General features: G+C 39.8%; 4 protein-coding genes across 10 annotated transcripts; 3 read left to right on the top strand and 1 right to left on the bottom strand.

The window, feature by feature from the left end:
• The first annotated feature begins 8,600 nt into the window (after window positions 1-8,600).
• Window positions 8,601-17,350, top strand: LOC134049407 (epidermal retinol dehydrogenase 2-like). Its single transcript, XM_062501844.1, has 6 exons — window positions 8,601-8,927; window positions 12,144-12,275; window positions 13,766-13,865; window positions 15,543-15,687; window positions 16,632-16,754; window positions 17,257-17,350. Exons 1-6 carry the CDS (start codon window positions 8,601-8,603, stop codon window positions 17,348-17,350), a joined length of 921 nt encoding a protein of 306 aa, XP_062357828.1.
• A 45,037-nt stretch (window positions 17,351-62,387) lies between these two features.
• On the top strand, window positions 62,388-68,828 carry SDR16C5 (short chain dehydrogenase/reductase family 16C member 5). Its single transcript, XM_062501834.1, has 6 exons — window positions 62,388-62,708; window positions 65,286-65,417; window positions 66,435-66,534; window positions 67,317-67,461; window positions 68,034-68,159; window positions 68,735-68,828. The coding sequence occupies exons 1-6, from the start codon at window positions 62,388-62,390 to the stop codon at window positions 68,826-68,828; spliced, it is 918 nt and encodes a 305-aa protein (XP_062357818.1).
• Window positions 68,829-81,565: 12,737 nt separating this feature from the next.
• CHCHD7 (coiled-coil-helix-coiled-coil-helix domain containing 7) lies at window positions 81,566-90,466 on the bottom strand. Of its 2 annotated transcripts, XM_062489175.1 has the most exons (5): window positions 90,277-90,466; window positions 89,131-89,248; window positions 87,534-87,610; window positions 86,866-86,964; window positions 81,566-86,113 (listed from the first exon to the last, which is right to left on the bottom strand). In XM_062489175.1, the coding sequence occupies exons 3-5, from the start codon at window positions 87,585-87,587 to the stop codon at window positions 86,012-86,014; spliced, it is 255 nt and encodes an 84-aa protein (XP_062345159.1). In that variant the 5' UTR covers window positions 87,588-87,610; window positions 89,131-89,248; window positions 90,277-90,466; the 3' UTR covers window positions 81,566-86,011. The 2 variants fall into 2 exon arrangements, with proteins under 2 accessions (XP_062345159.1, XP_062345150.1); XM_062489166.1 differs by lacking the exon at window positions 89,131-89,248.
• Window positions 90,467-90,677: 211 nt separating this feature from the next.
• Window positions 90,678-143,298, top strand: PLAG1 (PLAG1 zinc finger). Of its 6 annotated transcripts, none has more exons than XR_009933035.1 (5): window positions 90,678-90,826; window positions 131,750-131,849; window positions 135,623-135,981; window positions 136,570-138,926; window positions 139,848-143,298. XR_009933035.1 is itself a non-coding variant. In XM_062489146.1 (5 exons), the coding sequence occupies exons 3-5, from the start codon at window positions 135,740-135,742 to the stop codon at window positions 137,831-137,833; spliced, it is 1,401 nt and encodes a 466-aa protein (XP_062345130.1). In that variant the 5' UTR covers window positions 90,678-90,826; window positions 131,750-131,849; window positions 135,623-135,739; the 3' UTR covers window positions 137,834-143,298. The 6 variants fall into 6 exon arrangements, 5 of the variants coding, with proteins under 5 accessions (XP_062345130.1, XP_062345101.1, XP_062345138.1 ...); XM_062489146.1 differs by having other exon boundaries at window positions 135,623-135,806; window positions 135,912-135,981; window positions 136,570-143,298; XM_062489117.1 differs by having other exon boundaries at window positions 136,570-143,298.
• The last annotated feature ends 881 nt before the right edge of the window (window positions 143,299-144,179 follow it).

The following is a 144,179-nucleotide window of genomic DNA, read 5'->3' as shown; positions in this document are numbered from 1 at the left end:
CCCAGCAGGGATTTAGACTGAATTTGTTTAATTAGATTGTGACTTTACCTAAATTGATAATTCACTGTAATCCTTGCTGAAACCATGGCATGTAATCTCTCAAGGTTAAATAGTTGCCACAAAATCAGTCTGCTAAAAGATTAGTTAAAAGCTCTGTGCTGTGCTGCTTCCTCAGGGAGAAGGATGGCATTTCCTTATGCACAGTTCACAAGTGCTAAACCTTTTCATAGTTGTCCATGTCTGCCAGGGCATACATGACCTTTTCCTCTTGCCTCTCTGGCATTACTCTGTTTCTCAACACAGTCTTCCCCAGCCCACGGGCCTGCTTACAAGAGACCCTGTATTTTCCTACTTTTTAAATGTTTGCACTGTTTAAATGAATGCACTGACTTGCACTCCAATTGCAGTGAGATGTGTGTATGTTAGTCTGGTCTGAGCTCATCACAATTCTAATCCATATAAAATTACAGGATACCAGACTAGGAAAACCACTCCTACAGTCCTATGAGAATCTATATCTTAACTTTTAGACTTAATGCCCTGCAAAATATTCTAAAGCACTTATTCAGGCAATGCATTTTTTCTTGAGGAGGAGACAATGGCAGTAACAGCACAAATGACAGGCAATTTTCTCTCATAGAAGCAGAGAAGCAGACAAGCCACATAAGCCTCTCAGTACATACAAACCAGAGTTTTTCAAGCATGACCTGCAGTATAAATGGGTTTTTCAGTGGGATTTTCACATTTCTCTACATATTCATCTCTGCAAATAACTAGCTGACAAGGGCTGAAATTTCAAGTGCGCCACATCTCTCTATCTAGAAAAATATTACGTGGAAGTATACCTTTTTTATTTTCCTTTTTTTTGTTAATACAGCATAGCTGTCATGCTATGACAGCAATTGACACAGTTAATGTGACAAAGTCATTCTCAGAACATGATTAACTGATTCTTTGCCCATCAACCAGAGGAAAAGCTGACAGCTTCCATCTGAACAGATGCAGTGGAAATTAATCAAAGCAAAGAACATCTATGGGAGTCGTTGCATGCTTAAACTTTGCTAACCAAGCTGTTGATCAGCAGACTGAACACAGGGGATGTGTTTCGCTCCCAGGTATCCATCATACTTAATTTCTCTGTAGTAACTGAGTCAAAAAGTCTGAAACAAGGTTCTCAGGATAGATGAGGTTCTTCTCCCTGTGGATTCTTCAGAGATCCTTTTGACTCCAGGATTTTCACCATCACTACATAAAACTAATCTTTTCCCATCATCATGACCATTCAGAACATGTGGCGTCTGCAAATGCCTTTTAAATTCACCAACCTCACTGTTCCAGCACCAAACCTTCTGGGCCTTCAAAGGGCTAGATCAAGCATGACAACAAATCTGCTCTGCATTCTTTATGTAAATGTGAATACCACCATCATTCAGTTTCTCAGTATCTTAATTAGAAAAGCAATTAAATTACTAAATGACCTTAACCTGAGGCAAAATAAATAAGCATAGCAATGATAAAGATAAATTCTTAGAGGAAATCCTTTCCCGAATAATATCCTGCACTACTGAAGACATCTCCTCCAGTTCTTACACTGCTTCGAGGTGTTTTTGTGGTTTGCTGGCATGGTTAGGGTACTCCAACTCTTCTGGTCTCCTGGTTGCACTTCCTCCTGGGATAATTATTCTCTGGTTACTGATTTTCAGACTATTTGATTATTCAAGTTCAGCAGGTGCATTAAATCATACCTTGAGGAAGCTTGAGCTATTATAAAACAGCAATTTGTCAGCCTCAATGCCCAGACATCCATCAGCACATCCCCATCCCCTTTGTCTTCTTCTCTGTATTGTTGGACCTCAAAGTGCCTAATCCAAACCAGTCCCTGAACTCATAAAGTGGTCTCAGAAAAGGGATACTTCCTGAGCAGGAATACCATCTTTCCTTCCCCTTACTGCAGTCTCCCCATCACTACTACTACTGCTCCATCACTATTAGGCTCTACAGCTGCACAGTGACAATGAATACTGTTTAGTCAGGCTAAAAGAGATTAGGTAACCCTTTAGTCCTCAGTACTACCATCACTTAAATAAGAACCCATTTTTTTTTCAGTAAACAAGAAAAAATGTAAATTATTAATGAGTACATTCAAGTGTCATTATACCTACATGTAAATAAACAACTCATCCTATTAAAATAGTCTAAATTCTTGTCATTCAACTTGAAAAGAATTAAAGAGGGTAATTTCAGCCTTTCAATTAATTGGGAGGAAGAGAATACCATTTGACAGGATGAACTAGTCAGACTACAAACAGAATGACTCTATGCCTGACTAACTTAAAGAAGACATCATTCTCCTCCCTGGCTTCTTTTGAGGAATATGATATTTCACTCTGGGAAGCAAAGCCAGTTTTCTACATATGAAAGAAAACTTTATCCTTTTGTCCTCTCCTCATTTGCCTAAAATTGTCCCTAAGATACCTGTTTTTTTTTTTTCCCTTGTGAACATCACAGTCAACATCTGCTTTTCCCCAAATATTTCACAATTCCAGGGATGTGAGGCTCAGCAGCTTAAATTCTAAAGTGTCTTTGGACACAATAATGACAGGCTCTGTGTCCTCTCCCTGGGGATGTAGCATCAGCTGTGTGTTTTCACTGGAATGAAGCAGCATGAAGCACTGGTGCCCTGCAGCTGGTGCCCTTACACAGCATATGACTGTAATATCACAGACACCACACCTGGATACTGCCAGGTCACAAACCTGGAGCTGGTGAAGAACATATTCCAAGCACCTTCTCAGCCACAGGGTGGAGTTGCCCTTTGACTGGCATGGTAATTACCAACTGGCAGAACATTGAGCACCTGCAGGGTTAGATGTGAATGTAGATAAGCAACATCTTTGAAGCTGGATGTAGCATGCACAGGCCTGCAGAGGGATCTCTGAATATCTCCACAGCTCTAGGGCTGCAGTGTCTCTGTAGGATTTTCGTTACAGTACTGAAAGTTTTGCTTACATGCCTGTAAGCACAAACCCTCCCTTAGCTGCAGTAGCCTATAGTTATCCCCTGGATCAGGCTTCAGCAGTATTATAACAGCTATCTGATAAACCAGCTACTAATTTTTAGATCGGGGGAGATTAAATTAGTTTGACTGACTGTGTGATGAAGTATATTTAACCAAGTAAAAGGAAAAAAAGAAACAACCATAGGAAAGGAAGTCTTCTGTGCTCCCTACTATTCCTCAGAAAGCAAGCAACTCATGCTTTGATTGAGGACACTAGATCCAAGTTTTGTGAGCTGGAACTCCTTTTCTTCTTCATTTATAGGGTGTACAGCCACTTCCTGCATATCTCTGATCAACTTCATCCTGAGATAGGATAATGGGTTCTCTGCAGAGTGCATGCCTAGAGGGTGCTCCACTGTGGTTGTGAGTTTTGGGCAAAGCTTTTAGAAAGAATATGCATAGATCCAAGGGATACATTAAATTTGTGCTGAGGATTTTGCTTCTCTCTGATGAATTAATAGAACTATTACTTTGATTTTGTTTAACTATCTAGTGACATTGCAGGCTGATGCCTTTGGCCTCTATGGATCAGAAGCATGCTTTGACACAGGAAACAAATGGAGCTTTTCCTGCTATTCTGAAAGTTAAAATTATTAAAACTGGAGAGTTAATGTTGTCACATACACTGCGTAGTAAGAGATTCCCACTTGTCATCTTGTATTTAATACTGGATTACTCCTAAAAGTCAATCACATTTCTTACTTCACAATCACAGACAGGCACCATGTGCTTCTTTCTGGGTCCTTATAAACGTGGACATTTTGTTTTTGTGACATCAAGTCACTAACTTCAACAAATACTACTGACCTACAAAGAGGTTATTTTTCTCACCAGTCTTTACCAGTGCTAAACAGCTCATCTTTTGAGGAATTGTGTATATTTGGGGTTTTTTTTTTGTTTCTCCAAATACATGAGTGCGAATTGCCACATGATTTAAACAACCACATTAATTTTTAGCACTGATTTGATATCAAACCATTTTGAATGTCAACTAAAATTCTTCCACAAATTCAGCAGATATCTAAATGACTGTTAGACCCTGCAGAAATTAGTTTTGTCAGAAAATGTTAAAATATCACTTGTCTGTATTTATCAAAGAATTTGTTTGTCACATCTGTTTGCACATGTGAATGGCTTATATTAAGATTTAAAAAGACAAACCCAAGTCATTCAGCTGCCCAGTAAGATAATTATTTATCAAGCACTTTAATAAAATAATCCTATTCTACCAAATCCATTTTTTTTTTTTTTGGCAGTAGAGTTTTAAGTTTTACACACTGATAATACATGAATGACTTATTAATATATTGACAAATGCTTAACCATTTATTAAAAGCTGTGGGGTATAATAATTAACAGTAATTAATAAAATATATTTAAAACACCTATTGCAGCTCAGCAGTGAAGATACTTTCCAATGCCATTCATCTCAGCACCTTACAAGTAAGCATCTTCACATCTTTAGTAACAAAATGTATTGGTCAATGTATAAGCCACCAGAAATATTCAAAAGTTCCATCTGGTTTGAGGACAAGAGTAATTCTCCAACCCTAATTTTTACTGCCAATCAAAAGGCCAATAAAATGAATTATACTTACAATCACTAGGCACGGCTGTTAGCAGTTGTGAGAATTTTGTGCATCAAATAAGCAAATACTCACTGAAACACTGTTAACTTTATCACCTTGACAATTGCAAATATGCCAGAGGATTTACACCATGAGAAAACCTTAGCCAAATCCCTTACTACACAGCTAGATTTTAGCATGTGTGTTTGACTGATTCTTATGCATATAAAAAAAGGATAGTGAATTATTTCAATAGACTGGCTTGATAGATTTGATAGGCTTAATTTGACATGCCTCCGTGCTGATTTTGGCTGGGGTAATTTTCTTCACAGTGGCTGATTTGGGGCTCGGGTTTGGATTTTTATGCTGAACATGGGGTTGATAATGTAGAGATGCTTTTGCTGTTGCTGAGCAGGACTTACACAGAGCCAAGGCCTTTTCTGCTTCTGCTACCTCCATGAGTGTATGGGAATGCATGGGAGTGCGTGGGAGGAGACAGAGTCAGGACAGGTCACCCCAACTGACCAAGAAGATATTCCAGACCATGTGGCATCATGTCCAGACAACGTGGGGGGAAGCAGGAGGAGGAGGGCCTTTGAGTGATGGTGTTTGTTTTCCCAAATAACCATTACACATGATGGGGCCCTGCCCTCCTGGAAATGGCCAAACACCTGCCTGCCCGTGGGAAACACTGAATTAATTCCTTGTTTTGCTTTGCTTGTGTGCACACCTTTTTATTCTGTATTAAACTGCCTTTATCTCATGACTTTTCTAGTTTTTGCATTCCCAGTTCTCTCCCTGATCCCACTGGTGGGGAGTGAGCAAATGGCTGCATGGGGCTTGGTTGATGTCTGGGATAAAACCACAACAGCCTCTTATGACATCTCTTAACTTCTCGTAACATGGAGTATATACAAAGTGTACGGAGGTGAATAGACATGCTGGTAAACTGTCATTTTTAGGCATTCTTGGTTGTGTGTTTATCCCTACTCTTGACATTGTTAGTGATGTACTTTAACTTTTAGATAGAACTGTTTGTGCATTTGCCCTTGTTTCCTATGTTTAATAGATTTATTATGATTTAAACAAATGCCAGACATGTGAAGGTTTGTTACTGGAAGGTCAATTATAAAAATATCACTCTCAGAACTGTTCCTGTGGCTTCTCTAGTTGCAGCAGTTTTTTGTTGGGTTTTTTTGTTTATTTGTTTGTTTTCTTTTTTTCAGTGCAGTCAAATGTGGATGAGCTTCTGGTATAAACTCAAAGCTAATTGCAGAGAAAGATAAGTTTAGGGCTAGAGACCAATTACATTGCATATATCAGTCAGGAGAATAAGTTTCTGTTTGACAACAAAACTCAATGTTTTGAAACACTGGGACAAAACTGAGACAAAAAGGCACACAAATACTTAATTTAAAAATTATAATTCTCTAAAGGATCTGGCTGTCAGTGAGCAGAATGCAAGCTATCCTAAATCACTCTGCATTCCCCAACACCCTTGTCACTTACCATGTCCACTCTATACCTCAAGATAGCAATGAGCTGTAACATTCCACTACCACACCAAAGCATCTAAGTTAGGTATATAAATTATTAATCACCATTGACATTTTGATCACTTAGAGAATGATAGCTGACTACTCCTTAGGCTACTTCACGTAAGAGCGAGGAAGTCGTGTTTTCATACTTGCATAAGCACGTGTTTTGGAAACAGGCTCCTCCTGCTAACTTACAGCTTACAAAGTTCTGGTTGCAACACCATTCCTCACCGATGTTGTTCACCTTGAAACGTCATCATAATAAACAAGCATCTTCCCCGGTTTGTTTCATAACCAGGAATTCATTGCTGAATCATTTCAGCTTCTCCTCACTGTAATCTGCTGCTTTTGCCATGTCATTGCTAATTGCAGCATGGGACACTTGGAGTTAGGTTACCCACCTATTTTGCATTTCCTGGCACCTTGTTTGGAGCCACATCTCATTGAGGCTTTGAGATCTGCCTTCATCCTCTGTGAGTTTATTTCAGCTTCCCATTTTGCTGACACCTAAATAGAATATTCAACAGTTAACTCTGCATGGAAACACACGCCTTCCATACAACTGTTTACACTGACAGAGAACAATTTTCCATCATATTTCTTGATGTAAATTACATCAAATTTTGTGAGGTATCATTTTATCTCAGCTTAACAGAAAAATATCTTATGAATCCCCATAAACTGTAGTTTGAATGGTGTATACAACACAGATGTGTACGTCAGAGCACACTGTGAATTTATTCCCTTTTTTTTCCTTTTATCACTTGCCAATAAACAAGACCTCTAATGTAACTTATTTGAAATGCAAGGTACACCAAATAAGTAGCATTCTTTTCATTACCTTTTTACATAAACAGTGTGTGGAAAACGTCATGGGGATTGAGACAAGTTGATGTCACAGGAGAAGCACATTCTTACAGACCTAGATTCGTGTGTGGCTTTCTGTTCAAAAATATTGAAGATACAGTGATGCGGGACTGTAGTTTTAGAGTCGGATAATACATGTACGGGAAACTGAGGACCTTTTAAAACTTTTAAAAAACTTTTAAAGGCGTGAAATGATAATCAGGGGATTCACTGATTTAGGAGGCACACTTAGGATCATCGCCTGCCTTTTGCTCCCATCCCGGCAAGCTGGAGAACAGCAATTTACGATATAAAGAAGTGTTTAAGGAGTGTTTAAGGAGTGTTTAAGAAGTGTTTAGCGAAGCAGCAGCAGAGGGAGGAGAGAGCACTGCCCTCCGAGCCCTCGGCCAGGTGGGATGGAGCGGCCGGGCGGGACGGAGCCAGAGGTGCCGGCCGGGCACGGGAGCACCACGGACACGGCAGCAGCAGCAGGAGCGGGATGTCCCGACGTGGGAGAGGGCGCTGCCGCCCGACAGGTGCCCTCGGGAAGCCCCCCAGGCTTGGTGCCCAGTGCCGCAGAGCCGGGCGGTCCCGCACCCGCCCAGCTGGAAGCGCCGCCCGCCCTGTCCCGCACCGCCCCGAGCCGCCCCCGCCCCCGCATGGAGCCAGGCCCCCGGGGAGGGCTGGGCAGGGACAGGGACAGGGCCAGGGACAGGGACAGGGACAGGTCAGCTCCGGTCCGGGCCGGCAGGAGGGTGCGGGGCAGCCGGGAGCCGGCGGTGAGTGCGGGAGGATCGGGAGCAGGGAGAGGGCGAGGATGTGACTGATGGGCAGAGCCGGGAGGGACCAAGGGACCGCAGCCGATGGGGCACGGCACGGCACGGCACGGCACGGCACGGCACGGCACGGCACGGCACGGCACGGGTCCGGTCCGGTCAGGTCCGATCCGCCCCGCCGGGACTGTGCGGGATCTTCTTCTCCTGAACCTCTCCTGTCCCGTCCCGAACACTGTAAAGGGAGTGGTGCTGCCTAATGCAGGATGAAAACCAGGGCTCCTAAGTGCCAGGGCCAGGCTTTTCCCTGGGAATTTGCTGGCAAATAGGAATAATACAAGTACACACGGCGTGGGAACGTCCCAGTTGCCTGGCTTCCGAAACAGGTCTCGTTTCCTGCTAAGGAGGACACCTTCCTTCCTAAGGTTGATAATGCACCGCTGTGTTCAGTACTTTTTTGTTCAGCTAGCATCACCTTGCTGTGAAAACCAAGTGCTCTACAGCTATTGCCGCAACATACCTGCCTAAAATGTATGTTGCTGAACGTTTCTAAAAACAGAGTTGGAAGCTGAGGAGCCCGGGGTGAAACAGGTCCGTAGGATCTAGAGGAAGACATTTGCTTTAATCCTACTAGTAAGGCAGCTTTCATAAAACAGTTCTTTAATAATGTATTTTTTATCTTCACAGAAGAACACTGCCAAAGAACTTGCTGATTGAAGGTCAACCTCTCCTTTCTTTCAGTCAATATCCCACTGCTGTAACGCATCGTGTTTCTGGGTTTGCACAACAGAAGAGCGGTGCTTGTACCTGAAAAATCATGTTCAACTTCAGATGCATCCAGAAGTTACTACAGTACCTGAAATTTATTTTTTTTCTACTTATCGAGAATATCTTCTGTATATTTTCTCGACGCAAAAAAAGTTTTGCTGGTGAAATAGTACTTATTACTGGCTCTGCAAATGGGATTGGAAGGCAGGTTGCCTTAAAATTGGCTCCTTTGGGAGTAACCTTGGTTCTTTGGGACATTGATGACGAAGGTAACAAAGAAACAAGAAGATTAGCCCAACAAAATGGGGCCAACCGAGTGTTTGTCTACCACTGTGACTGCAGCCGTAGGGAGGATGTCTACGAACAGGCAGACAAGGTAAGATCTGCATTTTTGCTTCTTTTTAATAGAATCCTATTGAGTTTGTTGTTGTTTTAGAAACTGTACTATTCCCTAGAGGGAAGTAATCATGTAGGGTAATGTCTTCCTCCTTTTGAATAGTTTCTAGATGGAAAACTATGGTTGCTACAGAGTAACTGGGTTTAATCAGTTCTGTTGAGATTTATCTACTTTTTCATTGTGAGATAGGAATGTTTAGATTAAGAGTATGGTAAAACATGCAGCAGAGATTATCTCTATATATTAACCTATTTAGGCTTTCTAGTTTCTTTAAGATACCAATAAATTATTTAAAAAGGAAAGAACAATCAGTGGATATTGTAAAATGGATATCTTTTCCTTTGCCTATTTGTTCAGGAAACTGTAGTTATTTTAAGGGTGATTTGGGATGTAATGTTTTCAGACGTCGTTAGGATGTGGCTGGTCTCCAGTCAAATTGATGATTCAGCTTCAGTTCCTTTTTTGATCAATACAGGTGGAAAACAAGGTAAAGAAGAGCACAATTTTAAATGAAACTCTTCTGCTGTGCTGACCTATGCTTTGTAAACTGTTACCTTATTATTATTATTATTATTATTATTATTATTATTATTATTATTATTACGACTACTACTATTACTATTACTACTATTATTGTCAGAGTTCAGGAATTAGATATTGAATTAACATGATTATTTTTTACTTTTCCTTAAACTGCCTGAAAATACTGCTCAGTGCAACTTCACTAAAAATCCAGTTAGCCACTCTGCAACTTCATCCAACTATAAACTTCTGTTACATTCTCAATGTATGTGCTTACATACATGATTCTTATGTCACATCTTTGGCATTCTATGTCTGAAGGTATACATCAGAGAAATTAGCTAAATTATTTTATGATGTGACTGTTGATAGATTGGTTCAGAATAGACTTACAATGTAACATTATTTTTCTATGAGTTGTGGGTGGTAAGGTGATGACATGGGCGGGCTCAGCTCTTTGTTTTGTGGTAGTTGTTTCTAATTTTAACCAAATCAGATTAAGTCCTTCTAGCAGGGTTATTTTTTTCCTCAAGAAATGTTCTTGAGGAAAAGTACTTCTAAAAGGTAAGTTGGAATCAGGATCTGGAAGTATCTGGAACTGCAATTCTCATGCTTGTAAATCAGAAAGGGTTTCTTTTACCCATACTTATAAGTAGCATGTGGACCACAGCTCACTCACACTGTGAAGAAAAAAAAATAGCATTTTGAAATTATTTGTTTGCTCTTACTTTAGCAGAATCTCAAAAGGTTTGCTTTGTGTCCCCCAGTAATTTTTGATCTCCAAGCACATTAACCAAATCAGCCACAGGACTCCAGGCTGCGGAATTTGCTGTGCCCAAATCAGCAAACACTATTCTGAAGTGCACAGACTGACCTGCCAGCAGAAACTTAAAGAGCAGTTCAAAATTTAAAAATTGCTGCTGAGGTGTCAAATTGTTGTTAACAACGCCAACATATTCACAGATATTTGCATGTATTTTTCAGTCCTGGAGGAGACAGAAATTTCCTTAGATTAGGAGTTTTTCAACTATGGCTCTCCACTACCCTTGCAAATTTTTGATTGGTAATACAACAAGACTTGAGCTTGGACGCAGGAGAGAAAGCAATAGCAAGAAATTTAAATAAATTGGTTTTATTTTGTATACTCACCACCAAAAAGCATAAGTATTTTCCCATAATGTAAGTTTTGTTTCTAGGAAACAAAAGAGATCATTGAAGTCTCTAAAGAAGAGGTTTCAGAACAAACTGGTCAAGTGAACAACAACCAATTTTCAGGAACAAGAGGTGTCCACCTGGGAATTCTGAAGGAAATCAGACATGGATCTGGCGGGCTAGAAATGCAGAATGTGTCTTTTTCTGTAACAGATGATCAAGGAACAAAGCATAGTAAATATGCCAGTTTTAAAGGGCACTTGAGAGGACACAAACACACTATGAGCCTGTCTTTCAGATAACTAGTAGAAATCTTGTTAACAGCAGAATTAACAGACACCTAAAATACATAATATAGAATAATCAGCTTGACTATTTCTAAATGGAAGCCAAGCTTCACATATATTTTGTAGTAGTGAGTAAACAGGACAACCTATGCCATGGTAAATAAAATGCTGCTATTGGTGAAGATATGTTGTCTTGTTGAGAAAAAGAGGATCATCATATGGAGTGACTAAAAGCGTAGGGAGAAAGCACAGATGTGTTCCTCAAAGGAAGAACTGAGTATTCCTGGCATACTGAACAGTGTCTAGATTTGCATTCACTTATGCAGGTGGAAAGGTGCAAGCCCTGCTTGTGAGAAGGCCTAAACCTGACACAGCCGGAGAAATATCAAACAAAACTTCACTGAATGCTAAGGTTCCCCAAGAGAGCCAAAGGAAGATCAGATGTTGGGACACCAGATCCAATCACCTGTTTCCAAATTGCCAGACAGCAGCACATGTGGGATTTTAATGTTTTTGTAGCCATAATATAATTTTTGAGACCTCAGATAATCATCCACCTTTAGCAGAGAAATCTGTTAGACTGATTCTTCATACTGTACATAATTCTTGGGCATCTGCTTTGATACAATCCAAATCATGGAAGAAAATCTTTTGAAAACAAACCCAAATGGAGCTGATGATGATTTTATATATTTTATGGTAGATGCCATTGTGCTCAGAGGATTGCTATCCCAGGTATCTGAGCTGAATTCTTTACCAATTCAGTACCAAAAATAGGGGATTGCAGATGTTCAGATTGCAGTTAAAGCATGCTCACAGTGCACACTAAAGCTTCATAACGTTTTACCTTTGTTTTTTGTGGAAGCCAAAAGTGTTCTGGAGTTCAGCGAGCAATTAGACAAATATGGGGAGACGGGCAGGGTAGAGAATCACTGGGATATATTAAAGAAAATTATAAATCTATATTGTACCTCTCAAAATGTCCTGAGTTGCAGCATGTGAAAAGTTGAGACCTTAGAGCCTGGATCCTTCTTCATTGCTTTCCACCATGAGACAAGGGCTGGGGGGCTTGGATGGACCTTGGATCTGATGCAACACAACAGTTCTTGCATGCTTATGTTTTCATACATATCAATTATTGCAAATATTACTAAACATTTTCATAAATGAAGCACAAGAGGCCAGGGTACCTGCTAAAGCTTTCTGTTTATTTTTTTTTTGTATTTTAATTCAGGTTAGAAAAGAAGTTGGAGATGTTACAATTCTAATCAATAACGCTGGCATACTGATGGGGAAAAAGTTCTGTGAGCTTACAGACGAAGATTTTGAAAAGACCTTCAGAATCAACTTCTTTTCTCAAGTCTGGGTAAAGTTTTTCTGAGTTTTTTTACTCCTGGGAGACCAAAAGGTACAGACAAGTATTCTGGTGTTAAAACCACAATGTTAAAACCACCATCTACCTTAAAAACTCAGCTTGGAATAGGGATGTGAAGGACCTTGACTGGGGGAATATATGTTTCCATGATCATCCTGTAACTGGAGACAGTCTCCCCAGTATGTCTCAGTAATGTTAACACAAACCTGCCTGGGCACTCTGGTAAATCAAATTTTGTGCAGCTGTATCATGAAACACGCCCTACCTGTTAACAGCTGTGGTTGAAGGGAGTGCTGACATGATGGAATGTGACTTCCCTGCTCCTGATATTTCCTGGCATCTGATGGTGCTGCCTAAGAGACTTGCAGCATTCAGGGAGACACAACCATGGTTTACTGGCAGACTTAGCAGTGTTACATTTACAGTTGGATTCAATGATTTTAAAGGTCTCTTCCAGCCTAAATGATTCCATGATTTTATGCTGCACATGTTGGTCTTCAGGCTAATGCTTTCATTCCCAGTCACCATCTGATTGAAGTACATAGAAAATTAATCTGGCTAGTAAGAATTTAGTTTGTTTTTTTTTTTTTTTTTTACCTCTGAAGGAATTTGCAGCTATTTGGGGTCTCAGTAGTTTTAGGAGGGCTTTTTTTTTTTTTTGTGAGACAGTGTTACTATTGGCCCCTCTTGCACTTTTTGTTTATATGCCTGAGTGAACAGCCTGAATTGGGGAGCAATACAGCATTGCAAATCCTTGTTAAAAGGCAGTTATCTATGGAAAATAATTGCAGATAGAAGTTCTCTAAGTAGTCCCCAGCCACACTGCATTGTTCTTCCAAATACTTGAGGAAAGTGGACTGGGAGAGGTGTTCCTCCGACAGGTCTGAAGAAACCCAGGGCAGGAGGAGAGTGATGTACAAGGCACATCTGGAGTCTAATAGGATTCCTCAGCTATTGAAAAAAAAAAAAAAATTGGTACCGCTCCTGTCGCTTTTTCTTCTCTCCCCCTTTGTAAAACACTAGCATTCTTCCCAGTGAGTATCACCCACGACGTCCTGGAGAGCTGGAATTGCCAGGGAGTTCGGCTCCTAGTAGAAAGGGCCCACAGACAGCTGAACTCTCCTTAATGTGTTGTCTTCTAGCTCCCTCTTGTGTACCAAACCTTTGGTCATAGACAAATTGTGAGGAACCAGGAAAGCACAGAAAATACAATATACAATATTGCTGCTTTTTATAAGATTATTTTAATGCTGTTAGATCTTCAGACAGAGGGTAGTCATTCAAGGAAATGTTGTCTCTCATTTAAAAATTGTTACAGAGATAAAATGTCATTTGGGCTTCTTATGTACTGAAGACCCAGAAAGCGAGTTTGGATAAAAGACCCAGAAAGACCCTTGTATCATCAAATTTTCCAATGAAACTTTTTTGTTTTGCCTATTTATAAAGGGGATTTTAAAATAAGTATATCTTTATTCTTTTAGACTTGCAAGGCCTTTCTTCCAGCCATGGTGGCCTGTAACCGTGGGCACCTGGTTAGCACAGCCAGTGCAGCTGGATTAATAGGACTCTACAGGACATCAGGTAATTATTGTCAACTTCCATTACAAATTAGATCTACATACCAGTCACTTTTCTTGGACATCTCACAAGTGCTTGGCTTTAGCAGCCTGCACTGACAAGCACCTGTGGGTGCCAAAGGTGATGGTTTACTAGAGTGTGATGGTGTCGTGTGCCTGAGCAGCATGGGGAGCTCTCTGAAGATTTTACTGCCTGGTCACAGACTGTCTTTTCTCCACATAAGAAGGACAGCTCAGGTCATACACGTGCAGTGAGAGGGAGACCTGCCTACAGATTGTCTAACACTTTCTCATGACAGCTTTTCTGCAGGTGAACATTCACAGACCTGAGACGCACAAGGGTTATACCTGGAACTACACATTCAGTTGGAATATGGTTTTTCAAGTACAGGAGGCTTTTTGGCAGAATTTTCAATAAAATGAATTTTAATTAAGTGTGGTTTAAGCTATTAAAAGCTCAGTATTCTCAGCTGTTTCCCTCGGGAGAGCAGTCTGTTAGTCTAGACAATTTCATCAGTCTGAGTCTGCCGCCCAGTCCCTCCTCAAGCCTCTGTCATGTTGATTGTGTCCTTGAGGTCACCCTATGAGAGCTTGAACTTGAGTGTAATAAGGGTCTCTTGTTTCTTCTGCTGATTGATGATGTTACTTTAGTGTTTAATTGCTACCTGTTACCTAGGGGTTACCTTGATATAATATCAATATTTGGTATTGGTAATATAAGTCAGATTCAACTTTCAACTGTAAGGCTCCTGGGAGAGGGCCTTCCCATCCATGCATTATAACCTTTTATACCTTAGTTATGTATTTTCTAGGCTGTGTGGTTCCATCATTCACTCTAAGTGAACTCCTGAAGAATAGCAAACTACTTCTGATGCCAGTCTTTAGAGTCAGTTTTTTAGCAAAATTGGATTTCATTGTATCTAAAAACTATTTTCATACACACTTGAAAAAGTTTTAGGAAATGACATTTAAGGCATTATATTAAATTAGTTTCTAACAGCTGGAAAACTGTAGAATAATTTGTGTGGAAGCAACCTCTGAAGGTCACTTTTTTCCATATCCCCAGATAAAAACAGGCCTAATTTAGGTCAGATTGCACAGAGCTGTGTGAGGGCAAGTTTTAATTTTCTCCAAGGCTGGGGTTCCATACATTCATCAAACAGTAAAAATCAGATTAGTTTCTGTCTTCCTGGGCAAACAAAATGGTATTGCAGTTGCAGGGCAAATCAGAAGTAATAGGCTGAAGAAGCATTTATAAGTAGGGTGTTTTTATTTTACCCCTAGAAATCATTATTTCTGAAACGTAACCTGTGATATTAAAAGTTGAAGACATTCTGAACTGAAAGGCTGCCTGGTTTGTATATGGGTATCTGGAAACTTACAGAAAATGCTGAATAAAGTCATTTGCCCATATCTTTCTATAGTGCATTGAAAATAAAAAAACCTCATCTGAAAAAGACTCATTCTATCTTCAGGCAATTTGTGCATAATTCGTGGGAAGAGCCATTAATCTCCTCAGTTAGGATTACCAATATGCTTCAAATACTAATCACAAGACTGCCAATGATAGAACTAAATAATATTGTGGCTTAAATAGTATTACAAAGAATTCAGTTCTGTATATAGCCTTTACTGTGGTGCTTTTAAAATTTTGGATATTTCTCTTTTCTTCACTTTCTAGATTATTGTGCAAGTAAGTCTGCAATCATTGGAATGATGGAAGCCATAAATTCAGAACTGTATCATGAAGGAAAACGTGGCATTAAAACCACAATCATTTGCCCTTATTTTATTAGTACTAGGTTAAGCAAAGGCTTCAAAAGCGCGTAAGTAAAGCTTAGATTTGTACTGTTTTGTATATAAAAAATAATTACCACTCACTCAGTTTTTGGTTGGTTGATTAGATTTCCAATTCAGTAATTTTGCCCTATTGGTACAGACAACTATGTCTTTTGACATAAAGAAATGCAAGCCTTGCACAAAGTTAATAACAAGAATAACCTGTGCAATAACCTCACAGTCAAGGAACAGTTGGGGATACACAGAAGTATTTAAGGGTTAAAGGAACTTTATTTGTCAGGAGAGTGCTGATGTTCTCTGCCCCTAGTAATTTTGGCAGTGTAATTACAGTTATGGCTGTCGAGACACCCATGAGCTGTCCTTGTGAACTGTGCCCTGCTGCCTGTACTGGCAGGTACTGTAGTTCTGAGTGAGAACAGCTGTGGTGATGGCATCAGGTGGGTGGCTCTGTGGCTGCAGTGATGGGAGATGCTGCAAGCACTGGAAGAGCCATTGCAGGAGTGCAGTACCAGTGATCTTGGTTTTTCAGTGCTCTGCTCCTGCTTGCACCATTCATCATCGTGCAGCAGTGTATGTATGCAGAGCAGAGCCCTTCTCCTGGCTGGTGACAAACCTGGTCCTGGTCTATTTGGCTGTCACCTCAGCATTTACAGCAGAAAAGGACTGCTGGAGAGCAATGATGCACAGAAGAGCACAGAGTATGGCTAAGCTTGGAAGTTTCCAAAGCTGCAGTAGTGTGGGCATCAACTTCATTGTGGTCAGCTTACGAAAAAGTCATTAAATTCACAACATCATCAAAGTTTTTTCAATTTATTTTGATGATAGCATGAACAAAAAGTTTGGAGATTCCTTTTCAAGACCACTTGAGGGGAAGAGGGGAAATGCATAAATTATTTAATTATTTATGTATGTGTATTTGTCTTGAAAGTAAAGTTTTATAACTTCACAACCCTTTTTTCTTGTTTTACAGAAAACCCTGTTTGCTTCCTGTTTATGATCCAGAGTATGCAGCCAGCAGGATCGTGGATGCAATTAAAAAGGAAAAATTTTATCTGATCATGCCTCCAGCTGTATACTTACTTGGACTCAAAATGTAAGCATGTGACTTGTCTTCTAGCTTTACCTTCTTTCCTTTGCCATATGCCTGTAAAATCAACAGGAAAGTTTAGTCAAAACAAATTTTAGTTAATATTCCTGCAGTCAATCCAGTTATACATACCCAATTTTAAAGAAACACTGGGTTTGATTTTTTAATAATCTAGGTGAGTAACATTCCTCTGGCCTTTTCTGTCTCTAAGAAATATTTTAAGCAGCAGTTGGTTATAGAAACTTCAAAAATTTTCCTGAGATGGTACACTGAGAGCAATGCCTGGTCTAGCACTGTCTGCTTCCAGTCCCTGCCACCACGGCAGGCTGGGCTTTGGCAAAATGTCTTGGTCTGTCATTCGTTTTCCTGATTTATAACACTGAGGTGCCAAATGTGTTACTGCCAGATGTTAGAAGTATTGAGCACATATAATGCATTTGTCATTTTTTTATTTATGGAGTACCTTTTTTGAAACAAAAATAGTCTAATTCAATGTTTGTCTCATCAGTTTCCTTCCTAGAAAAGCAGCATTGTTTCTCGAGTCTTACGTTAAGTTCCCTGAGAGCATGGAAGAAGCTTTCGGTCGGAAGAAAAAGGATTGAAACAAAAAGTATTCTGAAGACCTCAAGTGCCATCTAATTGAACATTTGCAGTAAAAAATAATTTAAAATAATATTTATTCCTTTACAAAAAATTACTTATGCTATTATACATTGGTCAGCATGCCATTTAATTATTCACAACTGTCTTTTAAGTCATTATGTTTGGCAATTTTCTGAGAAACTTTTGAAAAGTCACTAAAATTTAAAATTAAATAGGTATTACATTGAGTGACCAAGCAACAACTTTGCATGGACTATACTGTTTTCAGACTGAAACTTCAATGAGGTATCCTGTTGGTGTGGAACACAATTCTGTTGTAAATCATGGGATAATGAAGACAGGAGGAATACCTCATGTGTTCTTGGAAAATTATGGGCAAAATCTCTCCTTGTATTTGGAGAGAACTCATATCCATGTTCTTCAACTCTCTTCAAAGGAAATTACAACCTAAAGGTCCTGAAGAACAAAACAAATCCCCCAATAGCAGAAGTTTGGAGATTAGTTATACAAAATATGTGCTGATACTTAATTGATAAAAATCAATCCTCATGTAAATGTTCAGAAAATGCTAACATAAAATGTTCATAATTGGCTTAATTTAAAAATACGTAAGTGAACTGCATAGCAGAATAGTGAATATACAAAGTCTAGTTTAAAACCCTAAGGAACTACAGATAACATTTAACAGTCATCTATTGACCACATTTGCCATCATAATTCAACTGTACTTAACTAATCTCATACTTATGAGCTCCTAGATACAAATAGTTATAAGAGTACACACTGTTGAAAGCCCTATGTTTCCCAAGTATGCATGCATTCAAAAAATTCTTTCATGTACCAGTAGATACTACAGGGAAACTTTTCTCTAAGAGAAGGAAAAAGCAATCTGAAATTTGGCTCTTCAGAGTCTTGCTTGCTTTGGAAAGCAAAGTTTATTGATTTATATTGCTTAAAATTCTCTGGGTGATGAGTAATTAAATATTATTTTCTTCTTACTAATGAGACAGCAAAGTCTAAATTGTTTCCTGCAAATACCAATCATTTTAACAATTGCAGGCAAATATGTTGAGTATTGGGATTCCCTTGTTCTGCATGAATGTTACAATATGGCTCTAGATCTTTGATCATTTTTAACTATTATTACAGGAGTCAATGCAAATTGACATGACATCATGTTTGTCACTGAACACATGTTTGGGCCTGAACATCTTAATGCATAATTTTGTTGCTGGTGCTGCAGAGCTTAAGAGCAGGGCTCATGAGGTGAGAAAAATGTATTTAAAAATTATTTGTGAAACAAGACTCCCACTTGAAGTAGTGTCACCTGCTAGTGATGTTAATACATGGTGGACTATCCATCATTTCAATGTTAAAGGTTTCAGGATTGAATATTTACAGGCAAGGAGCTCATTGTAAAGGCTCACTTTTCAGGATGCCTTTCCTGGTTTTGTTTTTTTTAACTAAAGTATATCAACCTTACCACCTACATCTGCAGTCATAAGTTCACCAACCATATAGGGAGGACATTAGTAGGTTAAGAACAATGTAAAGGAAATAGTACCCTATTTTCTAAGTTATATTTTGCCTATTCTGCACAGCCACCCTGCAAAACCTTATTCTGTATTGCAGCAACCTCACTCAAGGGCACTTTTGGCTCCATATTCTATTCAGGCTAATCTGCTTGTGTCAAGAAGGAATTTGTAAAGCTTATACTTTCTAAGTCTCACAGTGATCTGTTAGATCTTCTTATCAGTCCTAGAAATCAGTAGCTAACTCTTTTCCCTCAAAATACCAGGAAAAGAGTTTCAGGGTTTGGTGGTGGTTGGTGGTGGTGGTGTTTAGGGGTAGTAGTTTCTCTTTTTCATACAGAAAAGGAGTGTAATAGATCTAGTAATACAATTCATAAACTGTAAGCTAAAACCTTCCTATTAAAGCTCAGAAGATGCATTTGAATGGTGTTCCTGTTTTTTTTTTAATAGAAAATTATCTTAATATTTTGAAATATAGTGTGCCACTTAAGAAGAATCTCAATGTTATCATCAACTCCTGAGTATCATGTCCTGACTTTCTTTGAGGCTTTCATCTTATTTATAATTCCTCCATGATAAAACCATTTTTACAGGAGAAATTCTGTTACTACAGGAGCTGCAAATGACACTGGAATACAGTTTATCTTAATTTTTCTCACTTTTTCTCACTCCTTTTTCTCTGCAAAACTGATGAAGAAAGGCCTGGTGTTGCTGCACCAGTAGTGAGATAATCTGTGATGTCAGTTTATTGCTCTTGTTTTATGCCCATTGGTACAGCATAGCTCTTCAGAGCACATTTTTAATACAAAGGAAATTGTAGTATTGAGTATCTCAGGAAGAATCTTAGTCAATTCAAATTATAAGCATTTTGAGAAAGAAACATTTGAATTATTCTGGGTCACTTTGTAATCTAAAATCTTTGAATAAACTTTAGAGGCAATGATATGCAACTTTGATTTCTCATTAATTTCATTCTTCTACATCACTTAGTTCTTCTTTTACTTCAGAGTTTAATGTTTCCACCCAAATTCATTATGTGTTCCCTATAAGTCATTATTACTGTTTTTCACAGATGCTCAAGTTCTTCATTTCAAGTTCTTCATGTATAGCTAAGTATGTAATAAAAGCCCAGAGACACTGAGATGCAACTTGCAGCAAATCATAGACTGGACTTTCTGGACTTCCCCAGAAATTCTGATATCCTGATCTGCTTTATCACCCAAACTGGCATTGACCCATTAAATTTGAAAATATTCCCATAAAAACCTCTGTCTTTCTAAAGGTCTGATCACCCTCTATTATTTTAGAATGATGGCTTTTGTAGAAGACACTCTAAGAATACTCAAAGCTAATTTGAGGCTAGTTTCATATACTAAAATGAAAAACGTATTTCCAGATCCTGCGATATCTGAAGTGTTTTTCATTAGTAACTTGTATTTTCTCAGCCTCTCTCTGGAAAGATGTTTAGTTCACAGCTCCCACAGGTTATGGGACAAGTGTGGAGGGATAGATTTGACACTGGAAGCCAGGAAATTCCCTGTTTCTCTGTCACTACCTTTGTCTTTGACCAAACTTGTACCCCGAGAAACACAACAAATAGTGAAAGCTGTATAAACCATGTAGAAGTGTACTGTCCTGGAAAAAGGAATCTTCATGCTTATACATTTTTTCATGGAAACTAGGAAAAGAATTTTCATCTCTTTACGTTTAAACCTAGAGAAATGTTATTACTTTCTATATTGTCTGATGATTTTCAATATTTCATATAATTTCATGAGGAAATATCTGAAACAATCCAAAGAGCCCAGTTATTAACAGATCAAAATTCTACATTGATTACTATTATGGATTTTTCTAGTTTCTTTCTGCAGTCAATACAATGCCTCTGTTCAATATTTTAGATTCTTCAGGATGCTACGGACTGCTAATAAAGAATGACTGTTTAATTTTTAAAATAATTAATGCAGCTCTAATTGCCTTCTACCATTGCACAGAACAGTTGCTCAAGCCAAATAAATAGTCAGGTGGCCTTCCACTTCATTAACTAATCTCAGCTGGCAGGAGTGCCTGAGGTAGCAGTGATTTATAGAGTCACAAGGCATTGCTCAATGCTTTCATAAACTCCATGCTTCCACAGTGCTCATTGATCAAGTGCACTCTGTTTGTGGAAGGGGCATTCTAGCAGTTGCTCTGTTGCTTCCTCCATATCTTCTTTCTCAGAAATGTAGTTAACAAATGAAACATTAATAGTTCCAATATCCACTTTGAGTGCATTTGCACACTTACAGATACTTTCTCTTCTGCAACTAGATGGGCTGAGTAGAGTTGGCCTCAAGAGTCTGTTGTGTTGCCTGTCTGCCTGGCATGATATGCTAGGAGGTAACAGGAAATAAGGAATTAGATGCTCCTACAGAACAGGAAAAGAAGACAGAGAGTGTGATAGTCCTGAAAAGATTTTTGAAAGTTACTTAGAGTGTGACAGCAAAAATATTAAAATTAGGAAAGCAGGCCAGACCTATGTCTACTTTCTTGTCTAAAGCCCTTCATTATCTACAGCTTGGATTTCCCTGGAAGCTGAAGGAATATCAGTGCCCTGACTGCTAAACTGGCAAATCTGAGAGTCCCCACACAAATTAAGGGAAGACCCATGTTTCTAAACATGTCTTCAAAAGCAGGAGATAAGAGACCACTGTGGGACCATGCAGGAATGGAAATTAGAAGAAAATTGTTCCTCTTCAATATTTAAGCCACGTTACATAGGACTCTGCTTGCCTTGCACACATCTGTTTACCACCTGGTAAACTGGTGGTGTTTATTTAATATACATAATTCTTTAATATATAATTTCATGGAAGCTGATTTCCTGTTTTGAAAAGGTTTTACAATTTTTTCTAATCAATTATTACCCTCCATTTGCATTTTTACAAGGAAGGAACATACTTTTACACAAAAGTCAGAAGCCACTGGAGTAACTAAAGCAAGAATCATAAAAATAAATGCCACTTATTTTACATAAGGAACTAGGTTTTTTATACATCAGCAGAAGCAGCACACAGAATTCCTACATAAGGAACAACCTCCATAATTTGAGAATCATGGTACACATGTCACAATGGAAAACCTATTTCAACCACACATAATAGCAACTGATGCATTGTTGGGATAAATTCTTGACATGCATTGCTCTGTAAATGAAAGGTGCTTCCATCTTGAAGATGGCATCATATCTAGTAATGATGATAACAATTAGTTTTAGTGGTTTGTACTCCACCACATGCAAAATACCTTTAAAATAACTCCTTCAATACTGTTGCAACAGAGATGCATTCAGATACTTCTTAACATAACCTGATAAAATGTTTAAAAAGGAAGTGCAGAAGGCTGCCATTAGAAGAATTTGATAATACTACACTTGCAGTATTGTGTTGCTCTTGGTACTATTTATAGGAAATGTCATCTTTCTGGGGAAATATGAAAAATAAGCATTTAACATTAGGTGGTACTGCATGCAACAAAGAGGTTGTACATGTTTAATTCTAGAGTGCATGAGTCTTCTTTTTGTCCTAGTATTTTTGTTTCCAGCTTTTTGCTTCTGGTTTCTTCGCTTTCTTGGTAGAAAATTATCCTTAGTATTTTTATGTGCAGCTTTAAAATTGTCTCAGAGACATTTGAGTTCCTGGTAATTTTCTTTGAAACTTTTGTATCATTCTTATCACAGAATCACAGAATCACTGGGTTGGAAAGAGACTTTCAAGATCATCCAGTCCAACCCATGCCCTAACACCTCAACTAAACCATGGAACTGAGTGCCACATCCAGTCTTTTTATAAACACATCCAGGGATGGTCACTCCACCACCTCCCTGGCCAGACCATTCCTGTACTTTATCACTCTTTCCATAAAAAAAGTTTTCCTAATATCCAACCTATATTTTCCTTGGTGCAGCTTAAGACTGTGTTCTCTCATTCTGTCAGTTGCTGCCTGGAGAAAGAGACCAAACCCCACCTGACTACAAACACCTTTCAGGGAATTGTAGAGAGTGATAAGGTCACCCCTGGGTCTCCTTTTGTCCAGACTGAACAACCCCAGCTCCCTCAGCTGTTCCTCACAGGGTTTGTGTTCCAAGCCCCTCACCATCCTTGTTCCCCTACTCTGGACATGCTCAAGAGTCTCAATGTCCTTCCTAAACTGAGGGGCCAGAACTGGACACAGCACTCAAGGTGTGACCTCAGGGGAAGTACAGGGGAAGAATGACCTCCCTGCTCCTGCTGGCCACACCATTCCTGATAGAGCCCATGGTGCTGTTGGCCCTCTTGGCCACCAGGGCACACTGCTGGCTCACGTTCAGTCAGCTGTGGAGCAGCACCCCCAGGTCCCTTCCTGCCTGGGCACTGTCCAGCCACTCTGTCCCCAGCCTGTAGCAGTGCAGGGGGTTGTTGTGGCCCAAGTGTAGGACTTGGCACTTGGACTTGTTAAACTTCATCTTATTGGACTCTGCCCATCCATCCTACTGCTCCAGGTGTCTCTGCAGAGCCCTCCTACCTTCCAGCTTAGTGTCGTCTGCAAATTTACTAATGGTAAACTCATCCATGTACCCTCATCCCTGTCATCAATAAAAGTACTGAACAGAGCTGGCCCCAACACAGACCCCTGAGGGACACCACTGGTGACTGATCCCCAGCTGGATGCAGCACCGTTCACCACTCTGTTCCCAGACATCCAGACAGCTCTAAATCCAGCAAAGAGTGCCCCTGTCCAAGTCATGGGTTGCCAGCTTTTCCAGGAGTGTGCTGTGGGACAGTGTCAAAGGCCTTGCTGAAGTCCAAATAGACAATATCCACAGCTTTTCCCCCAAAAACAATATCAGAATTTCATATTGTAGGAAAGGCAGTTTGCCTTAAACTGAGACACAGTTGGAGCTACCCTAGTGCTCTAGGTCATCGACAGAGAAAACTTAGGTAGTCTGGAGAAAATAATGTGTAAGGAATGCTTGCCTACTAACAGAGCTGCAGGAGTAAGGAGGAAGGCCACAGAGGAAAGACAGGATTTCTTGCTTATGTGTTGTTATTCATTGAAGGAGTAAATCTTCCAAAATCATGTTTATTAAATTGTGACATTTGGGAAAGGGGATTAAACAAACAGGTATGTGATCTTTTTCTAATTAAAAAAGGAAGTTGTAAAAAAATGCTTTAACTGTGTCTGTAATAAATATCCTTGGAACATACTTCACTTTAAGCTTTCCCATAAAAAATGCTAGCTGCTTTGGTCAAAGATCAGAATTAGCTGTAAAAATGAAGCTTTTCCCTTTGTCTGGCAGAGACTCAGAGTTTCCAAAGGGTACCAAGAAAGAAAAAGGAGCAGGAAACTTCTGATTTTGCCCTTTATGTTTAGCCAAATGTGTATGAGCAGCAGTGCCTGGTATACTGTGGCTTCAGGGTGTGTCTAGGATCCAGGGCAGTGTTAGGTTCCCACAGACCGTCAGCCTTGCCTGGATGGCACAAGAAGGATAAAGCTCTGCTTGTGGTGTTCACCAGAGCTACAGCACAAAGACCCAGCATGCTCTGCCTTCACTTGGCTCTTCTACCACACTTCTCATCAGCTTTGCTGACTGGCACCTAGATGTTGCTAAAACCTAACAGCCAAACAATATTCCACTGATTGCAAAAATGGAAAAAATCCATTTTCAAACTCTCATGGCTTGTAAATGATGTCCATTTACAAAAGACAAAAACTTCCAAGACTCTTTCTTGTAAGGAGTACTTATCTCCAGATATATTTATTTCAGCCAGTCATAGTCAGAAAGAACTAACCACTTTGCCTAAAACTATAAATCACAACAAGACCAATGAAAAACAACAAAATGGAAAACTAAATGGAAAAATATTTTTAGCACCTTTGCCAAATCAGTGTGCAAACTCTCAAGTATGGGAGAGCATTTTTGTTTGCTTCCCTAGAATCTGCTTTTAAGCAAAGGACAGCAAGGAATTACTCTCATGGGTCACAGCTTCGGTAGAAAGAAACAACAATTTGGCAGAAAGGGGATTTATCCTGCATAGATATTGGCAGAACAAATTACATCTGTGATACAAGCAACCTCCTGCTTCCACACAAATGTGGGGGAACAAAAACGCAGATGCTTGCAGTCATTTTGAGTAACATGTGAGAAAGGTACTGGATAACACTGTGTCTTCAAACAATGTAATGTTCAGCAGAAATATTCTGTTAAAAATGGCTATTTCACTAGCAAGACACGTTTCCATTTATGCAAAACTGTTCCTACAAGTCTGATAAATGCCTAGCTGACTGCTGGTCCACAGCTTAATTTTTCTCATCCTGAAAAAAGGAACCAAGGAAAGAGAATCTCAGAAAAAGGAAAAGTGTGTTCAAAGTTGGCTGCCACCATTCTTAGCACAAACAGGACAGGCTTGTGCTTGGAAGCAAGGACAATTTCTCTGAAAAATACAGCTTCACAATATTAAGAAAGACAGAAAATTTGTCTTCCCTTCCTTTAGTTCTCTAACTGAACTAAAAATACAGATGGAGTTGGTCTTTTTTAAAAAACCAATCATTATGAAGCAGATATGATTAATAAGTTTCAAACATAGACCATTTTTTCTAGATGTCCTGTTTTTCCTCGCAGAAAAAAACACAGAATAAACAATGCTAATTAAATCTATTTGAATCTTTCTGAATTTTCACATTGCTTTGCTTACACATGAACATCTATCTTTTAATCACATAAGGTCCCTCCACAGCCTAAGCAGCACAATGAATATTCCTGATGGTGCTAGTTTGAATTCAAAGTACATTACATAGAATTGCAGCACACTTTAAACTGAAGATCGAACTGTGCAGCACTTGCTTATTTAAGCTAAAATATGTTTGCTCACCTGAATGATCCTACAGCAGTAAATAAGTGATCTGTCTCATTTAATTTTAGTTATATGGAGGTGAGGTGGCCAACCCAAACTACTCATTTCACTGCCTGATTGCTTTCTGAGAGCAGCAATTTATTCCTACCGGCTGATGAGGAAGTTTGGATGGATTTCCTATCCTGAGATGTCCACTTAATTGTTTAAAAATGGGGTAAAGGAATTTCAACCTATATTCTTAGTGATATCAGCTCACATATTTGGACATTTAATATTCATCACAAAAAAGACAGGAAGGATATAGCTAATTCATATCCAAGCTTAAACATATTAAAAATAACATATATATTATAACTACATGAAATGCCAAAATATCACCATGCTGTTGATGTGTTGGATTATTCCTTCTTTCTTCATTTCATAGATTAACAATTACTTATAACTAATAAACTTGTACTGATTGGGCAAGCTGTAAACAATGGATTCTGAGTTGAGTGCAGCAGGCAATTGAAACACCAGATGTCATCCCTATGGTTATTGAATTAGCAATAGGTGTTCAAATGGGTATTTTAGGTAAAAACCTTCTTCTGGTAAAATCCAGCTCACATCACTCATTCACCATGGAGATCAATATGGAGTGAAAGTTTTTGGCACTTGAGAGGATATTATGATAATATCTTCAAAAATGTTGTTGAGGTTTGGAATGAGTACTTTCCATTTCTAAGGCAGTTTTGTTCAATGTGATCTTGGCTATAAGGTTTGCCTGTCCTTTCTTATTCACAGCTTCATAAAGGAAACCATTTCCTGAAATGAACTGATGTAGACATGAGGATGGAGTTCAAGTTCTGATTTTTTTTTTAAATCTCTTTATTAACATATAAATTTCTAGGGTGCCTTTTAAGATTTTATGTTAATTAGAAATGCTGGGTTTCACTTATGAAAGCTAAGCTTCTATAAGCAAGAAAATTAAGGCCCTTGTATAGGTAAACAAGGTAGGCTTAATATGGAAGGACAACTAGGAAGAGTGAAGAGTTGATTTGCAGAGTGGAGGTGGGTTGATTGGGAAACCCCAGTGAAACTTGTGCTATGTGCTGCACTCATTTCATGTATTTGTTACTTGGATGAAGTAGCAAAATCATTTGATGATATTAAGGACACTTGAATTATTTATTTCATTCCCTTCTTCATTTGGCATTTTTGTGTCCCAGACACCCCTAGAGCTAAACTAAGGCAAACCTCAGTTTCATTTTTTCCACAAATGAAAACATTTCCAGATTAGTTCATGGAAGACATAACTCTGTGGGGATGGTGAACTGCACTATGGTCAGAATACAGGAGAAAAGAGGAACGAAAATGACCCACTATAAGTCTGAAAGAGAGGTACATGAGCAAGGGGGAAAGGTGTCATGGTCCCTGTGAGGCTGGCACTTGGACATAGATATAACAGGTATACTAAACTTCAGAGAACACCTTGGCACGATGGCATTCCACCACACACACATAGATTCCTTTATGTTGGAACAGATCTGTAAGACCACTGAGTCCAGCTATTAACCCAGCACTGCCAAGCCCACCACTAAACCATGTCCCCAAGGGCCACATGTCCCCAAGGGTCTTTAAATACCTCCAGGGATAGTGATTCCACCACTTCTCTGTGATGTCTGATCCAACGCTTGACTACTTATTCAGAGAAGACTTTTGTTCGTAATCTCCAGTCTAAACCTCCGCTGGTACAATCTGTGACCCTCTTCCAATTCCCTGCCGTCCCTGGTTTCTCTCCCATACTGTACAGTTCTCGCTGAATTTTTTCGCAGCTCATCAGCTGCTCCCGAAATGACTGGGGGGGCAGGAGACACCACAGCCATGCATGAAAATAAACCTGCCCTAAACCTGCTCTCTCCTCCTGTTCCTAATGGGGACGGGGCACCCCAGACCAGCACTGGGCACTGCGGGGGGCTCCGGGCATCCTCCGGCATCCCCTGGCATCTCCAGGCATCCCCAGGCATCCCCCGGCATACCCAGGCATCCGCCGGTCCCCGCCTGCTGTTGGCACCTTTTAAATTTATTTCCTACCCCCCCCCCCCCCCCCAAACATATAATTTTTGATACGCATCAGCTATTCGGAAAGAAGAAGAAAAACCTTCGAGGGTCGCTAAACCACAAGTGCACAGCCCTCGGCGGCAGCACGGATTCCCCGGAGGAAGAAGAGGGCTCGTCCCGTGAGAGTGATGCCTTGGGAAGAGTCGCCGCCCCGATGGGAACCCGCAGGCGAGGGAGGAGCATAGGCAGCTCCGTCCTGCATCTCTAAGAGGCAATTTTACAGACTCTTCACTTGCTCCTCGAATCCTGTCGGCAAAATCTGAAAGGCAGAAAAGGGTACTTATGCTTAACTCTTCACCTTTTTCCAGGTGATTTATATATCCCGCTCACACTGGGGTGTGGGATTTAAGGCGACAGCATTCACCACGGGGGAAGACTAAAGGGTCAGTCCCTCTTCTCACTCCCTTCTTCTGTCCCCACCCTTCACAAGCCCCCAGAATGAGAAGTTCACCTTTCAGCGGCACAATAGAATTGTGAGAAAGAAAGAAAGAAAGAAACATTAAGGAAACAGGCTCACATAACACTATTATAAAAGCATAAGATCCTAAATCCAGCTGATCTTGCCTGACTGTACTGCGCCATACCAGCTCTGTGCACGCAGGAGTGCCCCCTTCTGAATAATAATATCTGTGTATTAAAAACAATATTTTGCAGTCAACATTTAGAAGTTAAGAGAAATTGCCATGGTTTTGAACTGCAAGTAATTTTTTGCCTTTTCTTTAGAAAACTGTCCTGTGTATAAGAAAATCCATATATGCCTCCTAAAACATCTTGTAGTCATTCATATGCCAGGGCACTTCTTTGTGGTTTTTGACAAGAGCATTTATAATACCTTAATAATTGAAAGCCTGGAAACCAGAAAAGACAGGGCACAAAAGTGAAATTCATGCAGCAAATTTTTATGTAAGTACAGCAAGCTACTTAAAAAGAGATGTGCAGAAGACTGCCGGATCCAAAAGACTAGACATGAGACAGATACAAATTTGGAAACCCTTGGTAACATGAAATAGAAGAAGCCAATGATGTTGTCCAATGTTTATGGGGAAAGAGAAGGATGAACACAGAAAAATGCCACAGAGCTGGGGATGGAGAACCATAGCTCCCTGCACATGGGGTAGGCTACGAGTAGTGAAGATACAGTTATGAGCATGGAATAGCAAGAGTGTCCTCCAGGCCCTGATAAAGAGGCAAATAAATCTCTGGTCTAATTTACAATGAAAAGTCATGAACTTTGCAGGTTACTACAGGAGACAGTTGCCCTCATTCACATTCCAGTGAAGATTTCCTTTGGCATTACATGGCTGAGATGTCCTTAATGGAGGTTTTTCACTTGCTGTAAACATGAGGACACCCAGGATGAAGAGCAGTGTCAAAAAAGAGTGATGTCCATGTCATAAAGGTCTGACACTCAGGAAGACCTAGTCCTCCTTCTCATGAAGCTGATGAAGATCCCCATGGAGAACAGGTACTAAGCAAGTATCCTCAGAAACAAAGAAAAAAGTTTGTCCTAATGCAGACAGTGTAAAAACTCTATAACCCACAAACTCTCTCAGTTGTTAGCTCTGCAAAGCTTGCACATCATGTGGATGCGTTTTACTGATACCTCCAAACAAAAGTGACCATGGAGATAATCTGTAGCTCTCTGAGGCACAGACAGACACCCACTGCATGGCTACACACATTTGTGATTAAATCTTTGTATGATCCCAATATGCTTCAGTTTTGAAAAATAAATTCTTTCTTCCCATCAAGTCTAGATTTGGTCTAAACACCCATCAAATAATATTGCAATTCTTCATGCTTTTCCTTCAGTTTCCATTGGAAAGCACAAGTATTTAACAGTATGTTATAGCTCCTGAAGTGTAACAGAGCACAAGAAAGAAAAAATTACTTTCCCAGAAACACTGGCATCCTTTTTATTTACCTAGACAGATGATATCCCAAGAAATGTTGATAAGGTTGTCCCAGCAGTACAGCTCATTAGCCATGAGCTTCAGCTTTTAACATATTCTATTTAATGAATTTGCTGAGAACTGTAACCAGAATTGCTGGCATGTATTCCCCTTGCAGCTAGTGAAAAGACTAATAAAAGGAGATGGAAGGCAGGTAAGTAGTCTGAAGTACCACGGAGATTTTGAACCCAATTTGTGCATGTGAGTGTGTGAATTAGGTCTGCCTTCCCAGAAAAGGGTCCATACTGCTGCAGGAAACTGCAGTCACCTTCAGCTGGCCCCGATTAGGCATGCATTTACAGGCATAGAACCCTGAATATGTATACATAGCATGAGTTAGTAAACATTTGAACATGTCAGTTACTGTGGGAAAAAGTCCTATAAATTTCACCAGGCTCTGGAAGAAGTGTTATTTATTCATTGTTAAAATCTCACAATGTCTGCAGCTGTTCTTACAGATTTTATTGAGAGGTAGCTCTCTGAGACTGGAGAATCAATACTGAAATAATTTGCTTTAAAATAAGGAAAGCCAAAAGTGGAACTTTACACTTTTTTAAAATCCCTTTTTCTTATTTTTTCAGATTTTCTACTTAGACATAGGGTACGCCATCAGAAAGATCAGGCTTGAAGTTCAAGTGGAAAAACTCAAGCACATTCTTAAGCACTTAAGGATATGTCTTTCCTCTTTATGGTCTCTTTCTTCTCTTTGCCAAATATCGATTAACAAATATCCATTACTACAAACCTGGTAAAACCATGCAATAAAATAGACTGTCATGCTCATGGTCATTTTCAATCTGAGTCACAAAGAAAATGTGTTTTCAAATGTTATGCTTTAGATGAATTGAATTCCTGTAGACACACATGCTTCAGATATATTTTTCCAGTCCTATGCATGCATATATTTAGTCTGAGAATTTCCATTAGTCTAAAGCAGAATGCTCTGGCAAAATGCCCTCTGCAGGAGGAATCAACAATTCCCAGTTTCTGAAGCCTGTGTTACTGACTGTTCTCTCAACTACAGAGGATAATTAAGTAAGGGTCCTTCTTCATCTGCAGCTTGAGAAGGTCAGCCAGGTCATGAAGAACAGAGCTGGAAATGTAAATACAAGACAGTATTTCTGTAATAGTTAAACAAAGTATTGCACTAACTATATATTAACATAAATGTTGTGAATTCAATGGGGGCCTGGGCTGTAGATATAATGAGGGGTTTTCAGATACCATTAGTGGGGGCAACATACAGTATCTTCAGCCCTAACTGGAAATGTCTTGGTTTGGCACCTCCAAAACTGATGCTCACATTGTTAATTTACCTCATAGTAAGAGAAATTATGAAAGAAAATTACTCTGAAAATTGCAAATGCCAGCATTTTAGGAATTTCTATTACTGCATTTACCCTTTGTCCTTAGCTATATGGGTTCTTCTATTTCAAGAAGTTGCCTCTTGAGCAACTTTGCAAATACAACATTAATAAAAAACCCCAGAGACTTAAATACTGTGGACCATGACTTAACCACATTCATTTTAGATTGGTTTACTGGGGATGAGGAAGAAGAGGGTGACTTTTACAGTATCTTGGGCTAAGAGGAAGTCTGTATTTGCCACCTCACTTTTGCACCAAAGAAAACAATAATATTTCCTTTTAATTACTTTGGGATTTTCAACTGCCTAAATAACATTATTGTTTAGAAAATGAAAGACTGGAACTAGACAGCTTTAAAATATTGCTACTAGTGAATAAAGCTTCTTCTATAGTCACTTGCAGAATTAATGAATTACTTATGTTTAATCTTTCTTAAGGTCATATTTTCTGTATGACACTGAAGATTTTTCATAATGTTATTCTTAAGATCTGTTTAAACAAAAAGATGCTGTAAAAATTGCTCTTTATTCTTTCACACATACAGTTATGTTCATTATTTTTTAACAAAACATATAATACATTGAGTTTCACAATAAATCTAGCTAGATAATCACCTCTTTCTCATAAAGTGGTAAAAGAAAATAAGTTATTTTAGTATATATTTACACATTACAGGTAAAGCAGGAAAGTAAGTGTTTTCACACAAGGTTATTTTTCATTAATATCTGTTGTAAAATCTGTAAACTGTGCTTTATTCATCAGTAAATAGTTGGGAATTTGTTGTTTGTAATTTCTAACCTTCAATTTGATGACATATGGGGCTGTGAAGAGTGTTAGATAACTGCCTTCAAACAATAGGCCATGAAAATACATGAATATAAACAAGATTATAATTAAATGAGGATTTTTTTTTTAAAAAAAGGGACATGCTATTATGGAGTAGGTCTAATTTCTTTCCTCTCTAAAAACTAGTTTTCTCAATAGATTTAAGTGTAACAAATTTAAAAAAAGAAAAAGAAAATAAGTCCTCAGAATTACATTATTGCCTTGAAGTTTCCCAGTTTTAGCCATATTTTTCTTATTATTATTTTGAATGAGTATTCTAAAAATGTGGGGTTTTTTCCTAACTACTTGTAATTTTGTGAATTGCAGTGTGGTACAAATAAATCACAAAAAGAATTCATTGCATTATGGCATTCAGCTGCAAATTCCATATGATTGTGTGCAGTTATGTACAAGTTTAACCACACAGTCAAATAACACACACACTGAATTTGCATTTAAATCCAGAGCATCATAATTCCTCTCACAGAGTACTCTGGATGCATAAAAGTAACTGACCACAATCCCAATGCAATGCACAGTTCACCCCAGAACAAAGAACCAGTGTCCCAGATAACTTCTCAAATATATTTGCAGTTTCTCAGTATTCTATTGATCTCCGAAAACAGTAGTAGTGGATGTCTGAAGAAAATGGTCCTTGTAAAAGCAAAATCTTGCCTCTCTGAAGGGCACCCTTTCAGCTGTACCTTCCTTTTGCTAACATGCCTCTCAGCTTCTCCATCCCAAACTTAGTCCCATACCTGAAGAAGCTGGGAAGCCAAGACAGCAAGCAAACACAGTGCATTGGATCTCAGTAAGAGATAGTAGCTCCAAGCACATCAGGCAACTGCATGCTTCATAATGAGACCTGCTGAGAAAGGACAAGAACACACAAAGTATAAAAAAGATTCAGTGGTGGCTCTGGAATTTACGAGGAGTCTAAATGAAAATAAGCTTTAAATAATAGTGGCTAGTCTTAAATATATATTCTTTTTAGAGAAACTGTGGTGTCATTTATAATTGGTGTTTGCTCGGCACTGTCTGCAGTGGTCAAAATTACCTATGACATCTAAAAAACTGACCCTGTACAGGAAAAGTTCATATTTACTTATATATTGTGGAAAATGAGACACGGAAATTATTTACTCACATGTGTTCCATGAAACTTTTACATTAATTTCTTCCACAGGGTTTCCAAGATGCTGGTTCCACTGCAAGTATTTCTTTTGAGTGCATATAACTCTATTTGTCACTAAAATGTCTTACAATTGAAATTGAAGTGTTAAGTATTTTTAGGTTTCTGCTGAATTCTCAAGAGGTAGAAGATGAAGGAAGATGAATTCTCATAAAGGCAGCACACAAATGGGCATTACCTTAATTTGGTTTTATTGCTCTATTAGTATTTGGTTTTGCACTTTCCTATCAGTATGATAATCACTTTCTTTTGCTTGCATGTTTATGTGTTTGTTAAGTCGGCCTAAGAGCTCTCATCATGGATAGGAAAGCTGTAAGTTTAACAAAAAAATTGGCAGCTGGCAGAGGGAGTAAAAGGTAGAGTTTAGGGGGTAGAGTCTGGGGCTGAGCACAGACAACTCAGGGTCTGGGCCTCAACCAGTAAAACTTAAGAAAAAAATGCCAACTTTGCATGTCATGTCCCATTACAATATTGCAAATGTTCAATAGATGTTCAGCAGAACCAAATGAATTTGAAGAAAAGGGTGTTCTTATTTCCTCAATGACATTTATATGTTGCCCAAAAAAGCAGGTATCACAGTTGCACCAAAAGCACAAAAATCTAACGGCATGGGAACTAGGCTGTGAGCAACATTCTGCTCAGTTTTGCAAGAGTTCTTTATATCTCACTAGCATGGCATTGGAAAGTCATTCCAAAATACATTAAGCAGCATGACTTCCTGCTTGCTGCATGCTGTTTGTTCTCTCCACTTCTTCGCAAGGGAAGATGCTTGGGCAGTGAAGTCTCGTCTATTTGGTAGAGTTGGTTTGATTATAAACAATTATGTTGCCTCAGTGTTTTTGCTAGAAATCAAATAAACATGCCTTAAATTTTGTGTGGAAGGTCAGGCCTGTGACTGTCCTTTTATCCCAGGATATTAATTTCACTGTCTCAGAGTGGTCTCCAAGAACATTCTGTCTCCTAGACAGACAACTTGTATGACAGCATTTACCCCTACTGAGGTGGAGATAGTAGAGAGCAAAGGGAATGGTCTGCATGGACAGATGAATGCAGTTGTCAACACCAAGCTCTAGACACTTTTTGGCCATTGTGGAAAAACTCCACTGTGATAAGAAGAACCATCTTCTTGTGGGGAGAGATTGTAGACAGCTGAGGACAGGTCTGATGATACACTCAAAGTAAACAGAATGGCTGAGGGCTTTTTATTGTAGGTGAATTGTTCTAAGTGCTGAAAGCCTGGTGACCAAACACATCAGACTCTTGTAGTCCAGCCAGGAAGCAAGTGAAGCATGAATAACTGAGTAACGTGTCATCGTCTGCCAGCATGGGATGGCGTCTTTTAGCCAATCAAAGCTTATAGAAAGCATTACTCATGGGTAATGCTACGTCCAAACTTAGCACAATCAAGGAATGCAAAAGGACTTCTAAATTATAGATTCAGCTGATCAATTACAGATGTGCAAAAACTAATTCCAAAGTAGACTGCACTCTTCACAACGGCTTTCCTCACATCATGATTCTTGCATGGGTTCAGTTTCACACAGATGTTTTTCATCCTTGGGCTAACTTTGTCCAACTACAGATCCAACAAGGCAGAAATAGCAGCATGGTTGTATGGAGCAAGTAAAAAAGCAGTGTCTTATCTACCTATTTCTACAACTTGAGTTTATGTCACCTGATGAATTTCACTTGATGATAAAAAAAGACCCAATAGACATCCTTCTTGAACACCATATGTGAGCAGCCCAATCGAATCTAGTAATTATTCATCCGTGCAAGCCTGCAGAAAGCAACTTAATACATTCTCCAGCATCCTTCCTTTTCAGAGGAAATAACTCATTTTCATGGTTGACCATCTTGATTGATGTGGATATGGAAAGGATATGAGAGGGTATGAACATGTTAGCTCTCTCTAAGTAGTCCTTTCTCTTCATGTTGGTGACATTCAGCCACTCAAGCTCAATGGCTCTGCAGCTCAGCTTCCAGACTTGAGATTGAGTAACCCTATTTCTTCTGTAGAATAGTATTTGCTTGTGGGAACTCACTGGGGACTGAGATGTCATCCATGCCCTAGCTCTGTAATGCCTGAAATTTCATTTTTCTTTATTTAATTGATCATAATGAAGACTGAAGGTTTAGTATTTAAATACAGTGAGTCTATCAGTATTTCCTTTCCTTAATTATTTTACAGTCATGACAGGACTTACTTATTTATTCACATCACAGAACAAACTAGTGCTTGGTCAAAACAGACTTTCTGTAGTACTGCTTTATATGTTCCATATCTTCCTTGCAACAGAGTAGGGAAAAAGTAATAATATCTCTTTACTAATTGGTAGTTGCCTCTGTGTAAGTACTGGGGAAATTTCAGACAGTAAAATATAACTTCCATCAGCAATATTTCTTGACTGAGGAAATTGTGAATGGCAGATGTGCAATGTATACATTGCTGCATACTCTATCAGAAGATCATTAAAGCAGTGCAAACAAACCAAGTAAATTATATATTCCAGAAGTATCTTTTTTCTTCATGGTTTCCCATGGTGCCCATTTCCATTCATATCATTCAACGTATCTCTATCTATACTTAGGAGAAGCAATCATCTGTTTTCTGCAAATGACTGACCCCAGAAATACAGAATAAATGTAGAATTCAATATACTTTAGGAAAGCTACTGCAATTGCCTCACAGATCTATCTCTGAAGTAACCAAGAAGCCTACAGACCAGGGAGAAAATTTTAACATAATGTATAGATTCAAAAAGACGTTTGACAAGATTTTTAAGAATTACACTGACAAGGTCTAGTAGGAAAACCCCTTGTGCTATTACAGTTGTTAAAAAAAATAGATGTAAATGCCGACTGCCACAAACTGCATGGTGTTCCGATCCAAAGTGTTCATCATATCCGAAATGACCACAAAAAGGTGTGACTCAGGAGACGTGGTGTGCTGCTGATGTGGTTATTCAGCATCATGAGGCCTGAAAATGAACCACAGAAAAACCTCAGGAGATTGAGTGACTAAGTGCAAAAATACCAGAGGAAATCACTTTTATGTAAACAAATGTGAAATGACACATGAAAACGCAATACTAACTTTGCAAACAAATCTGATTATTGCCACAGCTTGGCTATTACTACTAGAAAGTGAGATTTTATAGATATAATACACGGTTACATAAAAATATCAACACAAACATCAGATCCCACTGTTGAATAAAGATTTAAAAAAAAAACATGTCAGGAAAATGCTATTAATTATTAGGAAATGAATACTGAAAAAGAAAAAATAAAGTCATTATGCCACTGGGTAAAATCAATTATGTTCATTATGAATACCAAGACCATGACTGAAAGGGTATAGCAGAAATTAAAAGGTAGAGAGAAACCTAGCAAGGGTAATTTTGAACCACAAAGTGGCCTTCTATAGGGAAGAGGTAAAATAGATTAGGGTTAATAAACCTGGTGAGTAGACAGCTGAGAATATAAGAGGTCAAGAAATTAAGGGTGGCATGAAAATGGTGAATAGAGAATCTGTCTAAAACATCTGGGAAACATCAAATCGTACAAGCAACAAAATCCACTGTAGATACAAATGTGTAAATCATTACAGATTCTTTTCATCAGAAGAACAGCTGCAAGCTCTTAAATAATCTTAGACACTAAATGAGCAGTTTTTATGGTACTTGAATTTACTAGCAACACTTCGATGTTTGCCACTGACTGAATCTTCTTTACGTCTAGTGAGACACCTGAGAAACCTCAATCTCTTATTTGACTCCTCGCAGATATATAAAATCTTTGACATTTTTATGTTGCAACAAATAATAAGTAGGATGTCTAGTCACTGAATTCTACAAACCTAAATTGTCTTCTCAAAAATGGGTTGCCCTCAGTGCATGACCCCTGACTTGTACTGTCCTCAAAACTATGACCACGTACTCTTTAGGGGAGGGCTGACTGATAAGGACAAAACCCACTAATAATGCCACAGCATAGACAAACATTGGAGAGTGGTCAGGTTCTGATGCTGTTTTCTTTACTAATACAGATGACAGACACTGATGGATGAAGAAGAAAACCAAGGATATGATGAATCTTCTCACAATCCCAAGGGAGCCAGGGAAGTCTGCGGTGACTGATCACTTCTTTCTTGTGACTCATGAGCCACTTGCTGCAGAACCTTTTTAAAAACTCACAGTAGAGAGGTGCTCTCTATTCTTATGGAGCACACATCCACCAATAACCTGGGATGAGGGCTGTAGGGGCATCACAGATATTTCTGTTAAAAATTCGTGCTATATAGACATATATCAAAAGCCAAAGAATGATAGCAGAGATTCTGTGTAACCATTGTACAATCCAGAGCCGTGTGAATGATGTCACTGTGTTTGGAATTATTCCTAAATCACATGAAAAATACTCATGGGCTGTACTAAGCACAGTTCAACTTCGCCAGCTTTCATTTCAGTCATGCAGAATTTTCTTTTTCATAAGACTTATCACAGAATCATAAGCACATCAACTGGAAGGTGTCTCTGGGGATTTCTAACCCAACTTTCCACTCAGCACTACGGGGTCAGCCAGGGCTTTGTCTATTTGAAAACTGGAAAGAGATTTCTCCATCTCCCTGGACTCACTCTATAGAGTCACACCACCAGTGTAATAAAGAAGTTTTCTCTAGTGTCCATCCTGAACATCCCAGGTCACAGTCTTGTATTATTGTACCTTATTATTAGATGAGCAAAAATATCTTCCCAGAATTTTCTGGTAATGTTTCTCCCAGTGTAGCCCACTATGCAATTGCTTTTATTGTGCACCAGAACACAGTCTTGGTCCAAATTTGACTCCTATTTGTCCCCTGTAACACCCAGGTAATTTGCAACAGGACTGCTACTCAACCTTTAAGTATCCCTTTGCTGATAGAGGAGCATGTCTTTGTGTCCATAAAAAAGGACAGGTTGCTTTATCCACCACATATTCAAACAATGAATGGGATCCTGCAGTGGCATTCAACAGTGCCACTAAAACCAGAACCTCTGAGTTTTATTTTCTTGGGAAGACATGATCAGTCATATGCTATTTTAGGCCACATATATATACACACACCAGAGTGCATGGAAAGATAGAATAACATCAGACATATTTAACAGTCTTATTTCTATTCTAGCATTCCTGTCAGAATTTTAAGATGGTTAATGCAAAAATACACATTATTATAATTCGTATTATAAATCAATTAGAATTTACTTATGCATGGGATTCTTCTTTAAATTAAGAAAACAATATTTCAACCTCAACATTCATCTTTTAAATGCATAACCTGTTTTGGAATGAGTTTCTGTGGTTTATACATGAAAGCTGCCCTAATAAAAACTGGTTTTGCAAAAAAATATTTATGCCAAGGGCATGAGGAAAAAGGGTAATTCTAATTAATAAAAGTTTATTTTTGCTAAGTACATTTTGGGAAGTTTGTATCAGGGAAAAGCTTTTGATTCCCTCAACACTTCTTTTTTTTAACTGATTGTATATCAGAGCCAGCACATTAACAGTGAGATCAAAGACTACTAGACAAAACAAAATCTTATTTCATGAAAAGGCTTCATATTTGACATGCAGATGCTACATTTCAAATTTAGTTGAAAATTATCTTTCAACTAAAACATGAATAATCTTGAGATACAATGAATCAAATGCAAACACTAAAAGTAGAAGAAAACTGCCATGACTGGAGTTCTTCCCTACAATAGTAATTTAAGATATTTTAGGTGGCAAACATTCCTGCATAAGTTTCTGCCTTACTTTTATTCAATACTACTCACCATTTCAAGGTGTAATTGCCAAGTTTCTGAAGATTTTCCACGGAATCTATTAATTCAGCTCTAATTCACCTAATTCAGACAGACAAAAGCGACTCAATGATATTGTGAGTATATTTGATTATACCGTATGAGGCTGTGGCTAGATTATCACACTGATATTTGGTTCCAGAAAATACCAAGTAACACATAGGATGAAAGCTAGACTTGCTCTTTGCAGAGCAAAGACCAGCACATCGTTTTCAGCAGGGAAGAAAACAGAAGAACTTAAATACATAATCCATTCACTAGGAACTGAAAACTTTTCTGAAGAAAAACTAGTGCACAAAAGATCAGCAACATATTGAAGCCAGGAAAAAAATTGAATACATCCCTGCAATTCAGAAGCCAAGCTTACTGACCATAAATCTGCAGTGAAATGCCTGGAAAACCACACAGCACACTTTCAGCTTTGACAGTGCTTCTCCCTGATTCTGATGTTTCAACATCAGCTAGCACAGGACACTGCTCCAATACTCTGGGTGGAAAATGGAGTCTGTCCCTTATCATTTGTCCAGACAGTATGTGTTCTATCCAGACTTCTCTCCCCATCAACATAGTCATGTCTGTAACATGCCTGTGTTGTTGTATTTAAATCATGAAATAAGCTCTTGAGCTCTGCATTCACTTCTATTTAGTTATAAAGGAACCAGAAGCAGAAATCGTAACAAATGGGGCCAAAACTGTCCAGGTTCTTACTGGAAAACCAGGTGGTCTCTTGACCTGTCCTAGTGGATGGAAAGCCCTCCTGCTGAATGGAGTTTTTCACATCTGACTGACCTGTCCATACAGGCTGAAAGGAGGAGATGCACAGAGCTCCCTCCAGTGCCATTACCTGCAGCAATCTCACCAGGTAGGCTTCAGCCAGCCCTGTCAGGAAGGCTGGAATTTCTCATTTTCCACAAAGTTCAGTTCCACTTCTTTTCTAAATTTCATCACCTTGTTTGTCTTGATGTATTCAGCAATGAGCCAGCCTGGAAGTTAACTTCCTTTTCATCCCACTCAAAACCATTTTTCTCAAAAACCTACAGCATTGCCAGCTTCTGCTTTACTGTCTGACAAAACAAATCTCTGACACTCCTAATTCCTTTAAAACCTGGTGTTACCATAAGACATTAATAATAATTAATTGCTATAGATTGTATTGATACAGGTGGTAGAAAACGTTTTCTGCTTAGATAATGTTGCACTGTGAATTTTGAACTGAAATCAGTGGCCAAATTTCTATACATTTTTTAGTCATTCACACTTTTCCTTACCAACAGAAGAAAGGGCTGTAAAGAAGAAAGTAAGAGAAATTAACAAGTGCCTAAAAGATAGGTATCTTCCGGTGATGCCATTCCATCTGCCAAAAATAGTTCACTTCTTAGACAGATTTTTGCAAGTGAAGTGGCAGAAAAGATCAAACATTGAGAAACTTCAGTTTGTATAAATCTTTCAGGCTACACTTACACAAAACTCAGCAGAAGGCATTGCTCAAAGTGTGTTAGTTATTCATAACCCCTTGATCACATGGATATTTCTAAGGTGCAAAGACTTTCCTGGACTGATGAATTTGCTCACAAACTGATGAATTTGCCAAAGAATAAGTACTAAATTTGAGAAACAAATTTCATTTTTACAGAATTACAGCAATGCCTTTTTACAAAGCCAAAGAAGCACTAGCATGCCAATTTTACCTCCACCTTCTTCCCAAAGAAGCTTTGCCTTGCATTGCCATTACCAAATCCAGATACTACATTCATTATAATGAGTTAAAAGGAATAAAATGGGTATATAATGGTCATAATTTCTAATATTACACTTCAAGAGATAAAAATGCACTTTTTATAACATATCATCATAGATATCCTCTACTTTTTGTTTTGAACAGCACTAATTTAAAGCACCAGAATTAACCATTTTACAAATGGTCTTCTAGATTCCTTTATGTCAACCTACTTTGATTTTACAAAAAATAAAGATGACGAGAAATGATGGAGGAAGGGAAGGGAAGGGAAGGGAAGGGAAGGGAAGGGAAGGGAAGGGAAGGGAAGGGAAGGGAAGGGAAGGGAAGGGAAGGGAAGGGAAGGGAAGGGAAGGGAAGGGAAGGGAAGGGAAGGGAAGGGAAGGGAAGGGAAGGGAAGGGAAGGGAAGGGAAGGGAAGGGAAGGGAAGGGAAGGGAAGGGAAGGGAAGGGAAGGGAAGGGAAGGGAAGGGAAGGGAAGGGAAGGGAAGGGAAGGGAAGGGAAGGGAAGGGAAGGGAAGGGAAGGGAAGGGAAGGGAAGGGAACCCCAAGTAGTCATCCCATTACAAGTTGCTTCTTTTTCATAAACGTCTTAGTGAAAAAAAAATAAATAAAACAAAACAAAACATAGCTTCCAAAATATTGATGCTATGCACTTTTTCTATTATTTTCTTTCCAGTCTTGTTTTCATGAGGGTTTGGGTTTTTTTGTCTTCCCCTTCTCCCTCCCCTCCTCACCCCCCCCCCCCTTTTTTTTCTTTTGTGTTGGTTTGTTTGTTTGTTTGTTTTGGTTTTAAGAGCAAGATAGTTTTCCTGTTTTGTTTTGGACTTCTGCCAACGGAATCTGTAGTTTTTACACCATTTGTTCTGCAAATTCAACAATACCCAGTAGGTGGCCTCAGTGTATAATCTATTTCTTTATTCTTCTTTCAGTGATTCTGCCTTGCTGTTTTCATTGCAACAATTTTATCACCGTCGGAATCTCCTGTGTTTATCCCTTATTTTCCTCTGGGCTTAGAGAAACTTTTCTTTAGAGAATATAAACATTATCCAGGTCCAGACAGACATATGGGCTGAAAAATACAGCAATTCTTAAGAGTCTTCAGCTCTGGATTTTTCAAAGAACTGATGCTGAGTCCTGTGGCTCTCCCACATCTCCACCTCGAGAACATAATTGACTTCTGGAAATCCATCAGTCAGCCCCCAACTATGAACAAGGGTATCACCTACATATGTCATCCGATGGGCCTTTCAGATAAAGAAAGGGAAGTTCTTCTGGTACAAAAAGAGTGAAATGAATTCTTGACCTGATTGAACATCTTCATTGTCATATGTACTGCATTTAAGTATTTAAGACATATTGAAATTCATGTGTCTACCCATTATCACAAAATAGGAAATACTGAACTCTGCCAGTTAGTGGGGTCACTTCTATAATATTTTACTTTGACAAGTTTTTGTATTCAGTCTGCCTTGTTAAACATCATGTAACACATCCTGCAGACAAGACCAGTTGGCATTTGCACTGTGACTTCTCACACTGAAAGAAGTGCCCATGTCTTTGTGAAAAATATTTATCAATTAAGTATATTTGTCTATGATGGAGTCCCCAAATTTTCTGACCTGATTTTTGTAGATAATTGATGTATAAACTCAGTCTTTGACAATTGCCAGTAAGCTAATAAGACAGACAGTCTTATAGTTTCCCTAACATAATGAGGCCTGAAACCAATTTGGCAGGGATCAAGGAAATATGAAGCCTCCAAATATTTCCGGAATTGCCTCACTATAAACTTTTTCAAAAAGACAGATTGAAATGTCCTATAATAGATGTGCCTGTCTGCATCAAGAAGGACATATTTTTAGATTTGTATAACAAGAGCTTCCTAAGGAGAAGTTGATGTCTGGTCCTATCATACCCTAACACCACTTTCAGCTAAGCTTGTGACCTTTGTTGCCCAACAATGTGACTCCAGTACTGTCTTCACTTAAGGCTTCAGTCATATGGGACACTAAGGAAAATGGTCAAGACAAATAACCAGAAGATGTATGTAGCAAAGCTTTATTACAAATTCATTTAGAAGAAGGGCAGTTTTATTTTTTTAGTAGGCTAAAACACGGTGACCTAAGTTACAACGACTGAGAACATCCACACAGAAGTTTAGTGCAACTGAGCATATGTGCAATAATATATTTGATTTTAACATTCCAAAGTGTCCTAGTGCAGCCAAGCCCTGAGAAAACATTAGCCAAAATGAAAACTTGAGTTTGCATATGTTCCCTCCATAGCCTGCTCTGCTGCCATGGAGACAGACAGCTCTGTCACATCTAGTAATCTCATCTTCAAAGAAACAAAAACATTATTGGTGGAAGAGCCTGCAAAGCTGTATTGTTGGTCCTACATGTGATCTTGCACTCTTCACTGAAATCCCACTTCATCACAAAAGAAAACAGAATGATTCTCTGCCACCCTTGTTTTCTGCTCATCTCTTTCTCTCAGTTGTGATCAGAGCTCCCAAACTGTTCCATGGGCATCACTACTAATGGGCCCTGCACAACACCCTACATGTCCCCAGAAACACCATCACAGCACCCCTGTTTACCACCTTGTATCCCTTCCTAAACCTTCAAATTCTCCCTCATGAAGGCAGGACCCTGCCACACTTTCAGTCAACCCTTGCATGCCTAGCTGAGGCTATTTGGTTCACACCCTTGTTCTCTCCTCTCCACAGCTCCTGCCGGTTTGGCTGGGGACTGAGAGCACCCTGTTCAGACATCTGGAGGACTGGCCAAGCATTGGCTGCCTCTAAACAGGCAATGACTCAATTCTTCCTACATTTTTCTCAGTTCAAATCTCTTCTCTCCTACAACTTTTCACAAAAAGTATGGAAACGTAACTTCTATGCCATTCTGCCAAATGTTCCTGATGATATCACTGGCAGAGACATCTTGGTTAGTAATGTGTCATTGTGGTCACAAACCAGGCTCATGAGACGATGGTCCTGGGGTCTAAACACATATTAAAAACCAAGTTTCACCATGCTCCCTACAAAGTAACTTGACCTCACTCCTCGTTTCTTTGTCTATTAACAGAAACATGAAAGAGCCTGTTAAAACTAAAATTCAGAAAGGTGTTGGAAGTTTAAGACAATGGTCGTACATTGGCATACTGCTATTTTTAGCACTGAAGAAAGAACAGAGTAGGTCTTACAGCTCTCAAGAACACACTGAAATAAAGAAATTAAAACTATATTCAACTGCTTGGGGATATCCGTCATTTGGGGGTATATTCTGAATACGAAACATCATTTTGAAGGAACTCCAACTATTTTTAAGGAGAGAAGTGACACATGGAAGTTATTTTCATGTTAGCTGGAGAGACATCGAAGGAAATGCAAATTTAACCCTCAGACTGGGAAGGGCAAAACTGCAGCACATTCCACTTTCATGAGATTTAAATAAGTCTCTTCACTACAGACAAATAAAGTTCTTACAAGCAAATCATAGATCTCAGCTGTGCTCCTTCCAGAAGCTGCTGCCAGAAAATCTTGACCTCTTATTTCTTTTAACCATGTGGTTATACATGATCTGGGTGACTACAGCAATCACAAGCTCTTTGTTAACATACCAGTGCTGTGCATAAACTACTGAGGAGTCAATGACCTGGGCTCATCTTCCACCCAAGGCACTGATCTATCCTGATCAACACAGTGACTTAACTGCTGCAATGCATTCACTGTTTCAATCAGATCTTGGTATAAATTCACTAGGTTGAATATAAGAAGAGCCTCACCCTTTCCTTTTCAAAGAAAAATAATGAAGCTAATCACACCATTATGAAGAGATGCCTCCAGGCACATCAGATACCTCAGGTAACCCAGAACTCCTGAACCCCAAATCAAACTGACATTTATGGTGTGTCCAGCAACAGAAAGTACGAGATGGAAAGCACCAGTTTTTTACATACCTGCACTGCCACCTACAAGACGTCAACAGGAATTAAAGAGTGAGCTGGGAATGCTGTGTGGCATAAAGCTGGCATCTTTGGAGGGAAAGTGAGAAGGTAAGTGGAAAGGAGAAAAATGTCCCCAATATGCTGCAGGGATTTGGCAATTAAAACAAATTTTTTGTTTCTCTCATTGACCCCAACATATTTTAGCTATTTTGAAGTATGAGCATTAGCCCTCTTCTCCTGTAGAGTGGTTTACAGGAAGAGGATAGCTAAGAACAGGATCATACTCCAACCATGCACCATGTTCATTGTCACTCAGACTTTTGAAGATAAGCAATAATGAAATGCTGTAATAATGATTTTAGCAATACACACTAAAATCACTTAAATTTTGCTCTCTTTGAGTATCTGTAGTTTAATTAACATTAGTATATTCTTCCTGTAAAGATAATGTTCTAGAATTGAGGTTCTGATACCGATTCCATCTCACTGCTAAATCTAAGCACATCTACATGAGACATATTAAACTGAGCATTCAGCACAGCTGTACACTCAAACTTTTAGCCTTGTGCACAGAATTAACCCTGTTAAATTTTATAAACTGTTATTTTGTTGTCAGCCACACCAACTCAAAGGATAACATAAAGTTATCCTTTAATACACCTGCTATGGACCCCTACAACACATATGGACCCCTGTACATCAGCAGCCCTGACAAGAACACAGGAATTCACCACTGATACACAGCAAAAACTTGGCTCTGGCCATTCCGGATTGGTTAGGGAATCCTGGGAATTTCTCTTGCCTTCTTTTGATCATATAAATGGGGTAGATCACAGAATCATAAAATAGTTTGGGTTGGAAGTGGCTTTTAAAAGTCACCAGTCCATCTCCCCTGCAATGAGCAAGGACATCTTCAACTAGACCAGGTTCTCAGAGCCCCATCCTACCTGAATGTTTCCAGGGACTGGGCACCCATCACCTCTCTGGGTAACCTGTTTTAATGTTTCATCACCCTCACTGAAAAAAAACTTATTCCTTATATCTGCTCTGAATGCACCCTTCTTCAGTTCAAAATTTTTGCACCTCCTTCTATCATAACAGGCCCTGCTAAGAAGTTTGTCCCCATTTATTTTAAAAGTGCTACTTAAGTATTCAAAGTCTGCAGTAAGGTCTCCCTGGAACTTCCTCTTCTCAAGGTTGAACAACCCAAACTCTCTCAGCCTTTCCTCATAGGAGAGGTGTTCTCTCCTTCTAATCAACTTTGTGATCATCTGTTGGAGAGGGTCCAGAAGAGAGCCTTCATCCTCCATCCTGTACTGAAGGATAAATCATCTCATCTCTAATTAACAGCTTTCTCAAGCTGTTCCAGCTAATCCCCTAACTCCTCAATTCAGCATCCTCTAAAGATGGGGACAGCATCAAGCAACTCCAAGTGATTACCACCTGGTCAGTGAGGAAGAGCTAAGGTTACATTAGCATGTACCTTGATTCCACACTCCGGTTTTCAGGAATCAGAATGTTATTGAACTGCACATCCTAAAAGAGCATGAGACATTACAAAACAATTTTGACAATGTGGTAACACATTTTTCCGTGGTGAAACTTGCAGGACTATTGAGTTAATGGCCAAGCTTTTTAAATCACAAGGTCAGCCACTTCTTCCTCACCCTTCTGTGTGCAATCCTCTCTTCTCTCATGTGACCATCAGGTCAGAAAAATTAAGACAGCTTATCTCTCATGAGTCTTTGATGCAGTGTTGGCCCTGTTTTTCTGGTTTAGGAGCTTACAGATGGTGTTATAGTGAGCTGTAAACTTAAGTCATAAGCCTGGCAAGCTTGCATTTTACCTATGCAAACTATTCTGTAGAGTATAAACAATGTATATTTTCTTTCCATAAAAAGAAATATTATTATGATTATTTATGATTCTTTAAAAAATTATGTGGAATAGTGAAAAATAACATCCTGTAAAGATGGTGTTCATTTTTGTTTTGACCTGCAACTGTTCTTTTAAGTGCTGCAAAACAGACAAAGCAAAATCTGAGCAGACATAGACAAATTTGAGAAGTTCATGAGGGAAATAAATCTATCTACTGATGATACAAAATTATCTTATCTGTATGAACCAACATACTAACTGTTTAATATCTAAGGTAGCCTTTTGACTTCTTCCTATAGTGAGCTCCAGTTCATATTCTACTTTTGAGCCTTCTCATCCCTGATGTCCATTCAACTCCAGAACTTTAAGGCCTTGAGAGATGGTCATCAACAACTGGAACTGTAGTGAGATTAGGTAAGACTGAACACAGCAGGATGCCAATCACTCCTGCTCCATTCCACACGCGTGTAATTGCTCAAATATGAAAGCCCGGGACTTCCTTATTACAGTCGTCCTGTTTTTCTTGGTAATAAATCAAATTAAGGTGTCATTTTATTATGTATCTAATATCTTGGTGTGTACCTTTTAAGGTGGTTGCTACAGGTCCTAAACAAATGAAGGAATGCATCATTACATCTTCACAGGAGCTGGCAAGACACACAAGAATTTCACAGCATACAGTGATAAAGAAGAGACAGGAGCCACAAAATGAAGGTGGAAATTTGGAAATTTGCTTCAAGGACTTTCTACAAAGGGACACCAGCGAAAAGAAGATCAAAACACTGAGAAAAATAATGGCTTCACTGGAAGGACAGATCAGCGTGGGCATTAGATCTGAAAACCAGGCACCACTGGTTTGAACTCAGCCGTTCAGGACAGTCAGCCGTTAGCTCAACTGTTCCAAGAGTTGCATGCCCTCCATTGTGTATATTTTCACTTAAGATTTCATGGTCATAGAGATCTAGCAGTAATATTAAAATTACACACAGAGGAAACTTCTCTACACTAGCATAAATATATACTATGAATATATATTTATATATATATAATGTTATATATGTTATATATAATTATATATTATATATAATATACATCATATATTGTATTATCTATATATATATATCTATAAATATCTACTTTAAAATGTGATTGTTTTGAGAATCATATTAACCTATTAAACCTGAAACCTCCGTACTGCACCAACCTTCATACGTGCAATAGTCCAGTAATTTCCAGAAACATCTAATGGCCATCACCTCTTCAAACATCCACTATGTCTGAATTATGACACTCAAGAAGCAATTTTTTTAATTATAGGGCCACCAGGAAATAATGTTGAATATGATCAAATTTTATATGGAGGATGTTAAATAATTCAGAGGGAAATTAGAAAGATTATCTAGTTTCAAGGTGGTTACAGTTCAATTTTCCACATGCAAAGCAAGTCTGCCAAACATGAAGGAGGTTTACAGGAAAGTATATTAAATAATCCCCAGTGGGTTTCATTTTCTATCATACCTTATCACCGTGATGGCAGAATAAATATGTGGCAAAGAAACACATGTCTCTTTCTGTAAAAGAAACAAAACCAACTAACCAGACACCCAAAGAAAACCAGCAAGCCACTAAGTAAATTGTTCTTGAGCACTTTGCCTCCCAACCAAATGTTGTTTACAAGTCATTACATGCAGAAACAGTTCTATGGCAGTTATATACTGCAAAAACAGAACTGATGAAGAGGTGGACAACAAACATCATCAAATTGTGGAGACACACCTAAATATCTGAACATTCAGCAAGATCTAGAAAGTATTTAAGTCAGACATTATTTGTATGGGTTTAGAAAGAGTTCTGCCTGTGGCACAGGTACTCGCATGATTTCTTGTGAAAAACTTTGTAATTTACAGTAATCTTTTAGTAAGTTACAATAGGTAACCTAGTTCATGGTTGGCATTTTTCAGGCCCGCACCTTCTCAGTGCCAAGGAAATGAAGTCAAAGAGCACAGGTGCCAGTATAACACTGTTGCTCCTCACTGGCTCCAGTTTCAGCCCATGCAGCAGAAACTCTTATACTGCAGTCCTAACCAGTGTAAGCCTGGCTGGCAAAGCACATTCCCAGGTGTTTCAGATCCCAGCTCTGACTACTGTTGTTTCACCTCAGAGATGAGGCTTCTCCGAGGGAGCAGCTGGTGTGTGCATCAGAGCTTTTCCTGTCCCTGCCTTCCTAACACAGAACAAGGAAAGAAACAGACTCTGTGGGTCATTAACCAATGCATTCTCCATTCTTACCTCCCTGATGCTTAAGAGGTTCTCTGGCTTTGCTGTATGGGGAACTGATCTGCTAGCAGCCTCTCATAATCTTCTATACATTTCTGTGTCCTGATAGTCAAGTGCCTGGGCAGCCTCCTCTGTGGAAAGTCTTTCCCTAGATTTCTGAGGGGAATGGGGAATGACTGAAACATACATACTATTTTAATGCTGCAAGTCGTAAGTAAAGGATTAATTTTTAAGATTTAAAGAGATGAAATAAAAACAAAATTGAAGAGACTATTTAAGGGTGGAAAGAATAAAATAGTGGTCAGCTGGCTGAGTTGGAAGTACTGTAGAGTCTTAGGAGCGTTAGAGTTAGTAATGCACAAAAGTGGAGTGGTGAGAAGAGCTAAGAACCTAGGCCGTAAAAAGGTGTGTGTATGACATACATCCAAATGTCAAAGAGGGGGTACTTGGGAGACTGATAGGATTACAGCATGTAGTAAATATGAGCTGGCTAAGGTCCTTCTCAGTGGAACTAGATAGGATTTTCCTGAAGGAGAGACTGTGATCTGCTTCTGATCCCAAAAGAGTTGAGGAGAGCATACCACCACCAAAGGCAAGGCTGTGGGGAAGACAAGGCAAGCCAGTAGTTGAGGATGAGTTGAGCTTTTAGCATCACAGATATGCAAAAAAAGATTCCAGACCTGGTGCCATGGAGAAGCAGGTCTGGTTGAAGCACAGCCTGTAACATTGAAACCTGGCACAACTAGAACAGAGCACAGGGTAACAGGGTTGAAACGCGCTCGCATGTAAGCGCCCAGGAGTGTTTCCCACCCATGGAAACGTCGTCACAGGGGCACACCTAAGCTCGAGGCCCAGAGAAAACATTTCGGGACCCACGTTGTTGTGCCAGGTGCCTATTGCTCTATCAGCCCTCGTTGCTCAAGTGCGCCCATTGCGGCAACGGGGCCCGTCGCCCTCAGGGACGGGACGGGGCCGAGCCCTGCGCGGCGCCCGCCCGTTCGATCCCGCAGGTGCCATTTTGTGGCACCACGGACCCGAACCGCTCCGGCGGCTCCCGCGGGGGTCCCCCTCTGCCGACCCCCCGCCCCAGGCGGCTGCGGCCGAGGCCGAGGGCACAGCGGGATCCGCACTCCGCCCCCGCTGCTGCTGCCCCCGGGCCCCGCGGGCCGGCCCGGGCCGAGCCGTCCGTCCCGCCACCCCCGCCCCGCACTACATTTCCCGGCAGTGCGAGGCGGGGACCGGTCGGGCCCGCCTGGGGCTGCTGGGAGGGACGGTGCCTCGCCTCCCCGCTTTCCGGAGCGTCAGGAAGGGAAGGGTTCTTCGGGGTGGTTTTATTGTAGGTGCAAGCCGAAAGGGGAAAGCTCGGCAGCCTAAAAAAAAGCATCAGCGCTTCCTCAGTTGCCCGTGGGACCGGTAATGGCAGCGCCAGTCCGTGTGGGGACGGGGACCGGGGGGCCCGGCCGCTGCCCAGGTGGTTCTATGGGGGAAGCGGTTCCTTCCTCTGCAAAGCTGTGGCACTTCAGAGGTCGGGCTTTTAAATCCTTTATTTGATTTATGGTTTCTACAGTCACTTCGCAGGCATCCTGGAGACTAACTGCTGTTGGGGGATCGTGGTGGCTCCGGGCTGGGGCTTTTTGTGGGTGTTCGTTCCAAATGCAAAGTCAGGCCCTGTGAGGCTGTGGCTGTATGCCACCGTACACCTTGCCAGGAAAGAGCAGGAATGTGAGGTTGGCATCTGGGCCATCTTTTTGGCCGTACCTTCCTGACCAATGTTTTGTTTCCCAGCGTTACGCCAGCTGTCAAAAGGCAGCCTATGAAGTTACATAAACATGCAAAGCAAAATGTACCCACCAGCGTTTGGGAGTGCACACAAACAAATGCAGACAACGTGAGAATAAGAACAGAATCTTTAAAGCTCAGGTTTGGTTTTGGTTGTTTCTAACTGAAAACTGGTGCCCGAGCTGGCCTGTGCATTTTCTTTGCTCAGAAAGTTGATAAGATCACTGTTTCTCTTCAAGAACTATGGGTGACTTGTCAATTAAAAAAATAAAAAATGAGGTCTCTGTTGAACATGATGGAAAGCGTTTCCCCACCTTCCTTATTGACCTTCCCTTCCTAATGTATTTTTCAATTTTAGTTTTCAGATGTCTAGAAATTTTCCAGTGGAGCTACATGTCCCCATATGGCAAATGTAAGCCCAGTGAGAAGAGATTTATTTTTTTTTTAGTTACTGTTGTCATATGCTGGGCATGATCCACAGATAAAACAATCCATGGATCACAGCTTAAAATGGAACAGATAGGCAGATGTACATTGTTTACCAATTCAGTGGTACCTTCAATAAGTAACAGTTCCTCTAATTGCACAATATTACGTGCCTATTCTCTAATGCCTACAAGGGCAGGTAAATGAGATAAAACCCCAAGACTTTAATTATAGGTATGTAACCTACTATCATGGACCAATCAAAAATATGCACCTTACATACAAAAGGTCTTTTCCCTAAGGGAAAGTTCACAGACATTATCCAGAGATCAAAAGGCATAAAAGCAACATTCCATAATTATTCAGAAGTTGCTTGTGCATTACAGCATGTCATTTGTATTTTCTCCATTTATCCATCTGGAACATTAAACACAAAACTGTTTTCTGTGGCTTAGGAAGTCCCTGACTGAATGCGTCCTTATGCACGGAAAGAGCACGTGTTTGCTTTCCCTGTTCTTACACTGTTCGCCTAAGTACATGCTGCTGGCTTCATGAGGAGTAAAATGCAGGGTTAAATAGATGTTTTGACTAATACAGCGTGGCTGTTCTGCAATGAACAATGTTGCTGCCAGTGCTGTATAGATATCAGTCATGTCAGATCAGCTGTGTAATTTACCTTTCTGAAATGAACCATTTCTTTCTTTAAATTGCTGCACTGAGCAATAAGACCATTCTCCACAATCCCTTTGTAAAGTGTCCAGTACTTATTACATATATACATAAAAAGCTGTTGAATCTCTGAAATGGGACTTACAGTAGTCAATCACTAAAAGCACTGGGTTTTAAACCACTTTTTCTTGCATATGTGTTCATTTTATAATCAACCTGCATAAAAGAATTACAGTTTTCACCATGAAAATCAGTCTGCTTTCCAGGACTAAGGGTGTAGAGGGAAAGGACAGTTTCTTTTCTTTCACTTACACCTTGAAGATGACAGTCACTTGTTATCATCTACTTATTTATTGTGACAAACATAGTAATCGTTCAGTTCATCCACACCAGTTGAGATGTTATATTTTTCTATCACACCTCTCCCCTCTCACTTCTCCCAAGCTGTTGAAATGGCTCTTAGGCAAAAGCTATTGCAGTGTGACAGCCTCTCTCTTTGGCAAACCTTCCAAGTTGTTCTAGATGTTCTCTGAGAATCAGTTCTCACTTAGCATGGAAGGTGTGGGTGGTGTGCTTATTGCTTTATATTTTCTTATCCTATCTTCCCTGAAAAACTATTATATCACTTTGCATGTTATTCTGATACACTTGTCAATGCTTCCCAAACTCCTTCCTTTCTTCAGAAACCACTGATTTGGGCTTAAAAAGGAAGCAATTTTCAGCCTGACAGATTTGAAACAAAATCCAGTTTAAAACTAGGTGGTCTTTTCTCCAAGTATAATTTTCAGGGAACAGGAAGGAGGCTGAGGAAGATAACGTTGGTGGTACTCTCCTTCAGCCACAGGAAATGAAATGGGCAACAATGAAGCATTTTAAAAATGGCTTTCTTTGGCTTTCAGCTATGGAATTAACATGTTACAAATTTAGTACAAAAAATATTTCAGAAATTAAGTGAGCAACACTGAGAAATACAGACCTTTCAGAAAATGTAAGGGACTTACTATATATTCAGTTATATGAGAAGTGACACTGAGTGCTCAGATAATATCCTGCACTCAAATGGAACAAAGGGGAAAAAAGTTCTGTCTCTGTAATATTGAGATGATTTAATAGGATTTCTGTGGGTGAGGTTCCACACTTAGCAAGTGATGTCTGGGGGAAAAAAGATCACAAAAATCAACATCTCCCACATAGCTATTCAAAGTCAGCTGTGGAAAAATGTTTTAATTTCTCAATTTCTAGTATAAAATACAGTGAAAGATAAAGGACTACAAAAGCAGTGATACGTTTCTTCCTTAGGGTTAGCTGAGAGTAAAGATGTCCTGGACAGGATTCCTTTCTTTATGAACTTGAGACTTTTTTTGTCATACCACTTTGTGCTGGTGTTTCATAACATGCATCAGCCCTTTGCCACAACCAACATGATGCTCAGTTTAATCCATCAATAGCCAGCTACTACAGGCATTACAATCAGAGCTGAAACGGGACAACTGTGAATTTTAAAGTAAGAATGTTACATATAATACTCAAAGATAAAAAAGGTTATTGTAGGGAAAATGTATTAAACTCATTGGATGCATTTCAAACAAGGGTAGACAAATGGATGTAACAAAATCAAAGTGTAAATATTCTAATAAAATACAACAACATGTAATACAACTTTAAAAAGGGTTGAGAAGTGTGACCAAAAGAGCTAGGCAGAAATTTTCCACCTGCTTTAGGATTTGAAATGTCTTTTTCCTTATGCTCTCTAGCTTTCTTACCTACAGAGTACTGCATAAGTCAATAGGCTCATTAGTACGCAAGACCTCAAAGCTCTGAATACGAATCATTTCCCTAGTTTAGATGAGAATTTTACATGATGAAAACAGCAGTTTGCACTGCATGTTGTGTCACATGTACCACAAGCATGTAGCACTGAGACACATTTAGAACCACTGTGGAAATCAGGCCTGTACACTCTTAGCTTCTTTTGGGGAGTTGTTCAACTTAAGTTGACTATTAAGTGGACCATAGAAATCCAGATTTGCAGATGAAGGAGAGTGATAGTTCCATTTTAATCAAACCTGGCAAAGCAGAGGTGATTTAATCTCTGGTCCCGCAGAAATCAGCTGAATCACTCCAAAGGTAGCAGGTTTGAGGTTCTTTTGAAGCAACCAGGGGAACAGAGTGAAAGCTTGTCCAAGCTAGTACACGCCTATAAATACTTCATGCTTAATGTCCATGAATTTTTATGTTCTCTGAGAAAATAGTTTCACCAAAAGATTTATGTGTGGGTTTCCTCTGTAGCTGAAGACCCTAATAACTTAGAAATTGTAGAGAAAAGGGCAAGTTAAAATTCAAAAGCAAAACAGTGCTGTGATTTTGCATGTAGTAGAGACTCAAGGGTTAATATCACTGCAGCTGGCAGCTAAGTATGATATCATGGACATAAAAGTGAGCATAAAAATATCAGCAATTTTTTCCTCTCAGAGCATTCTTTTCCAATTTGCAGGCCAACAATGCAGTGGAATGTATCAGCCTTTTTCACAGACATTAGCAGCATTATCTCAGCTTTTGAGAAATACACAGCAAGCCAAAATCAACCATCACAAGACATGCAAGTATATTCTGGCACTCACAAAGTTTTACTGAGGGACAGAGGGTACTTTCTTTCTTATTGAGAGGTACTTACATGAGAATAGGCAAAAATCCTGATACTTAATAATCCCATCAGCTAATACCCTAGAAAGTATGGAGCAGAGCTGGAAACTCCCATCTCCTTTAGCCTATAAAAAACAAAGTAACAGGAGCAACGGAGCAATTTTTTTTTTCATGGTAGCTTAGAGTGATACAGGTATGGAGTGAAGCTGAACACTTACAGAATTAGTGGCCACACATTACAGACTGCATTAGAATACAGTACAAACTGCACCTCGCTCTCCCCAGGCTGTTTAACATCTAAAACAAGCAAAAAGCAACAGAATTTCAAAAGAAGGAAAAGGAGAAAAATTAAGATTAGGTCTGGAACAGAACCATTATTCATTTCCTTCTCCCCCTATCATTTATCTTCATTTCTATCCCCTACCTGCATGTAAGGCTGCCCTGGCTTTCCATCAGGACACAGATCTGCAAGCCCACATGAGATATTCATGACTGCCACACTTGGAGTCTTCCCTCCAGCACAAAGAGGTTTACATTAGTTCTTTGGTTATATCTTGCTGCTGTTTCCATTCTGTGTTCTCCTCCAATCCCTTCTTACTGCTGTACTAGAACACGCTCTCCAACCCACTGCTCTTCTATATATTCAACTAATAAATTAAACCTGGCTAACTTTTCTTTCTGTTAACTGGATATCAGCCTTGCTTCCTCATTTCCCAGACCTCCAACCTTGTTTGCTGGTTTTGCTTCCCTGTTGTGTCTTATTTTTCCATGTCAGAAACCCTGCATTGTTCTTTATTAGGAAGCATTTCTTCCAGGTCCCAAATAGCAAGGAACTGCCTCTATCTCTTTACTATTCAGCAAGAATTCTGAGTTACCTTTTTTTTTTTTCAACTTCTCCCTTTAAATCCATCCTGACAGCCTATAAATTGCAAATTCTTTTACAGTACATCGTAAATGAAGTTTTAGCCCAGATTTCTCCAATAACTATTCGCAATTTTTATTTTTTTTTTTATGAAGAAAGGAGAAAAATCTCTTGTGGGACACTTCCTCCTGCAGTATGGGCAGGTACTCTAGTAAGTAAGAATGTTAATAAAAACATACCATGGGCATATAGGGGAGCATGCAAAAGCTCTTGAGCAAACAGCTACATAGCAGTAGTCTCTTTGCAGCTGATTGTGGCAGCCAACTGATTATCTGTGTTCACTGTGCACTGAAGTTACAGCTTATATATTGGCAAATAAAATCCTTGTGTGGGATCAGAATCAGCTGCTAAACAAAGCTGATTTATAACAGCTCTTGGACACATACTTAATACTTGAGCATATGCTGTAACATTTCTGTATCACACTAGAATGCACCCTTTTCTTTTTCATTCATCTCACTGTTTTGAATAAAGTGAGTTAACTCTGGAGGCAGATGGGAACTCAGTCAATGCTGCCTGGTTACTGGACTGATACAACAGGCATTCCTGGATGGGTAAAGAACATGATTTCACACACCCCCCTGTATATAATACTACCTGTTGCCACGGTTAGAGGCAAAAGCACCCATACCACACTTTATGGCATGGGAGCCCCAATTAAGTTAGTCTTGTTTTGCAAGCTTTTACTCCTCTTGCCACACCATCCTCTGCACTGTGTGAACATACAATAAATTCCATCATAGACCTGGCCCATATCAACACATTTTCTTGTTCTGATGAGGTTCACCGCTGAAAATGCTTGGGGAATTAAAAACAATTTATCAGGTCCTGACATTGTAAACACATCTTAACAGAGAGTGAACTATGGGATCTGAGCATCCAGTGGCTGTCATGGTGATACTTAATGGTGGTATATTCCTCTTCCAATGAGAATTTGTCCCTCTCCTAATGTTTGAGGAACATCGAATCTGTTGGTTGTATTTGCTGTGTAGTTTCATAAACACTTTGAACATATGTTAATGCAGCACATCTCACTCCTTCACCCTCACTAAACAGAACTTGGTACTTTTCCCAGATGAAATGAATGGGACACAAGTGGGTCATAGTTTGTCACTTTCACAATTCCTGTATTTTCCAATATGCCAACAGAGGGAACTAGAATTCCATAAACCTCCATTGGATGGTAAATATCACTCAAAGGAAATGCACATAGCAAATGAAAATTCAGAATGTCACTTAGTCTTCTGCATTCAGGATGACAGTCCTTCCTCTTGACTGGAATCTCCTTTGCCCCAGCTGTTTTTCTTCTGCAAGAATAAAAAGGAAGTCAATTTTGAGGAACTCTGGCTAAGTGGTGTTTGGCCTGTTTCCTTCAGAGGCAACACAGGAGACATCTGACTTCTATGAGCAAGTCACTAGGGTTTCTATGAAGACCCACTCCTCACTTAGAAGTTCTAATTTGTGACTAAGGACAAGTTTGTGTAGGCTGCAATTGCAGTGACATACCTACAGTTGCTAAAGCAGCTGATACTGCCAATGAACATTTATCACAGAACTATAGAATACACTGAGTTGAAAGGGACCCATCCAGTAAGTCCAACTCCTTGCCCTGCACAGGACACCTCAGGAGTCACACCGTGTGCCTGAAAGCATTGTCCAAATGCTTCTTGAGCTTGGAGCTGTGACCACTTCCCTGGGGAGCCTGTTCCAATGGCCGAACAGCATCTGGGTAAAAGAATCTTTTCCTGAGATCCAGCCTAAAACTCTTCTGACTCAGATTCATGCTCTTTTTCTTAAATCCTGATGAGAGTGAAGAGATCAGGAAGATCTGCCCCTCTACCCCTCTACTTCCCCTTGTGAAGATGTTGAAGAGCACAATGAGGTCGTTTTAGAATTGTACAGTAAACATTCAAAGAAAGCAGAAAGATCAGTGTTTACAAGCATATTACATTATTCCACTTCAACAGCTGGGGTACCTGGGGGATAACTGATGCTTAAATATCAAAATACTGCATCTTGAGTGTTCTGATAGAAAAAACAGATGAAATAATATGAGAGCTTATAAGAGAATATGGCTTCAACAGCATGACAGGATATTCTTGGTTTTTTCCTCTAAAGTGAGGATGACTATTCTAATCACCATGCAATCGCATTTATCCAGCTTAGACCAACCTTAACTCTATTTGGTTTATTCATGCTTCTTGTGACACATCTGTAATTAAGTGGTGATGATGTCAGGTGAATGTAATAGAACACCTACCACAGATTCACATGAAGCATAAACAGCACTCTAGTGTGCTACTGGGTACTATTCTAGCAGAGGTGCCAATATCTACCCAACAAGAAGAAGTGACAGCACTTACAAAGTTCCTCAATCATGTTCTTATGACTTGAACAACCTTGGGTTCCTTCGAAGACATCCAGTGGCACATTACACAAAACAAACAAACACCACCAATCCCAATTATACACTCCTGGAATTCTGACAACATTCAAAAATCAGTCCAAAAGTAACATATGGCAGGAGGGAGGCATTCTCATCTGATACAAATTAGAGTAGTTCCATTTCTAGACTAGAATCAAGAATAATGATACTACTTGTGTCTTCTCTGACACAAGACTGTGAAACATGCTAATCTGAGAGTCTTAAAAATGTTTTCTCTACAAACTAGTTCTAGTCTTTCATAAGGTAGACTAGTAAAGTGAAGCTATCTGGTGAATTTTGTTTCACCAAATTTTATTCAGCAAGTTTCTTACATGCCTAAAATCTTCATACAAGGTCCCCACCTTGTGTGGGGATGTGTCTCCCACCTTCTAGCCTCCAACTCCAATCATAAAGTCATTCTCAATGTTAAATTCTATTAATTTCCAAGTATTAGTGCAAAGCACATATTTAAACCTTTTAAAAATTAAATAAATGGAGTGGGTTTTTTACACTTTCTTGTTTTAAGTGAGCCACTTTAAACAATACCATCTAAAACAGAAAGCAGCAGCCCGTGTCACTGTTTGACTATCATTAGGCTCCTGAATGTACTGCTTTAATACAATAATATTGGAAAGCAGACATATTAACAATGATAATGATTTGCCAAGCAAATGCCTTCAGTCATATTTTTTTTCTGGTGGTACTAAGCATTCTCTCATCATACAAACTTTCCTTGAAATTGTGAATGTTCAGCAACAGAGTTCTGCTGCCTAAGCATGAGCATATGGTTTAAAAATCCCTCCAAAACAATGCTGCCCTAAGGGACCTACGTCTATATAGCAGTAAACGAAAAGCATTTCACTGAATTAGCAAACCCAAGACTCTAGTCTGGGTACAGCCAGAACACATCTTTTAAGCTGAAGTGTCGTTTCGTTCCCTCGAAAGGACTCCACCCCGAAAGAGTCACGCTCACCCCGGTGAAACTCCTTCCACGCAGCGTGACTTCACACAGGCCAGGTGACCTCTTTACATCAACCACGCCTTTAGGTGCAGGTCTCAGCACGGAGTGATAACCACCCCACGTGTATAAATACTTCTTTAAACAAACAAAGCCAAACAAAAATCAAACAAACAAAAGAAAAAAAAAAACACACAACCCCAACAACAACAACAAACCCAGGAAAGTGCGGGGGAGTTGTCCCGAGCGCCTGCGCCCAACAAACTGCTCTCTCTTTTGAGCTTTTGACCCTCCTCCGGCCTCAGCAAACAGCCCATGGGGCTAAGCGTCCTCACGGCCGCCCGGGGCGGCAGCTCACCTTCCCGGGCAGGAGCCCGCAGCTCCGTGCCGGGCCCGCCCGGCTGAATCCCATCGCGGCGGCCGGCAGTCCCGGGCGGAGCGCGGGCAGCAGCGCCGCAGCGCGCAGCTCCGCCGCTGCGGAGCGGACATCGACCATACCCCCCGATCCGATCCGATCCGATCCGATCCGATCCGATCCGATCTGTCCCGTCCCGCCCCCGGGCATCCGCCCAGCCCCGCGCCGGGGCGGGCTGCCTCATAAAGGTAGGGCTGCTGCGCTCCGCCCTGCTGTGCTCTTCGCTCCCTTCGCGCCGCTCTCGCCTGAGCCGCTGCGCCACGCCGGGAGGCGGAGGTGCCCTGCCTGTCCTTCAGGCCGGCAGGCGAAGGTAGCCGCGGTGCCGGGGCGCTGTGGAACGGGACGGGGTGCGGGCGCTCGGTGGGAGGATCGAGGGCAGCAGAGCGCTGCGGGGCAGCGGCGCGTCCTGGAGAGGCGGCCTGGGCGGGGGCGAGCGGGTCAGAGCAGCTGGACGCTGCTCCTGGGGCTTCTTATGGTGCCGACTGGGTTGGCGCTGTGCCAAGTGGGACTTAGGTTATCCAGCATCCTCCGGAGGTGAGGAACTTACTACTGCACTTGGGCAGCCTTGGTACAGGAATTCTATATGTTTGTGGGATCACAGCTCTCCCGGTACTGTGAGAAAAATTCATACTTCCCAAACGCTACTCAGTTGATTGTGTGATCGACCTTCGACCAGCAGAGGTGGTGTGCGTTCAGCTGCCAGCCTCAATCCTGCCCTCGTCATTCGTGAACAGTGGTGGTCCTTAAGACCCTGCCAAGTCTGTAAGAGCCTCTCGGTGGTGAGCGGTGACACACGTACCAACAAGCCTTTGCTGGCCAAGTTTATCTCCGCTTGAAATCTGTCTGACAAAACACTGTAGAGCATCTGATACTTCTCTACCGCATAAAAGCCTCCACACTTACGTGTGTGTGGACATAGGCATGCTAAAAAACAATACAAGGCAGCGGAAGTGATCTGAGGTTGGCCGCCTTGGTTAATTCACCTGTAAACACATCCCTGCTCACTTTAGTTGGCAAGCCAAAATCGGCCAAGTGAGTGGCAAATTTAATTGTCTGTATGCATAGGCTTGGTTACAGTCGCTGGTGTAATTAGCAATACTAATGCATTCAGTGAGAATGGAGACCCAGTCAAATCTGGTTAGCGGAGAGATGTGTCCACAGAAATTAAGCATCTCGTTGAAGGATGCAGGGTTGGTCCTCTAAGACGAAGTCTCCTGTGGTCTGTATGCAGACTCTACTTCATTAAGTGAAACTAATACTTTTCTGAAAGGTCTAATGTGCCTCTGATCTATGTAAGCCTAATATATGAATATTTTACTTAAAGAATTACTGTAATAAATTTTAAACTGAGTTCAGGTCAAATTGTGTATTGCCTCTGAAGGCAATTTTCTCGCTTGGTTTTCTATAGGGATTAATTTTTAACATCCTTATCTATGCCAGAGATACCAGTCCCCTTTCATGCAAATTGAGGGTTTTATATTAAGTGCATTAAATTAGTTAAATCAAGTTAAAGTCAGCAACTGCATTTACTTTAAAGACTTGTTGCTTGTGTTTTAGACTCAACAGAGAACCTGTGCTTCCAAAAACTTGCAATTTTTATGTACATTAAATTTAATAATGGTTTTCCTTTATAACTCCATTTTTGCTTAGAACTGCAATAACCTTATAGATAAGAGAGCTTATTACAGGAAATGCCAACATTGGCTCTGTGGAAAAATGTTCCGGTGCTGTTTTGATATTTGTTTCAGTTACTGGTGTAACTGCCTCTGTGCACATTTTGTCACATTTTAATGAGAATGAAGAATAGAAAGTACTCAACAGAAAGCATTTACCTCATGACTTTGCCAGAACTTGTTTTCATACCCACTATGACTTTGACAAATGTTTTTCTGTTATCAGAACTGTTTTAAGATGTCCCAATGTTCCTGCCAGAACACTTTCTGAAGTAACTAGCTCTGCTCTAGCAGAGGCCTGTTTCTTTTCAAGACTGGCCTAGTTTCTCATGTAGAAAACCTGAGACTTGTGGTAACACGTGTACGTTCACATGCTAAATTTCATGAACTTTGCTCATAGTAGCAGAGATCTAAGTGACTTATCTCCTAGCACTTGTCAAACATGATTGCCTATACACATAGATAGCAAAGTTAACTAAGAGATGTAATCAGACTGGGCATGTGGTGCTAAAGGTTGAAGTGTAAGCACCAGCATGCTTTATCTTTAGCTGAGAAAGAAGATGCCATTGCTTCATAGTGTTGTTAGTCAAAGATTAGAACCCGTTTTGACCAAGGATGAATTTCTTGCACGGCTTTTGTATACTGGGAAATAAAATAACGTTCCTCCAAGGCCTTAAAGGCCTGCTTGGTGTCAGCATTACTGGGATGTGTACAGATTGTGAGGTTAAATGCGTACCTGAGATGGTATGATTCAAGCCTATGACACTTGCTTAATGCAGGGAAGTGAAGAGAAGAAACTCAACAGCTTTGCAGTAGATTTTTAAAGAACTCTGTTCAAAAGCAAAAGCAGGCTCTCCTCAATAATGGTAGTACAGGTCAGCTGAAAAGTCAGTAGTGACAGAGAGTTATTTACCTATTGTGCTTTGGAGATTAATAAGCATATTGTCTTCTGAAGCTCCTTATACTCGTGTTTTTTTCAGCGTGACTGTGACTTGTTCTGTATATGATTTCATGGTGACAAGGAATGCCTACAAAGCAAAAAAATGTTGTGGTCCTAAAAGCAGAATTTTTCCTGACCTATAGCACTAGTTTGTGGGCACTAAAGCTCTTTGATCAAACCATGAGTTTTGATTTGTAATTGCCATGAATTTCTGTTTAAGATTCTGAATGGGCAGATTTTTATTAGTTGTAGTATGTATGCATTTATTTATTTATTTATTTATTTAAGATTTTTTTGTCCACATTCTGTCAGAGCAGAGAATGAAACCCGTGGCATGAGGGATGGGGAATTTCTAAAGCAGATGAAGGCAGGTGTTTCTTACTGCTGCTGAATGGTAAATGAAAGGGTTACTGCATCCTGGAGGAAAGTAGAAGCAACCTGAAGATGAGACAAAAGCAGGACAAATGGATTAGATGTGCAGGTGTAAGCCTATATATTTTTTTTGAAACAACACTCAAAAGCAGGCTAGAGAAAATATTTAGAATAGATGTGAAAATGTTTTTGCAGTGTTGATGTTTGCATTTTCTCTATGGTTTACCCAATCTGGTAAATGTTTTGGGTTTTTTGTCAGGTATCTGAAGAAATAGCCTGAAGATGAATTTCTTCCTGGAAACATTAAAATTCATTCTACTTTTTGTTTATTACTTACTGGAGTCACTGGTGTTCTTGGTTGTTCCTCGACGGAAGAAGAATGTTCGTGGTGAAATCGTATTAATAACAGGAGCGGGAAGTGGCATTGGAAGACTCTTAGCAATAAAGTTTGCTGCCCTTGGAGCCACCGTGGTCCTCTGGGATATTAATCAAGAGGCACTCAACTGTGCAGTTAGAGTGGCCAGGGAAAATGGAGCAGGAAGAGTACACTCTTATGTCTGTGACTGCAGCAGAAGACAGGATGTCTACAGAGTGGCTGACCAGGTAAAGTATCTTATTTGTGGCTGTGACATTATTCTGAGTGCAAGCATGGATGTAAGATGCATGATTAAGTTTTCTAGTGGATTCAAAGCAAGAGATTAAGGTTAATTCATTCTGAATATATTGTGCTTCCTATCTATTTCAAGAATTCTGTTTTTTGGAGTTGACTTGTGTATCTCTATTCCTTAAATAAAATGAGCTCTTGTGCTCTTTTTCAGTGGCACATTTTAACTGGGTAGCTTTTCATTCATTCAATTACCGAGCAGGCACTTAATCGTGAAGTGCGGAAAATCAATTTATTGAAGCTAAAGCAGTATTTCAAGTTCTGGCAGCCTTTTACCAAAAGATCATACATTGTAAAAAGGATTAACTGCTTAGACAATTTTCAAATAATTCCATTGCTGTGAAGAGATTTTTGCAGACTTTATTTGAATTAATAAATGTATCTTGATGTCTTAAATATTTATTTCTTTCATTTCTGAAGATCTTTGTAAGCATAACATGGGGTTAATATGGGCAGACTAGCAGTATTGCCAAAAGCTAAAATTGTTAAACCGTTTCAAGTGTAAGAACCTGTTCTCCTTTGCTTAGAATTTGCTAAACTTAACTGTTGACCAAAGAGGTTTCCACAGTGAGTCTTGCCTGTGGATTATCTTTTAAAAAAAGTTCAGCTGTCTTCAGGGGCATCTGTTGGCTGAAATAATGTTTTGGTGTTCTTTAAGAAGCCCTAGCCGCCTGTCTTTTTCTATCTGTGCAAAAATTACTATGAAAAGCTTTCTGATGCATGAAGCTTGTGCATGAATTGCAGCTTGTTAGAGGCTGCTGCTATTGGTTTTGTATTCCAGTCATGCTGATCAGCCTTGGTCCCCCTTGCAGCTATGTTACACCAGCTGAGCTGCACATCTGCTGTCCTTGCAGAGAAGTTGCACATCTCTCCACGAACCTATAGCTTTACTTTCCTGCTGAACTGGGAGAACTGGAGGAGGAATATTACAGTGTGAAGGATACTGGAATGAAGAAGATGAAAATTAACCTTTAGTTTTGAGGACATGAATGGAGGGCTAGCTCTGTGGGCCAATGGAGAAAAGCAGTGACTGAGCCATGCTGGCCAAATTTGAAAAAGAGAACAGGGTGTAGATCTGTGTGAGATGGGTTCAGGATGATGCACACAGAGCTAGGCAGGAGCAAAGAAGTTGTAGTAGGGTCCAGTTCATGGTCCCTCATTTAAAACCTTCTGTCAGCAGTTCAGCAGTTGTCAGATTCACTAATAATCCTCATGCTGATCTGCATATAAGAAAACACCCTGCTACCATTATTTCAGAAATGGCATGTCCTGCTGATGATGTAGAACAATCCAATCTTACAGTTACAAAAGGACTTTAGTATTAGGTGGTGCTCAGTGCCACTGTTTACTTCATGCAACGTAGTAGACTTTGGTTCTTAGTGTTCAGCATCAGCCTTTGCAAGATATGACAGCATGGTTCCAGGTCCCTTTTTCCCTTCTGGTGATTCAGCTGCATGAAGACTTGAAGTTTTGCAGGACTATGGTGAACTAAATTCATGCTGGCAGGGCAGGGTATTTTTGAAAACTTTGCTCCCAGTAAAACAGTCTTAAAGCCAAAATGAAATGTATGTGGATCTTTAATATGTGCTTCATCAGACACACAGAGACACCATGAAGAAGTTACTTTGGTGGGAAGAAAACCGAAAAGTTCTGGATGTATCAGGTCATTGTTTCTTTCTTTCCTGTACCAACAGGATGAAGGACAGCCTTTTGGCTATTAAAGCCTATAGCTTAAAATTGATTTCTATTGTCCCTGTACCCAGTTCCTAAAACTTAGTTTAAAAAATAGACAAGATTGGAGCAAGTTTAAGGAAGACTTAACTTAAGCTAGAGTAAAGGAGAGGTGATAAATTACTCTTTATTTCTTTACTGTTATACCCATTTCATTTTTCCCAGATAGCTCAGATCAATGGCATGTACTTCAGAATCTATATTAAATATTTTTGTTCTCCTTTGGAGAGCTGACACAATATCTTGCTATCAGATGGCCTACAGCTGTTCTCCCAGATGAGTCTGTTCATGTATGTTCTCAGTCTAGAGCTAAAATTAAAACTATACTTCCTCTTACTGAATTAAATGTATAGGTATTATTTTTTAGCCAATTTAATTTCTGGGATACAGTGTGCCAGATTCTAATCCAGAATTGCTCTTTAGTTTTAAGATGTGTTTACTGTAGCAAAATACTTGTTGCATTAGTTAAGCTTTCTGTATTAAATTAATTGAAGTCTTAATTAAAGACTTGTCTGGAACATTTGTCCTCGGAAACAGCTGAAAGGTGCTGAAAGCAGAAGCTTGTGTGGAGCTGTTGGGCTCCACATATATGAAGAAAATCCATTTGAGAGCTCACCTTTAAAAAGGCATCAGGTGAGACTGTGCAAGAACTTGAGGCATTTGGATCCACAACAAGCAAAAGTTCAACTTGTATGTGTAATATTTATCTTTGTGAAGTTTCCATATATAATACTTGGAAAGAATGTTTTGTATTTATTGCACACTATCTTGATGTTTTGTTTTAGGTTAAAAAAGAAGTTGGAGATGTCAGCATCCTAATCAACAATGCTGGTGTTGTGATTGGGAAGAGGTTTCTTGATTCTCCAGATTCACTTGTAGATAAAACCATGGAAGTGAACACAATGGCACACTTCTGGGTAATGCCTGTATTTTCCATACACATACTAAGACATCCTTTTATCATGTTTTCAATGTTAATTTTGCCTTTTGGAAGTGAGGAAGACATGTGAGGATGCTGAACTCTTTGAAAGTTCAGTCTGAAATTATACGAGAAATTACTTATTTTGCTCTGGAGTTTTTTTGGGTTTTTTTAATATAATTTAAAAATTTTTAAAAGTGTGGAAGAATGGATCCTTTGGGAATCGCTAGTGTAGGCAGGTGGAAGCACTTCACATTGAGAAATTCTCTTAAGAACTGAAGTCTACCATCTGCTAAATTCTGAGGCTGGTCATATCTTAGTCTCATTATTAATTGACATGAAACTAGCCCAGCCTAATAGTTGCTGCCCCTAGTAACAGAGAAGTATTCAATTCTACTTCAGATCTTCTGTTCTGTTAGCGTTCTAGTCGTTCTGTGGCTGTGATAATTTCAGTAAGACACACCACATGTTCTGATAATCCTCTTGGTATTAAGTGAAGCTTTTGTCTAGCTTGAGTAACCTTGTGTGTTTTTTCTTCCTTTCAGTGAAGACAGGTCACCTGTATGGTATTTATTTCATAAAGAATTGTAAAGAAAATATTAAATCATGTTTCAGTTTATTTAGAAATAAATTTAATCACAAAGATTTAATGAATTTAATAGAAGGAAAAGATGAAATTAAAATCTTTGCAGTTTCACAAAGTTTGCAGTGAACACTTAATTCTCGTTTGAAATAAACTTCATTACTAGATTAAGCTATATATTTAGCTTTCATCAAGTTCCCCATCTGTCTTTGGTAGTACTGGTGGGGTGGGAACTCCACATTTAAATAGCTGAATGTTAGAGTTCAAACAGCAAGCTCCATATACATACACACATCTTTTCCATAATAGAAGGGGGAAAGCTTATTTAAACTGTTGGGAGAAAGTCTCTAAAATCAACAAACACCTTCAAATTATTATTCCATGTAGCTTACTTAGTAAAATATTACATTGCAACTCTGATTTACTTTGCAGACTTACAAAGCCTTTGTCCCAGCAATGATTGCCGCTAACCGTGGACACTTGGTTAGCATAGCAAGCTGTGCAGGACTGTGTGGAGGCAGTCAGATTTCAGGTAGTGTATTGAAGCTAATAAGTTTGATTTTTAAACTCTGCAGTCAGTATCCATGGGGGGAAAAAATGAACAAACAAACTGATTTTGAGTTTCTGGATCTTTCCAAAACCAGTAGTCAGACTTTCAAAGCAGCGGACTTTAAACAGACTGTTTCTTTACAAAGTGTTTTCCAGAAGCTCAGCAGTACTGAGAAACAGGGTTTTCTGCCAAGGCAGAAGGATCTAGAAGCCATATATAGAACTTGGAAGCTGAGAAACTCAATGTTGTTAAAATTTACCTTCAGGTTTCTGATAGGGAAGAGACCACTTGAGATTTAGAGAAAGTTCAGGAGGCATTTCTAGAGCATGTCTATACAAAGAGGGAAGAATATGAAATAAGGTGGCATAGCAGTAAAAGAAATCTAGCTCTGAGGGAGTTATAATAAGTACAAATTGAGTTTCAAGTTGAAACCACATTAGAGAGTCTTGAAAACCTGAGTTTGAGGTATAACAAGTGAGTGCATGAATTTAAAGAAAAACCGGCCTGCAAAAATATTAATTTACTGTTGTTCAATGGAGAGTGGAAAAGTGGTAGCAGGGATGACTTGAGAAACCCTCTGTCTGCCAGTCTGGAACAACAGTTGATTTAGGAGAGGAAAGAAAAGGAACAAATGACATCAAAAGCAAATTTTAACCTAATCCTAAAAAACAGTCATCTTCTGATGTGAAGTGGTTTAGTGTTGGGCAGTAAAGTTTAATTTGTAAATTCAAATATTTAACTGCAATTAATGTTTTATTTTACAGATTACTGTGCAAGTAAATTTGCAGCAATTGGTTTTGCAGAGTCAATTGATATGGAGATGAGAACTCTGAGAAAGACTGGTGTTAAAACCACAATTGTGTGTCCTTTCGTTATAAACACCGGAATGTTTGATGGTGTTGAATCCAAGTGAGTAAACTCTTGTGAGATTTTTTTATGAAGGTTGTATTTTTAGCATGTTATAAACCCCTGTTTCCTCTATGAAAATCATGAGCCAGGCTTTTTTCTGCTTGTATTATTTTTAGGGCTTCAGATGGGTGTTAACTGTGCTATCCAGTGACTGGGCAACTCAAAAGGCCTGAGTACTTTACTATTCATTTAAGCCAAAAAGTGAAACATAACTGGTGTCCTTTCCTCTGCAAAAGCCAGATGCTCCATTTATCCTCTCTGGTTTCTAAACCCCCATTCTCCTTCTGAAATTGATGGCATGGCTTTGCTCAATACGCATGTATAATGACAAAGTTTAGGAGCCAAATAAAAGTCTGGTGTGTCTTAATATGAAATCTCTGGCTTTGTCTTACGAGAGTTAATACAGGGGGAAAATAATGATATCCACTCTAACAAAATGAAGATTCTGTTGTTCATAGGACTTGTAGTATTTTTTCTTTTTTTAGTTGAATAACTGCAAAATTGAGAGACTTTTGAATAAAATGTGAATCCAAAGCAGTTTGTATTATAGCAATAAATATTTTCTTTTTCAGATGGCCACGCATACTTCCTATTCTGGATCCAGAGTATGTGGCTGAGAGGATAATCAGTGCTGTTCGACAGAACCAAGAAATGTTGTTCATACCACGCATCATTTATGTTTTATATTTTTTGAAAAGGTAAGTTATGTTTCTTTTCCCCTCTCTCTTTTCTGTCTGGGCATGCTTGAAGTATGAAAGAGGCTTTTACTTAACTGGTGTGAGTTTTCATGAAGTTATGCACAGTTTTAGAAGGGTTTTCATTTGTTTGTTTGTTTCTATGGGTTCAGTCTATCCTTGAGTCACAGAACAATGACAGAAATGCCTAACTGTGCCTCGCTGACTCCATTGGGGTGCAGCTTTACTGGGGCTGTAGAGACTGGGGCTGCTTCTCCATAACTGCACATCAGAGAATTATTGGTTGGAAAAGACCTCTAAGATCTGAGTCCAACTGTAAACCCATTCAGTGTCTTGCTCCAGCATTTGGGCCCTTTAGACTCTGTTGCAAGCCAGGTTAGTATACTGATCTTTCTAATAACTCAGACTGCCAAATGAGTGTAAATGATAATTTGAGAGGACCAATGGGTCTATATTCTAAAGCATATACTGCCTTTGCCAGTGTTAGCCAGGTTAAACTAATCCTGTGATAAAACTACACAACTCTTCTGATGTCTCTGTTCCTTTTTATCTTCTTCCTCCATGTTCCTATCTTACAGCTTCCTACCAGTGAAAGCAACTGTTCTCATTTTAGACTACTTTGGAATCCTTGATATCATGAGTACCTTCAAAGGTCGACCAAAGAAGGAGTGAAAAAGCACAAAATTCAGAGACCAGCAGCTCTAAAGTGGATGTTGTTAAAAGGTGGTGGTGGGAAAAGTTCACTTCACTAGCAGCTGTGAGCTTTGGGTGCCTCATCTCTCAATAGTAACAAGATTTTTGCTTTTTAACTGGCTCTTAATCAACAGCTTTCATCTGAATAACTTTTTTTAGTCCAGCAAATTGTTTTCTTTTCACCTCATCATGAAAATATATTACTTTGAATTTTGTTGCTTTGGTTTATAATGCCTTAAATGTGATCCTGCATCACAAACCAATAATTGGCAATTTTGGGGGGAAGAAAAGACCAAGAAACTACATGTATTTAGCAGGTAGCCAGAAAAGCCTGTAGTGGATCTGACTTCTTGCTGCCATTCAGTGAACCATGAGAATGGGCTGTACTGCTGGTGCTATTACCATTCCCTAGTAAGCTGAGGAATTCAAGAATTTCCTCAAGCCACAGATTCTAACTCTTACACGTGAAAGTTTTGTGAGATATAAATATGCTCTGTGTTGGTGAAAAAGCAATTACATTTATTAGTTTTTGGAGGTGTGCTCTCTCAACTCACAGATGACAATGGATGTTGGGGCAGGGACAGGGAAGGATATATAAATGAAACATTTGTGTTGCTAATGTACATTGTGCCTAATTTATTTTAAAAGCTAATACCGTGACTGCAACTTTGTAACAGAAGTCTTTGTATCTTTTAAGGACTGTATTTTAAGAGCTATTTTAAATTTTCATCTCTTAAGAATAAACTTGTATTTATAAAGCATGAGACTGCCAGTCTAGGTAGGCTATTCAATATCTTGTCAACGAAGACAACTAATTACTAAAAGCAAGGGTGTTGTGTTGTATAATAGGGGCTTCTCTTGGGATTATTTCAGAAAGGAATTGTGCTGACGGAACTGAATGGTATCGTTACAGCTATCCTTTGAGTAACAGTATAATGTTTTGCTTCTCTGAGTTGGGTGACCTTGTGTCTACAAAGACTTGTTTTTCTTTCCCTTCACTCTTAGAACTGTCCATTTATTTTGAGCATATGCTGAAGCCGCGTTGCCATTTTTGACAATGGATGCTTATAAAGCTACCTTGACTTTTTGTAATCCAAAACAAGAAAAAGGAAGCTTATGTGTACATCACTTCTGTACATGCTAAGGCTACTTCATGTCACAATTCTCTGCTAGCAATTGGTACAACAATTGAATCACTGTGGAGAAAAGTGGGACTTTTTTAATGGGAGGTCTTTTTTTCTTTAAATGATGGCCTAGAAACTACCTTCATTTCCCTTGTCTATACAAATAGGAAGGTTTATTAGCAGAGAAAGGTTCACATCAAACTGCTTTACTACTGATGAGCAAGAAACACTGAGTAAAACAAGTCTATTAAAAATCACCTTACCTTTACGATGGATCAATGAGAGCTAGAATTCTGACTGATGAAGAAGAGAGATTTGTTTCAATCTCGTTTCAGATCTTTAGCTTTTCTTCCTCAAAATGTTTGCCCATTTTACAGTACACCTCAGGAAACAGAAATTAACCAAGTAAAAAAGAGATTGTATGGACTGCACCTTGAGACATATATTGCACTGTTCACAAATTCTACCACTAATAACTATGTGGTGTTATCTGTGTCTTCAGCCTCATCACTTTTTCATACTAACAGAACATACTTTTCCTCCTGGCTATGAAATACTGGATATTCAGAGTTCTGGAGCAAAGGAGAAAAGTGAGCTATGCATACAAACATGGAGTATCAAACTCCAGCTCTAGTGAGAGTGAGTAGGTTTTCATTTTTGGTGTCTTTGTGAACACATTCCGCTGAGGAAAATTAGAAGCAGTGAGTTTGACAGTGGGATTTGGGGATTTTTAACAGGTTCATGTTTGTCACAGCCCTTGGAGGATTTTACCTGATAATCTGTGCCAGATAAATACATCTCCAAGGGATTTTACTACTTCATATAATCAGTGGAAAGGACCTGTGCTCAGTTAAGTTTTGTCTATTTCTAAGGTTGGAAACTCCACAATGTCTCTGGGTAACCTGTTCTAGTGTTTGTTCACGCTCTGTTTCAAAACAAATTAAAATTATACGTCAGTTGAATGTACTTTTTTCATGTCCTTTCAGAGGATACCACTAAGAGCTGGAGTTTGCATTTTACACCTTCCTTTTAGGTACTTATACACATTGGGGCTGAGCCTTTTCTTGTGACTAAGCAGTCCCAGAAATCTCAGCTTCTCCTTGTATGGCAGTTAGTTATCTTTGCAGCCCTTTACTAGACTCTCAGTGAGTATATGCAAAAACTAGTTACGAGTATTTTCACATCTCTGAGAGACCGATTACTGTACTTGACTGAACATGCATAATATGTCATACAGAGCTTCAGTAGAAAATCTCTGCTTGCTAGCTGTCCTAGTAGGAGTATACAAATAATGGCTTTTATGTGAATGTGCTGCTACCACATTGAATATTGTCACTGGTAAATTACATCATGTGCCTGGAAGATAACAGCCTATCCTGTGGTGGTTTTTATCTTCCCCCTGTCCTGCGATGGCAGGACAGATGTGGAGTTGTATCCTGGAGGTCAAACAGCACACATCCTTCCCCTGTGTTCAGGAGGGTGCATGGAGTGAGTGTTTGGATCTTCAACTGAGATATAAATGTCTTGAGATAAAAGGTGGCTTACTTCCAGCATAACACTGATCTTGACTAATTACTTTCCTGATGCCAAAAAAAGAGTCTTTCCTGCTGCTCTCGGCAAGAAAATTCATGGAGGGGTCACTGTGACACCCAAACACGAAGATAAAACTTGAAAAGGAAGAGCATTTCAGTTGTGACAGGATAATGTCTGACTGCTGGACAGTAAATCAGGCACCTCACAAAAGAATTGGTTTCATGGCCATTGCTTCAAATTTTAAATAGTCTCTCCCCAAAAATGACAGCCCCAAATTTGACTGGGATGGGTCCACTGGCCTAATTATCATGGTTATGGTGATTCAAAGGCAATCCATGGCATTTTATTGCCTCCTGTATTTATTTTCCATGTGAGATCATATTCCTGTGGTAGCAGAAATCTTGCTGTCCCCTAATGCTTCAGAACACGGAGAACATAGTGCCAAGAAAAATTACCTTGATTAAATCCTCTGAACAAGATTGAGAAGGAAAACAAAACAAAAAAGTCATCAGCTGAGATACCAGTTCCATTATTATTTTGTGAATGTGGAATTAATACCCAGGAGTTATGTGCACTTGCTTGGAATCTGGTGTTCATGGTGTTCATAAGCATTTTAACAAAATACCTTCACTTCACTTTGCTGTGACAGTCAAGAGAAATGGGTTTGGATCCATAGTTATATTCTAGGAAAATGCAGGGTTACTGTCTCTCAGGTGACACTTAAAAATGCATTCTCAATGCTTCAGTAGGTTGGCGAGCACTACAAGCAGGGACTTTTGTCCGCTCACTGTATGGCACACTTTCTCTCTAGTCTTAGGTGTCTCCAGCTCGATATTTTCTCTGCTTTTCAAAGCCACCAAACTCACAGCCTGATGTTCTGTGAGAACTTCACAGGTAGCCTGTGGCTGAGGAAAACATATCTCTGTCTCAGGAAGAGAGGTGAAAAAAATTACGCCTTCTTCCTTTGCCCTTGGCAATATCACACTACGGAGATGAGCATCCTCAGGACTGCCACAGAGATGTTCAAGACAAAGGTGTGACAAAGGCAGAAGTTCTATGCCAAGGTGCCTTGTGGTGTTGCATCTCCTGGGTAGTTACTGCTCGATTAAAACAAACCTTGGTTCTTGGTACAGCCATGTTGAGAAATTTCACCCCTTATCCAAGGTCGTGCATAACTACATGTAAGGAAACGTTGTTCTGCAGAACTTGTAGTGGAGTACTCTTCCACAATCCCTGCCCAGGAGGGAAGAACTCTAAGACACACTTTGCATCTATCTCCATGTCTTGGGATCCAGAGGCAGCAACCCTGGCTTTGGCACAGAACAGAGCCAGAACACGAGCAGCAACAGCAACGCTGTCAGCCAGCAGCAATTGAAGAGGTTCTTGATGAACAAGTTTGGCCTGTTGGCACCATAAACTTAATGCTTAGAAGGTGCTATGGTCTAGGCTATGGAACCTGGGTGATGGTGCAGTCCCCTTGGGCAGGTACCTCTATTAACTGTATTGCTGTAAAGGCAGCTTGCTCAGAGATTAATGCAAGGTGATATATGATAGCTGAGGAATCTGTTGAGCACGTGGTCTTTAATAATTGTTTCCCAGAAATGGGAATTCTGTTGGAAGGTTAACATGGAAGGTGTTCTCTATATTAATTCTAGAAAACACACTTTGCATTATTTATTGTCTGCATATTTCTGATGTGATAATGATTAACCTTGAAGCACAGTCACATAATGCACTGTGGACAGCTAAGTTACAAAACTGATTTGAATCATGCTACAGTTATTGCAGAAACTGTGTTCTACCTTGTGTTTTGGGGAGCTTCGAACAAATTAAGAGAGTGCTGTCAGTTCCAAGTAATCACATCTGTCAAGGGTGTTGTATCCAGAAGGAGCAAATATCACTAGAATAGCCTGGTGAGGTGCTTGTTTGAAGTGTTTCCTTCAAGAAGAATGTAATTTCTACCCTCTGGTATCTAGTCAATCTTTAACAGAGGATGGGACTACTTGACAAGGTGCCTAGTTGAAGTTTCTGTGTTAAAGTTTTCTAAAAAAAGGAATACCAAGTTAATTCCACCAAAAAAAAAATAAAAATACTTGAAGCAGTTAGAGCCTGCTGTAGCAATTATCTCCATCGGCAGCAAGAGGCAGAAATCTGTTTCCAACCTTGCTTCTGAGCCAAGGACTTGGAAGACAGCTATGAAACTAGTTTATTCAACCTTTATTTTTTCCACATTGACAATGAAATGTCTGACTGCCATCTTTCATGCTTTTCGAGCCAGATAATTTTATCTGAAATGACATTTATAACAACATTTTAGGGATTATGGATTGGTCCTTAACATTCAGGTCATTGAAAAAACAAAGTACCTTTGCTTTTAATTTGTGTGTGACTGTAACTCTGCCTGTCTAAATGGGTCAGGTTTTCAGCTCCCATTCAAAAGGGAGAGGGCGCTTAAACAATCACTTCACATTCAAGAAATAATGTCCTGACATCTGCTTTTTCCTAGATTTGGAAAGAGGCAGCTACATTTGTTGGAAAGGAACTACAATATCCAAAGTGGAAAAAACCCTCAGAAAAGAAGGCTGGAGGAGGGATAAAAGAAGTGAGGAACTTTAATTCACCAGTTCAAATGCGAGTCCACTAAATTTGTGGAGAGTGCAAGAAAAGAGGGAAGGGTGATATTGGTGATATTGTTGATGAGTAATTAGTTGGTATATGGTCTCCTTGTGGGATACATCACAAGGCTTCCTTTTGGCCCATGGGATTCTTGGAGGTTGGATCAGTTTCTACTGTTCTAGAGAATTTCCTGACCTATAATAGAGGTAGGTTTGCATTGTGTCTCACAACCAAGGTATTTTGTAAAAAAGATAAGCACTTTGGAAGAGCAGAATATAGGATATATATAAACATACATTTATACATATATCAACACTCCAATTATACATATATGAAGTATAATGTTTGAATCTTGTTTTGCTTCTGCATGCACAGAGATATAAAGAGGCAGACAGGAAGGCTTCCAAGCCTATCCCCCTTTAAAAAATCTTTTCAACTAGTTTTTGCAATTTAGTATACTGTAGCCAGTTTGAGATTTACATCTGAAGCCAGGTAGTGACTTGTCTGTTACATTAAAAATTCTCATATAGCAAATATTTTATGGGGTAGCACCCTGACTGCTAGGAACCTAGACTAAGGAGACAGTGGCATGTTCACAGCATTTATTTTTATTCAGCCAGCCACAAGCTTAGCCTTTTAAACATTCTTTTTCAGAACATGGCACAGAAACAATGGATTTTTCACATCCACAGGAAGAACTGTTGCTTTATTTCCATTGTGAAGGTCTGTCATGTATTATTCTCTTGTATATATATATATATATGCTTTCTTGTTTTGTCGTATTACAGCAGAAAAAGCCACAAAGACATACCAGGAATATCTATCGATGTTCTCCACCTGAACTATTGATTTGTTTGATTGATTTGTTTGGTTTTTTGTTTTGTTTGTTTTTCTTTTTAATAGTGTTGTCGTAAAATCCAGAAAGTAGCAGTAGAAGGCCAAGGAGATCAAGAGAACAAGTTAAGTGATATGTTCAGGGCTCATACCAGTTCTTTGTCAGAGGGTTTTGAGGGAGATAAATAGAGCAATAAATTATGCCTTTACAACCAAAGACAAATTCTCATAACTATGTTGAAGCACGTGATCCTGCCACTTTGAAATCCAGGAAATCACCCCAAGGAAATCTGCAATGTCCCTTCTTACATTCCTGCATGTAAACCATTAGAGCTTCTGTGGTGGCTAACAAAGTTCAGGATTCATTAAGGTTTCATGCCTGTGTATTCCATTAAATCTGTTTTGGGAGACATTTTACCACAGGACTGGTCTCCAGATTTTATATACCTACTAATATTTTCAAGGGTATTTTCATATCAACAGATACAATAATTCTTTTAAACTGTAAACCAAATATAGTCTGCATAAAGAATTAATTGAATTGAGGAAGGGACTTAGAGAATGTGGTAACTAAAATAGTCTTTTCCAGAGACTGGGGTCAAAGAGTGCTAAAAGGCTGTACTTCTTCCTAAATGGGGAAATAAGTATCCTTTTTCTTTCCCCACTGTAAGCAGGCAAGAATTTTTTATATTTTTTGGGATGCATTGATCATTGGGATGCATCTGCTAATTAGGGGCAGAATGGCCCTGCATCTTTCATCAAGCAAATAGTCAGGGCACTGCGTCAGTAGTGACTTAGTAGCACTTCAAGATTTCTGGAAATTCCTTGGCTTTCATCCTATTGCCACTCCCTAGCTTGACTGTAATGAGACTTAGATGGAAAATTTTAAGAAACTTTGTATTTTGCCTGCATAGAGAAAGGACTGCTATAAATTGACTACTGTTGCCTTGGATATTTTTAGAGATTAGCAAAATGGATTGATTGTAATTGGACTATAGTCTCTTAATGTAATTGTCTCTTAACAAAAGTAATTGTCTTAGGACAAAAAGGTAAATACCTATAAACTTTCACACACATATGTTATGCTTAACTTTAGATTACAATTAACATAATGGTAAATAGTTATCTTCAGTGGTATGGAGACTTCCAACACTAAAGTGGCTGATGGTTTGAAAAGAAATTGAGGTAGAAAGACAAAGGTAAGTCACAGTCAGTACAATGCTGATAATAATTGTTTGTATTTAAGATTTGTGTATGCTGTCATGCAACTAAGCACACACCATTTAGCAGTGGATTTCCACTGAGGCTGGAATAGGATTAGAGGAGGCAGCACTTGGAGAGGTGTGTACACCCTTGCATTTACTCTTCTTCAGATACATGGATATTTGCATTTGGCATGAGGTGATGTTTTGGATCATTAGTTCTGTGTGTAAGAACCTCAAAAAGCACCAACTCCAATGCCTGCTATTCCAGACAAGGGAAGATTTTTTAATATTACTAATGTGGAATACTCATGGGAAAATACGTGAAGGAATGCCTTTGAGTAAATCCCCTGTTTTTCAAACAATATGCTTACCATAAGACTAGATTGAAGGCTTATTGAGAGATTGTATGAGCAAACCTGGCTTATGTTGGGATTTTGCCACATCCTTGGATCTTCCCCCACAAAAATGTTAATCAGACATTAGACTTGTTCCAAAAATAAGAATTGATAGAAATAGACTTGCTTGTTTACCTTGGTCCTGCCAGGTGATGAACCCTCTGGCCTTGCCACAATGAGAAGTTACATAGATACGTAATGTTGAATAATCCTTTTTTGGCTCTGTTTTCTCCACCCTACCTGACAGGGAATTTAACCATCATTGTGTAACCATTGGTTTGCAAGAGGGTTTTGGCTCAGAAGAAGCTGACAAAGATGATGGTAAGAAATATCTGTTGGCAAAGGGTGACCTGGATAACCAACTAAAGAGGAGCCATGACACTGCTGTTCTCCACACGCTGGTTCTTCCTTAGGGCTACAAGAGAGACTTGGGGATGATCTCCTCTCAATGTCTGCTCATCAGCAGGGACAGTTGGTGCTGCTGTTGCTGAGAACAGGCAGCTGGCATATACACTACTACCATACACTGTACACTACTGCTACCTGTACAGGCTGGGGCAGAGTGGCTGGAAAGCAGCCTGGTGGAAAATGACCTGGAGGTGCTGGGCAACAATGTCTGAACATGAGCCAGGGTGTGCCCAGGTGGCCAAGAAGGCCAGTGGCATCCCGACCAGTATCAGCAATAGTGTGGCCAGCAGGAGCAGGGCAGGGATTGCCCCCCTGTACCCAGCACTGCTGAGGACACACCTTGAGTCCTGTGATCAGTTCTTGGCCCCTCAGATCAGGAAGGACATTTTGGTTCTGGAGCATTTCCAGAGAAAGGCAACAGAGCTGGTCAAGGGTCTGAAGCACAAGTCAGATGAGGAGTCGCTGAGGGAGCTGGGGTTGTTTAGCCTGGAGAAAAGAAGCTTCTTGTGGAGCCTTATTGCTCTCTGCAGTTACCTGAAAGGAGCAAGGTGGGGAATTGGCCTCTTCTCCCAGGTAACAAATGTCAGCATGAAAGCACACAGCCTTAAGCTGTGCCAGGGGAGGTTCAGGCTGAACATCAGGAGGAACTTTTTCATAGAAAGGGTTGTTAAGCAGTGAATGCCCAGGGAGGTGATGGAGTCACCATCCCTGGCAGTGTTTAAAGAAGGATTGGATGTGACAGTGCCATGGTCTAGATGACATGGTGGTGTTTGGTCATAGGTTGGACACAATGACCTCAGAGGTCTTTTTCCAAGCTAAAAGATTCTGTGATTCTTTGACTATTAAGGAGAAGATGATACCAACGCTAAATAGAATAGTTTAAAAGGCACATGGATCACATAAGTTAAAAATTATTGTAGTAAACTAACATTGGATTGTATCTCTCAAACAGTCTCTGTTTGTAAAAGATATTTAGACTTGTCACATCCATGGTTTTTTTCCGTAGCAGCTGGTTGGACATGTGAAGATGTAGAGCCTGACAAATTTTTCCATGTGGTTTTTAATTTTCTGTCTCGACCACCACCAATCCAGAAAATAGTAATTTGAAACAGCAAGATTTCAGAATGATTTTCTAGACCTCATATATTTTTCTGCAACAATCTCTCTGATTGGAATATCCCTTACTTTTCATGTCACCTACAGGAAAACAGTGAAGCATCCCTTAGGAGCAATTCTTCAGTTACATTGTCCATGAGCCATTCACCAACTGGTTGTCGCTTAAAGACAGCTTTTGAGCAATGCCTATGAAAAACCCTGTCATGAGTAAGCACTTGCACGAGGAAGTTTTTTAGCAAGCAAGATCTCCACAGGCATTTTTGAAATCACAGTAGTATCTGTGCAGCCTCTAATAGCACTAAATCAAGATGTGGAAGCACAAAAATTCTCCCAGCTGCAGAAGACTATTCTCTTGCCAGTCTGCCTTGACAGTTCACTGTTGCTTGAGGAGCTGCAGCCAAGCCAGCACTTTCAGCATTTCAGCAGGTGATTCACCAGCAGCTGAGTCATTCCTGTCCAAAGCTAGCACATGCAAAACCCAGGGAGGGGTGGAGGGCTGGGGAAGGGAAGCACAGCAAAACTTCCTCCACTAATTCATGCCATCTGGAAATGACAGCCCGTAGGCCTGCAGCTTTGTTTGCAAAACACTGTTTACAATTTTTATTATGAAGTCCATAGGGAAGGAGACTTAATTTTATTTAACAGTTCATCATCATTACACAAACTGTTGTTCTGGGTTTAGCTTCAGAAAACAGGAAGCAATACTCATGATTAGTTAGTCAGACCTTTTTTTGCAGGCTTTTGTTGTTAAACAATTAGATGGGAAAATTGGAATTGAACCCACTGACATGCAACTGTAGTCTTTTGGTGTTAGAGGTCTCTCTGGTGAGCCATAGAGGATGTGAGTTGTTGCATTCTTGACTCATCACTTTAGTTGGTGGTAACCCAAGCTTACATGGGAGGTCACTTGGCTTAAAGGTCCATAACTGAACTGAAGGGCAGCAATCACAAATGGTTATCCATAAGCAGATGCCGCTTTGTGCCCGAGGCTCACTTGTCCCAGTGCTTGCACAATCACTTTGTTTAAGTGTGAAATTATGTAAGACCATTCACTACCCACACAGAAGCTCTTCCCTTTAAGTTGCTTTGTTAGCAAATGTGAGCAGTCCAATGAAGGACCTAGCAAGTGTAAAAACTGGTGGAAGGTTCAAAGCGAGCTGTCCCTAGGCAATTGCACAGGGTAAAAAGAGCAGGGTCTCCTCATTTGACATTAGTGAGCTGTTAGACAGCTCAGCCCTTCAATTTATCTCACAATGTTTTGTCTACTAATCATGGGCACCACTTAAAAAAAAACAAACAAAAAAAATCTAGTAAAAACTAGTTGCTTTCCATGTTCTGCAATGAACAATTAAAACACCAAACTTTGCAACATAAAGGTACACAGTTGATTATTCATTAACATACAGTGCAGAAAAAGCAAATTCACAGACTGAGTAATGCTTTAGAACACTTGGCTGCAGTCAAACTAAGTCTCAGTAATCACTTTAACCAGTAGTTTCCACAGAACAGGAACATCTACTGCATTTCACTCTGACCACGCAGCCTGGGTTTAAAACAATTTCTGCCATCGAGGGTAGAAGTGAATAAAGTGGACACACCTGTCTTCTCAAAGGCAAACTTTGAGTTTACCTCAGGACAAGAAAAGTGGACTACAACTAGGCTCAAGCTTCCCCAAAAAAAAAAAAAAAAAAAAAAAAACAACAAAAAAAACCAAACCTGTTTCTTTAAGGGAACATGAGTAGAGGCAAAATATTCCCATACCTTCTTTTTTTTTTGCACCAACATCTCCAGATGGGAGGAGAGACTTGAATTTAGTATATGGTGCAACTTCTTGAGGAACTTGGATGAAGGTGTAGAACTGGGCATTCACTGTTTGATTCTCAGAGAAAGGAGCAGGTAGAGAGGAAGAAGGGAGATGTGTCCAGCAGAACTGCCACATTGGACACCCAGTGGACAGACTTTGGGCTGTCTAGGAGCCTGTTTAATAGGACTGCTTTGGAAGCAATCCTTAATGGCAAAGAAGGAAGGCTGGACATTCTTCAAGCATAAGCTATGAGAACCAGCTAAGGAAATGGGGGCTGTTTAGCCTGGAGAAAAGGAGACTCATTGCTCTCTGCAAGAGCCTGAAAGCAGCTTGCAATGAGGTGAGAGTCTCACCCCTCAGTCTCTTGTGCCAAGTAACAAACAACAGGAAAAGAAAAAAAGGTCTCATGTTTTGCTAGGGGAGCTTTAGACTGGAGACAAGGACAATTTTCTTCACCAAAAGGGTTGTCAGCCATTGCAAGAGGTTGTCCAGGAGTGTAGTGGAATCACTATTTCTGGAGTTATTAGAAAAATGTGTAGATGTAGTACTCAGGGACTGGGTAAAGGCAGGGTAACAGCTGGACTAAATCTTACAGCCCTGAGGTTTAAGAACCATGCCACTTCTGTGTTCACAGCTTTTCATAGCTAAGCCCTTTTTTCAAGCACAGAAAGCCTCTTCTGACTTGTGAGAGCAGCTGTGACTTCAGCATTTGCTTCCTGTATGTTGCTGCTTACTCAGACACCCTACATTGTCCCTTCCAGCCTTGGGAAGACAAGGGTGGCTGCAGCTCCACAGAGAGGTGCTCAGAGGTCCAGCTGGGTGGAAGAGCAATGGACACCTCCTTTTCCCTTTGCTATTTGTCAGCTGGATACATGGCCCAGGGTAGAGGACAGTATTAGCACAGATGCTAGGGAACACACAGAGGCACCTGCTGGGGTGAGGAGGAAGAAGGGACGTGGAATGGCAGTAGCTGAAGGGAATGACTGTAAAGACCATTCAAGCAGCACTTTTGAGAAACATTTCCTTATATCCTAGCAGATTTCACAGTCAATCTCCAAGGCTGATGAAGTATTTTTTCCATAAAACCTAGCAGTGCTGAGGTAGGAACAGGCTGTCAGTAAAACATGAAGCACCAGAGACTGCTGGAATCAAAATTTGTCATTCATAGGCTCCTGATGCCTAAATACCACAGCAGGCAACCAGTGTATTACCAGCAGGCTATTCCCATAAAAGCACTGCAATTTTTTTTTTCCAATATAATTGTAATCTTTTATCAATTAAGAAAGTTTAGATTCTTCAAAGTCAGGCTTGAGCTGATGGCCCCTATTACTATTCAATTTGTCTTAGAGCTATGAATTGCTTTTAGAAATGGTGCAATATATTGAATATATTCAATATTGATTGAATATACTATCTTGAGCATCCTTTTTGTCATTACACATGATCTTGTTACAATAATTTTCCATTTTGAGAGACACTAGCTCAATTTTTTCTATGCAGAAGTCTGTTGTGTTCTGCCAGAGCCACTTGATATCAGGAAGTGTTTGCAGTGTGTAGCAATTTATTGAAGTAAAATAGGCACAGCTCAAGGGTAGTGGGACTTGTAAGAACCAGTAATGATTGAGGATTTTCAGAACCATTCTTCAAAAAAAGGATTTTGAGATAGGAGTCAAAGTAGAAACCTAAAGAGAAGAATTATTTATTCAAAATCTGATGGTTTGAGTTACTACATATGGTACCATATATGCCATAAAATAACTAAGTTTAAATGATCCACTGTATTAATACAAGTGTACTACTACCCTCCTCTTCTTCATATCAAATAGGCTACAATAAAAATTAGAACACTCTGAAGTAGTGTTCTTAATAAATAATATTATAATAAACTCTGCTTGTTTATTTTTTACTACTTTAATACTTACAGAACTATTTCTTCCAGTTGCCTCAGATTCTTCCAAGAAAACAAAAGCCTGCAAAGGTGTACTGTTTTTTCACACAATAATCACTCCATGGTTATTTTGGAAGACCAACTTTAAAGATGTAGATACTTTTAACATTAGTTAAGGGCTGTCTCCAAATGCATTAGAGCACTGCAACACTTTGTACTCTCAATCTCTTCTGCAAAAGTTTTACCAAAGCTCATCCATGAGCATGTTTTTGATCACTTGAGTGCAAAAGTCTCACTAAAAGACCGTGAAAGAGATTCAGAGCAGCAGCAGATGCAGCTCCCTGCCTTTCAAAAGCTTCAGCTAAATCCAAAGAAATTTCCAGGACTCTAGAGCTAGACAACTCGGATTCAGTGATCCTTGTGGGTCCCTTCCAAATCATCATACTTTGCAATTCTGTGAACTTCCTTTGAATATCTTCAAGAGCACAGACTCATCCCAACTGTGGCAGCAGAAAACTCTTGAGCCAGACAAGGCCTTGCAATGCAGGGTAACAGAAACAAATGAGATGGTAAAAATGTACAGCTAGGAATCAAGATATTCACCTAGACCTGGGAGAAAGCCTACAGCTGCTGCTCAGTGCTTAGCTGTGATCAAATAACCACACTGAAAAAAAATCTTTTCAAGGACCAGATTCCAAAGCTTCTCAGGCTGCACAGAAATCTATTTCCCAGAAATTATTTAGACTCCTGTCCTCTTTTTCTGTTTATAGTGTAGTGACAGTAGATTGTAGAGACCATCTTTCCTTTCTATTGGATGAATTCTGCTACCTCTATAGGAAGAGACCAAAAAGGCTTGAAAGAGCCAGTAGTGGGTGGAGTGCTTCTGTTTTCAGTCTGTTGTACAACAGCACCATCCAGCTGTCAAAAAAAATTATCAAACAATACCACTATCCACATTTGGTCCTTATATCACAAGCAAAATAAGCAATTACACATATTTAAAAACTAAAGCCAATCGACAGGTCCCTTCCCTGGTTCTTAGTTAATTATATTGATCCAATGTGGTATGCTTTTTGGGTTAATATACAAGACTGTGCTTTAGGGAAATTAAGAATTCAGCCCAGGCTTTTTTTTGTCCAGTAAGAAAGGCAAGCTGAAGCTTACCTCTGTTTCAGTGAAGTGTGGAACATAAGCTCTCAGGTATGAGGAAAAGACCATTATCTCTGGCTTAACACCGAAGGTAGTTAATTGCACTACAAAAATTAAGGGAAAAAACTCCCAAGAGCCTGTATGTTAGCTATCACACTTTATCGCTCAAGCTTCAGTAGTGACAGCAAGAACAGCAACCTCACGTGAGGGATAAAAATAATAATTCATACTCAAGTAACAGATCACTCTTGAGAGACATTAAGACATTACAACATGAAGAAAACTCCTTGCTCTCCCAAGATTTTACATCAACTTGTGTTATTTCACAGTAAGGCGTATGCAATGGAAATAAACAGTGGCCCCTAAAACAGATTTTAATCTACAAGGTCACTCCTTAAATTTCCCTCAGTTCAACACTGAACTAAATTCTGTTGTAACATCCACAAGCATCCATGTGCATCCACTGATGTTTGGAAGTCTAATGTTAGACTCTTTGAGCAATACATGTGCCATAGCCCATCCTGTGATTCCCCATTCCTGCACTGACACCTGAAAGCAGTAATGCATCTCTTTCTCTGATTTTTTGAAGACCAGTACTAGCTCTTTACAAGCACCTGACAAAGCAGCACAGGGTACCTACCAATGCCAAAATATAGGGCAGTCATCCTTTAAAAGGAAACAATGCTAGTGGAAGCTTCCCAAGTAAAAATTGTCAGGGGAAAAAAAACAAAGGTTCAAGTGCAACAGTTAAGAGAAAGAGCATTTCTACATGACAAGAAAACACCTGAAAGGAAATCCTAGGATAAACTGAGATAACTTGAGATAAGCTCAAGTTCCTTAAAGTTATGGAAAGAAGAATCAACATAACCACATCAAGAACATGATGATGTTCTTCCTGCATATATTTAAAACATACTGTAAATTTTAACAAGCCCAGAATTTAAGAGCACAGGAATAGAAAAACAGCAAGCACTAGAATAGTAGCTAAAGCCATAGGAGAAAAGAACATGTCCAAAGATACAGCAGAGGTGGCAAATGACAAACCTGTGCCAAGTAGGAGAGAAGGTGCCCTTAGACAAGCAAGGCAGTAAAGCCAGAAGAGTCTGAAGAGACACAGCCCTAAGGAAGAGGACAATACCTGTCCAAAGTCTGCAGACTAAAAAGATCAAGGAGAGGTAAGGTTAATGAGGAAGTATTATGGCTAAGTTTAATGAAAGCAAGAAGTTCTCTCACTATGAAAGAACAGAGAACACACAACCCTCACAAAGAGTAATATTAGAAAGTCACTGCAAAACTACGTCATTAGATCAGAGAACAAAAGTACTAGAAAAAAACTGCAATGAGAAGAGACAAAAATCTTAAAATCAGTCAAAGAATAACTGGTGTCAAACGGGGGGGAAAAAAAAAAAGAGGAAAGATTGGAATGTAGGAGGGTATTAACAAGTGGCAAGGACATAGCAAAAAAGAGCAAGCCCTTGAATCTTGAATGAAAATATCTTCAGCTCCACAGAGAAGGACAAAAACAAACAAAGAAAGCCAACCAAAGACAACAAGAACAAAAACATGAACACAGAGGAAAATGTTGAAGTTTGCACTTTCGGTGAAGAGAAAGTAATTTGAAATAAAAGACTCTTATTATCTCAATGGGAGAAAGTACATTTTCCTTGCCAGGAACTGACAAGAGAACTTGTGACATGCTTAAAGGCTGCACAGCTTTGCTTGGAGAATTGTATACTCAAAAGGCATAGAGTTACACACTCATTCCAACCAAGAGGGTAGGATCAATCCATTTCAAACTCAGATGTAGATGGAGAACAAAAAGGAGGAGCAAAGCAGATTTTGTAGTTGCTACTCAGATCAAACAACAAGGAATGAGCATTAAAAAAAAAAAAATCACAGCAAGCATAGAAATTGGTCTATAGTGGAAAGAAACAAGACAAGCCAGACAGGAGAAACAGAAAGCCATGAAGTCTTTCCAAAACAGTCTAAATAGAGAGGCAACACTTTTACACCATCCTTCATGAGGTCAGCCAGAGTTCTGCCAAGTTGATCCCAGTAAGAAGTAAAAGGATTTCACATGGAACCTGAGCTCATGACAGTAGTTCTTCTGTTTTATCACAGGATAGGAGCTTTTAAGACAGAACACCAGAAGGTAAAAAGTAAAAACCACTGTTCCCACTAGACAGAACTTGTTTACATTTATTAGTTGTTCAATTTAGCTAAAGAACCAAGTTTATTTAAGATTAGAGTACCTGTTTAAACTGAGCTTTGTAATCTTGTATGAGTAAGCATTTCCAAACCCCAGGTTTCAGCTGTCCAGAGTCTTAGATGGACTATAGTTAAACCTGCCATGTCACTCAGAGGATCTGTTTACATGTCTGCAAGTCCCCCCTGCCTGCCCGCCACTAAAGTATCTATTTACTATCCACAGAAATTACTATTCAGCTCAGACCTGAGTTCAGTTTCATCTTCACCAGTCTCTCTAACCTTTTAAGTAGCAAAGCTTGCAGATCTGATTTACTGCAAGCTTCTGCTGTCACTGACAAGTGCAGCAGCAGACCTAATGATCAGATTGTTGGATTTAAGATTTCAGTTCATGAACAGTCTTATTTAAACTGGGAACACTGAATACAACACATGTGAAAACAGTGAAAATCACACATGGTAAATCCATACTATTGAGCAGAACAGCTTAGTACAAGAAACACATTGCATGTACCAGCTTCTCAACCTTCTCCAGTCTTAGAACCACACTACAATGCCCACCAACCCCATTATTTTCAAACAGACTTTCTGCACATCACATTAATTTTATATTTAGCATTTCACAGTAAGGTAGTTTCTACTTCCAAAAGTTCCTAAACAAGTTGCATTGATACCTGTATCTCCCAATAAAAAGAGGTCAGGTTCCTATGGCAGGAAGTATGAATAAACCCAGGAAGTTCTATCCTAGAAAGCTCACACATTTCAAAGTTTAAGCTCTTATTTTAATCCAAGATATGGCAGCAGTAAAATCCAGTTCATAAAACGGTAACTTGCTGCTGCTAAGTCTTCATATATACAATGACAACAGTCAATTCAGGTTTCTAGTTAGTAGGGCTTCCCCATTGATTCCAGTATTTTCTTTCTTTCTTCTGCTGCAGGCATCTCTGGTTTCACACCATTTCTCTTCCTTTGCATCATAATTTCATGCTGAAAATATAACAAAGTGACCGTGAGAACAGATTTTGCAGAATCTCTGCTCCTGGGCTCTGAATGAACAAAATTCTTTCATAGAAAAATGCTTGATATATCAAGATCCAGCTGATAACTAAACATACTAGTAGTTAGTTCAAGTACCTGACTGTTTACCTTGCTGCCTCAGAATACAGTGCAATCAGTATTCACATTATTCTATGCCAGACTAATGCACAATCATCTCTAACAGGCTATTTTTGCAGTTGACACAAGTATGTAAAGGCTAAGCTAAAACCTCTTTACTACAATAGTATAAGGAAAGAAAACAGCAGAGAACAGTTTAGCTGCACATAGTTTCTCATGATACTTCTCTACCATCGAATAAGCTTCATATTAGGTTAAAGTAAACATGATCCAAGTCAGTGGGAAACCAGATAACCTTACCTTGCCTCAGAACTTTTCCACTGCACTGGTTCAAAAGAGAACTTATTACTAGAAATATGCGACTCAAGTTGAGAGGAAAATATCAGGTACTGCAAGAAGACTGACTCACAATCTCAGAGATTAAACTCAGAGCAATCAAGAGAAGTAAATTGATGTGCATGTGCCTAAGTCTTCAAGCAATGAATACTGAGACTACCTGGGCTGGTAAGTTACCATAAAAACATCATTAGCCAAGTTTAAAGGGTTCAGAAAGTAGCATGTCAGAAGTAATCTCCATAAAGCAAAACAAGGATTAAAAAATTTAGAAAGTTTACTGTGCTTACCCAGAATTTCCTGCAGTTTTTGTACTTCAAAAAATAATCAGTACACATATCCTTGTTATAGTTGTTGTCATCCATATATTTTGTAGTGGCATCTGTTTCCTTTAATAGGGGAAAATATACTTCAGAGCTGAGGGAAGTTACTGTACTCAGTATTTAAATAGTTTAACAAGTCCCAGAATATCTATGAAGATAGGAGTGAACTCTTCAGATGAAAGAACACTATCAAAGAGAGCAAAGGAACACCTATTACAAAGGATCATCAGTACTTCCAAGCAGTGATTTCATTTGGAGATAACAGAGAATAAATAGTACTCTCCAGACAGTAAGTACAGAGTCCACAGAATAGTTGTTTACAACGATGCTCCATATAACTCACAAAAGACTTTTAAAAAAAAACCAAGCTTGTCTAACCAGGATTTCAGGCTCTGGTTTTAGGGACAGACAGTTTAAGAGACTGCCAACAGTTGTTTTTACCCTTATTTATGGGGAATTACTTGTTTTATGCTTATTATAATGGATGATTTTCAGCCCTTCCCATCTTCACACTCTTAAAAACTTTTAATGCAAACTGCTATAATGCAAGTGTGCTATCCACAGAATAGTCCCCTAGAAAGTGCATTATATAACATTGAAATGTACAGACAGACATGTCAATTTGATCATCTTACCGCTAGACATGGATTTATATCATGATCTCTAAGCTTTTTTGCATGCCTGGACATTCTAGGCAGACACTCGTACCTTGCTAGAAAGGGAAAATAGACAGGTTAAGTACCTACTTTTAACAGTGATTAAGTCTGAATCTCAGTATTTAATAAAGGTCTTCTAGTAACACAGTTTTGTTATCTTAAAAAAAAAAAAAAAAAAAGCCCCAAACTTCTTTTGCCAAGTGTTGCTTCAAAAGAAGTAACAGCAAGACAACACTGGCAGGTTTAGTCCATCACCAAGACTGTTCACTCCCTGATGAACTCCTGCAGAGAACGGAGCCACTGCAGCAGCTCTCACACCAGCCTGTGTATCATGGAGGAAGTGACCACGTGCAGGAGAAACAGCTCCATAGAAGCTGTTCACAGCCAACACACTGTAGACACTGCAATTAATAGTGTGTGGGAGGAATGCACAAGTAAACTTTTCCAGATTTATTCCTACTCCTTAGCTGGATCACATCTGCATCTCCACTGAGCTTTCCCAAGTGCCCAACTATCTCCATGTTGCTATATCAAATATGTAATAGAAAAAGAACTGGTTTCACCGCAAGGTGGGACCAGACCCACATACACTGTGTATGACAGCTTGAATCACATTTTTTACCATTTAGTAGTTTGACACTGACTCTAGGAACTGTAAGCTTGAGAGAGACAAGAGTTCAGTGCCAAGAATCTACACCGATCCAAGATGATGACATCAAGATGAACAGCGGACCCTCTTTCCCTTTACAGCTTCCTATACATTGCCTATGGCACACATATGGTGATACAGGTATGCGTTTCAAACAAATACTAAATCTAACAAAAAATAAATTAATGTTGACCAGATGACTGCTTGAATCAATGCAATCAGAAACACAGGACAGAAGGAGCTAATGAAGGACACAGCTTAATCTTGTTTTTTACTTTCCTGAAAAACATTGATGTTAATTCTTAACCAAGACCTGTTTCTGTGCATTAGGGAATGGTAAGTGCAAATATGCAGTAAAAAGCCTATTTTGCTTGATACCAGATGGAAAAAAAAATTCAAGTACTGCTCTTCATAGCTCACAGAAAACTGTTTTAGATAGGGTTTCTTCTTTAGGCAAGAGTAAACTATTCCCAGCAAACACGCCTTAGGTTTTAAAAGGCTTTTCCTAGTGCCTGGAGTACTCTTCACTTTCCATATGATCATCTTCTGAAAATGGGCCTTTTAATTAACAGCATCAGGAAATGCTTCCACTTTCCTTTGAGAACTAACCAGTGCCTAAGTTCATTTCACAAGCTAGGCAAATGTTCTCTTTTTTGGTGGGTGCAACTGCATTTTTGATCAGGCACTTCCAACTCAAATAGAAACACAGGTACACTAGCATCATCACAGACTTCAAGAAAGGAGGAGAGAAGGCAGAAGTACGAAGCAAAAGCAGCATGCCACAACGCCTCACGTAACTCACCACAACAAGATACAAGATTTTTAGATGTTTGCATGTGTCTGTGTTATGACTCTGCATCTCACTGATATTACCACCTAATCAGACATGCCTCAAGGTGTACAGTGTTAGTCTAACTTCAGACTTACTCTTTGAAAGAATACTTGTGAGTCACAGGATGTGCCATCATCATCAGTGTCCCTTATACAAACTGCACTTGACACTTTCAGCTTGATTACACTACCAGAGTCTGCAACCGTGCCCAGCCTAAGAAACAATACACACAATCCATTAAACACCTACTTAACGAATAAGCAGTTCGGGTGCTAATGAAGATGCACAGCTCAGAGCGGGCAAATGCTTAAACATTCTTAGTACTACCCAAAAGGTCCGATAGCTCCTGCACGTGTTGCACTCTCCCCCTCTCCGAAGTACTTCAGACTTGAAACATTATCAGCTGGAAGGGCAGGCGGGTCACGCCGAAATGCTGCTGTGCGACTGAATGAGCAGTTGGGCAGGAAGCGAGCTTCCCCCTCCTCCCAGGTTTTACACATGTACGGGCTTTCCTTCCTGCTTTCAGATTACAGGTCAGAGCCCAACCACAACCGAAGGCTTGTCTATTCCACAGTTCTTAATTATGCTTTAACACATTAACAGTTGTAAACGGTACCACAGAGAACCAGGGCTGTTGCTGGCACTCTTTAACCCTAGGGCTTTTTCAGTTAATAAACCATCAGGGCACTTCGCTACAGGCTCCCGCCCATTGAAAAGCGTTTGGTCTGCTCTAAATGTACACACATAGATACAAATTTGCTAATTATGCTGCAATATAGACCAGCTCATTAAAACTTTGAGCCCTGGAGCCACGGCCATACTAAAAATCGTACAGCTTTTTGGGCTATTACCGCGGCGGAGGCAGGAGGAGGCAGCCGGCGGGCCGGGCCGCTCAGCACCGCGGAGCCGCCGCCTCGCCCGACTCAGCTTCCCGGAGGGCCGGGGGCCGTCCAGGTGCCGAGGCGAGGCCGGCGCCCCCCCCGCGCGGTCCCTGCCTTCCGCCGGCGGCGGAGCGCCCCGCGACCCTTCCCCCGCCCCGGGCCGTTCCCCGCGGCCGCTCCCGCCGCCTCCCCTCGGCACCACCTGCCGCCAGGGAGCGGTGCCCGGGCCGCGCCGCCGCCGGGCCCGAGCGGGGCTGCCCCGGCCCGCGGACGACGAAGGTCGAGCGAGTCTTTCCTCCGCCGGCCGGGAAGGGGAAGCGGCCGGCGGGCGCAGCGCGGGTCGCCGCCGGCAGCACTCACCTCCGTCCCCGGCCGTGTCCGCGGGAGCCCGGGGCGGGAGGGGGGCAGCCCGTCTCCAATTCGAAAGACGTCAGCGACTCGGGCAGCGCGCTTAAGTACGGGCGCAGCCTACCCCGCTCCCGGCCCCGCGGCTCCCCCCGGCCCCGCGCCGCCGCCGCCCACGCCCCGGCGGCTCTGAGTGGCACGGCCGGGCCGCCAATGGCGGCGGCGCCGTGCCCGCCCCGGCCGTGAGCGGCGCCTCCTTCCACCAACGGGGCGGGCGGCGCGGTCCGCAGGCGCCGGCGGCGGGGCGCGGCCGCGGCCCTGACTGACTGGGGGAGGCGTCCAACCCGCGGTGCGTGTGGGCGGCGGGCGGTGTGGGCGCGGCGTGTGCGGCAGGCTGGGCTGCACCGCAGCGCATACACTACAATGGCTGCTGGAAAGACGGGAAAGCAAACAATTTCCAGGCCCGCCGCGTCCAGCCCGAAATATGGGGAAAAAATTACAGAAAAATCGGAGAACACTGTAAAGGGTGGAAACGGGGCGCAGAGGGGATGCTGAGGCTCCCGCGGTGAGTCTGCTGCGGGTTTGGGGGGCAGGCGCCGGGGTTTAGCAGGGAAATATCAGGGTTATTTAAATTATGAAGGGGGAGGAGGAGAAGGAGGGGGGAGAGGAGAGAGGAGCAGCGAGCAGTGAGGAAAAGTTTGTGTTAACCATCCCTCCCTTCCATCCCTCTCCCCCCATCTCCCGCAGCCCCCCGCCGCCCCGCGTCGGACCCCCCCGGGGGGAAAAGCAGGGGAGGGGAGGCGAGGCGAGCGGTGCCCCCCCCACCCCCCACCCCCGTTCCCCTCCCTCGGAGGGAGAAAGAGATGATTTTTCAGAAAAACCTCTCTCAGGAGTTTCCTCCACTCCTCCCCTCCCTCCCCGCGGCGCTCTGTTGGTTCGCGAGGAGCGGGCGAGGCGGCGAGGCTGCCCGGGGGACGGCAGGAGGGCGCGGGGTGCCCGCCGCCGACCCCCGCCGCGGGCCGGGCCCGGGGCCGCGGGGCAGGGGCAGGGGCAGGAGCTGCGCGGCCACCCCCTCCCCTCCTCGCCTCTCCGGAGCCTGTGCTGTGAATGCAGTGACAGCGGCGAGAGCGGCGAGAGAGGGAGCGGAAGACATTAGAGACCGCGGTGCCGAAAAATGAGGGAAAAAATTAATATAAATTCGCCCACCGCCTCAAACCGGACAAATTTCGCACAGAAATTTCCCCCGTGGACCCGGCTACCCGTGGGGTGTCCCCCGGACCTGGCGGCTGCCTCTTTGGGGGGATCCGGAGTGACTTTGGGGCACTCGACCCCCCTTTCCCGTCGTTTTTTGGACAAAAGTTTTTTTTTTCGTAATAAAGAAACGAATTTGCCTGCTCTCCCCCTCCGAGTAGCCCAGGAGCTTTTCCCTTCCCCATCGGTGTGTGTTTAGAGAAAAGTGTGAACCCAAGTAAGTGCTGAGTCGTGTTGCATTGGGGAGGGGGGTTTGCTAACTGAAAGCAGGAGAGATCCGGAGAGAGAGAGAGAGAGCAGGGACAGCTTGTTGTCAGTATCATAAACAACCAAAATGGAGGGAGAACTGAGGCATATAACAAAATAAAAATCAGAAAAAAATGCCAAAAAATACCTAAAAATCGGGGCTGCTCCCCCTTTTCTTCCTCAAGGTAACAGAATAAAACTCGTGTCTTCCCGAGACCGTTTTAAGGTTTCAGGGAGCAAGGAGTTAATATTTATTATTTTTTTTTGTTGATGAATTCTTTGAAAAGGCAAAAGCCTCTTATAACTCGCCACCGACAATGAGAAAACGTGAAAATCCCTTTCAGGACAGAGAGGTAGGGGGAGATGATGGTGCAGAAAGTGTATAACTTGGGGGTAATGTGGAGTGATCCTAGATAAGATAAATGCTGTATGTGGTGCTTTATAACTTCCTTTTTAATGCTTTTTTTGGTGTGTGTGTGTTTGGGGGATTTGGGGAGATGGGGGGCTCCTTTCTTTTCCTCTGTCTTTTTCTTATCCTTTTTTTTTTTTTTTTTTTTTTTTTTTTTTTTTTTTCGGACCGGAATGTAATGCTTTTGTAGTGTCACTTTCCTGATCTAATTAGGATGTGTGAGGCAAAGAGTAAACCTTTCCGGTTTATAAAGTGCATTTTCGTTGCCTTTGAATTTCAAGTTTTCTTGGTGGCTCGCTCCTCTATTTAAACTGGATTCTTCAGAGTGGTGTGGGGTTGAGCTAATGCTCCATAGGGAGAGCAGAGAGGGCTCAGGGGCAGGGCACCTCTTCTGCGGGTGGTTGCTGATTTCCCTGGCACGTTCAGTTCACCTGTCTGTCTCCTACAAAGAGTGTGTTCTGCAGTCTCCTCGTTTTATTTTTATGAAATAATGATGCCTCATCTCGCCTCACATTGAAGTTAATGCGAAAGTGCTGCTGATGTTGGTTCCACGTGGGATCAGGGACATAGCAGGGCATTTTAAAGAGACAGCTTCTCTTTTCCTAGGGCTATCATCACCTCTGCAGCACCTCTGCCTCTAGCAGACGGGTGGTTCGTTGTTTGTTTTTTTAATGGAAAGGTATCAAATCGGCCCTAGTCTGATAAATTAAGGAAGGGTAACAGGGGGAAACGCGCAGAATCAGAATCGTTGGGATCACAGCAATTCTTTTGTGTGTGGCAGGTCTTCAGGGGAGTTTTCTTGGCGTGTTAATTAAAATGTTGTGTCTTGGAGAATGTGTTTTGGAATGTATGTTGCAGAAATGAAATAGTCTCAGGTTGTTTAATATTAAGATCTAATGCTGTTCTGCTGGCTGTGAATTCAGTGGGAGGAGATGAATTCCCTGTGTGTAGGGCAGTTTCACAGACATTTTGTGAAACTTGTGAAGTGCGTTATTTTTACTTTGAATGCATTCAGTTTTGTTGGAAACACGTGAGTTTGTTCAGAAGTTTATTCTATACCTACGTCTCCTAAACCATCCCCAAAGGTTTTGAATATAGTGCAAAATAACTGTAGGTTTTAATTGGCCAAAGTAGGGGCTCTGTGCAGGTACACCTTGGCTGTGTAGTTATAGCATCACTTGGAAGAATTGCCTCTGGCTTTATTTAAAGAAAAGTCATCCTAACTGTGGTCTGGTGTCATGTATATGTGTGCATGTGTGTATGCATGCCTGCTTTTAGCATGGGTTCTGGCTGTTACTGTTTTTTTTCTTAATTTTTAACTTGTGAATGTTTAACTGTGATGATGTGAAATGCTCTGCTTGTCCCTATGATCTCCTATGTATTTTAATTCTATTTTTTAATATCCTATTTAAAAAATTAGCATCGCCTCTTAACATGGCAATTTGATACATTTATGAGGAGTTTCAATGTTTCCTTTACTCTTGCATTGTTTTTTGAAGTCTTTTGTATTTAGTTCTAGATTGAAAATTGAACACAGGTATGTGGTTCTTGAGAGGAAAGATGGGGTACTGAACTTGGAGGGAGATAATTGCAGCACATGTTTTGTGTGAATTTGTGGAAGTTGAGTGTGAGTTGTGATAGCCCTCTGTGTTGTATAGCATGTGCTTGCAAGTGATCTGTACCCTTTCTGCAAGTGTGACCAAAGACACTTGTTGCCTAGGATAGCCTTGTGGTTAAAGATTTGGGAAGAAATCTCAAAGTTTTCCAGTGACTCACAGTTGTGAAAATTAAATCATATTAACTGCTCTTAAGTTAGAAAAAGGGGTCATTAAGGAAGAAAGATTAATCATTTTATATAAAGGAATGATATTGAACATTTTTCCAAAACTGCCTTTTATGGTTTAGAGATCTCTTTTATAGTTAGTAAGAATTCAGACTTAAAAGTTCCTTCTGAATATTTCTTAAACTAATCTATTATTTTTATTGACTGGAGTAACATTACCCTGGAATGCATAGAAATTTGATAAATTAATAGCAGTTCACCATATGTTGGTAGTTGTAATGTACCAGGGTAGATAGGCAGATGGTAGTAGATGTACAGAACTAACTTAAATAAACAGGTTAATGGTATTGAGAACCCTTCAAATGCTGTGTCTGTGACCATGAAGTGCTTAACATGTCACTGCCTTTTTATCTAATTTGGAGCTTTTTAATAATTGATATTTTAATGCTGAAAATACATATAGACACTGGTAATACAATGTGAAAGAAGCAGTGTTGTGAAGTATCTTTTTTGACTTACAGCTATGTATTACAAAGTAAATTCAGTGTATCCAACCATAGTACAAAATTCAGGATTTAGGGTGGAGAAAGAGGAAAGGGTGTTCTCTCAGAATTTGATACTCTTCTAAACTGGATTTAATTTTAAGGTACAATCCAGATGGAGATAATAATAGTAGGAAAAATGTTGTTTAGGATTTTTTTTTCAAACTTACTCTTTTGTAGAAAACAGAATTCTTCTTATGAGGATGAAGTGGTTTTTTTTCAAATAAAAATACAAAGTAACTTTCAAAGCTTCCTTAGTTCTAAGAGTTAAGATAATTTTCTGTATTATGTACTGATCTGACTCAATACATGATAACAAATTGATTTTTTCAAGATTTTCTAAAATTGAAACACCTGAGGAAACAAATACTATGGGCTGTTGTTGGTAAAGTTATCCTACTTTTTCTAAGTAAACTGGAGGGGTATAAATGTATTAAAATTCTTCTTAGAGATTTACCAATCCTATTCAATAATGTTTAAAAAATTAATAACTACAGTGTTCTACAACAGTACAAGCAAATACAGGAATCTGAAGTGGCATGCATTCAGCTTTCCTTGATTGCATAGCTCCACTTGTCTCTTGGTGTGTACTTTTAATTTAGTAATTATCCTGAAAAATTAGTTTTCAGTGTAGGACTTTTGAGATTTAAATTAAGAAACCTTTAAAACATTAGTGTAATTTCAAAGGGCACTGCATACAAAGCGCAGTCACTTCTAATGGTTGTCCATTTTTGCAGCTGGTTAGTCAAAATGGTGCCCTAAAGTCTCCTCCTTTCAGGGTGTTGCATGTTTTAAAATTAATGGGTTAAAGAAGGCACTTCTCATGTTCTAAATAAACCACTGTTTGTAACTGTTCAAGGTTATTTTGTAAATTAGGTGTTTTTACTTCAGAGTCTAAACTAGAAGTTTTTAAAATTTTCTGTCTATAACCCCTTATGTTGTTAAAACCAGTTTTTTATACTTTTTGGTAGTGTTCTTGAACAAATTTATGTGTTTACCAAGTGGAAATATTCTGGAAAACATGAAATCTGTTCAAGTACTTAGACCATTCTCAAATCACTATAGACTTAAAAGGAGCTAGCAGTGACCACCACTGTAGTGATAGAGAACTTGCTGTCAAGGAGTTATTCTCCAAATATCTGCTACTAGTAAGGATTTAACTTGCAGAGCTTTAGAAAGAAATTCTCAGTATTTATCCACTGAACTGCTAAGCATCTTTAACTAATTACCAAATGTTTAGGTAGCCTTAAAAAAACTATTTTAAATAATTCAAATATCAGAACAAAGTAACATTTGTATTGATCAAATATAAAATGCTTAAATTTCTGAAGCATAGAGGTGTTTTTTTTGCAGTTATCTGGGCATTTTGATAATAGACAATTGTGTGTTTTTCCTCTAATCAAAAAAGAACCGCATGTAGAATTTAATTCAATTTATATTGATTTTTAAATTGTGTGATCTTGTAACTTGAATGTAAAACATTGATTAACTCTCAGTATAATCTCTTCCACAGATGCTTTTTTTTTTTTTTTTTTGGTTGTCAAGGAATACAGTGAGCATTTATCTGAAATTGCATAGATTGCAGTTACTAATGCATTTTAAATAAACAGCTGTCCACCAAATATCAAATGTAAAAGATCCTAATTGAATGCAAGTTCAGAAAACAGTATTAAACAGACTGGTCATCATTACTGCAGATTCAGTTTTATTTTTATTTAGTTTGTGTTGTAAAAGCGTTTTCTGTCTACATCTCTATCAGTGTTCACCTGTTATTGTGTCATCTTAGGACAAATAGCAGAAATCAGTAGAACTAGAGGGAGTTTTTTGACTTTTGAAAAGATACAGCATGCTTTTAAGAGTAGTTGTGTGCTAACAGTTTTAAAGGATGGGGCCTTCTCATAGGATGTATTAATTTTTAAAATATTTAAATGAACCCTGCACATCTAGCAAACGGTTACTGTAGGATCATGGCATTAAAATTAACCACCATATATGTCAGGGGTTTGAGATTACTGTATAAGTACATACTTGACAGTGAAGAGTGGGAAAGAATGTATAGTTATTCTCATGTTGAAGGAATAAATCAGTTTCTATTTTAGCCTTCTCTGTAGCCTTCTTCTCTCCCCTTCCTGGTTCACTGTCTGCCCAGAGTGTAGAGATACCTGTTCAAATACATTAAAATACATGGCCAGAGGGATGAGCTATTCTATTCCTGACCAACCCTGGTGGTTTTTATACCAAACCTGGTGCTTTACAGGGGGGCATAAAGAAAATAAAATGTGGCCCAATCGGTGTTTGTTTAGGGGAAAGGAAGGAGAGGAAAAAAAACCCCACAGGTCTGAACTATTATAAAACCAAAAAGTGACATAAAAGAAACGAATGCAGACGTGTGGCTATAATGCATACAACAGTAACTCAAAAACTCTGAAGTAAAATAGCTCAAATCAGATTTGAGAAATTCAGCTGGGAGTCAGGAAAGTAAAACCAAAGAATTGCCATCAGATGCAATTAAGAAATAACTATATAAAGAAACTTGGAAAAATGCAAAAACTGTCTGTTACAGTAAACTGAATTGCTATAATCTTCTTTTGCACTTAATGTGCTAAATTCCTCTCTCAAGGAAAATATCCCTAGAAATCAGATTAGAAAGTGTTTAAAGGGAATTATTTGTCAAAGTTGTTTTTTCACTTAAGTTAGGATAACTAATAATAATCTCTTCCATATTGCTGTAATAATACTTTATTTGATACAATTTAACCATACAGATTGCATGTAGATTTGCTTACTTATTGTTCAGGTAATTTACCAGTAGCCTGACACTGTGTATCCCTAAAAGCTTTTCTTTATGGTTGTGAGTCACATTAGATTTGGCTGTCTGCAAATGTAAAGTATTTCTTATGAAATAAGATGTAGATTGTTTATTTTGCCTTATGGACATTTGCTGTGAATTGTCAAATAACCAAAAAAGGAACGAGGGCATCAGAAAACTTCATACATTGAGTATGTACTTGTGTCCTATGGGCTATCAGATTTGCTAGTGCAGGCGTTTTCTAAAAAACCCTGCAAACCATCTGATTCTGAATTAATGAGATCTCACTGCACTATGTGTTTGAACAGCAGAAAGACCCTGTGTACGCAAATCAGATTTTACTGTCTCAAGTGCTTGTCACTTGTAATAAAACTGTTTACTGTGTGGTGTATGTATTTATCATGAATGTTGCATTTATATGTGGGATAGATACAGACAGGCACACATTTCAAGGAGACATTTAGGGACAATATCATGTCTTTTGAATCAGTTGTGGTATAGGAAATTTTTTTAAGAGATCTTTTTGAAGGAAAGGCAGAAAGAGAGATTCTGGCAGTTTGCTATTAAATTTCAATCAAGCCAGTATAGTTAGTAATAAAACATTTACAAGTTTGTAAATGTTAAGTTTCTTCAAGCTCTTACTGTCACGTGTGGAATTTTAATTTATACTATTTTGCATTTACTGCAGCTGCCTACATGCAGGGCTTAGTAATACTGCATTTATCTCATGCAAGTATAGATAAAATATAAAAATATAAGAGTAGAAATTGCCTGCAGCTGTTCTTATGTTTTCATAAGACGATACACTACAAAGGTGTAAATTTATGGTGTTAGCTACCTGCTATCAGTTACTGGTGCTCTTCTCCTCACAAGTACTTTAAGAAGAGTAATAAAGTAAAATAAAACAATTATAAAATAGTGTCAGAGTTTTGTGTTCTGTTTAAAAGCTGAACACAATATTGTTCAAGCTTATTTTGTTCACTGGAAGTTACTGTGGTCAGTATTTATATAATTTGTTTCACCTAGGACACTAGGAAACATTGAACCACCTAGCTTAGAGAAGAGTTTAGACATAAATGCCTGTTATTTAAATATTTGGGATTTTTTTAATCTGTGATTTGAAGTTTTCTTTTATTCTTTTGAATACTAGGATTGCGCTCAGACTAAACCACCCCTAATTATGCCCCAGCACAAACATATAGCTTATGGCTATATTTTAATCAGTTTCAGAAAAAGTAATAAACATATTATTGCATCTGTCAAAGGATGGTGTTGCTACATGCTATTTTAAACGGTGTTTAAGTACAGTTATAAGCATACCAGTACAATGAAATCAGCTCTATTCCTAAACAACAAAGTTACATTATTTTTTACTTAAAAAGTTAACCAAGAATCCTAATATGTTAATTATCCTAATTATTCAGGCTGGTTTTAGTATGTGTTGAAATTGCTTTAAAAAGTATATGTGAAATATTTATATCAAACTTGCTTAATTTCTCATTACTTGTAAAATGTAATGTTTTCCCAGTTATAATTTTAAAGGGTTTTTTGTCTTAGCTGCCTGAGTGTATCCTTTTCTTTTGGATACACTCTTTTTTGAACCCAGCTTCTTTAATTTGTTTATAACACTTGTTCTCTCAGAATCAATTTGTGTCCCTTTAAGTTTAGATATTGATAATTTTTGTACTACAACAATTGTGCCAAGGAATACTGTGAAGTTAGCTTGAGCTGATGATGCTGCAAGTACAAAAAATTGAGTGCATAGTAACACAGGAGACTGAATCATGATGGTGTTTGGGTGATGGGAATAGTCCCTAACTGGATTAATATTAAACTAACTTATAAGGAAAATATGTCTTGTAGCATTAGTCACATATGTGCTATCACTGTTTCTTATAAGAAATGCTCAAACACACTTCTAGTATCAATTGTTGTAGAAGGCAAACAGAAATCTAGATTACACAGAAATGTTAAACTGTGAAGCAAGTTTCTTGGGGGAAAAAATTGGTTTTAGAGGTTTCCCCTGTATTATTTCACCTTTGAAACTTGGCCACTTCAGAATATTTGAGAACAAGTAAGTTAAGTCCATATTGAAAATTACATTTCAGTTTCTAGTACAGTTTTTATCTATGCGTCATGTAAAACAAACTTCTTGCTCTTCATTGTACTGAAATATTTTTACTGAAAGGAAAGTGCTTTTAAGAAGTTTTTAACTGCATTGATTGCTTGTCAATTTGATTGGAGTAGCAAGATACTTTAGTTTGGGGAGGTTGGCTATATGTTATTATTTTCAGTTTGTCTGTAGTTTGTCTGATAAAACAACTGAACATAAAAAGAGACTGGATCTTTTTTCAGTCCTCAAGTGAGAAGACAGGTGTGGTCAAAAATCTTATCTGGTGACTTAAATCACTGCCCCTTAGTCTTCTCAAAATATTTAAATCATATGAATTTGATATATCAGTCACATAGTCATGTTGCAACCTTGAAACTAGTCATATATTCAGTTGTCTTGAAATGAACTCCATAATTCTTTATTAGCAGATTAAATTTCCTAAAGGTTTTATCTGAATAAGAACTTGAGTATTGTGCTGTTTGTTCCATTTTTCACCAGGAACCAAGCAATAAAAAGTATCTCAACTCTGAACAGAGCCTCCAAGATTTAATAGATGCTCTAAATGTCCCCTATTCTTGTCATAGTTCTAAGTGTTAAACTGTGGTTGAAGGTCAAATAATCCCTTCTGCTAAGCATCTGAATTTCATCATAAAGGAGGTAGTTTGGTTTTTGGAGATAGTTTTAGCATGAAAGTTTCACTTAGGCAGCTTAACAAAAAAAGCTAAAAGGTAGGCAGAAATTAGCTGTCTGCTTGCAAATGCTTTGTAACTGTCCTGTGAAGAATACTTAAATCCCATTTCTTACTCTGGGATTGTAAGAATCATAATTTGAAGAAGAAAGATCTTAACTAATTTGTTAATTCTTCCTTCCCAAAAATATATAAAATTTACCACCATTTTAGCTGACAACAGCCTCTGGAGAGGGACTTCTTATAAGGGTGTGTAGTGATAAGACAAGGAGTAGAACAGACAGAAGGTAGGTTTGGATTTGACATTAGGAAGAAATTCTTTACTGTGGAGGTGGTGAGGCACCAGAACAGGTTGCCCAGAGAAGCTCTGGGTGTCCCATCCCTCAAAGTGTTCCAGGCCAGTTTTGGTGGGGCTTAGAGTAACCTGGTCTAGGGTAAGGTGTCCCTGCCTGTGGAACTGGATGATCTTTAAGGTACTTTCCTACTCAAACCATTTTACAATTCTATAATAAATCCAAACTTTTTGTAACGTAGGCCTTTGTAGGAAGGTTATGAGGTCTCCTGGACAAAGAGAATACTGCCTTTGTGAATTAATTTATGAATTAACTGTTACTTAGCAACTTTGTGATTTTGTGATGTGATTTTGTGTTTGGGGGTACATCTGAGAGAGAATGTAGTTGAAATTGCTTCACTGCTCTGCTTGGCTGAGTTCTGACCCAAAGAACGTGTGTTATGCCTTCCTGCTTTGAGTATTTTTAGTCTGGCTATATGGGGGCAAAAAAATTAATCCTTTTTTTAACCTCTACTTTTGCATTTGTCACTTGTTTAGGAAGTTTTGGGGGTTTTTTTGGGTTTTTTTTGGTTTTTTGTTGGTTTTTTTTAGGTTTTTTTTTTTTTTAGTATGTTGCAGTGGCTGGCAAAGTTACTAAATGATCTGAACTATAGAATTTCTGAGTGGAAGAGGGAGATCTTTTTCCCTTCTCATTTTGACCAGATTATTTGAATCTTTCCTTTTCTTTTTGGTAGTGCTTTGCTATAAATGAAAACAATTTAAACTGAACAGTTACTAAAAATTCATGGCTCAGGTTCCTCTTGCAGAAAGCTTATTAAAATCTAGTTGGAGGCAAAAAAACCTTTCACTGAGGACCTTCGAGATACGAAGCCTCTATTTCATGCTTTCCAAACGTCACCATTTCCGTCTATCAAATTCTAGGTAGGTCATTAGTAAATGTATAGCAGTCACTGTATGGTCTGTAATGCCAGCATGATAAACCTGCCTTGGAGAGAGGGAGGTATGTGTTAAAACTGAAGTATTTCTCTGGGAGCAAGTGGTATTTCCCCATGACTTTTTTTTTTTGTTTTTTTTTGTTTGTTTGTTTTTTTGTTTTGTTTTGTTTTGTTTTGTTTTTAGAATTGCAGCATGCATTTGAGATTGTTTCAGGTGGCAGTCATTGAAAAGGGTGGTCTTTCAGGTTGGCAAGAAGCAAGCTGCCCAGGGCTTTTTCTAGTAAGTTAAACCCAGTATTTTTGTAGCTTCATTCAGAAGCTGCTGGTCATTGAGGGTACATCATGGAACAGTAGAGTCATGTGCTTCTCGGCAGGGGATGCTGCTTAATGATGGAACTACAGTGTCCTGAATGTGGAAGGAGCAGACCAGCAGTGAAGGATTGGTTGCTTTCTAACGTGTGAACAGGGAGCTGCTTAATTCTGGCTTTTACAAATAAATTAATTATTTGGAATAAGATGCATCCTTTGCTTACTGGCGTTTAAATTTTTTCCTGCAGTATCAGAAATGGACACTTCCGGATGACTTTACAAGCCTGTCAGCTTGAAAGGGCAATTCATGTAAACACAAATTAAGTTAAAATGTTTGAAAAATATTAAACTGTCTTGAAAGCAAAGAAAAATAACTGCTGTACTAATCTGGTGATGTTTTTCAGGGAAGTAAATAATACTTACATGTCATGAGAGATTAATTTAGCAATAGCTTGGATCCCTCTATAAAAGAATTGTTGGTATATTAATATATTTGTTAATATAATACATAATGTACATAATTCAGAATATCATTTTTTGATAACAAAACCATCATAACTCTATCATAGAAAAAAATTACATCATGTCAACATATCCATAACCTAGATATGCCTAGGTATTCAAAACCTTCCATTATGGTTTCTGGAAGCTGTACAAACACAAAGCTCTTCTGCTACATTCAGATAGTGCATGATAAATTAATTGCTTTCTAAGGTTAGTGAGTGTTGGTTTGGGGGGTTTGAATTCAGAATTAAAAGTGATACATAGAAAAGTGGTACTGTGCTGACTTAGTAGCACAGAGTATATTAGTCCAGTGTTGAAAGTACATATTATGAAACCTGTATGTGGGTGTTACATGGCTCTGGAGTTGACTTTCGAGAAATATGGAAATTACCTAGGAAAACAAGTGTTTTGTTTTATTAGAACTACAGTTTCCCTCTGGTGGATTTGCCTTTAATTGAATTCTGCTCTGTTTTTTTTTTTTTTTTTTGTCTTATTATTTGCACAAAATTTTGCTCATGCTTTTTCCTCAAAAAAAAAATGCAAATAGTATTGTATTCCTGCTGTGATTATTATGCATAGCATCTCTGACTCAGCAGATCAAAAGTTATGTTTACTGGAAAACAGAATTAACATTTTGTAATTTTTTTAAAGAACACTTTAAAAAGCTGTGTCAAAAGAGATTATGTTTTTAACATGCTAATCCACTAAGCCATCATACATCACTCTGTAGGCAGTGTTTTTACTCTAAGCAGCTACCTCTTTCAAGAGCCCATCTGAGAGATTTCAGGATAGCCCAGAAATATACCCAAGAAATTGAGTTCTTTAGGTGAGAAACGTCCTCAATAGATTGCATAATACCTTCATTATAAAAGTGCAGATTTTTTTTTTTTTCCGAGAATTATCAGCATGTTTTGGCCTCTTCTAAGGAGTTTTGGCTGTATGGGACAAACTGTTGATTAAAACTGGTATATGCAAAATTTGTTTAGCAGTGGGAGAGGATAGTAACTCCTAATTTTGATGGAAAATATTATGTTGTGATAACTTAATACCTGAATAGAATACTGTACTGATTAGGGAAAAGACAAAGGAGTATGAGAATTTATGCCTGCTGGACTAGAGACTCGGAGATTCATCTGGATTAGTTGTTTCCATTGCTAATCTTGCCCCGTGTTCCTCTGACACTTTGTTTTCTGAAGTTGTCTTTTCAGTGTTTGTAATTGTATACTGTTGCTGAGTAAAGAGTCACACAGACATGGGAAACAGCAGTACTGACTTGGCAGAAAACTGTAAAGTGCAAAAAATGCAACAGAAAAATAGTGTTCTGTCTTATCTTTTGACTTCAGAAATCTTAAATGTTGCTTCTAAGAACAGCAGATATATGTGTGGTAATCTGAAATTTACCTATATGTTGACTGGCTCTGTGTACACCAATGACTGGATTTTTCTAGGTAATAAATACCAATACAAGGAATTTGCTTGTATTTAGTTGAATTAATGTGCAAAGTTTGCTGAAACAGCATAGAAGTAACCATTTCACTTATTTTTTTAAATGCTAATTCAGAATGGCACAACAGGAGTGAAAAGCTTTGTTAGTTGTTACTATGTGATACTCTATTCTGGCTAGCTATGAAGGTCTATTTAATTTTATCTGACGGATTAGAATATTTAACTTGAAAATGTGCTACTGCCTGACTGGCAAGTTGGGACACTGCCTACTGTGATTTCCTACTGGCAAGAAGTCTGTTTTAAGGCACCTTTGGCCATACTTGAAACTAACAGAGTTAGCTAAGGTTTGATGCACTGCTTTCTTCTTCAGGCTCGCTAAACATCTTTTGGAATTTGTGCCAGTGTGTTTTTGGACTGTAGAATGTGCAATGTGTGGCTGTAGAATGACTGTAGAATGCAGAAGTGTGTTTCATACAGTGTAAGACTCCTCAGGCTTGGTGGCATTAGCCCTGTATGTTAAAGTGGTTCTGTGGGGGTTTTGTTACTCTGATGGCCATTAAATACATAAAGCCAGAGCACCAATATATTGTGGCTTTGATCACATCCCTTTATAACCATCTGCAAAGAACAGTGCTGTAATGAGACACGGGGAGAAAATGGGAAAGAAGGTATTATGTGATACAGGGGAAAATGAAACATCATCAGGCCTACCCTGGAAATGTAGCAATAGTCCAGAGAGCTGTCTCCTCACTGTGCTTTCTTGTAAGGCACTGCACCAAACAGCATGAGATAGTATTTTCTACATAACACTTCGGGATTATGCTAGTAAATTAAGTATTTTCCACAAAGAGTTACATGTTTTAGTAGACTGAGGTGCTGCATGGAAGCAGCTATGCCAGTCTTTATGTAAATTGTTTTTAAATAAGCTGTTGAATATGGTGGTGTTCCAAACAGTCACAGTTTAAAATGCTGATAAGGAAGAAATTGTTGCAAAGTGTTGTGTTCCGAAGCTGTATACTGAATTGTCTTGGCAGGCAGAGTTCTTCATTCTTCCAGGGCTGGATTTTCACTGAACAATTAGATGAAGTTACCTACATTTGAACTGATTGCTGAAGTCAGTTCAACAGGCGTGAGAGCAGTAACGCTGAAAATTGGTACATAAATCACTTTGTGGAACTGGGTTGTTAACTGCACTAGTAAAAAATAAGTTCTCTGACTCACCAATTTAAATATAAAAAAAAATATAAAAACAAACACCTAGATAGTTTTGTAGTTAGGATTGGGTATTACTCAATTTACATGTATGACCGGTGCAGAAAGAGAGAATGTCTCTAAATTCAGCAAGTGGTGTGTGTTGCTCTAAAGGCAGCAAGTGACTCATGTGACTGTCTTAGCAGCTGGGCAGCAAGATTAGAGAGCTACTATGTACACATTCCCTTACTGAGGGGTCCAAACTATTGCTAAATGAAGTTGTATTACTGCCAGAAAGTGAATAACAGGCATAAGAAAATATTATAAATAAGTGTGTCATCAGGTTAGTGCAGTAGTTATTTCAGACAGTCGTTAAAGTGAAGGGAAAAAAAACCCAAATGCAGCTTTTCCAAGATTCACATTGAAAATATGTTTGTCCTTTCTTCAGACTCTAACTTCATATGAGATTACATGTGAAGTGTCCCTTTCAATTTAGAGATTTGGGAAAGTCATCTTGGAATGCCTGTTTCTGACACTGCAGGGAAAAAAAATGAGAATGTTAGTGAGTAAAGGATCTTATTCCAAAGAACTCATTTATTTGTAAAAGTACTAAAAATATGCTTGTATCGGGAAGTATTTTGATTTGAACTGAAATTGGCAAAGTGTGTACTTCTTGGTCACTTGCTAATTTGAAGACTTATTCATGATGTTATTCCTCATGTATTTCCTAATTGTAGGAATTTGTGAAGTTTGTTCCAAATTGTCTTTAAGTTTTCCTGGCATGCCAGTATGGATTAGTGGAATATGTATTCTTTTTATTGTTCCTTATGTTTCCCTAATCCAATTTTGGAATTTTTTTGCTCAGATACTTGCTTTTCTTAAGAGCGTTGCTAAACATTTGTGAATGCTTTGTTCTTTATACATAATGTGTTTACAGTAACACATTGGATTTCAACTATAATTTATAGATTTAAACTGAAAACTGCCACCCTGTCAAACTTACCTTCAGGATTAACTCTCGGGAGAACTCCTTTGAGTCTTGAGGACCAGAGGACATACACTTGACTGTTGCAATCAAGTAAATTGATACAGAAATCAAGAAGATGTAAATATGAAGCTCCTTAGTGCTATTTTTAGTGTCAACTTTCAGACCATAATTATGTTTTAAAGATGAGAATGTATTTACCAAAGAGGAGCTTTTGTATTTAAAAAGCCAAATCAGACAAAGTGGAGCTCATGATAAATTCCTTACAGTAAAAGAGGACCAGAAGAATGTGTGTTCCTAGTTATCATCACTGCGTTCCAGTGTCCTCAACAAGGTTAAATGTTTGTTTGTTTGTTATTTTGCTTCAGGTTTTCCAGATTTCTGCTTTCTCTGTTTTTCTGTCTAGCAATGACTTGTTTCTCATCTTGTTTCTCTTTCCTGTTTATTCCAGTTTTCTGCAGCTTTCCTCAACAATGGTTTTCAGTTGCATCTCTAAGAAAAGACGGAGAGAGCGTAAAATAAGATTGCTGAGAGTAATCAGTGCATCTGAAAACTACCTTCTCCAGGTGGAGCATCATTTTAATAATACTCCCAAACACCTCCATCTGACCTTTTTATTTTTGCACATTTAGATTTCTTCCTAATCAAGTCTCTTATTGTTTAGCATTTTGAAATCTTTGATATATAGGAGAAGTTCAGTTTGGGTTTTGTTTTGATTCATTCTTTCTGAATGTTTCATTACTACTTTTTTATTGTACCATTTTTCTGTACCAGCTTTCTTTTCTATTCTGCTCTCATTTTTCACTCCCAAATTATTCATCCATTGCAAAAGAAAAATGTTTCTGCCCTGCTTAGTCTGATGGTGGTCTGTGACACAGGATCACTAGGAAACAGGAATGCTTGTGTATTGACAAGTAGTTTATAGATAAAGCACTAGCAGATTGTGACCAAGGATATACATACCTGCAAAATATATCCATCCTCTGACTACTTGAATGCTTCAGTGGATGCTTGCATGCTGTTCTTAACACATTCCTTGAGATGAACCATCTGAAATATCCATCTGCCAGCAGGGTTTCAGCTCCTGGGTCTTGCTGCCCTGTGTTGTGTGCCACAGCAGCTTCTCAGGCTCACACTTCCTACCCCCCCACCCCAATTCCCTCCCCCACCCCTCCCCAGGGAAGAACTCTGCCATACTGTAGTTTTGTTGAGCTGTTACCCTTTCTTCTGCAATGTGCTTTGTTTTGTTAGTGCACCTTTGCACAGCTGGAAGAATTATATAAAATAAACAGCTGCCCTGAGAGGATTTTTGCGTGAACTTGGACTTTAGCTTGTTTGTTTGTACCTTTTAGAATTACACCCAAAATTTCTTAGCCACACGTTTGTGCTGCTCCACTGAACTAAACAGGGGAATATATCTTCTCATGGATTCTAAGGAGGAAAATTCTTAATCTACCTCTAACCAAAACTACAGTATTATTTTTAATAAATTTGGTATTCATATGTTCAAGGAGAAGCAGCTGAACAAGATCAGACAAAAATATCTTGTATTTGTATGAGATTGCCTCTTGTAAGCAGTCATGCTTTAAGAAAGGAATAGGAAAGATTCTTTCTTGATATAGTTCTCCTCCCCCTGCTCTGTCATGCCATTCCATTCTTAGGATTGGGAATTATCCTGGTGTTTGCTTCTTAGGGCTGTTAGAAAATCATGGATATTTTGAAGGAAGTTGAGATGCTGTTTCTGACGCTACTTGTATCCTTCCTTTGAGAGTTTTGCGGTGTCAACTTGTGGTAGTGTGTGCCACCTGCCTAATACGCTTTTCTTTTGCAGGAAGGCCTACAAATAATAAGAAAAAATGGTTTTGGGGAAGTTGGTAGGTTTTTTTTGGTTTTTTTTAAGAAAAAAAGCCTCAACATGTGCTCTCTGCCAGCATTTCTTAGGGCTAGAGTTGCAGTCTCACCTCCTTCCTTGCACTGGTGGGGAGGGGGCTGGCAAGTTGTCTGGAAGCTGTAAGTTGATTAGAAGTGACTCTTCAGCTCTTCAGTTTCACATGTGATCGTGGTATTTGATTCTCTTAAGAGTTGACGAGCTTCCTAGTGAGGAGAGAGAATTTTAGTGGCTACCTTTGGAAAGAGAGAGAGCTTGGTTCTGGTGCTGGAGAGAGCAAGCCCTCTGGGGCAAGCTGAAAAGTAAAGCATGGAAAGGTTTGGATCCTAGATAAGTGAAGCACTTTTCTCCATTAACTGTCAATGCTGTGGTCATTCACAGGAGAGCAATGGACAGGAAGAATATTTGTTTCCAAGCACGGTGACCAGAGAAGAATAAATAGAACTAAAAGAGGCTTTAGGAGTTGTGTTGCTTTGTTAATGTCTTAAAAAAAATAACATCCATTTTTAGTGTACTAGACACTGAAAAGGAAAACACAGCAGGCATCTGTCCTTCCCCTGACAAGCTAACAGTGTTGCTTGAAAGAGAACTGAGACATGTGGGAAGGAAAGGGGAAAAAGCACCTAGAGTACTTGCAATTACATGTGTACACAGTGTTTAATTTTGTGTGTTAATTTAAAAACATGGCACAGCAGTGGCTCACAAAGGCAAATTATGTTCCTCTCGGTAATCACCATGGGTACTCCGATGCTATCCAGCTTTTCGGGCCGTGGATCATGGAAGGCAAATACCCAGTGGGATGCTGGTTCACAGAGCAGTATGTATCCCACAGATGGGAGTTCACAAGCCAGTTTTCATGGATCTTGACAATGGAGTATATTTGTACAGAGTTCTGGTAGGCTCTCTAGCATGTTTGATATTTTGCTTCAGGCTCTGGATACTTTGAGAATACCTGTCCTACAGCCACAGTCCCTGCCCTGGTGAAATGCCGAGCTGCTTGTTTGTTGTTTCTGACTCTTGTGGTGGAGAGACACCTCTTGCCCAACCTGCATCATGATACTTGTACTGTAAAGCACCTTGATTCCAAAGGAGGAAAGCCTGCAGTGCATGCATAGGATAAAATGCAGTGAAAATTAAGAAAATAACTCTTGTGGGTTTTTTTCTTCAGTTGTTTATTTAAGAATCAAATTTCTGTGGAATTTTTGGAAGAACCTGTTCTGAGATTACAAGGCGGAGTTTTTCAAAGCCATTGTCTTCATAATCTGTTTAGAATGCAGCTTTCACTGCCTTTCACTTCAGCTTCAGGCACTAACTATTTCTGCAAATCACTCCTTGTAGACACATGCCAAGGACTGGGAAAATTAATGACCCTCTCTGTAGCATTTAGTTTAAATGACACAGAGATCTCTGGTAGAATCTGAGACCTCTAGGATAGTGTTCAATTATCTGACTCAAAGCATTGATTTCTGAGTTACTAATGGGACTGTGCAATAAGTAATTTAAAAACTGGCTGAATTTGAGTAGAGTTCACAGGAATGACAGCTATACCACTATCTGTCTAATTTTGGGTCTCCCATCTCAAAGGAAGGTGTTCAAAGGAAAAGGCAAAGTAGGAAAAGTGTGCCAGAATTTTTTTACACAAGACAAAACTTCTATTAACCTTTATGTTTTTGAAATGCACTGTTTTGAATGAATAAAAACTGAAGAAACAAAACAGGGAAGCAGACACTAATTTGTAAAATTTCAGCCCAAACAACGGCAGTTTGGCAAAGTTGTAGGTTGTCTTAAATAGAGGAGTTGATCATATAATGGCAGGTGTTTGGCAGCATGGTGAAATATGATCCCACTCATTCTGCAAATAGTCAAATATACTGGATTTGAGTTCATATTTGTACTTACTGACAGCAGCATTGGTTCTTGTGTAAAGTAACAGAGGAATTGTCCTGCTTTGAAATCGAGGGTGGTTAGAGAACTGTTACAGCAGGGCTTTGCAGCCTGATCAAGGCTTGAGATGACAGTACTTTTTTTTAACCTGATAAAAACTGATCAAATTCTATGCTTGCATTATATTTAGTAAGAATAATTATACTTGTGTGCATATTAAAACCTGGTGTTTTGTTTCTGGCACTGGCAAAACCAAAGTTGTCATGAAAAGTTAGAGGTGTAGGGATGATAATCCCAGAGTATTCTCATGATCTTCAATAATCTGCTTGTCAAAGCCTTCCTGAGCTAAACATGATGAGTTTTTATTTATTGACCTTTACTAGACTTTTTCCGTAACTTTTTTGTGTAACCTCTTGGACTTATGTAAAGTGTCCAAACATGCTGTTGCAAGGAGTTAAACTGCAGAAATATTTGAAAGGCAGGTGCACTGCCTTCTCAAACCTGCATCCTTTTGTTTAATTTTACGTCCCCAGCTCTTTCATTGGAAGAGCTGCCAGTCTGTTCAGTTTTCTGTCTCTCCAGCCACTTCAGTTGAGCTGTACTTGTATGCTATTCATTTACATCTCCCTTTTCTGCATGTGTATTGATTTCTCCAGAAACTCCACTTGCTTCTTGGAGCTTGATGTCCTCTTCTAAATTATGTTGCTTCTTCACTGATACGTTTATTTGTTCATGTGCCTTCCTACCCACATCTCAGTTGTTCATTGAAGTTTATGCTTTCTTGCCTGGTGTAGATGTCAAGCTTATTGTAGTACTTCACTGCATATTGGGAATTAATTGTTAGGAAAGAAATCAGACAGGCTCCTCAATATGTGTCTCCTCAATACAGTACAAGAGCTATGTAGCATGGCAAAGATACAGGACAAGGTGATGAATGAAATGAGTAGTGAATCAGTTTCTATGCAAGGAAGGACTGAGTTGCCCTAGACTTTTCAGCTCTGTAGGAGACTACAAAAGGGAAAGTACTGAAAATAGAGGTTTCTTATCATAGACAGAATGATAAAGGAACCATGAGTGATACTGATGGAATAAAGGGTGAGCAAAATTATTAGCTAAGAGGAAAGAGAAATAGTGGGAAATGAGCTTAGAACAAGTTAATAGAGAGCTGTTGTTAATAAAATGTGAAATTAAGCTGTGGCATTCCTTGCCATGGGATGTTGTTGGTACAAAAGATTACATGGGCACAAGAGAGGGCTGCCAAAATAGTGGAAAAGGGGGGTAGTAAATCTGTCTAGAGCTCAAAGTCCCTAAATCACAAGTGGTGATACTTCCCTAAAATACCACGCACTTGCCTTCCTCATGATCTGCTGTTGGCTTTTCCTGGAGCAAGGCTGCTGGGCTGATGGACTTTTGCTCTGGCCTGCAAGGACCATCGTTGTGTTGCAATGAGTATTCAGGGACCCCGAACCGGAACAAATCACCCAGAACTGGAACAAATCACTCTGGCTGAGCCAGATGCCTCGCTGTCACAGAAACCATGTCAGTCTCTGTGAACCTATATAGAGCCACTTGCGAACTAGTGCAGTTTTTTCCTTGTAAACTTAAAGCCAGTGTTTTGTTGTCTAGAAAGCCTTTTAATTTCCAGCCTAAACTTATTTTGGTAAGCTTACGCTTACACATCTTTGTTCCAGCACTACTGACTGTCTCTTTGGTTTACTTATTAAGAACTTTAATCTTTCCCCCCACCCCCCCTTTGGTCAGATGTTTTGTTGCACTATCCCAGATAAAATTTTTGTGAATATGTATTACCAGGTTTACGCATAGTGTTCCCAGCAAGATCTTGGTAGTCTGCTATTGTAGCGCTTTTATTTCCCTTCCTGCACTGAAAATGCAGCTGCTTTTTTTGATTCATTATATTTTATTTATTCTGAACCAGCTCTCTTTAGTGACTTTTACTAGCTGCTTATAGGAGGGTTATACACAATTTTTTTCCTTCTCTGCTGCTTCCAACTAGCAGTTCATCACTCCTCAGAAGAAACCACTGTCTTTAAGAGTGTTACTCTGTTATTTGTTGTTCCTTTTCATCCTATTTCTGTCCTTAAGATTTGTTCCCATTTTTATTGTGTGTTGTTTCAGTCTGCATTGTACTTCTGCTACCTTCTAGTTTCATAGTTTCTGCATATTTTTGTAGTGCTCACTTAAAGGCATAAAAAATTGAAAGCATTGAATCAAAAAATGCTGAAGATCATTCTTGGCAGAAGTCCATAACTAACATCCTTCTACCTCTTTCTGAAAGAAATCTGTTGTCATCTTCTCTTGATCTGCTGCTTTTCCTGTCATACTGTTATTGAACTAAGTCCTCTCTTCTCAGCTCAACAAATTACTGCTCAGTTGGTAGTGTAGCAGATTCCTTATTGAGCAAGACTAGAAGTGTTATGCTTCTTTTCTATAAAGACTATTTGCAATGTTGAAGAAAAGCTGGGTGTTTGACATGGTTCAGCTTTTAAAAATCATGTGACATTTTGTTTGATCTTTTTCTTTACCTTCGTGTTTTCATTCTTTCGTTGAAAATGTGCTCCAAGCGAGAGGCCATGCTATCATCATTGGTTGTATGTCCAGATAACTTTTCTCCACCTTTCTCAATATTGAAATGAGCCAAAAAGTGTGTACTTGGATTTGATGCTGTTGTTAGACTGTTCCATCTCATCACAGCCTTGCTTCCTGTTAAATCAGAAGATAGTATTTCAATATGAAAGGTAAGATTATGTAAGTGTGCTAGATGCTTTTTTTTAAAAACCTCATATTTCAGAAGGCCCTGTGTTGGTCTCTGTGTTTGACAGCCATCTATGGTGCAGAGGACTGTAAACTTCTACATTATTTTTACTCTAGTAGGAGTAGTGAGTTAAACAGTTGCCCAATGCTCTCCCTGTTGTGATTATAGGTGTTTGGCAGGCTTAGATCGCACCAAGTTTATTCAAGGAGATCTATGCACTGCCAGTAATAATATAAACTTGGTCATTTAGCACCTTTTCTCACCCCTGCTAAGGTGAGAACATCTCACAGTGCCATGATATTCCATTAGTCTGCTGTGCTCAGTCTGGTCCATCAGGTTGGTTTCTCTTGGATGTTGGGTGTGCAGGACAAAGCTGGTGCTAAATCCCCATGCTCAGCAGGGTGCTGAAATTGCTGCTGTTCCTGAGTCTGAATGGCTACTGAGTACAGTTAGTACCAAGAGACCACAGGAAATTTGTGCATGCTCTTGGGGCTAGAGATGTGGGAATCCCATACTACTCATCCCTGTTCATGAGGTGGCTCTTTTCTGCTTCCTCTTGTGCTGGCACAAAACCACTCCAGAGACTTAGACTGCATGGAAATGGTTGGAATTCTTTCTGTTAGGGTTAATTTGCTGTTTTAGCTCTCTATGGTTAACTTGAGTGTTTTAGGTCTCTGGCTTGGCACAGAGTGTGGAAAGGAAAGGAAAAAGGAAAGGAAAGGGAAAGGGAAAGAGGAAGAAGCACTAAACTTTCAGTGTGGAGGCATGCTGAAAATAACTAACTTCTGGGCAAACTAACAGAGTGCTGACGTGTGCTGTCTTCAACGTGACAGCTGGACAGATGTGTCCATCTCCAATCCCAAAGCATTAGCCAAGATGCTGTGCCAGAGCTGTTACCCCTGCCTCTGAGCTGCTCATGGATGAAAAGCTGAAAAGGTCAGCTGCTTTTGCTGCATGGTCTGGCTTCCAGCAAGGAGGTGGCTTGTGTCTGTCCAGCTTGGCATGTTGGCTGGGTATGGTTGCCTCTGCCTATGGTTGACCCAGTAAACAAGGTGCTTGCTTAGGTGGAGTTACCTAATTCTGGGGATAGCTGCTTTGCTTTTGAGATTGGATCCAGAGATGAGAAGGAAACATAACTGCTGAAGCTGCTTGCCAAGGCAGCTATCAAATCTGATGACGGATCAGGCCTTGAGGTTAACTAACAGCAGTTATCTTTACCATAGCTATAGCTATTCTGAGTGATTTTCCAGGGGTTTGTTTTATGTTTAGTTTTGTTTTGTTTTGTAAAGTTGTTTGTTTTGTAAAGTTGGTGCCTCACAGTGCTGGTTTGTGTGTAATTTAAGGGAAATATCAGCCTTCATCTTGGCAAGTACAACCTTTTGGGTACAAACCTCAAAGTTGTGGTGACAAGTAGGGTAGCAATGAGAAAGTAAAATGTAAATGTCTGATACATTTGTGTATTTTCATTTGGGAAAGGCTCCTCCAAAAGCACTCCCTTGCTTTGGTAAGGAAGCAAGTGATTTCAGAAAGAAACATGTTAAAATCATCGTCACTGTACCTGTTTTGGTAGTGAGTGCTTTTTCTTAGCTATTCATTTGCATAACCCTAGCTTTTTTTTACTGTTTTGTACCCTTTTCTTTAGCAGATGTTTCCCCCCCACACTAGTCATGGTGGCAGCTTGTGCAAGGTGGCAGGACTGGGTGAGTTTGGGGAGAGGGGTGGAAGCTACAGGTCATAAATAAATGTATGATATGTAGCAAGTGTGGTTTAGCAAGATGAGCTTCCAGCTTTTCCTGCAGAAAGGGGGATGCACACCTTTCTTTACTCTGGCACGTTTCTGCTTGGAAAGAGGCAGGAAAGAAATGTAATTTCTGCGGCCAAATTTCTGTGTGTTACTTTTTCATGTGTTCTTACTGATAGAAGGCTTGGGTGGGTGCCCTGCTGTCAGACTGTATTACCCAGCATTATCTGGTTGTGAATCCATGCTTCATGTTCACAGGTATTCCTTTTTTTCTTAAAGACTGCTCATGTGGGCTTTTACAAACACTGATGGAATGAGCATGAGTCTCCACATCTCCCTTTCCTCCCTCTGGTACTCAGTTTTCAGTAAGTAGGGCATTTGCAGTTTGAAATTTGTAATTGTAACATTATCTGTCAGAAATAAAGGGAAAAAAAAACCTGCTAAAATAAGTAGCATAGTACATGCTAGATCTGCTTCAGATAAAGCTGACCATTTTTGTGTGCTATTAAACCAAGTGTTTTAAAGGATTAGTAGTTACTGTGTTTTAAGGGATTGGTTAGTGGTAGGAAATAAGGCTGCCAGTAAAATCTTTATTCTAGAGTCCAAATGCAAAGATCTCTTATTAAAATTTATCCAGTTGTTTAGCTTTTCTTAACGGAGGGTTCATAGGTCACAGAAACAAGTGCAGTATGAAATTTCATACTCAATAGTCACCTGCTTTTAAGGAAAGATAGTTGTATTCCATAATTTCAGAAGACAACAGTTACTGCTTTTTGCTGTCAACATGTGCGCCGTGTGTTTACATTTGTGTGTATTTTTATTTTTATTTTTGTTTTGTTATTTTTATTTTTGGCAGTAGAAGCCCTTACAGGCTCCAAAGGATTTCACTGGCTTTCTTTCAAGCCACTTTTTCCTAAGAAAAGGTGACCATACCCATGATATGAAAAATCCTGTCTGCAGCATTACCTTGCAATTCATTAACACTGCTGCTTTGCCTTTTCTTGGCTTCATTTCACTTTTTAGGGTCCCTTTTCTTCACAGGAATCCCTGTTTTGGGATTTTTTTTAACCAACTTGTCATCTGTCACATAAAGGGACAGGTGAAGGGAAAAGAGGGCTTTCTTATACAAGAGCTTTGTTGTTCCTGATCCACTATAACTTGTCTCAGTTTCCTCTTCCTTAATCTCATTTGCCCCCATTTCCAAACCTCCTCACCTTTATGCTGATGACTCCTCCCTCCTTGATCTTTGGGTTTGGACGAAGCTGGGAGGTGTGGTTAGACACCAGAAGCACTCAGTTATTACTTACACAGGGAAACTTCATCCTGTCTGACAAGCATACTATTCGTAGCCTTGAGGGATATACCTGAAGGGCACTGAGTTTCCACTCAGAATTTAAGTAGATTAGATTATGTATACATATTTGTTGTGACTTGGCAGGTATCCCAGTGCCCGAGGTCTTAGAACATATACTTTGCTATAGTTGAGGTAAGCTCAACTGCATGTTTCAAAAGATGCTCTGGGGAAATGGGAGGTTGCTGTTGGGAGTACACAGAGGTATTATTCTCTGTAAATCTGGTACAACACAGGAATTCTGACTACTGTTCTGTCTAGTCCTGTATTTTGTCCTGATATTAGGTGCTATCAGATGCCTCACGGGTATAACCATAAGATACAGAGGAGAAGATCCTCTCTTATTTAACTCTCTCCCGATTTGTATTTTGTCCTGGAAAAAGAGGGTTGCTATTATTTTTTCTTGAAGCCCTTTTGAAATCATATTGTAATTTTGGATGATCCAGTTATCTATGTAAATCTTATCTGTCTGACTGTAAGCTACCTTCTGGCAATCAATCTCACAGGCTAATACTTTGCTGTTAAAAAACAAGTTATGGGTGTTTATTTAAAATTTGCTATGTGCTGTGGCTTTATTGAGTGTCTTGATCATAAGAACAGGTGAAACCTGTTAATCTGAATCTGAACAAGTTACCCCACTGCCAATAATTTTAATAGTTTTATCTTGTTATCTTGTTAAAAAAAACAAAAAACACAAAAATCAACAAAGCAACAAAGACACAAACATGAAAATGCAGCCCCAAAATTCAGGTGCTGCAGATATGCTGGAGGGAACTGTGAAGTTAAAGCAGCTGTATTTTATGAAATTCTGTTTGGTATGGCACTTTTCCTTATAAGGACCAATGACCAATTGTTTTGATTATTTAGAAGGAACAAATTCCATGAGAACTGTTACTGAAAATGACTAACTTGGCATTTGTGATCTGTCGCTCTCTTACAACATTTGATGCAATACTGAATTTAAGATAGCTGAAATATCCAGTTAGCTGCTCAGTGCTTCCTATGTGACCTATTTATTTCATTTTCTTGTAAATTGTTAATGATATGTGTAAAGTACTCCTCCTTTTTGTAGTGGTGTCTTCTTAATATCCAGGCCTTTGTAAATAAAGAACAGCCTGTGCATCTGATAGAAATCTCCAAGACGTGGTTTGCGATGCACAGTGACCTACAGGCTTTGGGAGCAAGGGGCTGAAGTGATTCCTTGGGTTTTGCCACCAAAGCAGGGAAGCCTTGGAAGGAGGAATGTGGCTCTGCAGCTGCTCATGAGGGGTGGAGGCTCTGAAAGAACAAGGTGGTTAGGGCTGCACTTTAGAAACTCAGTGGATGGGTCTTGTGAGAGGAAGGGAGACTTGACAGAGAGGTAGGCTGGATTTGGTTAAGTAGTTTTGTTTGTTTATTTAAGCAAGGACTGGAAGTTGATAAAAATGTGTACACTGATATGCCTTGGATATGAGCTGCTTTTCTCAAAGTTGCAGAGGGGAATGTGAGAGAGATGGGACCAGGACTTAGCAGATCTGAAATGTACGTATCCATCTGACCCATTCCTTTTGTGTGTTAGTGGCTTATGGAAGATGCTTGAATACAGTAATTGTAAATCCATTTGCATTATCTATTAGAGTAGTCTCTTAAAGATAGAGGATGAGGAATAACCCATTGTGGGGATTTTTCCTTCTTTTTTTCCTTTTTTTCTTTTTTTTTTTTTTTGCATTATGATGTTCTTCCTATAGGGTGAAAAAGATATTTCTCTAATGAACAGAAACTGCATGCAAAATTCACTGCATTTCCCATTCCTTACTTCTATTTTCCTTTTGTAAGTACAGAAACATAGGATTTACTCAAGCGGACAATAGGTAGGATAGTCCCTTTGTGAACTTTAAAATGGATGAAGTGAGAAAGAATTTCTAGGCTGATGATTACTGAGAAATAATTAACAAATCAAATTCACTATGGTTTAGTCCACAGTAGGATGTTACCTGGAACACAGTGCAGCTCCTCATACAGCATTTTGTGACCATGCTGAACTGAATTCTCAACGTTGCATCACAAAGGACTATTTGCTTACTACTTACTGTAGTAGTATTTCTTCCCACCTGGCTCACTACCTGCTTTACTCAAGGATCATTCTGAGTAGAGGTAGATGCTCCATACATGTTGGCAGATAGGCGAGAGTGCTGCTTTTTGTGGTGGAGGTTGTAAGAAAGTTGGTTACAATAATTGATTAGTTTTGAAGAGTCTGCCAAGGCTCTGGTGGAGGATCTTATATATGACTGAGCCTACTTGGATATGAATCATTATGGAGTGGACAGGTGCAGGTCACTACCCACATAAACAAAAGAGAGAAAATATACCTGGACCTGGCCTTGGGAATGAATCAGCACAAGGGACCACAAAGCATATAGCAGAAGACAAAGAAACTCAACAGGATTCTTGATCAGTGCCCTCATACGTGCTCAGGGCTGTGCTTTTGCAAGTGACATTGCCACCAGATCCAGGAGTGAATTTTTTTTTTCTCTCAGATGGTGCGCAGTGCCACAGCAGAGGCCTGAGGTAAATGGGTTTAAAAAAAAACTAAACAAAAACAAACCAGTAAAAAAAAAAAAGTAGCCTCACCTATACCATAGTGTCCTCCTGGCCTGGGTCTGCTGCAAAGCACTGTGTCTCCTCAGCTGTGAACAATACCCAAGAAACGGCTACAGGATCCTGTGGAGGCTGGAGGAGGAAATTGATCTGGTAAGTATTGCATGCTCCATTGCACAATAACTTCACAGGAGGGTTTAAACTACTTTTTCTGGAGCACCACTCCATCACTCAGGTAGCAGCCTTTCCCTTGCCATTTAACTTAGTCATTCTCAGACTAATGTCAGACTCCTGTCTTACTGATCTTCTGTGGGCTCCTCATCCACACACATGTGCCCTCACTAACCACCCCCAAATTTCTGCACTCCAGCTACTGTCCCTCCATCCTTTCATTTCTCTTACTCTTTCATCCAGAGTATCAGCCTTTACTGTCAGTATCCCCCAGCCCTCTCCCTGACCTTTGCTAAGCTAGCCTGGCTTACTTACCAGTCCAGCTCGACCGAAGGACTCCTCAGAAACTTTACTGTATCAGCTCCCTGATCCCTCCCATGTGTTCTCCTTCCCCTTGTTCTCTGTGCTTTTGTACCCTCTGTGTAAAGGACTCATTTCATGAGGAATAGCATTAAGTTATCTTAGCTGCCCAGATCAGTTATCCTCACCATCCAAATCTTTGCAACTCTGTCCCATACCTACTTTACCCTGTTTGGAAAGCCTGGAGATCTCCAGAAAGAGAGTGCTGACCCTGCTCCATCGTGTCACCATGGAGCTCACTGCCTGCTCCCTGCCTTGGGGGCCCTGAGGCTATGGGGAAGGCAGGAAGCCGCCCAGCCCAGTTAGACACAGCAAGGAGCTACCTGTCCCAGCTGAGTTGAAACCATGGCATTGCTCACCTCCATACCCCCTAGAGCTCTGCTCCTCATGTTGGGTGCAAGGGGAGATAGTTTGAAGGCAGGAGGGAGCCATGTGTTTGGGGATGTGCACAGATAGAGAGAATGGAAGGTGTTGTATGGGACTGCTTCCTGCTGATGCTGCCGGCACCCCTGCCTGTGTGACATTCTTCAGCTTAACAAGTGTTGGTCTGCCTTCCTCCCAGCCAGTGACTGTCACAGCTGTGCTGCTGACTCATGTTTTGTAGTTTGTCCAGTACCTGACTCTGCAATTGCAAGAGCTCTCGATCACACTTTTTGATGCTTTTGCATTCTTTTTTCTTCATTCTTGTTCCCCTCAGTGAAATGTCATCTTCTGATCAGTCCTACTTTAAAGCTTTAATGATATCTTTGCTGTGCCAAATCCCAGACATGATTCACACTTTTCTGCCTCCTTTCTCTACTGATTTGATCTCTCATTTCCTCCTTGCTAATCACAGCCTTCTCCAGCTTTGGTTATGCTGCCCCCCTGCTCCAGACCTTAGTCATGTTCAGAGTGTTTATTCATCCTAGAGCAGTCTCAAATACAAAGCTGTGCTGTTGCGGAGTTTCATTACAGAGCTCAATCTTCATTCCGGATGAAGTACACAAAGAATTTTGAACTGTGTTGCTGTTCTAAATCTTCTGTGTAGTAGAATGAGTTTATGTAGATCTAAAAGCTGCAACAGAAATTTCTTAATTTCACAGTGTATTTTACAGTAATTTTCAGGAACAATAAAAAGAGTAAAAATAGTGTGTAAGAGGGAGGTTTGACATAAAAAATGCAAGTAAAGGAAGTGTCGGGCTGTTGATTTTTGGGATTTTTTTTTTTGCTCCTCTAAGGAAATTCTCCTTTAACATTCCTGGATGAAGCTTATTGATAGGTAACCTTGCAGTGCATTATCACAGTTTGCCTGTTGTCTTTATAAATGAGATCCTTAAATCTCCCAGGAATTTGTTAGGGAGTGCCATCCTTCAGCATAAGGACAGCTAGTTTCCCATGTATGCAGTTAAATATATGTGTTAGTTTTTTCTTTAAAAGCAAAACAAAAACCCAACAAACAACCAAAAGGAGAATCCTTTATACTCAAATTCCCTATCCCACAGTGTCTGACCATTTCAAGTTTTGGAACAATAGCAACCAACTTACCCCATTACGTATGTCTCAGAAAAGCCTACAACAACACATGTAGTATGTGGAAGTAATTTGGAAAGCATCTTGCAGTTTCGAAGGGCACACGGTGAAGAGAAACTGGAAGAAAAGAATCTAAATGTGGTCATGAGGGAAGAAACTAGTTAGCAGTATTAAAATAGACTTCGTAATGAGTGGAGTGACTAGTAACATCTTTATTTTTTCTGATTTCTCTTAGCACATAAAAAAGCTGCAGTCCATATGAAGAGGGGAATTAGTAGCTAAAAGATAGCCATCAGATTTCAGAAGATAAACAAAAGGTGGATCTGAACCTTGAAATTGCCAGCTCAGAAAAGACAGAGTGGTGACAGGAGGGTTTCCTGGAGAATCCCCAGAAGATTGTGATGGATTATGCATTTCTGGAAGGGGGACAAGAAACAGGCAGTACAAAGGTGCTAAACCTAAACAGTTGTAACAAAACACTGGTCAAGCATTTTATCTCCAACACCCTGCAAAACATAGAAGGTATTTCAGATTGACACCACTATGTCAGTTGAGCTAAAATGTTTCCTGACTACTCTGATTCTTGTGTGTGCCTTCTAGAGGAGCACTGTGCAAGACTTGCTTTGTTTTTAAGGTCATTATTTTTCACTGAAAAAAATCACCATCATCTAAATCAGTAAATAAATTCATTTGTCTGAACACCTGTCTGAAAAAATAATTGAACACACAACTGTTGTAAAAGTAATTTCTTCACAACTTTTTAAGAATAAAATTAAACTAAGCTTACCTTTTTGATTGCAAACTTTTTGCTAGCCTAGAGCTCTTTTCCCACAGCGTGAAAGGAGCTCAAGCGCCTTGTTGGAGAGTACTTTAGAGGAAGACATTCTCTGGGATTCACAAAAGTATCTCTATTTCATGTTTCCATCTGCCCTCCAGGATTTTTTCCCATAATGTGCATGAAACATTGATGCATACCACACAGTCATAAGACTATTTTTATTCCATCTTTTTTGTCACCATCTTCCTTCCACCTTTCTGGAAGCCTGCCCTACTAGCAGTTTGCAGCTGTTCAAGGCAAAGTCTTGCATGTGTTTTTCTCACATCACTTAATGTAGGCTTGAAATCAGAGAGGCAGAGTCTACTAAGTTGTTTTAAAACAAGAAAGCTTATAAGTGGCCTGGTGTCTTAGACTGTGGAGAATAAAATTTAAGTCTCAGGACATCAGGGTCTTTCATCGTAGATCACCCAGTGTTGGCGAATTACTTACTGTGGTAAACTGTGTCCAGCAAGACTGAGAAAGTGTTAAGGCAGTGTGTTTGGAGGTGGAGCTGGGACAGAGTAGGGCAACACTATACATTTCACAACCTGTTTCTGTGACAGCAGGGAACCCTATCCCTGTCCCTTGACATGACACGAAGAAACCTTGTGCTGCTGTCAGCCTTCCTGACTTGGTTGTCCTGCCAATAACGAGATAATTACCTTGTGATTTAATGGTAAAGTTGTTCGGTGATCACATTGTTTCGACATTTCATCAGGCTGACAAGAGCTCCCAAAATGGTTTTCTGTTGGTGCAGCTCCAGGACAAAATCTGTCTGGACTTCTAGCAGATTCTGGCTTTGCTGCCTGAAACTGATCCAGTCGTTGCTGCCGGTCACCTGAATCCAAATACTGTAATTCAGGTGACTATTCCAGATACTAACTGCCTGCCTTATCTCCCACTGCAATGTTCAGTTGTGTAGCTCTAAATTATGCATGACTGCTTTTAGTTGTTCACTAATCTGGCATCGAATCTCAGAATTCTTATGCATTGAGATGTGCATCCCAAATTACATTGCACGGCATCAAGGTGCTCTGGAGCAGAATACTTAACATGGGAAATGGGAAGAAATGCAGAGCTATGTACTTACCTTGTTCACAAGGATGCTCTCATAGCAGCAGGGCTTGTGTGGGCTCTGAGAAGCCACTCTAGTCAGAGTAAGCTGTTTAGGTGTGTGCTAACAGCATTGCTCAAAGCTTGTACAGAGTCAGAATGAACAGAATCAGAAATACATTCGGTGTCTGTGCTGTGCAGCTTCAGAAAGGCTCACTAGTACAGCTTTGAAGAGGGATTTGCTTTGGTATTACCTTAAGTATTCTGCTTTTCCAGTTAACCTTCCCTAAGGCTTTTGTGTTTTAGCTCATAAGGTCATTGATACCGTCATCCAGCATTGCAGTTGTAGCAGTAGTAGCAAAAGCAATTGTGGCTAAATATAACACATTCTATTTATTCTAAAGCTACAATAATCTATGAAGTTTATTCTTTTCAGATAGGGCAGCAGTTCCTTGACTGTAGGTTGTATTGGAAGTGACTGCTTGAAAATCGGTCACTCTTTCTTACTTGTTGCCTTTCTTTGAGGGCTGGGATAGGAGGCAGAGGATCAGCAGAGCAGGCAGGATCAGCATTTTAGTTGGAATAGCTCCAATAAATAATATGGTTAAAAAAAAATCCAAGGTTGCAAAAAAGCAGTCACATTGCTTTGTCACATTGCCCCCAGGCAATGTTGTTTAGGCGGTGTGACTCAGGGCAGGACTGGACTACTGCTACAAGCTTTGCACTACTGCATGGTTGCCACCTATACCCAGGATGTGTTGTTAATGTAGTGGGGAGACTACCCTGTCTCTCAGTCACTTTATATCTGTCCTGCATGAGTTGTCTTTTTTTTCGGAAATTTATCTTTCCAACCATCTAGTGTAGCATCATGAGGGAAATCGGCTCCTGTGAAAGGCCTTGTCCTAGCACAGTCCTTGCAGCTTCTATGAGGTATTCAGATTTTTTTCAACCACCAACTTGCCCCTTTTAATTGAGCTTTTGTTAACTAGCTGGACTAGAGCACCAGAAACGCTTTTACTTGAATGATAGCTGAAACTGTTAAAAATATCTTTAGTTATGATTTGTTAGGTGGCTGCCTCAAAGAGCAAAACTTGTAACACCTATCCAATCTATTTGTGCTCCGCAACCTAATTATGTTATGTCTAAATGGTACATGCTCAAGTATTCAGGTTCAGAAAAATCTTCTGAAATGCAAGTATGGCAAATCATGGTTTCAGGGGTAGTCTAGGCCAGTTGGGCCTGTACCAGGCAAATCTGAGCTCTGTATTTGGTTGGTAGATGCTGTCATAAAGCATAGAATTGGTTGCCAACTGCATAGGAATGATAATTTCAGAAGAGTCAAAGTTCCTTCCATTTGTGAGGAAGTCCTGTCCTGGGGAATTGAAGTTCCTGGGAGACATCAGTAAGAAGTAAAGATGATCTGGTTCAAAAATCAAAGTGAACTTTATCAAAAAGACTTTTTAAGGAAACTAAGATGATGTAAGAGGGGAGGTCTTTGCACAGGTAAATGACAGTTTAAGAGGTACAACCAAAAAGGTAGAAGGTCAGTTCTCAGTTAAAGGAGGGTCCCAGTTAAGTTCCACAGGGATCTGTGGAGCATGTTCATGAATGATATCAGTAAGGGGATGAGCAGTTGGATTAACAACTTTGTTGTGAAGAAAAGAGCTAGCTATGGAGAGCACTGGAAGGACATTAAAGTGTTGAGGACTGTGCAACAAAATGTGGGATAAGATTCAGTGTAGATAAATTATGATGATAACTAAGAAGCATAACTGGGTAGAACAATTCCCATTATATATTAGATTATGAGCTTGAGCTGAGTATTACCATTGAGGAGTAAGATTTGGGAATTGTGTTTGATGATCCCATGAGAGCATGAACTCATTGGTCACCAAAACACAATCCAAATATTAGAGTAAAACTGTACATAATAGATTTTGAGAATGGTATTGCAAGAGTGTGTGTTCAAGTTGCTTCCAAGTGCTGTGTGTATTTTTGGAGCCTTCGAAGGTTTATTAGAACTGGAAGTAGGTTAAAGAAGGTCAGTAAGGATGATGAGCTACATGGAGTGGCTTCCATTAAAGAGAATTTCTGTACATTGGAGCATTGGTCTGGGAAAGTAATTAATTGAGGGCAGTGTTGTGGATATCTGCAAAGGAAGGAAGATTAAGACTAACCACTACCTTTTAAAACAAAAGCACGCACAGCTAGGAGGGAAGGCAGATTCAGGGCCTTCAAAAAGAAGAGGTTCTCCATGAAATCAGTGGAGACACCTGTGGGATGACTTGTCAAACATATGTTGTAGATATTATAAAAAGTTTGTGGTTTCCAGGAGAATCGTGGACTATTGCTTGGAGGGGCAGTGTGTTCCAAGTTGCTAAACAGAAACCACATATGGTACAGAAATTCCCCAGCATCAAAGGAGTGGGTGGTCTGAAGAGAATCAGAGAAATATCACATGTATGTGACCTGTTCTGTACTTTTAGCTATTACTGAAGATAGAATACTGGCCTAGATGTAGTGTTAATCTTGCCCGTACATTTGCCGTTCATTTTAAGGTGTCTTGTGACAAAGGAAAATACTTTTCCTTAAAAATACCAAATTAGTTCCTGACCATATTAGTATATAATCTCATGCACCTTTAGGTTGTGTGTTTGTGCTTGCATGTGCATCTACAAGATTTGCATTTTATTATAAAAATAGCATGGGCCTATATGCAGATTAAAGAGACCAAAGTTTGTTTTCACAAAAGCCTCATCACTTTAGAAATGGGTGCAGATTATTCTTGAGGAAGAGGGCTGGTGGTGGTGGTGGTGTGATTCCAAAACACATGAAAACACTTGCACAGGTTTTAAAAATTCTAACAGAAATTACACTAACAGTGTTATTTGTATCACAGTCTCTCCAAAGTTTTTCTAAAAACATCTATGCAGTGCCATAGAGATTCTTAAAAAGTCCATAAAACCACAATCATCAAATGGGTTAGCTCCAGGCAGCTCTTGTTTCCTTTAATTTAGTATATAACCAGGAATCCTTTGGAACATTTAGCAACCAAAACTGAGCTCTCAAGATTTAAAGTGGACCTAAGTAATCTGAAACATGGAATGCCCACAAAGAGGTGCTGGATGGTATTGTGATTCTTTTTTTTTCCTTTAAATTACAGACTATTAGGTCATGCTAAAATAAACATTAGTAAGTTCATGTTCTACTTTTCCAGAAACTTCAGGGGAAAAAAAAGGGCAAGCATGATAGAATTTTTGTTTTATATTCTGAAAAAAAAAAGTTATGTAATCCTCTTTCTAGTGTAGCATATTATAAGAATGAGTTACTTTCTAAAATTAAAAAGCTGGTTGTCAAAATGTCATTACTAGGACAGCTCTTAGAATTGCATAGAATTATGACAATGAAAAAAACATATTAAACTTAATAGTCATAGCTGTATAAATACCTATTTTTTGTATGATGGTTACTGTCCCATAGGAAATCTAGTGGGTTTTTTCCTCCAAGTGCTTACTTTATTAATTAATTAATAAAAGATATGTATATTTAACAGATGTTTACTCCTGAAATCTGTGTATTCGCTGCCCACAAGAAATGTGTCTAATAATTTTAGTGCGTTTGTTTCCATTGCTACCCAAATTTCAGACTGGTTTGAAGAGATTGGGATTTTTTTTCTTCTCAACCACCTGCCATTTCTGTAGGTTTCTCTGTTTCGTTGATGTTTAAAAAAACCCAAACAAACAGTAAAGCCTTAAATAAAATCTAGTATTGATGAATCTTGTATTTTTCTATCTTCTGTATTATATTCTTTGCAGCATAATGATCATTCTGCACACAGTAGATATTAGTAATGTGCTGTTACTAGCAGTAGACTACAATTGTTTGCCTGGTTTTAGTTTCAGTGGTTTTGTTATTTCATTGTGTTCTAGATGTTAGGCTATTTCCCTGAGGGGTAAACTCTTATGTGTTATTATCTCTAAGTCATTCTTATGTTTATATCTAAGATCACTGGAGAGATATTTTCACTGTTTTGCCCACATCATTCCATTTTCCTGCAGCAGCTTTTACAGGGTGGTTCTCCTACTGCATGCCTAGATTTGGGGATTTGGTTGTGTCTTCCTGCAGCCTGTGCATGCTGTCACTGCTGTCCACTACTCTCCCTCAGCCACCTCTCTACACTGTGGGCTAGAGCTTGAATCCTTGGAGCAGGATTTCCCTGAATTGAGCTGAGTGCTTTAAGCAGGTCCTGAAGTTCAAGACAAGATAAATACAGCCTTGTATATATTTTTTTTAAAAACCCACACAGCAAAACTATATGTTCTTTTGTGATTAGTTTGCATGTATGTGTGTACTCCCTTTACATGAAGTACCACTGTACCACAGGGCCAGTGCCTACATCTTTGAATGGTTATTTGCAGTAACTGTTGTCTGAAAACGCAGAAGGCCGAGTGGCATCACCTGCTTCCCAGTGCCATCTCGTCCCGCTGGGGCCTCAGCCTCAGTGTTGTACCCCTTTGTCTTTTGACACCTGTCTGTCATCTTATGAGAGAAGAGGAGCTGTAAATGCCTGGCTGATTCCCAGCTGCTCTCAGGTAGGGTACCTGCCAGCTCTCCCTCTCACTACCAGCCATACAAAAGGCCAAAGTGCCAGAGACAGAGCTCTGGGGGCCAAAATCTGTCCCTCCTGCTATTTGGCAGTGCCTTATTTTTAGACAGTTGTGCCAGGTGTCTGTACATGTTGCTTGCTGTTAAAGTCTCTTCCAAGTAACACAAAAAAGCAGACAGAAAATTCAATTTCACTTTATGAAAATGCAGGTGTGAGCCTCTCCTGGCCTAGTCAGACTTCATGGCCAAACTCACTTTCTGGTTGCCTTACCCTAGCAGTGCCCATACTTCCTCCTTTCTGTCCTCCAGCATCAATGCGTCACCTTGAGTTTCCAGATGTAGAACCACAGAGAAACCTTCATTGCCCTTTCCCTCTCCATCCCAGTTCAGCCAAGAACAAATGGAGCAGGATCAGCATCTTCCAACCAAAGCCAGGATTCTCTTTCTAAATATAGGCAAAGGTGAGCAGGCTCCCTCAGCAGTCTCTTTTAAAAAGTTACATGCTGTTCAAATAAATGCAGATCAAATGGCCTGCCAAGCACAGACAGGGATGTAGACCCCTAAATCAGTCAGAAGATTTGATTTTAATTCAATCTGGAGAAAGGTACCCCTAAAATAATCAATACTTCAACATCCTCGCATGGATTTTTCTTACCTGCTTGACTGTTTTCATTGGTGGGAACAGCTTCTCCATCTGAGATCCTCCCTTATGGAAAGTTAATTCTCTCTAGGAGGGACCTCTGAAAGTCACAGGTGGGAAGCTGGATCTTCTGCTGCCTGCAGCTACTCTGAGTTGAAGCTTTTGCTGGAAAAAATCTGGTGTTTTTTACAGAGCCAGTCAGACCTCCTGCTCTGTCTCTGAGGCCCATACAAGTGTGCAGTAGGCACGTTGATCCTTGTTGATCCAGGAAGGGTGTCTGAGCCTTGCAGGGCTGCAGGTCCTGGCATGCTGTCCTGGAGCAGTGCAGGCACTTTGCTGCTTCTGCCCTCAGCCCCTTCCAACAGCTATATCAGCAGGAGGATTAAGTCTGCTCCCCCACAAGCTGGAACTGCCTAGTCAGAGGCTTGTGTGCAAGCCCACAGCACAGGAAAAGCCAGAGAAGGCGACATGGTGCTCCTTGTCTGGTTGCCTTAACGTGGGGTTAGATTCCTTCATCTTCAGGAGCTCTGGCAACATTTGTGCCACTTTAAGAGCCCCAGCTGAAGGGGGTGAGGTTTGTAGTTGGAGTCATAGAACAGTTTGGGTTGGAAGGTACTTTAAAGATCATCTAGATCACCAGCCCTCATGCCACGGGCAGGGACAACTTTAACTAGACCAAGTTGCTCAAAGCTCCATTCAACCTGTCCCCTTGAACACTTCCAAAGATGGGGCATCCACAGCTTCTCTGGGCAACCTGTTCCATTGATTGCCTCTCCACAAATGGAGGTGCTGTCTGACAGTCATTTTGGCTCTTCTGAGCCACAGTGAGTGGCTTCATCAGCTGTCTCTTGATGATGATTTCACCAACTCAGCTTCCCCAGCTATCCCTGATTGCTTCAACAGAGCAGATTTCATTTGTCAGTAGTTTTTAGTCAGGTGCTTTGTAGACTATTAGCCACCTGGTACAGAAAAGAGGAAAAATCATTACTTAGGCTGTGGTAATGGCAGCTCTTCCAGGTACACGGGCAGTAGAGGCACCAAAAGTAATCCATTGTCCTTTACTCCGAATGGGTCTTTACTGTTGGCAAACCCAAGAGAGATTGGACTGGGGCATCCTGAGACTGGTTTGCTCCCTTACCACCCTAAGCAGCAGCAAGTCCTTGCTTCCTTAGGTTGCACTTGTCCATCCTCTTTTTTCCTCAACTAGGATGCCAGTTGGCATTTCAGCTTTCCAAACCTCACGCCACAGTTCCAGCTAGGACATCAGCTCTTGCCCGTGTATTTCTCTCCCATGTCCCTGCTCCCTTTTATCAGCCACATCAAACCTGGCCAGCTCAATTCACACCATACCTAAACCCCTGAGGTGGGAGCACAGGTGTGGGAGCAGCAGGGGTGAGGGAAGCAGCGCGTTGACGGCAGTGGCGCGTGCGACTGGATTTGTGCCACGCTGGGAGTGAGGAGCAGAGGTGGGAGCTGCCACTGCTGCTGGCCATGCTAGGTGGGGCAGTGGTGAGCATGGCACTGCTGGGGAGTCCTTTGCCTCGTGCAGAGCTGGGAGGGTTCACAGGCACAGCCTGGATGGACATAACTGACTTCAGAGGACTTGGTCCTGTCCGTGTGAGTACGTGCTCACCTGGGATCTGTGCAGACAGCACTTCTTAAAGAATCACACTTTCCATAGGGTAAGTAACTGCTTTCCATTTTGTTTCCTTAAAGAAATATTTAAAACCCACGATGACTCTAATGCTTTTAACTCCTTACTGAGTTCTGCCATTTATGGTTCTGATATTTCTAGGATACTTTCTTTGGTTTAAAACTGACTGATTTCAGGAACTGAAGCTAGATTTGCTGTTTTATATAAAAGGCAAAATGACAAATACTGTGTTCTTAGTACTGTGTTCTCACTATTCCTCTTTTATTTTGAAAGAAAATAACCACGAAACTGTTGTTTTCCTTTACTGTGCTTGAACCCTCTTAAGTATGAAATGCAAGTTAGGAGGAGGATTCTTGGTTATATTTCTGTATTTTCTTCATTACCCCTTTAGTTGAGATATCAAATGTTTTAAAATATTTCCAAGTGTAACTATTTGATCATGTTTTTAAATAGGAACTGTGAATTTGGAAAAAAAGTTACTCTTTTTAATAAAAAGAAGTAGATTGTTTTACATTTATACATTATATTGTTTATCTTCCACATAAGGAAGATAATCTTCCACTTTTTTTTTTTTTTTTTGGTTGAAATTCAAATACTATCTAACCTGGAATTATCAGGGTGTTTGGAGACTTAGCAAAATTAGTGCTTCACAAATTCTGGAAGATCTGGTAAATGGTAAGAATTCTGACAAAAGAGAAGTTGTGTTTTGTTACTAGTACCCAAGTGGGCTTTGAGCATGTGACAATGTGACAATGCATTCTGCTGTGTGATGCTTCTCTGCTTCATGTGGAGAATACTTTGAACTTTGTTATTCATTAAAAATTCTTCCTACTTCATCTAGGTTAAAAGCTTAATAACACTATGACCATAAGCAGTGACAAGGAGAATTGTATATCTTTGTCCAGTACTGCACCTCAGACATTTTCTAATACCAAAAGCTTCTGAGACAGGTGGTCTGGAAATCAGCATTACCATGGACAACTTTTATCTTCTGTGCATAAGGAAAAGTCTTTTATTCAATATCATGCTTATTGTTGCAAAGCACAGGAATTATTTTATCTTTTCACTTAATCCTAATGGAGTGAATGTTTTCATTATTTATATAAACACAGCAGCTTTTGTTGAGCTCTTAACATAATAATGGCCCTGTAGAAATTGAGATCCCACTAATTGTAGGTGTAGCATTGCCCTCACCTGGATCCACTGCATTGTGATTTTGCTGTATTCATAAGGTAATGAATGAATGAGAGTACCTCACTGTCCTCCTTTTTTCTCCTCAGCATTTTAGCTACATCTCATGTTTATCTTGTATTATTTACTTGTTCCAGTTGCTTCATTTTCCCTGATTCCATAGTCCTTCCATGTCTGTAATGACCTGTCTCTGAGGGCATCTGCTTTTTGCTAGAGTGACTCTAGGTGTATGGTGAACATTGAGGACTATAAACATTTAAGAGAAAATTAAATGCCACTGAGAGGACTTCATAATATTTTAACAGGATTTGATGGGGTCTTTTTTCCAAACAGGAAATAGTCTGTAAGTGCAAGTAGTGAAGGAACTAAGTCCATGAGGACTTAGTCCATTACATCTATGTGTCTGTCTTAAATATTGTCTATTAATAATAGTAGTACATTAGTAGAAACATCTGGGAAATGAAACTCTTCCTTTGTGACAGTGGAAGATGTTGAGATGGGCATTACAGGGGAATGGATTTATAAGGGTCATGCTGGGAGAGGAGGTAAGGAGTCACCAGTGTTTTCTCCCTTAAACAAGATGATTTGGGGACCCCAAAAGTGGAGGTGAGAGTTGTGCTCATTAGCTGAAAACATAACTTTTTCTTTAAGTGCTGAAACTGTTTCTGCCTCCTGCCTGTATGTACAAAGCCCCACATAAATGTTCCTCAGCCATCAGAGAGCTTCAGTCGGTTGCTCTGGAGCACTTCTGACATTACTGGTGTTTAAGGACACCTGTTTGCTCACATTCATGCTCACCAACAGAGGATGCTGGAGCTGTGCAGAGCTGAACTCTGTATCAAGAGAAAGAATGATTTCTGGAATGAATGGCAAGCCAGAAAGGAAAATGTTTTGTGTGGGGGGAAATGTTATGTTACTACAGGGCTCCTGCCAAACAGCTTCAGCCTGCTGTGGGGTATGAACACTGTGTAGGGCTTTGCCCTTACACATCTGGAAGAATTGGACAGGATAAACCTCCCCATTGCAATGAGGCACTGAACATGTTTTCTGTGTGTACCTGTGTCATCCAGGAGGCCTTCTAGCAAGAAAAGGAAGACCTGCTGCAAATTTATGAAAGGATGATGGCAGGGGAAAGGGAGATATAAGGGAAATTCCAAAAAGGCCCTCTCCATTTGCTCAGGCATACTTAGACTTGCCCTCCTTTGGGATTTACCTGTAGCATGTTCATCATTAAGAGGTTTTATTATTTTTTTAAATTAATTTTATTTTCCTTTGCAGGTCACCTTTTAAGCTGCTATTTCCTGTATAATTAAGCAGAATGAAGGCATTAGGTTCTAGTAAAATTGGGCCTAATCCAGAATCTTCTCTTATTCAGTCCTTTCTGAGTAAGAAACTCAAGTCTGGGCCCAGCATTTCACATGTTTTGCTGTTACATCTAAATTATTTGTGGTCTGTGGATTTTTTTTTTAACTTTATGGAAACGCCTTTGCTTTTGTCTAATTTTATCTCTTTATGTGTCACTGTCCAGCATAGCATTAGTTGAAATTATGTAAGTATTCTGCAAGTTGAAGTGCATAATTGCTTCTGATAATGCAAGAATGATTCCTACAGTTTATAATTAACAGTATATAATGTTCTGTGCATGGGTTGGATCTGTCCCTTTTAACTTTTCCTTTCCAATTCTTTCCAATCCCTGGTCTTGCTGCATCACAGCCTATATGAATGCACTGGTTTCGCTGGAGTCTAGTCCATTGTTCCTTTTGTTTTTCAGACCAGTAAAAATGGGAAGTACTGGATTCTGGTTTCCTCCAAGAAGAGTCAGCGGAACTGGTTAAGACCAAAATCTGAGGACTTTAGTGGGCAAACATCAGGTGTGCATTGAACAGAGGCTGCTTTAATCCTGCTTTAAGTATATGCTTCTTTTAAAATAGTATTATATATAAGCTTTTGTGTGATGTGTTTGTTATATTTGATATTGCATATAATCATTCATCCTGCAGTTGTGAAAGTACCAGTAAGAATGTGGATTTTAAGTGATAATATGTTGAGACATAGGCAGGCAATTTTACTCATAAAATTCTTTCAGCTGGTCTTTGGAAAAATTAATATTTAAGGATCAGTGTTTTTTAAAAGTTTTATCTTCATTGCTCAGTCTATATATCCACACCCCAAAAAAATGAAAGAAAGTGGTTTTTTGCTATTCAGAGATCAATACTGATGTTCTTAATTGCCCACCTATTGAGAAGTGATATTGAGATAATAGCGCATACGTGTTTTTTAATAAAATGCTGTCATTGTCAAAGATTGGATCCACACTATATTTGTTCTAATGATGCATCTTTAAGGATACTTAAACACAGTTCAAAGTCAGCTTAATTAATTTTGATTGTAGAGGAACAAAACCCTAATTCTTCATCCCTGTGAATATTCTGGCTGCTACAGCAGCTAGGTTACCTGAAGTTTTGGGGAAGATAACAGTGATGTTATATTGGCCTGAATATAGGATGGCCTCCAGCCTGAGGTATGATCTTTGCATTGAGAAAAGGAGTGAGAAGTTGTCAGATGTTAATTTGTTAAGCTTTATATGCTGTTTCACAGCAAAGGCTGCTTCTTGCACCCTTCTGCATGGCCTCATTTCCTGCATCTCCCCAACTTGATGCACGTTCAGTTGCTTCCCACCCACCCCAGTGTTACCAGCTCACCCCATCCTCATGTCCTTAGATATTCCCAATGCCTATGTAGCACACCCTGAGCCTCCCTAGCCCTACACCCCCATCTGGGTTCTGTCTACTCTCCTTCCCTGTGGTGGCTCATCCTCCTTCCCTGTGTCTTTCCTGCTTTCTCCGCTTCTCTTGTCGCTGTCTGGGCACAGAGTCCACTTGCTGCTGAGCTCTGGATCCAGCATGGCTGAAGTAGTGCCACTCTCATGCAGCAGGATGTGGAGGCTGTCCCCTTCTGCTAACCCTGCCTGCCCTGTCTCAGGCTAGGTATGGATTTGGCAGGGGGGGCAGAGGAGCTGTAAGTACCCTGGCCATGCAGTGAGGGCTGTGACTGCTCTTCTCTCACCTCTGTGTGGTGGGTCTCATGCAGGTGCCTGTGTGGTATAAAAGTATTCTGTGCAACTGTAAGTCAGGTTGGGTTCCCTCCCCCTCCCCCCAACTTCATTTGTCAGGAGAGATTAGACTAAAGCAAAATTTCATTCTACATTCAGGCCAATATGCATTGAAGACCAGTGTGTTCATTAACAGAAGAAGAAAATTATTTTTATTACCAGATTCTGACTAAAGCCTATATTAAAAAAAACCCCACCTTTCAATCCACAGATATATCACGACTTGGATGTTAATCAGACTCTCATTTTAATTACATTGGTGGCTTCATTAAAGTCTTTGGAACTGGTCTTCATTTACTTTTATTGAAGAAAATTATTGCTCCTAGGTTGCCAAACATCTGTTCCATGTGAACTAGAATTAGTGAACTAGATTGTTGATTATGAGACAGAAAGGAAAATTAAGCTGATACTTTGAAGACCTGTGCACTTTCCCACTCATGGAACTGATGTCTCCAGGCTTCATCCCACGAGTGGGAATGAGCTTGAGACAAATCTGAAATCAAGTGAGTCCTTAAAGAAATGCCTTTTCTCTCACTAGGTAGCTTTAAAAGAAGTTAGTGTTTCCTTATAAAATTTAAGGGAATAAGGTGGTCTTGCAAAACTGCTTGCTTAAACGAGGTAGCATAGCTTAACCTGTCTTTCGAGGACTTCAGGGTTGAAAGGAAGCAGATTTCCATCTTGGTGTGCCAGTACTTCTCTCCTCCTCCAAAGACAAGGGAAAATGTGGAGGAGGGCAGAAAAGGCTCTGTATATTTCAAATGGAGGTCTCAGTCTGAGGATTTCTTAAAATGCAGATATTAAAGAGCACCTCCCCTTCTTCCTCTCCCTGCTTCTCCCGTCCTGCCATGCACTGAGGAAAACCCAGGCATTCCTTCCTTCCTGCTTTCTTCCAGGACCATGCTGGGGCACTTGCAAGGACCGTGTAGTTTTTTTTCCCCCCGCACACCTGGGTGCTGCTCTCCACTCCTCTCTGGAGCAGCTGGCTCCCTCCATCTCTGCTGAGCCTCAGCAGGGCTGAGAGAACAGCTAAAGGCCGGGGCTCCCTCCCAGCTACCCGCTGCCAGCAGGGAAGAGCCCGGCTTGTTTTCCAGGGAGGTGGCGTAGGGCTGGAGCAGCTGCAGCCTGGTGGTGCCTGCCTGGCTCCAGCTGCCCAGCTCCACCTGTCCCAGCAGCTGCGGTTTCCCAGCCTGCGGCTGGGGCTGCGGCTCTGCCCGGACACTGCGCCCTGGCCCTGCCGCTGCCCGGCCCCGCTGCCCGGCCCGGCCGCCTCCTGCGCAGCTGCCCCGGCAGAGACCGGAGGGGACAGCAGCTGCCGGCCACGACACCGGGGCTGGGGGTGGGTGGTGGCGCTTTCAAGGGAGAAAAGCTAGATTTTGGGGCTTTCCAGCCCTCCCAAATGCTTGCATTGAATGCTTGTCCTGCTGTCCTCCTTTTCCCCACTGCTGCACACATCACGCTCCACCCTTCCCACGATGGGTAGCGCAGGATTTTGGTATCTATAGTAGCAGTTGTGCTCCAAGGATGAAGCGAAGCTGTCAGCAATCCCTGACAAAGGAGGGCTGTTGAGTGCCCTGTGATGGCAGGTGCCCAGTTGCCACTATATGATACCAGATGACGAATTTAAAGCTTCTTACCCACAAGTCAGACACAAGGATCACGTCATGCACCTCCTGACAATGAGAGCCTCCGGTTTAGTTCATATTTTGCTATGCCACAGGGGTAGGACTTGGAGCCTCCATCCTGAAGCTAGCTAGCCTGAGTGAATGCTTACAGCGTCGTGTCTCATAGAGTAGCATAAGGAGGCTGGGGGTCTCCAGCACTGGGCTAATGAAACCCTGATCTATCTAATCTAACCCTAATGGGGCTTCTGTCACTTATAGATCAAGTCTCTGTTAGCAGAGGGTGAGTTTACAGGAGAATTTCACCTGCTGTTAGGCATCACTGGCAGCGCATGCATTTTGCTAGAGTAGATGCGCAGATGCGCAGTAATCATGGGGAAGGAGTTACATCCAAAAGGGAACATGAGCTTTGCCCTCCATAGTGTCAGCATGGGTGCTGCTGCGTTTTGTGCAGGTTTTCAAACATTTTGAGGCTTACAGACTTTCACTTTGATAGTTGTGTGTGTGTGTGTGTGTGTGTGTGTTTGTGCATGCATATGTGTGTGGGGATGTCTGTGCAAACACCACAGGCACAGCTGTAATTCCTTTGAAATCAGAAGCTGCCAAAAGGTGCCTGGGTAGGTAAGCTGTTTGCCTTATGCCTCCCTTAATCTGACAGAAACCTTTACTGTTCTCCATCAGTGCTTGAGGGGAAGGTTGTGAGGTGTGAATTCAGGGCATATGTGGATCTGTTCATCCTGAGCAATGCATTTTAAGAGTTGCAGCAAATAGTATAAAGAAACCTGTAGGTATTACATTAGACCAGCTGAACCTAACTTTATTTTTAAGTTTTATTCAGAAGCATCACATAGCAAGTAAACTTCAAAATCTAAGTTTAGTTACAAACTAGTTGTTTCTTATTTTTTTTTTCCAGTCCCCTTTTGCTTTCTTTTACGACCACATGAAACTTGAGAAGCCATCTAAAGCTAAATCATTTAGTGGAGTTGGGCAATTCCCAAGTGTCCAACAAGAAGGCCTGGTTTAGGCTGCGATGGCCACTGTCATTCCTGGTGATTTGTCAGAAGTAAGAGATACCCAGAAAGTCCCTTCAGGGAAACGTAAGCGTGGTGAAACCAAACCAAGAAAAAACTTTCCTTGCCAACTGTGTGACAAGGCCTTTAACAGTGTTGAGAAATTAAAGGTTCACTCATACTCTCACACAGGAGAGAGGCCCTACAAGTGCACACAACAAGACTGCACCAAGGCCTTTGTTTCTAAGTACAAATTACTAAGGTATTAAACTCTATTTATCTTTCAGATTATATTATCTATTTTATGTTGGCCGTGTTAAGCCGTGTAAAAGTATATATTTCTGTACGCCTTCAGCTGATTGCAGAGAGGATGTGTTAATTAAAGTAGCCATTGGATTGTTTCTAGATTACCTAAGTTTGCAAGCTAATGTGTTTGATTTTGTTTCTTGTTTTCTGCTTTTGTTTTCTGTTTGTTTGTTTTTGTTTTTGTTTTGTTTTGTTTTGTTTTTAATGAGCGTAGAATTTTCATTTGTATAAGGAATTGTCACAAGAAAAAGAGTATGGACTGAAAGTTCTTTGGCTATGGACTTTTACACGAGTACTTTCATACTTGCCCATATACCCCTGTTACAGTAGCTAAAACCCACCAAAACTAAAGTGTCAATTTAAGAGAAATGGCTCGCGTTTTGCTATATTTAAATTTGTCAAACTGTCTTTGTAGTGTCATGCTTTCAGTTAAAAGGTTCTGTTGCAAAGCAGTCCTTAGTGTAGTATTTAGCTGCCATTAAAAAATGAGCACGTGTGTTTTTTGATCAAAATAATTACTTACAGAATATATCTGTGTTTAAAGGCATATGGCTACTCATTCTCCTGAGAAAACCCACAAGTGTAATTATTGTGAGAAAATGTTTCACCGAAAAGATCACCTAAAGAATCACCTACATACACACAATCCCAACAAAGAGGCCTTTAAGTGTGAAGAATGTGGAAAGAACTACAATACCAAGCTTGGGTTCAAACGTCACCTGGCTTTGCATGCTGCAACAAGTGGTGACCTCACCTGTAAGGTATGTTTGCAGACTTTTGAAAGCACAGGAGTGCTGCTGGAGCACCTAAAAACTCATGCAGGCAAGTCATCGGGTGGAGTGAAGGAGAAAAAGCACCAGTGTGAACACTGTGATCGTCGGTTCTACACCCGAAAGGATGTCCGCAGACACATGGTAGTGCACACTGGAAGAAAGGACTTCCTCTGTCAGTACTGTGCACAGAGATTTGGGCGGAAGGATCACCTCACGCGCCACATGAAGAAAAGTCACAACCAAGAACTTTTGAAGGTCAAAACAGAGCCAATGGACCTTCTAGATCCCTTTACCTGCAATGTTTCTGTGCCTATTAAGGATGAGCTGCTTCCAGTGATGTCTTTACCTTCCAGTGAACTGACATCAAAGCCATTTACAAACACTTTGCAATTAAATCTCTACAACACTCAGATTCAGTCCATGCAGAGTTCTGCATCTGCACACCAAATGGTTGCCACATCGTTGCCATTGGGAATGCCTTGTCCAATAGATATGGAGTCTGTCCACCCTTCTCACCAGCTATCGTTGAAATATCCGCTCGGTACTACCTCATACTCAATTTCTATGCCTGAAAAAGAACAGCCATTGAAAGGGGAAATTGAAAGTTACTTAATGGAATTGCAAAGTGGTATGCCTTCTTCATCCCAGGATTCTCAAGCATCTTCATCAAAACTAGGGCTGGATCCACAAGTAGGGCCACTAGATGATGGATCTGGGGAAGTTTCCCTTTCCAAGGGCTCCGTTCCTATTAGCGAACCTCTAAATGCCCCATCATTGGACTTTTCTCAGCTGTTCAACTTCATACCTGTAAATGGCCCTCCCTATAATCCTTCTGTTTCAGTGGGAAGCCTCGGGATGAGTTACACGCAAGAGGAGGCACATTCTTCTATGACTCAACTCCCACCACAAACCCAGGATCCACAAGATCCTAGCAATAGTATAGGTCTTGGGTCTCTGCACTCATTGTCAGCAGCTTTCACAAGCAGTCTAAGCACAACCACCACCCTACCACGATTTCATCAAGCTTTCCAATAGGATGTACAAAGCTGGCTTGTTAACTGTCTATTTGTAGAAATGCCTTAGGTGACCATTTTTAACTTAGTGCCTGCTATAAGACATTATAAATTCTCTGCTTTTGTACAGTACCAATCTCATGAAGCCAGTAAGAAATTTAAATTAACTTTTTTTTTAAATGTTTTGAAAGTGTTTATTCTCAGCTGTGTTTACTTTGGTTTGTTGGTTTTTTTAACAGTCTCGTATTGTTTCCATTTTCACTGCCAATTTACACATTTAAAATGTTCAGTAGAAAGTCATCCCAGGCAAACTCGCAACACTTATCCCATTTTTAAAACTTTTTCAACCATACCAGCTATTCTGTTTTATTGATGTCAGTGGTAGAATTGCCACTTTTACCTTTTAATATATTTTACTATTTGCAAATAATCCATTTAAAATATGTATCACAAGGATTCCTGAGATTTGGGAAAAAAATTCTCCAGTCTGTTCCCAACCAAATCCTCTTCCCAAATGGTGACGCATCTGACCTGTTCTATAATGACAAATCTAAATTTTAAAAATAAATATAGAATTCAGTTTTTTCTGAAAACTTGTGTGTGTATATATAGAAGTCCATATATACACATGTACATATATATAGCATTTTGACTTGTATTGAAGTCATTATAAAAGTTGTTAAGAATTTTGCCATTTTCTGGCTTAAATTTTGGTGACCTGTTATGGATAACAGAAGAAAAAAAATTTAGTGTTATTCTCTAAAATTAGGGCCGAACAGAATTTCGACAGAGAATCTCTGCTTGCCTAAATGACAGATGTTTCAAGTTGAATTTGAAACTGTTGTTGTGCTTTCATGACTCTGGTATAGGGAAACAGGCAAAATTAATGGCTGATCTTGAAATATAAAAGTGTTGTAATGTAGTAATGCAAATATTTTGTCGCAGTTTTTGTTTTAATTCTTAACTTGCTTTTTTTTGTGTGTGTGTTTTTTTTTTCTCTTTAGTAGCATAGAAAGAGTACTGCATAGGAACCTTCCAGTAGTGTGTTCACATTTGTAGGCGTCAGTCTTCTCCCCGCTGCCACCGCCAAAGGGTGGATCAAGTCCAGCCAGAAAGTGTGTACCTATTTTCAGTTCAAAACTAGTGTGCAGTCAGAAAGTGAATGTAAATTTGCAACTACCAGCTTGTTTTGGTTTGTTTTGTTTTGTTTTTATTGGAGTGATCTTTTCAGTTGTGTTACATGGTGTGTTATGTCCTCCTAAGCAACAAGTTAGATGTTAATCACACTTTCTACACCTGGGTACTTGGTTAGGGACTTTTTGCCCATTGCCAAGATTTAAAGACAGGACTCTTAGGAGTGAAGTAAAAGCATATTGCTTACACCACTTTTTACCTAATGCAATATATTCTATTCCCCAACCCCTAATAACCAAAAGAGGAAAAAAAAAAAAACCTAAAAAAACAACCAGCCCTGTGATGCATAAAAGCAAACTAGATTTGCTGTAATTCAACAATAACTTTATTTTCCTTGTCATTTTTGTACAAGGAATTAAAAAATGGAAATTGAGTACATTAGTATCTCAAACAATAATGAGGATTCATACAAGGTTTTAAGTGGTTAAACTAAATATACTTCACAGAAACAAAAGTTGCTCCCATTTAAGGAGCTCATGCTCCAGATGTTTTATCAGTAGCTCCTACTGTTTTTTTTAATGCTAGGAGCAATATGCAGGTGTAGTTTTACTATTTTATACATATGTGTATTTAAATTTTATTACTGAAAAATAACATTTTTATAAATGTGTTTGTGTTCCAAAGGCATTAAAATAAGGATGTATTAATAAGGAAAATACCTTTTGAAATTCTGCAAACTACTCCTAGATTTTGGGTTTAGGAGCACGTTATCTCAAAGTGGGCGTTTAGCTCTGCTTCACGACTGCTTCCTCTGGTTTCTGTGAAACAGATTGCTCGCTTGCTTACATCTTTAGTTGAATGATTTGTTCAATATTGCTTTTTTTCCATTCACCTTTCTAAAGGAAAGAAAAACACAGATGAACAGAGCACAAGCTGAATGCAACCGAATGTAACTCTAGTTTATATGAACAACCGTAACGCATCTAAGAAAAACTTGGGCTTATTCTCAATCCTTTTAATCTGAGATGAAGATAAATGGACTTAATTCCTCCAGTGGGTTATGTCCCACGTGGAGCCGAGCATCTGCGACTCTCCCTGCAGCAGAGGAAAGCTGCGAGTGCTTGGCATCCTGCAGCTGGCACAGCAGTGTGGCTGGGCAGCGCTGCCCTCCCTGGGCAGCCTCTGGCACACAAATTTCCAGTCTGGAGCCACTTGTTACCGGCCCCAGCTGCCAAAAGACTTCATAAAAACAAAACCCACAGACACTTTGCCAACACCCGTTTCTTAGTGCGTAGCCAGAATCCTTACTACTTTGTTCGTGCCTTAGCTTCCTGAAAAGGGATTGACATTTCACTTGGAGTTAGATGTACATTTCACTTGAGAAACAGAGACCTCAGACAAGATATTGAACCTCATTCAGTCAGGGTTTCAGTGGGTGGCTGCACCCAGAGTGTTTGCAGCTGAACTAGGATGTAGGGTAACATGGAAGCAGACTGACCCTTTAAGCAATACCAACACCACCAGAGTGCTTTTGAGCATCGCTTAGGCAGAGTCAATGTTGGCCACTACTAAACCATCAGTTTTTAAACCCCATTTTCTTGATTTCCCATGGATTCTTGGTGGGAGGGGGGAGGGCTGGCTGATCATGCACCACTCTTTGTGCAACTTCTAAACTTCTAGTAAGGTTGTTTTGTTGTTGGTGTTTTTTTGTTTGTTTTTTTTTTTTAATATATATATTTTTGTGTACTTGTTGCTTGTGCTTTATTTAGTAGTAAATTGTGGAATAGAGTGATTTATTGTTAATTTGGCAGTAGCGGTTTTTAAAAACCATATACTGACTGAAATATGAGCCAGAGCTGATTGCTTTATTAAGCTAATAATGAATGTTAAGAGTACATATTTTCAGGATCATTTGCCTAGTGAGCTAAACTTGTATTATAGGCCAATATTTTTTAAAATAAAGCTTGGTCAACCTCTATGTTACACATATTACAAGATATAGCACTTTCAAAAAGAAAACCTAAACCTTTTAAGAAAATTTCTTACAGGTTATGCTTTTTATTATAAAACCTTTTATTATAATTTGTTTCAAGTGCCATTAGATTACATATATGTAGGCCTTTGGTATAATGCTTTGTGTACAAAATGGTAGACATTGTAATTTTAAACAGGTACATTTTTACAGTGTTTTCTTATCAATTTGCTATATTGCACAGAACCAGTGTGTCTTTCTTAAGGGTTTTACAATGGTTTTTACTAGGTTTACATGTTTCAAACTACACTGTCTTCTACTGCCATTTTGAATACCAGTCAAAAACAATTAGGAGTTCGTCCTCACCATTTGCAAACTGTGTCTTGATGGTAAACTTTGTCAAAAATATTTAACATGCAGTATTTGATACAGATTTTTTTAAATCATATCCTATCATCGCTATGCTGCTCTCTGAAGTTAACTTTGGGCTGATCCTGCATCCATAAATGCTATGGGGATCCTGCATCCTTTGTTATGTCTGTCTCATACACTGGTTTAGCAGCTTCTCCTGTATTCTTCTCAGTCTATAGATAAGCCTCTGAAATATATGTACTTATCTGGTATGTAGTAAACCATTATAGGCTTAGCTGCCCATCCTGCTTCCCCTCAGTGTACAGTTTAAACCACAGCTTACTTAGCATCATGCTCAACTTACAAGTAATGCCACAGTAGTTCAAAATGTATTTGGGTACTCCCAAAGCTTTTATGCAATAAGGGTGTCTTACTTTTGTTGGAAGGCAGTGTCTTTTGATAACAGTTATCTAGCCCTGGAAGTGACACAGAACTATTGCTAATCATATGTAAACACTTTTCAGTATAAGCTTCAGTGGTACAGTTGAACCAGAGTGAATGTTTATCTCCTCAGAAACACTCCTGCAATATTGTTATATTGGATCATGCTGCTAATGTAACTTGGGATACAACTCCTGTCATGGTGCTACAAACCTCCCTGTCTCATTCAGATGTATTTTTACCCATAGAAAAAAAGGACTATACTAGACCTATAGTTGTATGATATATTTTTATACTGTGACTTAATTTGTCATTAATGAACTTTGTGCAACACCACAATGTATTCATATGCACTTGCAAAAGTAAACTTTTGGACATGCAAATTTAAACGCTGACAAGCCCAGCTCTTGTTCACGAAAATAGGGGACTGCTAGTTAGTGTTAAATGTGGGCTTTTTATATGGTGTGGAGTGAAGAACATACTATATGTTACTAAAAGCCTTAGACAAAAACTGGGAAGAGTATATTGGTGAATGATGTCACACCCAAACCTGACTCGGATTGCTGAAATTATATTTTTAGCTAGTGGAAAAATTGTTCGGACTTGTATGCTAAAATGTTTTTAATGATAAATTTTTGAGTCGAAAAAAATAGAGAAAAAAAAAAGAACACGGAAAACCCTGCATTCCAGACTGAATTTGTATATGTTTCTTGCATTTAAAATTCGCTATCCTGTGATATGGGAAATTGAGTTGCTTATCATGTATATGTACTTTAAAATGTATTCACAAACTACTGTTGTATTTGTATAAAATATAGACAAAAAGATTGCATATATATTTTTGTGTATAAGCTCTGTAAAATAGCAATCACGTTATGAAGCTGCAGCAGAACTTCATTTTAAACATTCACATCCAAAGAAACAGACTATTTATTGTCCACATACCCTGATTATAAAATATACCTTGCTGCTATTAAACAATAGTGCTGCAGCTTCTTGTGGCCTACAGTGTTATGTTTGCTGTACAAAAATATGTGAACTCCACAAAATATATCAATAAAATTACAGAATGGTTTTAGTTAATGAATAACTTATGCCTGGCATTTCAATAGATAATCTCAATCTGCATGTTTGGGATTGCAAAAAAGTAGTTACAGAGTACATCCAGTTTTGCTGGGTGTAGTTTGCAAAGGCGTAACTGTCTTTATAAGTTATGACTGGTAAAATGTCAGTTTTCCAGAAACTCTTAAGGCATAAATATCTGTGTTTCAAGATTTCACCAACGAGCAAATGGGATGATGCGACTGTGTCTGTGACAAGACAGGTCTGAACTGAAGGAAGCAATTGAGTTTGTCATCAAATTGCACTTTGAAACACTGTGAGACACTTGGCAGGTAAGTATGGGGTGTCCACAGTGGGATCCTTCCTTTGGGACACATAAGTGAGTGATTCCCCATCATTTCAGATTAATGCAAGTCTCATACATTGTTTCTTGTAGTTTGCAGGACAAACTTTAAGGGTGTGGCATGTGCTAGACACAGTATGTGGCATGTCTCTCTTCTCTGAGGAGAAACTCAGTTGCTTTGGTCCCAGAGATGTCCGCCTGGCTGTGGCACTGACTTCTGAAGAAGCCAGCCTAATGCTTGGGGAATAGGTGCCTTGCAGCCAGACAAGCAGCCTGCCTGCACACAACTGCAGAAGGTTACCTCTGCTCATTCCACGCAGGTGATCCCTACCATAGCCTGTTTCCCAGGAAAGTAAAAGACAAGCGTTTCACATTTCATTGCTTTTTGGAATGTGTTTTATTAACATCTTTAGCACTACCTGTGTTTCCCTGCTTTTGAGTTCCTCTCTTTTCCAAATCTTGGCTTTTTAGCTTCCTTGCTGTAACCCAGTTAGAGAGAAACGTTTGTTAGAGAGAGTTGTTGGCTTTTGCCTTCTCCACATGCAGACACCTTTCTTTTCTTGTGATCCCCACCCCATTCCTCTGAGCTGACTTACCACTTCTGTGCCACAGGTTTCCAACTTGTTTGAGAGGGTTGGCCTTGTTATATCGAGAGTCAAAAGCTCAACACATGTTCTATGATATGAAATACTCTGCAAAACAATTTATAACCACCCACAAACACACACCCCACACATACCCCCTCGAGAGAAAACCACCCCATTCATTGTGTTGCTGTCCTAGCTGGTCTCACCCACTGTTACTGGTTTATCATGTCCTCCTTCCAAGCAGATAGCCTCTAGAAATCCCATCAGCCTCTGCAATAATTGGAGTGGGATTACACAGATGACATCTGTGTGTTACACATAGATCTCTCAGTGCAGTTCCTTGTTAAATTAAGAGCCACAGACATCTTCCCTTCTCTCTCTCCTGTAACCACCTCTTTCCAAAACATGCATAAGAAAATACAGAGGAACGGTTCTGTAGTATCCCCTATACCTGGTCTCTCTGTCCTCCAGGAGTGGA

This window comes from Cinclus cinclus, chromosome 1, assembly GCF_963662255.1.
Source record: "Cinclus cinclus chromosome 1, bCinCin1.1, whole genome shotgun sequence".
NCBI classification, from domain to species: domain Eukaryota; kingdom Metazoa; phylum Chordata; class Aves; order Passeriformes; family Cinclidae; genus Cinclus; species Cinclus cinclus.
Note: the sequence above shows the minus strand (reverse complement) of the source record. Positions and strands in the feature narration are given on the sequence as shown.

What these genes read in the sequence shown, in the direction of transcription:
- CHCHD7 (XM_062489175.1), bottom strand. Translation starts at nt 87,587, where the DNA reads ATGTCCAGGCATGCAAAAAAGCTTAGAGATCATGATATAAATCCATGT. An exon ending in ATATAAATCCATGTCTAGCG is followed by an intron (nt 86,965 to 87,533) that starts GTAAGATGATCA and finishes CCCCTATTAAAG; the next exon opens with GAAACAGATGCCACTACAAA. An exon ending in AAAACTGCAGGAAATTCTGG is followed by an intron (nt 86,114 to 86,865) that starts GTAAGCACAGTA and finishes TTATATTTTCAG; the next exon opens with CATGAAATTATGATGCAAAG.
- PLAG1 (XM_062489117.1), top strand. Translation starts at nt 135,740, where the DNA reads ATGGCCACTGTCATTCCTGGTGATTTGTCAGAAGTAAGAGATACCCAG. An exon ending in TCTAAGTACAAATTACTAAG is followed by an intron (nt 135,982 to 136,569) that starts GTATTAAACTCT and finishes CTGTGTTTAAAG; the next exon opens with GCATATGGCTACTCATTCTC.
- LOC134049407 (XM_062501844.1), top strand. Translation starts at nt 8,601, where the DNA reads ATGTTCAACTTCAGATGCATCCAGAAGTTACTACAGTACCTGAAATTT. An exon ending in TCTACGAACAGGCAGACAAG is followed by an intron (nt 8,928 to 12,143) that starts GTAAGATCTGCA and finishes ATTTTAATTCAG; the next exon opens with GTTAGAAAAGAAGTTGGAGA. An exon ending in TACTTACTTGGACTCAAAAT is followed by an intron (nt 16,755 to 17,256) that starts GTAAGCATGTGA and finishes TTGTCTCATCAG; the next exon opens with TTTCCTTCCTAGAAAAGCAG.
- SDR16C5 (XM_062501834.1), top strand. Translation starts at nt 62,388, where the DNA reads ATGAATTTCTTCCTGGAAACATTAAAATTCATTCTACTTTTTGTTTAT. An exon ending in TTTGATGGTGTTGAATCCAA is followed by an intron (nt 67,462 to 68,033) that starts GTGAGTAAACTC and finishes TTTCTTTTTCAG; the next exon opens with ATGGCCACGCATACTTCCTA. An exon ending in GTTTTATATTTTTTGAAAAG is followed by an intron (nt 68,160 to 68,734) that starts GTAAGTTATGTT and finishes CCTATCTTACAG; the next exon opens with CTTCCTACCAGTGAAAGCAA.